This window comes from Apteryx mantelli, chromosome 1 (genome assembly GCF_036417845.1).
Source record: "Apteryx mantelli isolate bAptMan1 chromosome 1, bAptMan1.hap1, whole genome shotgun sequence".
NCBI classification, from domain to species: domain Eukaryota; kingdom Metazoa; phylum Chordata; class Aves; order Apterygiformes; family Apterygidae; genus Apteryx; species Apteryx mantelli.
The window spans coordinates 31,030,500-31,144,979 of record NC_089978.1 but is presented as its reverse complement, the minus strand read 5'-3'; the positions used below and the strand labels follow the sequence as shown (position 1 = coordinate 31,144,979).

The 114,480-nt window shown below is 42.5% G+C and overlaps 5 protein-coding genes across 10 annotated transcripts; 3 read left to right on the top strand and 2 right to left on the bottom strand.

Moving 5' to 3' along the window:
* Nucleotides 1-1,156: 1,156 nt before the first annotated feature.
* On the top strand, nt 1,157-29,566 carry THSD1 (thrombospondin type 1 domain containing 1). 2 transcript variants are annotated; one of them, XM_067289664.1, is made up of 6 exons: nt 1,165-1,187; nt 5,636-5,768; nt 7,316-7,452; nt 13,018-13,983; nt 23,029-23,187; nt 27,158-29,566. In XM_067289664.1, the coding sequence occupies exons 3-6, from the start codon at nt 7,395-7,397 to the stop codon at nt 28,528-28,530; spliced, it is 2,556 nt and encodes an 851-aa protein (XP_067145765.1). In that variant the 5' UTR covers nt 1,165-1,187; nt 5,636-5,768; nt 7,316-7,394; the 3' UTR covers nt 28,531-29,566. The 2 variants fall into 2 exon arrangements, with proteins under 2 accessions (XP_067145766.1, XP_067145765.1); XM_067289665.1 differs by lacking the exon at nt 5,636-5,768 and having other exon boundaries at nt 1,157-1,187.
* Nucleotides 29,567-33,252: 3,686 nt separating this feature from the next.
* On the bottom strand, nt 33,253-40,795 carry LOC106489158 (fibrinogen-like protein 1). The gene is made up of 7 exons (XM_013948294.1): nt 40,721-40,795; nt 39,175-39,385; nt 37,841-38,000; nt 36,567-36,664; nt 36,401-36,489; nt 34,468-34,658; nt 33,253-33,442 (listed from the first exon to the last, which is right to left on the bottom strand). Exons 1-7 carry the CDS (start codon nt 40,793-40,795, stop codon nt 33,253-33,255), a joined length of 1,014 nt encoding a protein of 337 aa, XP_013803748.1.
* Nucleotides 40,796-48,597: 7,802 nt separating this feature from the next.
* Nucleotides 48,598-68,289, top strand: LOC106489190 (phosphatidylinositol 3,4,5-trisphosphate 3-phosphatase TPTE2-like). Of its 2 annotated transcripts, none has more exons than XM_067289662.1 (19): nt 48,598-48,625; nt 49,093-49,178; nt 51,861-51,938; nt 53,953-54,000; nt 54,716-54,877; nt 55,344-55,463; nt 58,313-58,412; nt 59,248-59,311; nt 59,821-59,885; nt 60,472-60,532; nt 61,388-61,469; nt 61,549-61,637; nt 62,869-62,930; nt 63,905-63,985; nt 64,878-64,983; nt 65,628-65,725; nt 66,126-66,221; nt 66,716-66,786; nt 68,053-68,289. In XM_067289662.1, exons 2-19 carry the CDS (start codon nt 49,129-49,131, stop codon nt 68,153-68,155), a joined length of 1,536 nt encoding a protein of 511 aa, XP_067145763.1. In that variant the 5' UTR covers nt 48,598-48,625; nt 49,093-49,128; the 3' UTR covers nt 68,156-68,289. The 2 variants fall into 2 exon arrangements, with proteins under 2 accessions (XP_067145763.1, XP_067145764.1); XM_067289663.1 differs by having other exon boundaries at nt 48,609-48,625; nt 49,093-49,142.
* A 4,961-nt stretch (nt 68,290-73,250) lies between these two features.
* SLC25A15 (solute carrier family 25 member 15) lies at nt 73,251-88,144 on the bottom strand. Of its 4 annotated transcripts, XM_013948426.2 has the most exons (8): nt 88,062-88,144; nt 87,849-87,911; nt 86,124-86,253; nt 81,922-82,180; nt 76,156-76,293; nt 75,645-75,814; nt 74,443-74,601; nt 73,251-73,518 (listed from the first exon to the last, which is right to left on the bottom strand). In XM_013948426.2, exons 3-8 carry the CDS (start codon nt 86,176-86,178, stop codon nt 73,394-73,396), a joined length of 906 nt encoding a protein of 301 aa, XP_013803880.1. In that variant the 5' UTR covers nt 86,179-86,253; nt 87,849-87,911; nt 88,062-88,144; the 3' UTR covers nt 73,251-73,393. The 4 variants fall into 4 exon arrangements, with proteins under 4 accessions (XP_013803880.1, XP_013803879.1, XP_067147688.1 ...); XM_013948425.2 differs by lacking the exon at nt 87,849-87,911; XM_067291587.1 differs by lacking the exon at nt 87,849-87,911 and having other exon boundaries at nt 88,058-88,117.
* Nucleotides 88,145-93,382: 5,238 nt separating this feature from the next.
* Nucleotides 93,383-113,807, top strand: MRPS31 (mitochondrial ribosomal protein S31). Its single transcript, XM_067291576.1, has 7 exons — nt 93,383-93,553; nt 95,897-96,187; nt 96,864-97,022; nt 101,873-102,019; nt 104,671-104,744; nt 108,091-108,234; nt 113,448-113,807. Exons 1-7 carry the CDS (start codon nt 93,405-93,407, stop codon nt 113,657-113,659), a joined length of 1,176 nt encoding a protein of 391 aa, XP_067147677.1. The 5' UTR covers nt 93,383-93,404; the 3' UTR covers nt 113,660-113,807.
* Nucleotides 113,808-114,480: the final 673 nt, after the last annotated feature.

Sequence of the window (114,480 nt, the reverse complement as noted above, 5' to 3'; positions counted from 1 at the left end):
CCTTTAGCTGGCTGGACATGCGCATGCATGTTCCTTCTCCTCTTAAAAAGGGAATCAAGCAAAATCATACAGACACGAAAAAGACTGAGATAACACCTGAGCTAAAAAACTGTATACATGTCTATTAAAATAAAAGAGGACACTATTGGGAATTTGGATTATTTAAATTAAAATGCTTAAAAGCAGCTTGAAAAATCTTTATGATATATTAATACTTCACTCTCTGCTTTCCAGGATACAATCCCAGTTCCTAAGCAAGTGTTTATCTTGCTTTCCTGAATGTTTTTGACAGTACTCCAGATGGCAGTCTGCCTTTGAAGCTTTAAACACCACGGACCACAGCTAGCATATGGAAAAGATTTTTAGCGCATGTTGATCAAAACAGAGTGAAAGTGGGAGTGGAGGGGACAACGGAGTGGCGGCAGAGCTTGGGAACGTTAGTCTGCTGCTGTATTTCAGTATTTAGGTGAGGCAGAAAGATTCATATTTTTTTGGAAGCTCTATTTGCCTGGCCACAAAGATGACACAAATTAACTTTTAAAGGGTTTTGGTCTGTTCTTAATTTTGGACTCAAAAAGTAGAAAATTACTTCCACTCCTACCTTTATTTCATGCCCACCCTTACTGTAGCTGGCTTGCTGCAAGCTGGAAGGCCCTTTAGCATCATGCCGCTCAATTTAAATGTCCCTTCAAACCCTCTGGCAGCTTTGTGAGCGTGTGGCTACCCACAGCTTATGCATTTAAATCGCAGGGTGCAGGCCAGAGAACTAAACTGAAGAATGCCTTGGGTAAGTGGGCCAGTTTGTTGCACCAAAAACGGATGGGGGAAAAAAAAAATTAAGAGGCCTCTCTGCAGGAGGAGAGTTTTACCCCGGACCCGCGTGTCCCGTCACGGCAGTCTGAGTAACTGCTGGATACAGGCAGCGAGGCCGCCGGGGGCGGGCGGGCCGTGAGGGCGGCGCGGCGCCTCCTCCTCCCGGCGGCGTCTCGCCTCGCCTCGCCTCGGCCCGGCCGCGCCCGCCGCCGCCGCCGCCAGGGCGCGGGCTGCCCCCGCGCGGCGCCCGCCGCCGCCGCCGCCCCGCGCCCCTCGCCGCACCCGCCATTTAACCCGCCGCGCCGCGCCGCGCCGCGGGAACGGAGCCGGAGCCGCCGCAGCCGGAGCCGGAGCCGCCGCCGCCGCCTGCGGAGGTGAGTGAGGCGCCGCTGGGGGGGCGAGCGGGGCGCGGCGGCGGCGGCGGTGGCGGCGGGCTGCGGGTGCGCTGCGCGGGGCGGCGGCGAGGCTGTGCCGCCCTGCGCCTCGCTTGCGGCGGTGCGAACTTTGGGGTGTTTTTTTCTTAGATTAAAAAAAAATATTGCTATCACTCAAGATTCTGTTTTGGTATTTAACCTCGTACCTCTTCTCCTGTGGTCACCTCTCCCTTTGGGGCAGGGACTATCTTGCCCGAGAGCCTAGTCCTCGTTATCGTAGACGTGGAATAACAAAAATATCGGAACAGACCTTAGCGTTTTTCAATGCATTTAGTGATTTCTACTTTATGCCGATCGCTAGAGCAGACAGACGGACACGTTTGAGTATAGGGTAAAATCCCTGGAAAGCCTAGTAAGCTGCTTTCTAGTTCCCTTCCAATACTGATAGGTCGTGATGTTTCGGACCTGCTTCTCAAATGTATTTCTGATTATTTCAGATATGTAGCACATATGGCATACACAGTGATCTTTAAAAAAAAACATCTCAGAAAAGGGGCTCCCACAAAAAATGAACAACACAAAAAACATCTGAAGGAGGAAGAAAAGTGCACTCTCTCTCTGGTGCCATGAGGGGTGGTCTAATGTACTTCGTTCTCCACATCCATTATTTATTATTGTTTGGATGTTCTCCCCAAACCCCTTATACTTAATAAACTTACTCTCGCTGTACATTTTCCAAAGTAAATCTCATCCATATATTCACTCTACTGTGGTCCTTGTGTTTCAAAGGATGTATGTTGCTGGCCAGTTCTTAAATTGCTGAGCTGATATAAATAGGAGCTGCAAAATCTCAGGATTTTGTGAGATCAGACCCCAAATATTGATGAAAATAGGCTTTATCAGCTAGTACATTTTTTTTTCTTGCAGGCAGAAAATCTAGCGCTCTCAGTTTCAGCCTATTGAATTGAGATGCCTAATTTTAATAAAGTCATTATCTGATAACAGTGTAAAACTGTCTGATGTGTAAATAAGGATGAAAGATGCCTTTGAGGATGTCAGCTCTAGCCCCCTGCTGTGGCAGACATCTCATCCTATGCTCTCCTTCCTAAGCGCAGTTCCTCCCTGGAAGGAGCACGTTTCTGGCCCTGACCACTCTGACTGGTCAGCAGTGATTAGACTTTGCTAGGACGTGATGCGCACTTGAGGTAATCCCTCTTTAATGCTGAGCTGGAGGGTTATACGAGGAGTTCGGAAATTCCCAGCAGGTGGGCACACTTCAATAGCTGGCTAATCCTGCGTCGCAGTGAGCGTGTGCTGGTTGAAAATAATTAATCTCTTTCCTGACATACAGATATAATATCTTAAATTTACAGCAGTGTTGCAGATACGGATTTCTTTTTGCTGTTTGTGCTGTTTGGCCACTTCTTCATGGCAAGATGGGCAGCTATTAAGGAAACAGTTTTTCATCTGGGATTTCCCCCCCGCCCCTTACATTCTGGTAACTCTTTGCTCACCTTGGATTTTTATAGGTAACTTGGTTTTTCCGACGGTGTCTGTGGAGCCCGGCTGGTTCCTGGGGGCAGCTGGGGCTCGTGCCGTGCTCGGGGCAGTGCGGGGGACAGGCAGGGCCCCTGCCAGCTCCCAGAGGATAAGCCCTGACCTGCCTCCTGCGTGCCCCTTCCCGAGCCGCCTCCTGCGCCTCGGGGCCGTCCGAGATGGCCGGGCCGGGCCTCTTGCCTATCCCAAAAAGCGGGCGAGCGCCCTCGCAGGGGTTAGGGTGACAGTGGGATCCGTCAAGGTGGCTGCTTAGCTTTGCCTGAACACGGGGCAGGCTCTAGGCAGTGCAGAGGTTTGGGGTTCAGTGTGTTTTATATAAACCCCAGTGCTTTTTCATGGAGTAGCTGATTAGTTCCTGATGGCCCTCTCTTAACTGCAGCCCTAACTTGCCTCTCATCTTCCCTATGAAGAAGGAAGAGTTGCTGAATGCAGAAATATATTGTTGCAGCTGAGGAAGCTAGTCACAAATGGTTATCTGTGCTAAACCAGCTGGCTATAGCCCTTGGATGAGGTGGCTGGCTTGTGAACCGTCATATCTGATCTTTAGACTTCTGGTACTGCTGCGAAAAGTGCTAGAAGACATAAAATCCGATAGGCTTGTGGGTGGGGTTTGTTTGTTTGCTTGTCATTTGTTTATAAAACTTGTGGGGTTTCCAGAATGATCTCGAAACAATTTATGAATTCAAGGTTGTGGAGAAATATGGACAATATTTGAGCAGGTGAATGTATGAGGCTCTAAAAGTCGGTATGTCCCCTATTCTATTACTTTATTTACAAAAAATTATTGTAAATAAAATTGTAAATTGTATCTTTGGTGCTTATATGATTTCTGACACCGTAGTATCTGTAAGCCTCACAGTTTGTAGTGGATTTATCTTCACAATACCCATATCAGACAGTGAAGTAGTATTTCCAGTGGAGAACTATGATATGGAAAAAGCTAAGTGATGTGACCAAGGCCACACAGGAACTCTGTGAACACTGCAGAGCAGTGACTTGAAGTTCTTCTGTGTCTTCTGCATTACACATAAGCCTCTTGGTCTTTGTTTCCTAGGTCCTTTATGGCGTGTCCCTTCCTCATCTGTCATTTCCGATTTACTTCGGAGAGGAAGTCTTCCATTTCCAATCAGCCCATTATACCATCTTTTGGAACAGAAGGCATCTTTTTATGTTGCTGTGCTTCTGCAGCATCTCATAAAATAGAGTCTTAGTCCATGCTAGTCCACTGAAGTAATAAATTTAAAAAGCCAGTTATTCAAAGTCTGACAGGCTTCTCTGTTGGATCATTTTTCATCTCATCGAGTTAATGAACTTGATATAAAAGATCTGAATGGAAACCATTTAAGATACACTGTCTGCCTTGAAAAGCAAAATTTATCTGAGTAGGAGAAGGGGAACAATAATAGAGCAGAAGGCAAAGATGTAGGGAATTTTTAAGAAGAAAAATGAGAAGAATTCCAGGAAGAAGTTGGCTTAGGGAGGAAGACTGAGAGGAGAAGGGAGAAATCTGAACTGAGCGTGCAGGTCAGTGCAATGTATGCACAAAACTGAGACAACGGGAAAGGAGAGGAAGGAAAAGGAGAGAAAATGCAAGGAGAGGAGCATGTGGGGAAGGAGAGGAAAAGGAGAAATATGGAACTAGAAATGGGGGGTTGCAATCCCTTGGTTATACTGTGAATTAGCAATTCTTTCATTACAAGCTGCTCTTTCAATTGAGCTAGCAAAGGCTAAAAACTCGGACAAACTTCATGAATGTGTGTTAATCCTCGCTTTGTTTGAAGGTAGAGCTATACTGCAGCTTGTAGCCTGAACTAGCATTACGCTAGATAAGAGGGCTCTGATAGCAATCCAGGGACAACTGCCTGCTTGCAGAGCATAAATCAGCCCAGGGCTAGACTTTTAGAGGTGCATGGTATAATTAATTGGGAGTTAGCTTTGGTACTGTTTCATATACCCCAGTTTTAGCTTGGGTGTTGCCTGCACTACACTGTGTTGTACACGTCTCCGGTGTCTTTTCTGAAGTGAAGTAAGGCAGATGAAAGGTGAAAGGGAAGAAGGCTTTCTGCTGATTAATGATCTGCATTACTGAGGCACCCAAAGGCCCTGGTGTTAGGCTCTGTCCACAGGTTTGCTTGGAAAGCGTCCCTGTCCTGAAGAGTTTATGCTGTAAGTACAGAGTAGGAGGGATGGAAGGGGAAAGAGAGGAGCAGATTAATGATGCAATTTGCCAACATCATATATCTGACAAAGGCAGAAGTAGGAACAGAAGTCAGGTCTCCTGTGTCTCCCTCCAGTGCCCTGTCTAATGAACCACGCTGTCTTTCCATCTGTCAAGCTGACATGCACAAATTAAAATGTATGGCAACTATCTCAAGAGTATTCTCCCACTCAGTCTTTTTCCTTTCTTCCCTAGGATTTAGTCTTCCTTCGGTATCTTTGTTTCCTTTCTACAGTGTGTCACTCATTAGATAGAGATTAGGATTATTTGAATTTTACCTGTCAGTATGTGACTGTCTAAAAAAATATTTGTAGAAAACATTTGAAAAATATATAGCTAGGAAAACTAGAAATGGAAAGTATCCATTAGATCATTTAGCACACTCATGATTGTTTCCCATAAAACATTTTTTTTTCCTCTTAAATTCAGTGCAGTTTTTAAAAATGCCACATAACTTCTATTATTTTCCTTGAGTGACTATGCTATAGGTCCCATCTATCACATATTTTTTAAAATACTAAACCTGCTTTTTCTTAGTTAGATCACTTTGATTCTTTGTGTGTTTTTTTTTTTTTAAGAAAATGCCCTGATTAATAATTAATGATGACTAATGAAATGAATTAGCAGACTGTCAGTGTACTGAGTCTCTGATACGATATCTTGTCCCTGACAGTAGCCAGTACCATATGCTGCGAGGGAAAGCTCAGGACTACTTGGAATTTGCAATTACGGAGCAATCTGCCCCTGGGAGGAGGTGATTCTTAACCACTCTCTGTTAACAGTCTCCCAATGTCTTGAGGCGTAAGGTTTGTATCCCTGTAATTTACACCATATCAAATGAACTTGTGGGTGTTCTTGGTGTCACTGTCACTATCTAATTCTCTTTTAGAGCCCTGTCAAGCTCATGGGCGAGATGATTATTATTTCCTTCAAATATGTGCAGCTATGTGCAGCTATTACTGTAATGATCTTTACTGATGCCTTGGCAAAGCCATGCAGGCTACTGCTAATCTTTGCTTAGAAACTATCTCTAGCCACTTGAATTATGTGCATAAGAGAATCTGGAGAGAAAATTGGCACAGAGAATACAGGAGGGGATGATAAAACAATTGAAAAAGCTTTTTAAATGATATATCTCCTATATTTTACTCCAACAAGTTTAACAATCTTATTGTTGAAATATCTCATTACTTTTATGATTCCTTGAATGTACCTGATCTGTGTCGTAACTGGTTCTTATATTTTATGTTTATGTTCTGCAGAGGTCATTTCCAACCTCAGATATGCTGTGATTCTGAGTTTTGCACTCTCCTAAGTTATGCCTGCTCCAGTACCAGATTTGTCTCATAAAATTAGTTTGTAAGCTTTATTGAACAAGAACTTTCTTGCATGTTTGAGTGATACTGAGCACAGTAAGGCTCTGGTTTTCTGACACTCCTATACAATACAAATGAGAACAATTCTTATGTTTTGAGAATGGTTCCTTTGGGAAAGGTCTTCTTTTAGATTCTTCCTTACTTCTATTTTTGAAGCAAATTGTTGGTTTTCTGCTATCATTGTGCTTCCAACCTCTTTTATGATTGTTATGAGACTCATAAGGGCTTGTTTAAAGTACATTGAAATAAAATTGTGATTCTTTTAACCTGCCCAATTTGGAGGAAAAATGTGAGGGAAATGCAGTATAAGAAAAACTTTCCGAAAGGATGTAGAGAATATAAACTTAATATGTGGAGGAAACAGAAAGTTAGCACCTTCTCCATCTAATCAGTCTGAATGACATAAAAGGCAACTATAGTTATAGTAAGATTATTAAATATGTTGCTACGCCTGAATAACAGCACAATTTGAGAACCGACATGATATATATATATATATTTTTTTTAACTCGGTCTCTTTCATGCTTGAAAGCAGTTGACAGTAAGTAATATGAATTGTGTAGCAGCAGTAAACCTCCAATATCTACATGTGCTGAGGTCAGAGTGCTTGTGGTACTCTTACTTTTAACCAATACATTTTTTACATTTTCTATAAAATACTTGTTTTTTGCTATCATGAATCTTGATTTTCATGTAAGATATGCACAACATCAGTTACTGCAATGGGAAGGTAAATCACTGTGAGCTATCTTTACTGTTCTGGCTCAGGAGCTGATATTTTAAGAGTGGAAGTTTATTGTACAGTGAACTGTAATTGTACTTAATCAGATCTATTAATACAATGTTAATAATTGTTAGGTAAATAGGAGAAAAAATGTTAATTAACACTGTGGGTGTTTTTACTTATCAGTAAGACATCTACCTTCATGTATTTTTATGAAGCAAAGTCAGCACAGTTGTGACTTTTCATCTTTCAGGTGCTCTTGAAAAGTGCCTGCCCTTTGGAGCTGAAGAAGGACATGAGGAGTAAAAGGACCTGGGATCTCACTGGTCAGAATGAAACAGATGTTGAAAGATTTTTCAAATCTATTATTAGTCGTGCTCTGTGACTATGGTGAGTATTAGATCTATAAAGGGAATACTGAGAGACAGGGTGTTTTTGGATGGTGCTATTACCAGAGATCTGTTGAAACAGGACTGCCAAGGAGGCTGTTTCTGATATGCACAGAGTTGAGTCTAGGTCTTAGGCAAAATATAGGTGGAAAATATGACTTGCATAAACTGCACCTTTGCATCAGAGTGGCAGGAACCTTCCCTGCTGTTAATGTGCTCAAAGAAATAAACATGATAAATGTGGGCATTATTGAGGGACTGGCTGTGTTAGAAGTGGTAACTGGAGCTCTGCCCCCTTGTAAGCCTTGTATTTCATAACATTCATTAAATGCCATGTGACATAGACCATGGGTAAAATGCTGCGGAGCACTAGAGCCTGTTGATATGCGGAAGCTAGTATTCAGTGGGGCAGACATGAATTTTCACCTCCCTGACTCTGTAAGTGGGTACACTTTAGTGGGCACATACAGTCTCTCATTTTAGGATCCTGCTTAGGAGCTGAGGCTCTCTATGCAGTCAGTAGAGAGAGGTGAGAAGTTTCATCTCGCTCAAGTTTAGATGTCTATACTATGGAAGGCGACATCTGAGCTAGGTCATGCTGGACCCCCTTATCATCAATGGAGAGAAACAGATGCTTTTAGTGTGCGACTCACCTGACCTGTTTTAGGTGTCCATACTAGGGTGGGAGGACTGTGCCATACAAGTGCCCATTTTTCTCCATTAACTATACAAGGAGCCTACAGTGGTTAGCTAAGATGTAAGCATCTCCAGTATAGACAACTTCATTTGATTGAGTGAGGCCCCATCCAATGAACCTAAGTTGTCAGCCATGTTCTCTCCTTGGCCCATATGAGAAGCCAAAGGATGGGATTCATATTCATTCAATTTTAGTTGCCTAAAATTAGGCAGCTAGTCTGTGGCAATCAGTTAGTCTCCTTTCAGTAGTCCACACACAAATCGGCACATCTTGAGGGCAACTCAGTCCATCCACAGTCTGAGATGTGTGGGATGAGAAAGCACCTCTTTCTATCAGTACCTAGTTAGGCTAGACATCTAATTTAAGTTAGACAACTATGATAGTTACATGGAGCTGAGGTGCATCCAATGCATGATGTCTGTCTTCTCTAAGAATGTACTAAGTAGAAGGTAGTTTTGAGAAGGGAATTCAGTCCTTATTACATCATGATTTAGAAATTTTGAAGATGGAACTCTTAATTCCTTAATAATTCATATCTTTTTTGAAAATTACACTCCTATTTTAAAAGCAGGTGGTATTCTGACATTTATAATATATTGCCAAACCATGCTAAAGAATTAAGCCTTGCACTGCTGAAATGTTGTCTATAGCATGGAAAAAGACCGTTTAATCCGCAGTTATGGAATGAGCTGTGGTAGCAAGCAGTTCACACACCAAAGGGCTGAAGATATCTTATAGAGGAGAGAAATGGACCAAGAATGTAAGCAATTTGCTCTCCTTATATGTATGAGAAAAATCTGATTTTAGGTAATTACGAATATTGAATATGCTCTGCTATTCATGCCCCCATGGTTGCTCAATTTCCGCACTAGAAGAAGGGATCACTAGAAGGGATAAAGAACATAGAGCTCCAGTCTTTTAGATGAAGTTAAGTCCAATAGAAGTGGAGACATTTGTCTGACCTATTGCCATTTGTTATTTTAGTAAGACAAAGTTAACTAGCCTGGTTAGGAATGCTGCACTGAGTGGGGGACACAGTGAAGGTACATACTGAGTTCACAAGTGAGGTGAATGATTCCAGTATCCCCAAGTTCTTGGTGAGCCAATCCTGTGGGCATGCATGATTGGTTGAGTCACAGGTAAAAGCCATTATTCCTGAACTCTACAGAAGCTAAATCTCCATTGAAAACTATAGGTGCATCATATTTTGCTATATTGCCAACCAAAGAGCAGTCCATAATTCAGAATATAACTTCCAAACTATTTCACTCATCTGCTCTCTGTTTTACACCAAGACTGCACTATAAATGTACCAGTATACCCTGGAAAATTACTGTAAAGCTTAAAAAAAAACCCCTTAACAAACAACAACAAAACAGTATTCTTATTTCTCATCAGTGTTTCTGGTGTGTTTGTTCTTTGTAGCTCTAAGCTACTGGTGGCTCACAAGCCAATGTCACAACCCAAGTTGGCTTAAACACAATTTAGAAATAAATAAATATCAAAATAGCATGCTCAATTAATTCTCCTCACTCTTCAGTGAAAACAAGTTTTTCCTTTTGATCTTTCTGAGAGCGAGGTCTTGCATAGACTCCACTGGCAGATTGTTGGCGCCACAGCCAAACTCCATTCAATGGAAGACCATTGTAATGACAACCAAAAATATACAAATGCGTTGAAAGCTGCCCCTGATCAGCTGTCCAAACAACTGGGACCAAGTTTGTTTGTGATGTGGTCATGTCTGCACAGCAGGCTGAAGGGCAGTTGAAGAAACATACAGCGGAAGCTGGCTACTTCTGACTAGTGACTTTTGGAGCATTGCAGGACACTCTGTGAGCCCCCTATGAGTGCAAAGTTCTTGTGTTATTGCACAAAGATGGGAGAAGAGATGCTGTGAACTGGGGCTGTGTCAGCTGGAGCTCTGCAATGCTGTGAGAGCATCCTCTGTTAATGCTCACTGTTCTCATTTCCCAAGTGATTCGCATTAGGGTTGATGGGAGCTACATGGCAGTTCCCCTGCCTCTCTCCGCTCCTCCCCCACACATACACATTTGTCTTATTTCTTCTGGTATGGTCCAGTCCAAATTAAAAAAAAAAAAAAAAAAGTGCAAGAGAGTAAGGACAGTATAGTAGCAGGTGCAGACATCAATGCTTTTGGTTACTACTGTTTTAGTGGTTTTGCCAAAAAATTAAACCTTGAAGTTGAAATTGTCCATACTAGGTTTTTGCCATGGGCTGATTTCTTTTTTCCTATTAGTATTTCAGATAAGATGGATCTGGCCAGTTCCTTTGCAGAAAAATACATCATTTTGCCTGTGTTAAAAGAAACAAACCCAACTTGCAACCATTTCACTGGGAAACTCTAGCACGCTTTAAGGAACTTTTATTTGTGAGAGTTCATCTTTCTGGTCTGGAATTTGCCTTTTGCTGTCCTTATAAAGATTTGCCCAAACTTGTTCCAGTTCTAAGACCTTGTAGATGAGTTTGTGACTAAGTTCTCTGAAGGGCTGAGCATGCCCCAGCTCCCATGGCTCCTCTTGCCAACCCCGTGCAATACTGTGTTTGCTCCAGCCCAGTGTAGCAGAGTTCCCCCACGTTCGAAACAGCAGGCAGTAGGACTGCTTGTTCTGTGCTTTTTGTTCCCCTCGCTGGCATGCTAGAGGTATGTCAGAAAGGGAGGAACTTGCTGGAATTAAATGCAGGCCGAAGGAACAGGATAAAGTAGAAGAGCTATAGGGAAATAGGTGGGATCAGGGGTTTGGAGTACCAGGGCAATAGGAGGATGGAGTTGAGAAGGTATCCAACAGAGATTGGCAGGGGTGACAGTAGAAGTCGAGGGAGCAGCACTGGGAGATGTGAGCAGGCACAGATGACAGAACCAAAAGATGGGGAGTAAGGAGAATGCAATCCTGGGCAAATCATACAGAGCTGTATTTTACAGGTGTTCAGAGTTTGTTTCCCGCTGTCTGCATGTCCAAGTTGAGATCAGGTTTGCTGGGATGCCATGTGCTCACTGCAACTGGGATCAATGGGAGCCAGCTTTGGATGTCTAAAGGATTGTTGCCTTTGAAAATCAGGTCCTAGGTTTCTTAAACAGGGCATCCAGAATTAGTTGATACTTGACAGTTTTCGCCTTTATGTCTGTGCCTTAGTTCCTAACACACTAAAAAGAATAGTGTCATCCCCTCATCTTTCAGGGACTTTGCAAGGATAAACTTATTAATATTTCTAATGCACTAATAATGATCTATGATAAGAGCACAATAGAAAAGTCCATAGGGGAAATGAATAATTCTGTATTATCAGAATGGATTTTGGATGGTGTGTAGTCAATAATACATGGGACCACCCATGGAAGAATGAGAATCAAAGAGCCCCCTGGTAGAAAGTACCATCCATCTGCCAAATGAAGCAGAATCTTGTGGAAGAAATGGTACTAAATCATGCAAATTAAAGACTGAGTTATAATACATATATATAAGATATATGCATGATTCATAAACAGAAGGCTGTGCATGCAACATTCAGACGTTATGGATGTGGTTAGAGCTAGTTACCTTAGGCACTTGTTGTAGTTGATGAAGAGCAATAGGCTCTTCTAGTGTACACTGCACCTCACCCTGATGTAAATGTGTACAGCTGGTCAGATGAATTGTTTCCTGAAAATGTTTCCTACTGGCAAGAAAGTGAATCCAAGGTGACTAACTCAGATAGGAGCTTACAGTGGTAGGTGTCTAATATTATGTGCGATAAGTCTTACTACTCCTGATTGCTGAGTGCTTGTCTTGGCAATCTCCGTGTTTTTTCAGTAAAGCCTTCTTTGAGGCTTAAAGTATGTGTAGCAGATTTAATAAGTCAAAGTACTGTTAGTTGATACTACTTATGAACAGATGACTTTGAGGTTTTATACTTCTATAGCACTTTTCATCCAAGACTCAGAAACCTTTTCCTGGACAAATAATTAAATATAGAGGTCTCACAGCACATTTCATATCTGGAATAGATGTACGCCATTCCTATTTTTCGGATAATCTTTCTATGTCTGAAATCCTTAAGTTCCAAGCAATGCAGAAAAACTAGCTGAGCTGAGAACCGAAATGTGATCTTCCCAATGCAGTGCTTTAGATACCATCTATCCCCACTAGTTACAGCATGTCTCAGGATAATTTGGCAACTTGCACAAACATGGACATGCCAGAAATGAATTTTAAAAGACTGTCCCATTTATAATGAAATGATGTCATTTAGACATGTTGCACCACATCTGAGACAAGAAAAGTGCTGCAATCACCATCACTGTTATTTTCAGCTCTTTCACTCAAGTGTCTCTGTGATGCAAATGAGCAAAATGAAAGATTCATAAGACAGAGCAAGAGAAGAGGCTTCAAAAACATCAGCAGGCTTCCTATTTTATTTAATTTGAGGGACATTTTTCATGTTTCTGCATTAAGAAACTACTGTCCTTTTTGCTGAATTACAGCTAAAGTAAGTGGAACAACAGCTGGCCGCTGTGAAGTGGACTTTAAGAATCTGTCAAGTTAAAGAAATTGAGAATTTTCATGGCTTATCCCTAGAAATTAATTTTTATGTGGAATTTTTTTTTTGGAAACCCTCTTATTTTTAACCCTCCTGTACATGTTATTACTGCAGTGGGCTTTGAGCTGTTCCAAACAGCGTCCTTTCAAAAACAAGACATGGTGAACTTTAATTGGTATAGCTAGGACCTGTGAACTGATTTGCTTACTTTAAAAAGTTTGAGAGCCATTTATATATACCCACTTTATAAATCTTTATTTTCTTCCATAAATTCCATAAACAATCAGTTGTTTCTTTGTTTTTTAATACTGTTGTGAAATGGTTTTCTTTCAGTTCTTGGTGAAGTGGAATACCTCCTCTTGGAGCAACCAGGTCATGTAGCCTTCAGCAATGACACAGTCTCTGTGGAATATCAGTACTATGATGGTGGTAATGTGACAGCAGAGAATATATCCATCCTATTGCTGGATGTGAGTACCAACCAGATCATTGCAAGAAAACAGCTTCCAGCAAATCAGTCACACGGGATGGTAGAGTTTAAGTGTTTCTACTTCAAGAGCGCTGGGGACTTTTGGTTCAGAATGGTCTCTCCAAGCAATAACAGTAGTGATGTACACTGGAGTGGAAGAAGAACGCCCCTCCTCCATGTGGAATGGCCTGTATTTCACATTGATTTGAACAAGACCTCAGAGGTGCTTGGAAGCTCCTTTCAGGTTGGACTTTTCACAAATGAACAGTTGTGTGCCATGAATGAGACGGTAGTTTCACTGGATGTGATATTCACCAACACCCTTTATGAACTAGGAAAACTAAGCTCTGATGAGACGCTGGGCATTAGAACTAGAAAAGGAATCTTGCTCTCTAGATCCCAGTGGGTAGAGTTTGATTGCCCACCTATAGGTCAAGAAACGTATATCACTGTGTTACTGAGATCACTAGAAACACATTCAGTCATTGCCTCCATGGGACCTATAGACCTCCTGCACAAATTTGGATACAGACTGGTTGTGGCACCAGAAGCAACGTGCAAAACTTTGGTTCAGGTCTTTGTGGTCTCCCCACCATGCACTTCTACCAGTGGAAAGATTGTTGTCTATAAAGAGGCTCTCAAGCATCCTAGTCAAAGAACAGCTTGGCTGTATGAAAACACCATTCACCCAGGAGACAACAGGACAGAATTTAACTGCACTTTGTTTGATGTGGGGAAGAACAAGTACTGCTTTGACCTCTTTAATTTCTCAAACCGAAGCCATTTCTCAACAAGAGTTAAGGAGTGTATGATGATCCAAAGGAATATGGGTTTGTACTGATGTTTGTCCTGTTTTAGTAGAAATCAGCACCCTTCTGAACCAACATGGGTAAAGATAAATTAATATGATTATGATGTCTTCTAATCAGTAGCTTCTTTTTTGGGTCTCCTACACCAGACAAAATAATTGTAATGACTTATACAGATGGCGATAAAATGGAGTAGACTGTTAAGGAGAGGGATACATAAGGTAGTAAACTATAGTAGTTTAAAATTACACTAAGTTAATGCTAAGTACCAGCTAGAACCTTTGGGGCATTTTAAAAGATTTATGTATCTAGTCCCAGTAAAACTGAAACTTGGCTTTCTTAGTGACATGAGAAGCTACTACAGTAGATCTGACCTATTGGAAACACTAGGGTAGGATTAATCTTACCTACATTTAAGCATCAAAAAGCCATATTTTTAACCTTAAGTAGTTGTCTAGTTATTCTTTTAGTCAAAAGAGAGAGAGAAACATCTCAGAAGGGTGATTCATCCCATCCTAAGATAGATGTATAAGCTAGGTGAGCTAAATCCTTGTCTAGGTGTCTTCTCTCCATTATTTATTGTAGGAATTCAGAAGTCTACCTGTTAGAGATATAAATTTTGATTAGATTAATCAGGATTTGGCCATTGTGAAAAGACACTCTTGTGTCACTTGGACAGCTTGCGAGTTTTTCCATCAGCCTTTAAGGCCATGTTTCTACTACTGTTTAAGACAGACCACAGTCCATTTTCTGACCCATGAGGCTGCCTGCCAGGTCATGAGTTTATGAGCTACTGAAGCAAGTCCAGCAAAGGGCTACTAAGATGATTAAGGGATTAGAGCATCTCCCATGTGAGGAAAGGCTGAGAGAGCTGGGACTGTTCAGCCTGGAGAAGAAAAGACTGAGGGGGGATTTATCAATGTGTATAAATACCTGAAGGGGGGTGTAAAGAGGATGGGGCCAGGCTCTTTTCAGGGGTGCCAGTGACAGGACAAGAGGCAAGGGGCACAAACTGAAACACAGGAAGCTCCGTCTGAACATGAGGAAAAACTTCTTTCCTGTGAGGGTGACAGAGCACTGAAACAGGTTGCCCAGAGAGGTTGTGGAGTCTCCATCCTTGGAAATATTCAAAAGCCGTCTGGACACGGTCCCAGGCAACCTGCTGTAGGTGACCCTGCTTGAGCAGGGGAGTTGGACTAGATGATCTCCAGAGGTCCCTTCCACCCTCAACCGTTCCGTGATTCTATGAGTCACTTCCATACCGCTAAATTCTTCTCCTCATAGAAAAGATTAGCTTCATACCTATTGCCAACTGGAGACAGTTCATGGCCCATACGGTCCCTTGGGACTGGGCATGCTCTGGGAGACTGCTGTTTGGCAGACACCAAAACCATGTCCAGGAGTATGAATGATCACAGTTAAGGAGTAGGAGTGATCACAAGACAGAGCTTGAGCCCATTCCTTGGTCCTGTTTAAGGAACATCTATACATTCTGTTTATATCTGTACATCTTATATAGCGTTGCCTCAGAAACTATGAGAGATGGCAGTTCAAGGTTCAGCAGAAGCTAAAAATCACAGTAGCATAGTGGAGGAAGGAGGTGAGCCATCTCTCCTTCTCATCCCTGAACTGTGTTAAGCAACCAGTTGTGGTCGGCTAGGGATGGTCTGCACGTGAATGAGGGGATTGGGTTTGGGTTAGGTTGTGCTGCCTACACCCTGGAATGGAAAACTAAATGCTCTCAAGTTTTGGAGCAGGCTCGTATTCATTGGTAATGTGTTAGTCTTTCCCACGTGCACACTTCACCAGGAGTTTGGGCTGAAAGGTTTGAAATGCGACCCATGCTTTGCTGTGACAGTCTCTTAGAGGGGTGCTTCATTGTTTCTGCTTTTTTGTATGCTGCAGGGACAGAACTGACATGTTAGAGCTGAACACTGCTATAGAGCCTTTCCCCTTCCTCCTGCGCCAAAACTCAGGCTCAGGTGTGTGCCCTAGCTGTATGCCAATCCCATGTCAGGAAGAGACCTTGATATACATCATTGGTCTCTCTGAAAAGGAAATGCAGGTACTCAAGCAAAAAAAGAGTCATTGCACTTTCTGGGTAGGTGTCTGAGTGGGACAGTCGGGAAACCAAGAATATAGGACATGCTCCATAGTACACAATCAAGACACAGCCTACCTTAATTATGTTTCTAGTGCCATGCTGTTTTACTTTATACTATTGCAGAAATTCTAAAACTGTTAGATCTTTAATTGACACTCTAAACTAGAAATGACCTCTATTTTCACCACATGCCAAACTCAGTATATAGTTCATTTCATTAGCTTAACTTTCCATCTGTATTCTCTGTTGGCACTCTCTCTCTTTCTTTGGCACAAGTAAGCCCATTTAAAAATGAAACATATTATTTTCTTAATCAAGATAATTTTCCTGAAGCAGAAAGGAAGAGAGAATTCTAATCTCTCTCTGTGCCTGGGTGGCATATGTGTTACACTGATTCAATCTAGCTAATTATCCTGACAGATGAATACCTAGGATATGACATAGATATGTTTCTGTGCCCAGTATTTGACTGTTTTAATTGATAAGATCCACCTTAAGCAATGACTCCCTGCAATTTGCTTTGTCCTGTTTGGTTCCACAACAGTACCAAATTTACAACTGCAGTTGAAAAAATCGGGTTACATGTGTGAAAAATGGCTTTAAGTCAATAGCTGACAAGTTGGAAGTGTCAAATCTACAAAGCCGATGAAAGCAAAACCACACAGCATAACTGTAAATAAAATGTCAACCTGAAATTAATTAGACTGCAGCACATTTGACTGTGTGTCTGTACGTGCAAGGCTTCAAAGCCCAAAGGCAGCATTTGAAAGGAATAGGGCATTCTGGGAGGGGTGCATCAGCCTGAAGCCACAAGAGGCAGCGTGAACCTTCACTGCCTTGGTGGCCCGCCGTTTGCTGGCTTCTTCATAAAGACCCTCTCCTGAGCTTCTCACCCTGCTGCAGGACACCATGCTGACCATTCGTTCTGAGACTGTGCACATAGACCTTGGCCCCTGATAGCTATTTGTGTAGTAAATGCTGCTGCGGCACAAAAAGCATCTCTTCTTAAATCACTTATTTTCTGCTTTGGACCTCCTAGACTTACTCAGATTAAGGGCAGGAGAGGTGATTACATCATTTAGTCTGGGCCCTGTGCAGCATGGACCATCACTATTCACCCAGTCACCCTGGTGTTGAGCCCCACAGTTAGTCTTTGCGTTCGACTACAGCTTATCTTCCAGAGAGGTATCCTTCTTTTGTTGAAGAGACCATAAAACTGAGAACCTTCTGGTAATTTCTCTCAATACTGTGCTCTGATAAAGAAAAGGAAAGCGTGTGTTATTTATAACAAAAAATCGTCTAGCTTCATCCTCTAGTGATTGGCTTGTATCCTGCTGCTCTCTGCTAGATGAGACAGCTTTTCATACCCAGTGTCTTCCCCGCGTGAAGGCGCTTGTACGTCCAAATTGTATCAGTCCTTCCAGATAATCTCAGTGTTCTTTTTAATAAACTGAAAAGACTTAGTCTTTGTTGGAAAGTGTTTTCTTTAGGATTTGATTAGCTTTCTGGCTCTTTTCTGCTTGCTTTCCACTTTTTAACAATCCTTTTTTTTGACAACTGGACACCAGCTTTGGGTGCAGTGTTCTGATGTCCTTCTCATCGATGCCATCTGAGCAGTAGCACTCTCCTTACTCCTACTTACTGCTCCTCTGCTCATAGTTCCACAGATTGCATTAGTTCATTTCACCACAGCTTTTTACCCTGTGAACTCCTCTTAAGCTGCTTTTACATATGACCTTCGAGTGTTCAGTCTACCATTCTGCAAGTCTAATTTCTGTTCCTCCTTCTTGTCTGTGTAATTTTGCATTTTGATGATATACAGTCTACTTTGCTTTGTCTTGACTTGCCAAGTAACCTACATTGCTCCGTACAATTGCACTGCTTATGTCATCGCAGTAGTGGCATATTTTCTCAATAACGATCTTGTATTTACTTTCTTGTCACTGAGGCAAACATTGTATAGCATTAAGCCTAGTACTGATCCCCTTGGAATCTCTCCAAATGCATCTCCACTCAGTGGTGATTTTCTGTTGACAATTACATATCAAATCTGTCACTCAGCCAGTTCTTATTCCATTTAGCATATGCTCTATTATTATGATACAATGATATCGTCTTGTAAAAGATTAACGCTCCTAAATCATTAAAATTATCTTCATCCAAACCACAGAGGATGAGATAAAGTTTATTTTACAACAGCCATTTTTCATCACATATATTTATGACCCTTTATCAATCCTACTTTTTATTCTTCATTCCCGACATGTTTAGTACAGCCTGTGGAAAAGGAATCTCTTTTGTGTCTTGAGTAGGAAGTAGAAAGCTCCTGATAACCCTGAACAAGCTAGAATGCCAGCTCTTCCAGCAGAGGCTATCAGCTTCAAAACAAGTGTTGCAAAAAAGCCTGTGCTTTTTAAGACTGTGAATATATCTATTAAATGTGAGGAATATATATATTAAATGTGAGCCAACACTTGTGCAGCTCTCTGTAGACTCCAGCTGGAGAACCTGTGAAAAAATAACAGAGATGTGAGTCACTTCATTCATCTCAGTGGGGTGTTAACTGTTTCATGCAGATGATTTAGAGAGAATCATGCAGCTATTTTTTGCTCTATGTTTGACTGGATTATTTGAATGTCTGAGATAAAAAACTCTGTTAGATCATTTTATCCAGCACTAGGACTGCTGGAAGCTCATTCTTTTCAACACATTATCCTGTGCTTTCTTCAACTGAGATTTGAATATCCCCAGCAGTGAGACTTCTGCTTTCCTTAGGAAGATATTCCACCTCTAGCCGATATCCTGTGGGAAACATTAGGGATAACTCTGATGAAATTAATCGTTAGTGCTATGGCATATAAATGGACATATTTTTCTGTTATTTCAAGTGTTAATTAACTTTATTTTACAGCTCTTAGTTATGATCTGGAGACTAATTTTGACCTTGGTATAACACCCAGTGAAGTCTATTGCACTTGCTTACAGCAGGGCTGAGTTACCTCCTCTCTGTGACTTTTATAGGTATCAAAAAAGAGCTATAGGACAGGGCAACAGGACAAAAGGAAGGGAGAGGAAGAGGAAAGTAGGAGAGAGCCCTTCTGAGGAGAGAACTAGTCAATAGAGGAAGGAAGGACTAAGTGGAGTATCTAGAGGAAAGGCAGGAATCTAAGCCTTCCATCAAATTCTTGCTCCCTGAATAGCATTGTATGATTCAGACCTGCCTATTATCTGTAGGAAAATCTGGGAACCAATTAGTCCTAGTGCCTGAATCCATATCTGGCTTGCATTTGTTTAAAAACAGACTGATGCGAAGAATCTGTGTCTACCAGCCCTAGTTTGTAGCCCAGTTCTGCTTCGCTTACAGCAGTGAATTCTTAATCTCTACATCCCCAGCATTTTAAATATATATCTAGTGTTATGGACTCACTGGGACTTGTTTTAGCTTGTGAAAGGATTTGTAGACTGTGTTCCTGCATGTCTTAAAGGTGCCCATTTGTGGAGAAAAGACTGTGAGTTGCCCAGGGAGAGTCTAGGTTTTTTTCTTTGAAAGGGATCCTAGTCCTTTCATTGTCCAAACTAGTAACCTGTTGGAGCATGCCACCATTTCAGTGCTCCCAGGCTTATTTTCCATGGAAACGGGGAAAAACAGGATGAGTGAGAAGGATGGTCTTATCCAAACACCAATGCAATGTATGTACACCCAGTCTCAGCACCTAGGAACTGATCACAAGTTCCACAAATAGCCTGCAATCCTCCAGGCTGCAGTAGGAGTTTACAGGAGCAGCCTGAAAATTATTAGTGATCTCATTCCTTACTAGTGGTCTTGTTGAAGTGCTCGGGGCTGTCACCTGCATCAGACTGGAAGAGTAAGGCTGAGTGTCCCTCACTGACTGTGGTACAGGATAGCTCTGCATGCTCTAGTTCTTACCAAGTGAGAAGGAAACATAGAAAATTGAGGGGAGATACCATGCAGAGTGACAATTAACACAGTTAATTGCATTTATCTTTCATGTTGGCAGAACTGCCAACTGTCAAATATTTCAAGCTAACTCATCAGTTAGAGTCTGCGTGTTGACAATAGATTCCTCAATTGTATATGAAAAATTTCACACTTAATAGTGCTAGTTTGCAGTACATACCTTCTGTTTTTTCCCCCGGCACTTTGGATCTGTTTGTCTTAAATGGAGGTTAATTATTTCGTTTCCTTGGGGGAGAATAAACTGTGTTTTATTTTCTTCTACGCTTTGGTAATTGCAGGAGGTTGCAGAGCAAGTTGCAGGAGTTTAAATCTCCATCTTTCACAGGAGCTGGAGAATTTCCCACTCTCCTGCTGTTTAAGGCCCTCATTCTTAGCCCCAAAGCTATGAATGCCAAGTGTTTTTGGTAAGGAACTCTGTGGCCTCAGCTGAAGCTGAAGTCAGTGAAAAGTGCCCCAAAGCAATGGGCATATCATAGGTCTGATGTCAAGATTAGAAAATTACTCATCCTAAATATTGTTATACGTTGAAGCCCCCGGGCATGAATGCAGAGGTGGTTGAGCACCCTCCGCTATCACCAAAGTGAATAGCACTAGAGGCATTCAGCACCTTGCTGGATCTGGCCCTATATCTGACTGTAATTAACAGAAGTTAAAACAAGTGGGGAATGTGGAGATACATGAATGAGCTAGTGCATGCACTGGAAGTTGCAGCAGAGACTAAATTACCCAGCTGCTCAAAGTAGATTAGTCTACATGGAGGTCTATGCTTCCTCAGCTAGCCTACCTCCCACTGCCAGGGGACTCTGCCGGTGGTGGGTGACACTGTTGGAGTCTTTCATGATACTGAGATCAAGAAAAGTGTCATGATACTCCCAAGTATTGTGATACTGTGAAAACTTTTGGAAGAGGGATCAGCAGGCCCTTGAGGTGCTACTGGTTCTGATTACTTTTCTTGCTGCCCTCACTAATAACTCTGCTCACTGGCTGATGTGATCTTGCAGTGGTCCAGGATCCATGCCCTTGAGAGACTCCTTCTTCACCCCATGCTGTAAAGGCCTCCCTGCCCCCCAGAACTGTTCACTAGTTCCCCCCCTCCTTGGCATCCTCTGGCCTCTGCTTCTGCCTGACGCCATGCACCATCTGGTCCGGCTCTCTTCCATACTTTGCTGGGAACTGGCGTGGCTGCAAGTGGGAGAATGGGTGTGAAAGCTCAGCCTGCCTCCAGGCTCCTCTCCGCTGTGCAGGTGGCTGCAGGAGGTGCAGGAGGAACAGGCAGCACACAGTGGGCTGGACGAGCCAGAGCGCAAAGTGAAACGTAGCCTCGGAGCCCGGGTAGCTCGATATTGCTGTAGAGTCAGGGTCAAATAGCCACTGAGGTCACTTGGTATTGCATGAGCTTAACACTGCATTGCTGCTGGGGTCTTGCCGTGTCCATCTGTCCTCTGCATTAGGCCAGGCAGACATACTCAGACACGTGTGCACACAGACCTGCATGAACATGTGCCCACACACATTTTACAGCAGTGGTTGATTGTACAAGTGTAAGCTAAAAAGCTCCGGGCCCCATCCTGCAGTGCACATGAGTAACTGTACACAAGAGCAGCCCCACTGGTTCTGTGGCACTGTTCATATAGAAACAGTATGCATACTGGCATGCTAACAAAAATTTGTAGGACAGGACCCAAAGCAGTTAAAATTTCATATTTATTAAAACGCAGCTGCATTTGTTTTTGTTAGAGACTTTAAAAATGGTAACATACTATGAGCAATACAGCAGCCGATATAACATGAAATCATAAAGCCATTTCCAGTCATGAAACACTATCTAGTCCTTTAACATTGTAAATTGTTCACTGATCAGGCACTCTGTGGTATGCTAGCAGCAAAACAAGCATGTAATAAAATCATATGTCATGACCTGTGTTGGCAGTAGCAATACCATAAACTATTAAAAAGAGCAAGCTTTAACAAATCTAATTTACTTTTTATTATTTATCTGATTTTTCTGTTTTATTTGTGAGCAGTTAAATGGAGTAATCAAGTCTATTGTTTTTATTTCTGATACATTTCAAAGCCAGACCATTGAAGTCAACCGACCCATAGGACAGTTCCCTGGATATCTGTTCCACATGGCTCTGTCTCTCTCAAGATTGCCCCTAGACTTTGTTTTGGGATTTAAAATAATAGTCTTACTTCAGTGTTACAGCTTTCAACTATTGGCAGAAATGGTCCCTTTCTGTCTCTAGGTTCTCACTGCTGTAAAGTTTGAGTGTTGAACACTGGATGAGGATGTTATCTAAGCAAAAAACTGGATTTCATTACTCTAAAGAATGATAATATTTGAGTTAACATTAAAACCTGAGCCTGCCTCCACTTTAAATAAATAAATAAACCTTCAAAATTTCATCTTGAGTTAATTGCCTTACCATAAGCAATAAAACAATAGGGACCTATAAGCTGTCAAATAAATGGTTCAATAACACATTTGTGTGCTAAGAAGATAATAAGAGGAAAAACAATATTGCCTTTTCCTTAGGCCTTGTAGGCTTATCCTCCTTTCATGATTATATAAATCAGGAGTAACTACACTTAAATCAATGAAGTTATGCTGTTGTAAAAACAGTATTTGTCAGGTGGGAATTGGAATCTATGAATATATAAATTACTAAGCTGTTAAAAAGATTTGTGGGTTAATTTCCATTTACTGTTGTTCAAGGCAGATCCTGCTGGGTTCAGTTAACTGACCACTGTGGTGTGGCTGGCACTGGAGCGAAGAACGGGAAAAAAGGGGGAGCTTTGCCCCAGACTCTAATGGGTACAGGAGCATGTCCCCGGACATTACTTGTTTTTTGATGTTGCAGTTTGCATTGTTTGGCTATTTATTGCTATTTTTCTTAAATAAGAGAAGACAGTTAAATGCTTTTGTCTTTAGAGATAATGAAGCAGACGTGTTCCTCATTGCTGTGAGCTTATGTATTTACAGAAACGTGGAGCCTGTGGCAGCCCTGGAGCCCATGCAGCGTGACCTGTGGAGACGGCGTCCGGGAGCGCTTCCGAGAATGTCTCACCTCGTTGCCAGCAAAACCAGGCTGCGTTGGATCACCAAAGGAGATTTCCTTATGTTCACTGGAGGAGTGTTTGTGTATGTAGCTCTACTTTTTTTTTCCCTGTGGTCATGTGTCTTTCCAGGTAAAAGCAAAAGGTATGTTGTTAGAATAGCTTTGTAGAACTGAATCATCTGACCTCTTCAGTCATACTGATTTTATGGGGGGATCACATTTCTGTGGTTGATGGAGTAGGGCTAGAGCCTTCACAGTTTTGTGGGAGAGCTAGAGACAGGGCTTTAAGGCTTAATAAGAGACTTTCTGCATGCTCTAGGTGCCATGGAAATGGTTTCAAATTTCCAGCATAGCTGAGGTTTTGGGGAATGGCTGGAAGAGAGCTCTCTGCGCCAGTAGAATGTATTTTGTACCATAAGGCAACTCCAGGCCATAGAAATCTATTAAGAAGGTAGTTTTCTGGCTTGTGCGTGGAGTACTCATGTATTTTTGATGTGTTTTGGAATATGTGTGAAAAATGTACAGCTACCAGTGAGGTTATCTGTAAAAGAGCCAGAGATGTGTATATTTCATAAAACACATGGTGTATGGAGATTGATAACTTTATGGTGGCTGGTGCTGGGAAGCTGCCCTATGTCACCTGCATGGTACCTTGTAGTATTTCCAGCTTAGGCTACTTGGCCACATTTTCTAGTTCCCACTGTGCTTCATAATTGACTTTCAAGTTGTCTCTGCTATGATGGGACAGGTCAGCGCTGGTTTGCACTACAGGACATGGATATCACTCAGGTCGTGTTGGAGGGAACTCTCTCCTCAGATCATGTCAGGTGGGAAGTGCCACAAGGGTTTGTTACAACTGGGAAGTGTGGTGTGGGCTTCCCACTGTGGGAATGTTTCTAGGTGTCAGTGCCAGGTCTCCCTCCTGTTCCAGCCTCCCACTCCCATCGGCGGGTGGCAGGTCAGGCTGGCCAGTGTGGTCTGGTGGCACATAGGCTGTGGAGTGTCAAGTGGCTGTGGAAACGGGAGACCTGACCATCCCTGGAATGGTGCATGGGGCGAGATCGGGTTGCGGCAGTCGCGTGGCCAGCGGGTGAGGCTGCATGAGGCTGGGCCAGGACTGTAACTGGGTACTTGCAGCCAGCATGAGGGACGGGAGAAGGGGCCTCTTTCAGAGGCGATGGTTGTGCTCAATTGATGCAAAACTTGTGCCTCTTGTAAACTCCTTGCTGGAAAAAGGAGGGTGCTAATGCCCAGGGGCTTGATCTGCTCAGAAGCTGACTGAGCTACAAGCTCCTGTATGTCTTCATGTCTCACAGGTGCTGCAGCCTGGCAGTGACTGAGAAGGGAAGGTGCAGTTCTGTGCCAGGTCCTAGGTTCTCACGCTGTCATTGAGCAGATATTTTAAACCATTGCAAAGTGAGCAATGCCTTACCCCTTGCCTTGGCTGCTTCCACGCTGCTCACTTCCTTGTGCTGTCGAAAGCACAGTGTGGTGGACTGGAACTGATCCAGCTAAAGAATGAACATTTTGGGGGTTTTGTGAAGTTGCTTATTACATGGCCATTACAATGCTTGTGCCGTTGAAAAGGAAGGACAACAGAGGGGGAGAATGTGTAGCTGAAGCAGGAACAGGGCAGGATTGCTCTTTTGATGGAGGTGTTGGCTTGAACCACCTTCAAGATGTTTGCTAAATGAAAGCCTCAGAAGTATGCAGGCAGGCCTGGAAGGTACTGTGGAGCACTGTAAGAAATGGGTTGGTATTGAATAAAAGGTCAGGTCAAGGGTAAATATTAAAAATGATATTCCATCGAGCCAGGCTTTGCATTTGGTCAATGTTCATTCAAGACTTGGAATATTTTAATAGTTTGTTGTTAAGACTTTTGATGTTTTAATGACTAGAAAATGCTGGCCATGTGGGTTTGGTTATTTCATAAAACCGCAAGTGTAAGGAGAGAGGAACAATTCAGATGTTTAGGGGCCCAGTTTAAAGCTAATGAATGACCTGTGCTAGGGCTGCTTGCCCTCTCTCTGCCAATCTCTGTCAGATTGCTGAGGGTCTGTGTGTTGACACCAGCGAAAATCAGTGGTATAGTTGATGTTTTTCTAATGCTGATATCCAGCTGTGCTTTTCTGTGCTGTCTAGTTACCTGCTGTAGGGGTATCTTTGTAAACACAGAACTGGATTATTTGACTTGGCTCCTTTTTGGCCAGTTTTGCCGTACTTTTCTGGAGCTCTGAGAGCAATCTCAGTGCCAAGGGCTGTGTGGTCTGAGACTCCCTAGAGGGGAATCCATGTGTGCAGAGTGAAGGGTCCCTGCGGTATGCCCACTGCTTTTGGGAAGCATTAGGCCTGCTGTGTGTGTGCTAGACATATGACCTGTGTGTGCGCCTTGTACTTTACATACACAGAAGTGACAGGCTTCTCCAGTGCTTCCTGGAAGCATCAGTCCTTCTATACAGGTGTGCAACAAGTGTAAGACATACGGTGCTTCCCAGAAAGTGCAGTGCTTTCTGGAAATGGCAGCAGACTTGTGCATATGCAGTGGATCTGCCTTTGGCAGTCTGGCTGGAGATACTGTGTGACAGCACTGAGCAGATTTGGACAGTCCTCAAACTCCAGTAGGGTCTTTGGGTAAAAAAAGAGGGTTTATATATAGGAAACTCAGATGTACAGAGCCCGGTGTCTGCACCCATTGCCATAGCATCATCTGGAGAAATTACCTTGCTTTTCTCTTGCACATGGTTTCTAATCCTCCTGCTCCCATGTCAGGCTGCTTCCTCTACAGAATTATACCTATGTGATTTCATCTCATTAAATCTTAGCTTGTTCAAGCAGTAAGTTCACACTGATCTTAAGGCCTCATGTGCTGTCTGATCTTGGGCTGGGAGTGTCTTCCTTCCCCCCTCCCCAACCAGACTCTGCACCTTCCCAAGATGGCCCATTTCAGCATAATTACATTTGCAGTCATTAGTCCAGCAGATGGAGCAAATGGCTGAATAACTGAAACCAGTACGCAGTCTTGGGACAGAGGTAGATAGGGTGAAGAGAGAAGCAAAACTAAGTCCTGTTTTGAACCGTGCTGCTTCCTAGCTGGTTAGCTTTATACTCCAAGTGATGCAATACAATGTGCATTACAGATGGAAAACTGAGTCTTTAGGAAATAACTGTGGGCAAACAGGACTGAGAGAAGGATGAGCAATGAATGGGTTGCTCTGCTCCAATGGTACAGAACAGGGCAAATATTGGTCTTATTTTCTCCCTTGAGATCAGCATATTCATTCCCCCACTCAGACCGGCACTGCTCTGTACTCTGGGCATGGTGGCTGCAGGCTGACTGGACCTGTAAGTTTTAGGGATCCTAAGAAAAATTATTCACTAGGCAGTGCTGCTGTTATGTTCTTTATGCTGCTGTTGAGCTCTCAAAGTGACATGAAGAGCAAGGATTTCTCAGAGGTCTTGGGGCTGTCATATAGCTCTGAGTCAAAGAAATGGGTCCCCATCAGTTTCTTTCTCAGCTAATAACCTACTGCAGAGGGAGAACATTTTGTCCTCTGAAACCCTGGGGTGCATGCACCACTGGGCAGCAGTGGAGGAAGCACTCTCAGAGTATTGCTTGCAAAAGTTACACTTCCACTGCTAATGCTGTCCCTCTTGTCTTCAAAATCCAGAGCTCACAACCCAGGAACTCTCACACCGACTTCAGCCATCATAAAATACTTTTAAAGTGATGCCTGGGCTATAATTATTCAATTTTACTTGTATTTAGGAGTGCCTTATGGAATGGGCAGAACAAGCGAAGGTAACAATTACATTTAAAAGGTCTGTGGGACCCTTGATTTAAAGCAAGTAGATCTGCTTCTGCCAATCCAAAATGATCAGTCCTTCTGTGCCTCTGACAGGAGTAATCTACAATGAGAAAATCTTAATGGCAGACAACTTACTGTACTATATTAATTGGTTACTTTTTCTTAATAGTAAAGTGGCTCTCTTAAGATACTGAAGAGCTGATGAGGGTGCAAGTCTAATGACAGACATGTTTGCTCTTTGTTACAGCTATCAAGCCTCCCATCCCACCCTCTGTCCAGCCAGGAGAAGACCAGAAAGCAAATAATATAGTCACCATCACAGGTATCTCTTTATGCTTGTTCATCATCTTTGCCACTGTTCTCATCACCCTGTGGAGGAAGCTCTGCAGAGCTCAGAAGTGCAGCACCGCTGTACGTCGAAACTCTGTCCATTCCCCCAGCTTCCGGAAGAACTCCGATGAAGAGAATATCTGCCAAGGCAACAAGCAGCGGGACAGCTTCACTGAAGGAGGTGATGCCCCTGTGAATATTCCTCTGACCTACAGGCAAAGCCTCCAACTTGCCCGAGAAGATGATGCCTCTGGAAGTGAGAATTTTCAGCCGAATGCCCAAAAAATAATCCCTCCGATTTTCAGCTATCGCCTCGCACAGCAGCAGCTGAAAGAGATGAAGAAGAAGGGCCTGACAGAGACCACCAAGGTGTACCACGTTTCTCAGAATCCCCTCACGGACACAGTTGTTGGTGCCACCACGATGCTTCCCTTGAGCACAGAAAACCAAGAGGAGGCAGCAGCAAACAAATTTAGGATCAAATCTCCATTTCTGGACCAATCAGCCAGTCAGCCCAGATTCCTGGGTGAAAGCTCTAACCCTAGGCTGGATTTTCCATTCTCACAGGTCAATCCTGCAATGAACCCTACCCAAACCTTGATAAAAAGAGCTCATTTCAAACACCAAGATAACAGAGGGGAGTTATCAGAGAGGGGCTGTCACAGAAACCCACAGTTTAGAAGAACAGCCAGTTTCCATGAAATTAAAAAGGCCAGGCCTTTCAGAGAGAGAAGCATGTCCACCCTCACCCCACGACAGACTCCTAACTCCAGGACCAGAACATGGGATCAGGGTTTGGAAGACAGGACGCGGCCAAAATTGAGAAATGCTAATCCAACTTCTGAAAAGCTGGATCAGTCCCATAGCACTGTGCTGCCATGTGAACCACAGGGCCATGGCACAAAATGCCATCAGAGGGCATGTCCCCCGGTGAAGAAGTTAGATCTGATCATTGACCGCCAACCTGCCAGTCAGGAGAAAGCAGCTGATAAGCCCGAGCCCAGCCGAAATAAGAGGGGTCCTTCACCTAACCCCAAAGGTGCATGGCAGAAAGAAACAGTGACTGCAGCTGGCAAAGACAATTACCAGCGAGGCCTAACTGTAAGCCCCGTCCAGTACCGAAAGGACAAGTGCCAGAGCTTCCCATTGGACCCTGAATTTGCCTTTTATGATAACACTACTTTTGGCTTAACTGAGGCAGAGCAACAAATGATTGACCTCCCTGGGTATTTTGGCTCAAATGAAGAGGATGAAACAAGTACTTTAAGTATTGAGAAGCTGGTGATCTGAGTGACTCATTGTAACCCTATAGGAGTGCAAGAGAGGATTTGCAAAATTTGTTGGCTTCTGATGGAAGGAGCAATGGGATCATGTTCCCTCTATTTGGAAAAGGAGGGAGTTCCCAAGGTCTGACTTGTGGGAACACATTCCTTTCTAATTACTGTAAAGTGCTTCCATATAATTATTTTATGTATGTGTATGTGTAAAATACATGCATAATACCCTGGGAAAGCACATGATAATGAAGTCTTGACACAGGAATAATCCAGTTAGGCTTTATTGCATACAACAGTCATATTTCGTTCATCATCCATAATGAATGCTATTGATCTAGCCTCTTTTACCTTGTGGATCTAGTAGATTATGATGTCCTAAAACATCCGTTCTCCAGTATCCTCAAACAACAGTACTAACTAGCGAATCATTTCCCATTTAGAAAACACAAAACAAAGTGTGAGCAGTTTTCATTGTTTCTTCATAGATATTCTGGAGCTTTGTTGACTGCTTGCAATTGCTCAAATAAGTCATATGGTGATTTTTTTTAGCTGGTTGGATGAAGTTGCAAAAAATTGATACTGAATACTTGGTGTGCATTTAAAATTGAGGGGGTATTTCTCATCATTCAATATTTTGATATTTTCTTTCTGCCAGTATTTATATAAAGAAAACACAGTAATGTACAAATATCTGCAGGAAATCAGTAGAAAAAGGCATGCTACTGGGACGGCCAGAGAAAATTGATTAACAAATTTTAACCTTTACATAAATGTTACTGGAGCATTTAAGCCCCTGTGAAAGAGACCTGTTTAATCTCCCATCCTTTATATAATCATCTTTGCCTTTATTAAACATTTTCTTTTTTGTGTGTGTAAACAAGTTGACTACAGCAAGCTCAAAATAAATTATGAACAAAACGAGTGAAAAACGCATTTTTTTGATGAATACCTGTTTTGCAAACAAAAAGGAAAAGGGCTTGACAACATCTGATGATTCCTGGAGAACCTTATGGTGAATTACAAAAGTTGCATTGATTTTTTTTCATGTTTTAAAATCAGAGATTAAAAACTGGCAATTATACACTGCTGCAAGTATTCAGATCTGTATTAAAAACTCCAGCAGACAACAGAGACAGAGCTCAGGCCAGCAAGAATAACTCAGACACTTTGCTTGCCATTTATTAGAATAACCATCTTTTCAGAGTGTTTGCAAGGAATGCTAACGGGCAGAAAAGAAGAAGATATTGGCAACTGAGGACTGAACGAGAGAAGGTAGGTACAGACAGAGCTGTTAGTCTTAAAACAACGGTCCCATAAAGAGCTGAGCCCTACATGTCTTTTAACCCATCTTGGGTGTGAAAGCAAAAGTGGCATGTGCTTAGTCCTCTGGCTATAGTCTGTTATCATTCTCGAAACTGGCTTTCAGAATGGAATGATATATTTCCAAATTCACACTTTTTCTCCAAACCAACAGCAGTTTTAAAAGGGAGAGCAGTATCAGGTTGTGCTTTAATCAGTTAGATGGCACCCCACTTATGGGTCCACAGCATGCACAGGTAATTCGCAAAGGTGCACAGTGGTAGGGCTTACTGCTGTAGCCTAGGAGGAGCAAGGATCTAAGTGTTTGGCCCCACAGTCAAACTCCCTGGTTTAAACAATGTTTTTGATGAGTAACATTTTCCAGCTGCTGCTAGAATGCTGTATGTGACTTGCAGTGTGGTGCAAGTTACTTCTTTCTCAGGACCTGTTCCAGCATGCTGTGTTGTCAAAGTTCAGCCCTTTGGCCCAGCACAGTGTTAGTACCAGGTACATATTCCCATTAACTGTCAGCTTAAAATGCCGTTTAAATCATTTTAGAACATGTCCACACTTGAGGACTGATCCAAAGCTAGTCAAATGTAACTAGTCTTTAAATTATCTTGAATGAGCTGGAAATCAGACCTCTAGAGCAATTACTGCTTCTGTTTCTCACCACCCCTGTGCTACGGGAAACTCCACTGTATGAAGCACATTCACCCTGAAGCAGTGAACTGTCAGCTTTAGAACTACATTGCTACAAAATCTGCTTACAGCCTTGGTGAGCCTCAGTGCAGGAGACCCTGAAGAAACAGAGGAGATCAAAAGTACTGCAAAACAACATTCTGTAAGCATTCCTATAACCTTCTGTGGGATTTATTTGAGCCTGGCTGTAGCTCTCAGTACTTGACTAATTGCATTTTACCCTGTTTATTAAGAAAAAAATGGTTCTGAAACACCCTGTACCTCTGTAGGGGGTTTCCTTGTGCTGCAGTTAGAGCAAAGGAGGGAAAGCCTTTTCTAAGCCAGATGCCCCTTTCTGCAACCTTTTTTCAGTGTTGGCCCACATTCAGACCAGCTACTGTAATGCATTAGATGGACTTAGGTACATCTTAAGTCTAAGATGGCAATGAATGAGTCAGACCTCCTACCCGCCCAGGCTGCCAGATCTTGGCCCCCTATGTTGTTTGAAGAGAGAGAAAAAGAGCCCGTAACACTTATATTGGTGCTGTCTGAAGGCGGTCCAGCTATAACCCATACCTTTGGATACTGACACAGAGAGAAACAGGTTCTGTACTCCAGACAGAAGTGGCTTTACATTGCTCATCACTCTTGGGGAATTGGACTGTGTAGCAGTTGTCTGACTAAGCCCTACTGACTTCAGCCCATTCTTGATGCTCTAGTAATCGGATGGGCTATGGGCTGCTTAGTGAGCTATCAAACCGCTAGTGCTGGCCCTTTGGTGCTGCAGCTGATTTCCAGCATGCAGCGGGAGTGAATACCAGCCCATAATCTTCACCCTGGCATGTGCTTCCCCAGCCCCCTACTGAAGAATGGAGTTGAGCATCATCTGCCAGGAGTTGGCAAGAGCTTATTGCACTCACACTTGTCTTCTGCCTAGATAAAATTGTCCTTACTGCCCTGGATGCTCATCAGTCATAACATTGTTATATTGTGTACTAAGTGATGCCTTCTTTAAGCAGATGTTACTAGCCCATAGTTAAAATCTTGTGCTAAAATTTTACTGTTGTAAAATCGTACTAGTTCTTCACAAGGGCAAACTCATTCCAGAGACACAGATGTAAGTCTAGTTCCAGATGGGTCAATGCCAATGCTTGGAAGGAAGGCAAGCCACACAGTCTTGCCAGGGCACAGGCTTAAGGAGCACCATTCACTGCAGTGCTGGCCCACTGTGCACTGGTGTTCATTTTTGCAGTCATTGGGAAGTCTAGGAGCAAATGTGAACAAAGTTTACCTCTTGACAAAGCAGAGGAACCAAAGCTACCAAATTTCATACTGAACATCCACATGTCTCAACATTGTCTCCAGGACATGCTTGAGCCATGGAAATTAAACTTGCCTTACAGACCTTCTAAACTAACCAGGACAGCAGGTGCAAAAGCACCAGAGACAACAACAAAAGAATGAAATGTCTTGTATTACAAGCTTTTGCAAGATTTTCACCCAGATCTCTGTTCACTGTCAATGCACAAAATCTGTTTAAAAACAGATACAAAGTGTTAAGTGCTACTCAGATGGCTTTATTTCACATCTTATAGATATATAATACAAATTACAATACATATTGATCTAAAAGCAAATAAATTGAAAAGAACTACCAGTTTAGATCATTATAACTCAGAAAAAATAAGCTCATTCTACAGCATGAAAGTTAAATGATTTGTGTCAAGCTCATATTACTGTTCATTTTTAACTGTTACTAACAACTTCTTAGAAAAGAATTTTTCAGTATTACATTTCTTTCAGTCATTTGTGTTGCTTTCTTTTTCATTTCACTTAGATGAGAATGAAATTAGCGTGCCTTATGTTTCAATCATTTTCCATTTTCTGTTTTCCCTTTAGTAACTCCAAGTTGTGGGTTAAGTTACAGAAGAAAATACAAATGAATCATGACAGCATTTTATGAACTCCTAAGAATATTTATGCTCATCTTGAATTTAGTAAAATCCACATAATCTAAATCTGGGGTAAAGTCTGTTTGGCAGCATCAGCTATGTTTACATTAGCATGTAGCAGTGTGCTATAGCGATGGATCTGCGGAGTGAAGCTGTTAACAATGAAAGCCAGTGTCCACTCTGTCTTTGTTCTGGGGGGTTTACTTTGAAGTAGGTCTAGTTGGTCTATGCTCATCAGCAGCTGGACTGCATCATCTGCTTTCATCCAAAAGGAATCCAGCTGACATACTCCAGGATTGTTCTGAGGCTGAAGGGTGGGAACAGGGGACAATAGAGTTGCTTAAAAACATGCTCCTGATCTGAAGTAAAACCCTAATGAAGACACATCAGAGAAGGCCAATTCCTCATCACCCTTTTGTTTCTGTTTTTATGCTCTCATAACTCAGACAATGACCATTAAAATCAAGGTGAGAAAGATTTAACCCTTGAAGAGTACAGATAGCTAAAAGAACATGCTTGATCATCCAAGGTCCAGAGAGTTTCTTATAAACACTCTCCAATGAAGTCCTGAGAATTATGGAAGAAGAAAATTGTGGTTATTCCATGACTGAGATCCGTATATTTTCCATTAGATTGTTTGTTAGCTGTGCTCAAACAGCTCATGACTTTAGCCTCAACTAGTAGAAACAGGTGCAACTCCAGTCATCTCAGTGCAGGTTTGCGACTGGCAGCAGCAGAGGGCTGGCTATTGATTTCTACAATTCTTTTTAGCCTATACTTTCTTCTTTTCAAAGCAGCAGATTTCAGCTATCCTGACTGTTCTCACCATCTCCACTCTCCCTGTCAACAAAGAATGGAGCCCTGATTTTCATGGATGTGTATTTTAGCGAGTACCACATCCCATGCCAGGTAGACCAAACAATGCCATTGTCATGGGATCCGTTGTAGCTTCCTGTTTTGTAATATCGTCCATTGAGGTTTACGGCATGGCACCTTGTAACAACGAAAGAGAGGGGGAAAAGAGCATTTAGGGTGAAAAGACATTACAGCAAGGTCAGTATTCACACAATGTACATTTAGAAATATCAAGGGTGGGATTCACTACATAGATGTATCTGTCTGTAGTGAACTGGTTATCTAAAGTCCCACTGCAGCCAACGGAGATCTGGTTAATACAGTCTGTGGAGCCCATAGAAATATGTGGCTCCTCCTAAAGTAGACAGCTATGGTGGTCAGCTGAATCAGTCTGCTGGCTCCCTTGATTGTATTGACTGTGGACATGATTCAGTTGCCTGAACAGAGGTGCCTAGTGCCATTTGGTAGCCTCCAGCTCAAGAGATGGCACCTACATATTGACACCTAAGAACACAGGTGTCTTTTAATCAAATTAAATCCCACTACTGATGTACACTTTTGTAGCTCCACTGACTTCAGTTTACACATGATGAGGGCCCGGCCTTAACAAAGAGGCTCATCCTGCACTAGAGCAGAGAGAGACTCCTGTGCGTGGCATGCCCATGTTCCCAGGGCTGGTGAACCTGACTCCATAACTGCTGATATACTGGACATGCCTTACCAGAAAATGTACCAGCAGGAATAGTAAGGAGTAGCTCACCCCCTAGACACTCTCTACAACAGAGAAATGTCCTTTGTGCACACTTCACTTTACAGTGGCTTCAATTGTTTTCTTTCTTGGGATATAATCCAAAGCACTTCACAGAAATTTCAGTCGGGCTCCTCTCCATCCATGTCATTTCCCCTATGCTTTTATTCTGAACCTCTTTCTTAAAGTGATTGCAACTTATCTGCTTTGCTTCGCAATGAAAGAAGCAGACTGCTTTCCTCTGAGGATCTGTCTTATGAACATCCCAGATTTGGCTGTGTGAGGTGGCATGTGCACACAGCAACCTGCCCTGAAAAATGCCAGTTGCTGTAAGGCAGGCACGTTCTCAGCTGTACTGCCACCCACGTGCTATGCATCCTTCTGAGGGCTGGATGAAATCAACTGTTTTCCATACCTGTTAAACCACCAACCACTCTTGATCTCTATTGCACAGTTGCCTGCCAGGAACTGATCATGATCCTTGTCAGGTGTGGTGAACTGCATCCCTCTGTGAGAGGCTGACCACTGCTCTTCAAAATTGCTCCCACCAGACAGAGCGTCGCCAGCATTACCAGAATAGGTGCCAAACCATAACCTGTAATTGTTCTGCAAGAATGATATGTGAAACACATCTTTGATATCAGTCCTTTTTGCCCTCTGTCCCCTTTTTGAGATCAAATTTGCTCTGTCTGTTGTATCCATTGCCAAAGGTATGACTCTGTTGAAGTCAAGGGTGACTTTTGGCCCTATGCTTTAATGATATTAGCGTAGATCACTATTGGATTTAAACTTCCAGAAGGGATTGCTAACTACTGCTGCTGCTACAAAGGACTTTAGATTTTATTGTTTTTCAGTAACCATTTGATTCACTATACAATAAGCTGGAAGGCTCTTCCTGGCTCATCGAAAGCAAACCCTGTTGGAGAAAACTGTAGTAATTGCCTTCATAGACTGATCATGGTTCAGCTAAAACAAGTCCTCCTCCAAGAACTAGAAGCCATCTGAGTTTTAGCTAAATTATCCTGTCCTGGTAGGAATACTTAGAAGAATAGTTCCATTGTGCACAGCTAAGAAATCTAAGAGACATTTGATAAGAGTTTGATAATAATTTTTGTGAAGAGTTTTTTTTTTTTGTCATCATATTTGGCTTTTATTTATGAAAAAATAGCAGTAAGGCATTAAAATCAAATTGTGCTATCTTTTCATAAGAAATCTTGAATTTCAAACTGAACAAAATGCATATATTTCTGGAGTGGTGATGAAATTGGAGATAGAATTGGTCCATACAGTGGAACTCAAATCCTTGAATATCCAGGCTACTTATCATGGTGCGCAGAGAGGCAGTCCTGAAGAAAACAGCCCCTGCCTTGAGCAGGAAGCTGTCTAAAAACTAGCAAACAATCATAGAAATACAGGGATGTCTGTCTTCTGGCTCTCTGTGCCTATAGCATTAAGTATAGTGTTACAGATACCTCTCTTCAAGATGGGAGCTTATAACTATTCTTTCAAAGCTTTGATTGGAGTTCACTGTAGAGGGGTAGAGTAGAGGGTGGTTGCCTTTTATGTGACAGCCTGAAATATTCAACTATGAAGCAGAACAGGGTTCAGTTTCCCTGCAGATATTCAAGCCCGTATCTCCTCCCTCATGAAAGGTTGTTTAACTATGAGGCTGGATGCAAGTGCATGTGGGACCCTCTGCATCCTACGGCAGAGGGCTGGCCTCTGTGCAGCAGGCAGTTTGTGGTTCATAAGCTAGCAAGAGAACACGCATGACTCTAACTCTGTGGTTTGGGCGCTCCGCAGTTGTGAGGAAGGAGTCCGGGGCTTAGATCCCTGCTCCCAGGACTGTCCTCACCCAGAAAAAGTGGATTATCTATTCCAGAAACAGTAGCAGGAATAAGGATGAGAATTCCAGAGCTTCCTGTGCTCAGCTGAGTGCCCTAATTACTACATTAAAGTTAGGATCTTTTCCTCTGTCTCCTAGACACTCAGAGGATCTTGCAGATATACCCCTTGTTTTAGGATTTCAGGGTGGCTTAGGCAAGAGCTATCGCCTGAGGTAGTTTTGGGCATGTGCACAAACAGGACTATTTGTTGGCACCTACTAAGTAGGTGGGAAGAGCTGTAGGCTCTTCTGAGGTTAGGCAATGGCTGGTCTGCAGGCAGTGTGATGTGGTCCTACCTCTCCTCAGCTTGAATCACAGTCAACCAAACCAGAAATCCCAGGGAACCAGAGCAGGTGAGTTTTGCAGAGCTATAATTACAACCCTGACACTAAAACCTGATGCTGCACTGAGCTGCACACTGACTGATAAAATAAGCAAATCACTGCTCTCTCCATTTCTTACCTGCTCATTCATGAGCTGGAATTTTTCATAGATTGCATAACGTCTTTCTCCATGCCAGTCCATCAGGTCAATCTTTAATGAGGTCTCTCCTAAATATGAAGTATCCTGTTAGATGAAGTATCTCATGCAAATTGGAAGAGAATCTGAGGAGGGAAAATACTCATACCTTGAGCGAGCAGGTCATAGATGTGCTCATTGCCCAGCCAGTATTCATCATTCTTTCCCTGGAATTTTCCAAATCCCAGTTTGTAATCATCCCATTTCCTGCAGCGAAATACAAATATCAATTTCAGTATGTGAGGGAATTAGACAGTTTGTAGTACCCAGTTGTGGTAACAAGTAAATCTTCAGCTGTATTTCTAGACACTGTTTTCTAAAAGGATCTGCTTCAGCACAGCTGAGCAGATAATTGTCACTGTGCCTTAGAAGTAAATACAACCCACATCTTACTTCTTTGTCTGTTAAACCTGTGCACACGCATATACGGGATCAGTCTTTCAAACTGCCAGATGCAGTGCTTGCAAAATGAGGTCAGAAGCTAGGTGGAAAGAGAACGCAGTAGCTGTCATATTAGTCTTCAGTACAGTGTCTGATATTGTTCCTCAAAAAGTCAAATTCAAATTTGCTCCTGGTTGGAAATTAATGTTGCAGTCTTCCATATACTACAGTCTTGGCTGTGATGCAGTAACTGAATAGAAGATGCAAACAAAAGCACCTGGATGAAGTTAAAAGGAAAATATCTGGGTCTGCTTTGTGTTCCTGTTCCACCTGGGCTGAGAGCTGAACTACCATGGCTAGGTGAGTACCATTCTGTGGGCAAGCTACCTTAGAGCTACTTGAGGTTGCTCTTCAATGGACTGTGCTCACTTCAAGAGATGCTTGTGACTGCAATGTTAAACATGCCCTAAAAGCGGGCATGCTGTGTTAGTGAGTTTATTCACATTTCTCCTCTGTGATGCTACTAGAGAATCTCTCCTCCTGGACATTTCCAGGTAAAAGTCATCTCCCTGGGCTTTAGCACAAAGAAGGACAATCTTTTTGAATCATCTGAATAAGGAAATAGATTTTACAACATGCTGAACATGATTCCTGATACAAGAAAGGATAAGATGTTCAAATGGTCCCAGACTACGTGCTGACAGCAGATACCTGCCAGTTTGGTGCCTTCAACAGATGGTTGTCTCCTATCATGATAAAACAAACACATAAACGCATACACACTTATTCGAATGCAGAAAAGCCAAGGAAAAGGCATCATAAGCCCATTCTGAAAATGGGCTCATGCTACCAATAATTGTCCGTGCATTGTTCTAATCCAAAGAATTATCATCATTCCAATCTTGTATATTTAGCTTCTCAAATTTGGGGTTTTGACAGCCAGTGGGGGGAGAGCTGGAGGCCTCGCTGATAGACTTGTTGATAGGTCACCAAGCCACCCACCTGTTGAAATTCTCCTTGCCGTTACTCCGCCGCTGAATTACAGTCCACCCCCCACCATCAGACATGTCACAGTACACCAGGAAAGGCTCTCGGTCTGCTCTGGGCCTGATCCTGTAGTATCCGTTTTGAGTCTTCTTCCTATTAAACACTGCAGAGCAATCTAAGCAGAACAATATTGGTTTGTTAAATGAGGAGACAAGCAAACAGGCACATTCAGCCAAGAGAAGACATCACTGAGAGGCTGTATGGGACAAGGACAGTTGCCTGGTCAGTGTATAGCTTTGCAAGCCCAGCAAAGCCAAAGCAAACAGTTCAGCATGGTACTAGCAATACAGCCTCAAGAGCTTTACTGCCATTCCCAAATTGTTGGTGAGATATGGAACAGATGCAGCATGGGCTAGGGCAATGGCAAGTGAGGGGTGTAGGACCAGGGCTGGCTCTGTCAGCAGGCACTGTACAGAGACTAAGAAGTGGCAGATGGGGTTAGATGGGTCCAACTGCTCTTCAGAGCTGAGTGTCAGGGAATGATGCAGATCCTATTGTCATTGCAGAGCAGGTAATTTCCATGTGGAATATAACCTGGGCTGGACTTGGGAATGGATAACAGCCTAAAATTTCTAAAGCAAGAGGCTGAGTTCCTGTGACAGGCTATATCAGGGTTGTATTCAGGAGGCTTTCAGAACCTCAGTGCTTCCCATTTTAAATTTAAGGCCCATGAATGATAAAATCTTGGCCACAGGTTAAATTAGTCTACATTTCCAGCTATGGCAATATTATTAAAGTGACACAGAGGAACAGAGCATGCACACGTGTTACTGCATAGCACAAGTGACCAAGGAACAGAGAAACAGGGAGGCTGGATTCCTCCAAAGAGGTTTCAGTGTCTGCAGTGCAGCTAGGTGCTCTGGGCTCCCTGTAGTCAGTGAAGGGAAACAGACACTTGGAGAGCACAACCCATCTCTTCCTAAAGCAGATGCTTAAAGTAGGCCAGACAGATCACACCTGAGAGATGCCTGTTCCTCTCTGCACTGGAAGTCTCAGGTGACAAGCCCAGATGCAGATGTCTGCGTGATACCTGGCTGGTAGCTGCCTAGAGCTGGACCAGCTAACTGGCCCCATGGCATGTCTGTTAGTGCCAAGGCCACCAGTCTGCCCTTCACCTTCTCACGCATCTGACTGCATTGGAAAACACAACCCACTTGAACATTTCAAAAGTTAAAAAGCTTTTTTTGCAGTAGGAGCAGAAATGAAATATATCTCTAAATGGGATGCTGCAGGAAGAAATAGACATTTTGGCCAGCTGAAATTTCCTCATATTCTACTGCAAAATATACCTGGATCATAGACTATCAAATTTCCACTGGTTGTGGGTAAAAGCACCTCATGCTGCATGCTCCTGTTGCCCGAGAACAGCTCACTCTTTGCTCTATGATAAGTATTCTCCAAGACGTCCTTCAGTTGTAGTTCATATAAGTAAAGCAAATCCTGAAGCTGTTTTAACCTTTGTCTTAATTTGTTGTTATCTAGGAGGCAGATATCCTTTTCCTGTGGGGGAGAAAAGAAGGTACAGTGATAAGAACAGAGAGACAGAGAAACAATGAGAACATATTCTGCCGTGATCCTGCCATGTCACACTGTGCATTGAGGCAATTCAGTGTTGGTCCTTCTCTAAAAGACATGAATCTTGCAGGCTGGTCTGTTGAGTTAAACCCAGTGGAAAAGGGGTTTTTACGATGGTCTTGCTACTGATGTAGGCATCACAGAATATGACGAGATATGAAAAAAATGTCTTTGGACAAGTGACATTCAGCTCTACTCCCATTTAATGAAATCAAGGGGAGGGCTTGCAGACTACGAAACTGCTCAGAGTAATAAGAGGGGAAAAGCCTGGCTCTAGCACTGCAGCCAGGCCAGACCAGTGAGGTTCCAGAAACCTCTTCTTGTCAAACTGGAAGATAAAAAAGCTGATATTTGGAGCAGTGAGCTTACTGGAACCAGTGGAGTAACTTCAGAGCAGCGTTACCATAACCAGAATCTGGCCCACATTGGCTGGGATCAACGTTTTCAGCAACACCCTTATCTGTGGCTAGCATTACTCCATCAAAAACAACAAGAAAACAGAGCAAAATCTCTTCCAAGGCAACCAAGCAAACCCATGCAGTAAGAATCACTTGCTGCTTTTTTTTTTCTTGAGTGATACCAGATCAGGACCAGCTCTAGGCCTAAGCAAAATAAGCAGTTGCCTAGGACAGCAGATTGCCACGTGTGCTAAAACAGCCCAGCTGCCTCTCCCTTGTCCTAGGCCTCCTTGTTTCCTTGGGAGAGGAGGATGTCCAGGCTGGGGGCACGCAGGGACCGGCTGCCGGCACTCTGAGCTTGCTGTGCCCCCGCGCAGGGGGCCGAGCGCTCCTCGCCGAGCCCTGCACCTCCTGGGGATGGCCCAAGCGCAGTGTGCTCACCACAGCAATGCAGGTGGCCGCATCCTGTGCCTGACTCCTCTTCCCCCTTCCTGCTTTTTAAATTTCAGTGAATAAAAAGAAGGCAGTTTTCTCTGAGGAAACGGCGCAAAGGGTCTATACGTCTTCACCATAAAATTGCATTTTTTTCTTCAAAGGGCTTTTTTTTAATTGCTGTTTTTAATTCTTGGTAATATCAGTCCAGCCAACCAGAAAGTTGCCCAGACCCTAATTCCATGAAAGCACTGTACTATCAGGACAGCAGGAATAACCTTCCTTGAGCTGCAGACAGACTCCTTTTTGCTCTACTCCTGCAGAATCAGGTGCCTTTTGTGGGGGATCACCTAGCCCTGCGTGACCAGAAATGCTAAGCTGCTGGCATGCTGCAGAGGGGTTAAACAGACTCAAGCCAAGGGATACGCACCGAAAACCTAGGTGCAGGCGAGCCTAAGCTGACCAGGAGAAGGAGCAGCAGCACCCAGGGCATCATCACACTCATTTCTTCCCACCTGAAAAAAAACATTCACAGACTGCACTGGAAGTTTCTTTAGCATCTCTCACAACTTAAACCCTCCTCACGATCACATTTAATTCCCCAGTAAACACTACAGGACTTGTTAAAGAGGTTGCTTGAAACTTCAGGCAGCAAAAAGTAGGGGAGAAGACGCGTGTTAGAGAGAGGCTGAAGCACTGCAGTGCACTGACACTGGGACCCAGGCTCAGGTCCAAGGTCCTGCTTCCTGGGATGAATAAACACCCAGTGTGACTCTCCAGCAGCCTCTGCCCTGCTCACGAGGGCCCACGCACATGGGAGGTTCCTTAGCAATAACGCCTCTGTGGAGTACTCCTTGCCAAACTACTTGGCCAAAATCACGTTGTCCTGATTCAGTCTAAATTCGCTAAAGCTAGCAGGAATTTTGTTTCGTGGGTCTGTGAGCATAGGGATTGCCCCTCCATGGATTAGACTAAAGTCTGTCAATGTGGGAGCTGCAAAGATGCGATGGGATTACCTCAGAGGCAGAGGACACATGTGGCAGGCACCCTTGTGCCACACCGAGCTGTGGCACGGAGTGGGCACAGGATGGCTGTTGCCAGGATTTCAGGGGAACAGATCTCGGCTGCTGGTCCGCCCCAGCATGCAGAGAGTGCTTTGGTCTGAGCGTCTCAACAAGGAAAATGCTAAACGTCTGCCACCAGGAACATGCAGCTGAATGCAAGTGAACAGTACAGATTGTTCACAGTGTGCCTGCGCAGTGCTTTTTTTTTCTTAAAAAAAAAAAAGAGAGAATAAAAAGAATTCTGAAAAATATGGTAAAACAGCTCCCCCACTTTGCATCTGGGAGTGCTGCAGAAACGGCTACCCAGATCTATGTCCTCGGTAGTTTGCTATGACACTATTAGCATCACCACTGTGGCTCAGAGCTATTACTGCTTATAGAGCTGGCAAAGCTGATGTGATACTGGAGCTGTCTGACAAGCTGGGCAGGCCAGGGCCCAAAGCAAACAGAAAAGAACTGTCTGATGGAATTAGCTAATAAAAGATGTTGCGCAGGTGTGCACTCTAGCGCACGATAGCTTTCAGATTATAGAGAAAAAAGATTATTGTATTATTGTATAGCCCCCCCTTGTTTATACAGCCCTGCAGCTGTGCCCATGGCATGCTGAGATCAGAATCAGGCCCAATGCAGAGAGCGTGTATGGAGGCAAAAAGCTAACAGGAAAGATGAATTTGAGCAATAGCTCCTGAAAAACAGATAGTGAAGACTGGAAGGGAAGAAAGCAACTTCATCTGTGCCTTTATCAACACACATTAAATGCACATACCTGTAACTCGCCTTTCCTTCAGACCTCCTCCTGATAAGATCATCTCCCTTAAAAGTCAACTGCAAAAGAAAGTGATAATAAACCTGGCTGCATTTTTAGAGGAGGATTAGATTTTTCCTTCCAGGTGGCCCACATTAATGACTCAGATGAAGAACATTTCACTGCACTAGGCAGTTCCACAGAAAATACACTTGCAATTTTTTGCATGAAAGAGTTACCCAATCCCGATTTATCTGTTGTTACCCAATATTCACCCTGCTGTTTCAGAGTAAAAATAAGCGACAGTTACATTTCTATCAGTGATGCTCTCTAAAGGAGGGGGACTGCTGGTTGCACTCCATTACCCACCTTATTAGACTGTGAAGCTCAACCGAGACTGACTTGTTAAAGTGTTTATATGAACCACTCAGACTAATGCTCCCTGTGGGAGTTTTATCTCACATTCAATACAGCCAGGATCATTTCAGTAAGTTCTGCAAGGTGGAACAAACATGGCTTTTCGCGTTCAGTGTTTATTTTGGTGTTTGATCTGATTTATACGTAAAAGTACAGCAAATCATCTGTAATGCCAAAAGAGCTGAGAATCTGAACCAAGAGGTGAAAAGAAGAGTGTTAAGCAGGACTTGCCATTAAACTGAAACCTCAGAAGGTCTGCGGTTGTGTAACTCTCCATGCAAGGGGACCAGGAGATTTGCTAGTTACCACAAACAAGGACATTCGTGGAAGAGAAAAAAGCTACAGATGGGCCCCTCCCTTTGCGTTATGGCCAAGGAATTACAGATTATTTTAAGGACAATAGTAGGAATGTTCTATTTTACAGAGCTGTTTTCAGAGGAGGGACAGTGGGGCCAAAAGAAAAAACATATAAGTCCATCATAAACTTCCGTGTTACTCTCCGGCAGAACAGGACTGTCCAGCTATTACGAAGTACAGCGATAGTGTTTATTTCTTAAAAACTGCATTCCTCTTCTCCTCCCTCAAGAACTGCTGACCCATTTCACTGCCAAAGTATTATATAAGTAGTGCTTTTCCTCTCGCTGGTTCTACACCCCTGTTTTAAGGCTCACTTTGGAAGCTGTTAAACTGAATGAGTGAAACATCTCCTCCTTTCCCCTGGGTGTGCTGAGCCGTGGCAGGGCTGTGCTCGCCCTTGAGCCTTGGGACAGCAGCTGCAGCTCGCAGCTGGGTGCCCGGGTCCTGCAGCCCCCCAGCACTGGGCTGCGCGCATGGCTCCCCGAGGCTGCAGCGTTCAGCGCTTTCTGCCTTTTCACCCTCAGAAATGTCTCTTTTTTAGCTTGAGCAAGCCAACCAGTGCTTGAGACCCTGCGGGCTGGTTTACGCTCCTGCCTGTGTGCTCTCAGCGTCAGTGGAACCACTGGGGACAAACCGGCAACAAAATACTGCCAGATCTGCAAATCATCTGCCTCCGAAAATCAGCCCTCTGAGCCTACCCCCACTGGGCCCAGACAGCTTCGCCTAGGTCTGCAGTGCGCTGGCAGCGGTGGCTCCCTGTCTGGGCCGTATCTGAATATCTGAAGGATATCTGGGATATCTGAAGGATATCTGGGGATACCCCAGATATCTGGGGATATCTAGAGCAGCAGAGAGGGGCTGCCATGAGGCCAAGTTCAGCTAAGGCAGATCCAGCAGGAGGGTGTGTTTGTGCCCCGGCCCTGAGTTAAAATAATCAAGTCAACTTAAGGAACATGGACACCATGCGATTGCTAATGTTGTTTCCTCACAGATGTTGGAGTCCCCAGGCAATGGGGCTGTAAAAGCTCTTTGTTTTCCTGGAATACGCATGCCTCCCACGTATGCTGCAGTGCAAATTCCTCTTTGGTTACTTGGAAGGAGATCAGATTCCCTCTCCATAAGATACTCAGTGATCTTGTCAGCAAGTAAACCATTTTGTTAACTAAAAAACTCCCCACCCTGCTCTCCTCCTTCTCCCTCCTTCCAGTAAAAATACATAGGTGCTGAAAAACAGTCATAAAAACTTTTGTTCACCCACTAAGCACACTGCCACCAGAGTGGGAATGCAAACTGGAGTTTATCCATGAATGAAGAGAAGCGGCCCTGGGGCAGCTCTTGGTGCTCCAGCTGCCGCAGTACGCTGGGCTCCCCCTGCCAGAAGGGCCCAGGATGGAGATGCAAAGATGGCACCGGATGGACATGCATCTCCCAGACCCAATCGAACGTCGCTGCTGCTGGAAGACAGTGGTGGCATTTCGAAACTCTCCCAAGACAAGTTTCTCTCCCAAACAAATTTCTAGCTGCGGTTTGTTTATTTGTTCTTGAAGTGGGAAGGGAAGAAATGAGTCGACCTGCTCCAGATGCCAAGGGAATTGCAGGGACCTGGGGTTTTCACAGCGCAAGTCTGATACCCTACCTGTGCCCCAGGAAAATTCGGCGTAGTCCAGGGCTAGCTCCAAGCAAGCAGCCCATTTCCAGGTGCTTTATGTTTTTGCCATTATCTTTATACTTCTCCATCACATCCCACTTTCCATGAACATCCTGCTCACCGGGAGAGACCACAGACCAGTGAAATGTGCAGGTCCGGAGACCCCCAGAGTCTGCAGGGTCTCCATCTGTGAGCTATTCCACATCTTCTATAGGAATCTGGCCTGCCAGTTTTTTTAAAAACAAAGTTAATTTCTGAGGCCTGAAACAAATACTTATTTTTTAAAAATCCAACAATAAAGGATTTTATCAAAAGGAAAATAAATTTAAAAGATCAGAATGACACCAGCCACAATAGTTTCAATCTTCTACGAAATAACTGAAACCAGCACATGTGTATTAGAGGTCTGTAGTTTGTTAGCCAGGAATATCCACCGAAGTCTGTGTACAAAGAGGAAGCAGTGGTAGCAGACCATGAAACATGCTAGATCTGAATATTTTGATAAAGTTCACAGAGCAAAGACATAATTCAGCCTAACTAACGAGTCTGCATGCAGCCTATGAGAGTCTAATGGGTTGACACAACAAATATAATTAGCTTGTAAGTTCCTGAGGGCAAGCACAGATCCAAGCCGATCTCCCTTACATCAGGAATAACTGTACCAAAATGAATTAGTCACAAGGCCAGAGGGAGTATGTGGATTATCTGTGTGATTTTCTACCTGCCTCAGATCAGAGAACTCCCCTGACCTAATTAATTCCCATTTGAACTGGAGGATCTCTTTGAGGAAAACACATTTTGGTGTAAAATATTCAGTGATGAAGAATCAACCACAGACCTTAGCATGGTCTTCCACTGCTTAGTTACCCACATTGTTAAATATTATTGCTTTTTGTCCCGAGTCTGAATATGTCAAGTCCTCTCCTCCAGTCTTTTAATCTCATGATGTCTTGTTCTCCAAGAGGGAAGAGCCTTTTGCTGCCAAATTTCTTTTTCCCTGCTTAGGGCTAGATCCAAGTACGTACACGTTAAGTGCCTGCCTCTGGCTGGGAACCCAAACCCCGGTGAGCTGCACAGGCTGTGGGCGTATGTTCCTGGGGAAAGCCAGGGGGGCAGGAGCACGGGTACGGAGCGGGGCTGCATGGAGCCCGTCCCGGGGCAAAGCCAGGCACCAGGGTGCAGCAGGCACATCCCCAGGGTTGCCCCTCTGCCTGGGTTCAGGATCCTGATCTGCCTGAGGCAGAAGTCCATGGCCAGGACGGGGCTGGGCACGCATGGGAGTAGAATTGCAGGTACTGGGGGGATGTCTGAGCTCTAATAGTGGGCTACCCAATCAGTTTAATTGCTTCCAGGGCCAGCTGCTGAATAGCTTCTTTTTAGATCAAACTTTTGATGCCTAAAGTGTGCTTACATCCCCTTTTGGGCACATAGACCCTTTTCTAGATCCAGCCCTGACTGACTGTGATTGAGCCACCCCTTATCTTCTCTTCGAGAAGCTGGACAGCTTGGAGCTCCTCAACCAGGCATGATGAGGTGGACTTCACAGTCCTTTACTCGTGTCATGGCTCTTCCCTCTTTCTTCCGGAGTTGTGGCTACTAGCACAGGAGCCAAATAAGGAGCTCAAACAATGCTTCCTACCCAACATATTTCCCATTTATAGATACAAGGATGTTGTTATTCCTTTTGGCCACAGAGCCACATACCACAATCACCTGCAGCTGAGTACTCCTTGCTGCTGCCCCAGGTTTTGCAGAGTTACCCTGTTCCAGAATAGAGTCCCTGATGCTCTAACCCTGATGTTGCTCACTGCAGTCAGGACAGCTGTGATTTGTAAGGCATGAGATATTAGTCATGAAACAGTGGCCATTTTTTTTTGGCATGTACACACATTTCCCATTCAGGTAGCAGGTGTCTCTCAGTGGCAGTCAGTGGGGCTACAGAGTAGACCAAGGGTTGAAAGGCACTGGCCTGTGGTCCTCTCTTCCGAGACTGATGTTGGATGTATGGGAATGCCCATTGCCCGCTCGCCTCCACTCACCAGCGTTACAATTTGCTCAGTGTTAGACAGCAGTTCCCATAACTGACAACTCCTCCGATCTCTGAGTCAGACTTTATCAGTGAGGATTTTATCTGGGGCATTGCTCAAAGCAAAACAGCGCAACACAGCAGTACACAGCATAAGACAACACCCAATCCCTGCAGAACCCCTCTGGAAATTAATTGCTTAAGGGTGGTTCCCCTTTTACAGTTACTTTAAGACTAGTGTACTGGGTTTTCGCCAGAGTAATGTGAACAGATTGATTTTACATTCCTCTACCTTTTTAATCAAATGTGATTTTCTAGCCAGACAGTTGCTTACAGAAGCAACAAAACACCTTCATTTTATCAATGATACTCCTAATCTTGTTTTAGAAATATAAATGAGTTTGACAGGAATTATGTTCCATAATCCCATGTGATTGGCACTAATTATGATTATCATCACTAGGCTTGCTTAATATTTTATTAATTGAAGCCTGTATCTACTCTGCTCTCATTTTGTCTGGGAGCAAAGCCAGGCTGAAGGATCTATCATCGCCAGGTCATTTGATCTACCTGCTTTTAATATTGGCAGAGAATTGATTTTTTTTCCACTTCTCTCCATATTGCTGTTATCCCAAGACTTACTAAAAATCAAATTATTTTTCTGTCTCTTTTAAGACTGTCAGATATAAATGAGCCATACCTATTGATCTGAAATCTCTCAAGTTAAGAAATTCTGTTTACCACCTTTCTCTGTTATTTTTGGAATTTAAAGTATTTCATCACCTGAGATGTGCATACTTCATCCTGCTCTTTACCCAGTACAGAACTGGATTATTTACTGAGCATTCAGCCTTTTCTGCATTGCTTTGACAATTCTGCTATTTCATACTGATGAATAATTGTCAAGGGATCAGAACTGGCTTCTGAGGGGGTTTTAGATGTCAGTATCATGAGTTAAACACCAAAGTATAATGGCATTGCCTGTACTAGGTACTTATTTGTATACTTACTACTCTGAATCTGGAACAGACCTGAAGGGGAACCTTCCTGTTTAGTCCGATGTGCAGAAATTGCCCATATTCTCATCATTCTCTTAAAGATTTTATTTCTCTCGGGGAACACGGAAAGGCTCCTGCGTGGGATTAATCACTGACACATCCCCCTGCAACCAGACTCCAGCAGCCCCCAAAAGCTCGCCTTGAGCTCCCCCTGCCGCTGACCGTGCTGCAGAAAAACCTTTCTAGGCTTTAGAGATAACAAGAAGCAGTATTTTACCGTAAGATGCTCACGTAGAGCTATTACTAACTAGCCGACTTTTGGCAAGAGACGACGACGTGCGCGGGGCCCCACGGGCATGGGGCGAGGTGCCACATCCTGCCCCCGAGCTCGCGGCCTCGGGCTCGGCTCTGCAGGGAGGGGAGCCGAGCTGGAGGCGCAGTGGCGGCCGGGTGCCTCGGTGCCTGAGTTTCTGGGTGCTTGGGTTTGGGGGTTTTGGGGTGCCTGCGTTTCTGGGTTTCGGCTCGGGAAGGAGGCAGGCCACTCGCTCCGCTCCTGCGGCGGAGAGGCGCCAAGCCCGGCACTCGTCGGCACCAACCTCCTCCCCAGGGGAGCCTGCGAAAGGCCAGGCAGAAGATGCATGAGGCGGCATAAAAGAAAAGCGGTCTAAAAAAAACGGTTCTGATGCGTTTGGATAAGGAAACGTTGCGCAGCAATGTGCGAGGAAGCAGGCTGCGCCGCCTGAGACCACCTGCCCGCCGAGCCGGCTCTGGGCAGCGGGTCCCAAGCTCCTTGTTACCCCTAATTAGCGGGTAATCACGGCGAAACGAGCGGCAGCGGCGGGCGGGGGCCGGGCCGGGCCGCATTTAGCCGCCGCCGCCGGGGGGTCGCGGCATGCTCCGGCTCCGCGGCCCGGCCCGGCCTCGCCTCGGCGGGTGAGCGGTGGTGGGGGAAGGGGGGATGGAACAGGCCGAGGAAGTTTGGGAAAAAAAAAAAAAAAAAAAAACGACAAAAACCGCTGAGTCGGCGGGCGGGGGGCGGGTGTCCGGCTCGACTTTGAGCCGGCCGGCGGCCGCGCTGAGGTAAGGCGGCGGGGGCTCCGCGGGCTGCCGGCCTGCGTGCGGTGGGGGCGGCCGCGCTCGGCCCGCCGCAGCCTCGGGGGCCGCGGGGCCGGTGGGGGGCCGCTGTGCGGTGTGGTGCGGCGCGGCCCGGTCCGACCCGGCGCGGCCCGGCCGCCCCCCGCCGGCCCTGTGTCCGCCCCGGCCGCGCCGCCCCCGCCCTAGGGCCGGGGCGCGGCGAGCGGGGCCCTTCCGCCTCCCGCGGAGCGGGGAGAGGGAGCGTGGGAAGCGGCCCGCGCTCGGGGCTGCGTGGGGTCCTCGGCGCATCCCGGTCACGTTCCCGAGCGCCCTGGCGCCTAGCGGCCCCGCGGGCAGCGGCGGCGCGGCCTCAGCTGCGGGAGTGTCAGCCCTGGCGTCGCGCCGCGGTGCGGCTGCTCGGGCAGGGGCCCTGGGGTCTGCTCACGTCCCTGTGCTCGTCTCCCCTTAACCAGATGTGCTGCTGTTAAGACGAGCAGAGCAAAGGCAAGATGACGACTGTGAGGTACGAGCAAGGGTCAGAGCTGGCGGAAGCTTCCAGGTGGGTGAAACGGCCCGTGCCAGCGTGCGAATCTGGCCTTGAGGTGTCGCTTGTGCTCCTCTGGCTAGAGTGACCTAGTGCCCTCAGTACAACCAAGTCAGAGAAGAATTATGGACTACACTAAGATAATACAGCATACAATCCCGGTATTTTTCCACCCTCTTTAAAATCCTATTATTTAGGAGGAGTGATATCTTTAAGGAAGGAGGTGTGCAGTTATTGATTTTTTTTTTTTAATTACATTCCTTAACTGCTCTTGAGGACTACAGAGTACCTAGCCCAGATGTGGTAGGTTCATGGCAGTTAGTCCTGCTCTCTTCTGGCCTTTGGAAACACTGTCAAGGTCTCTTGTGGGCAGCACCTTGTTCTGCTCTTCTTGAAAGCCTCAAGTCTAAATTCCCCTGCTCTGAGAGTGGTCACAGAAGCTTGTGCTTTGTGTGGATGGAAAATGGGTTCTTTTAGGGCATCCTCCTTTTCCTCCCTTCCACCCCAGCAGTGAAAGACTAGATGCAGTAGCTTGTGGCAGAGAGCTTTTTTCAGCTTAGGTGATAGGTAAGAAGTAAGGTGTTCAGGAAAACAAGCTCCACCTGAAGAAAGCATTATCCAGAACTAGACTCCTTTGAGAGCACAGTAGAAACAATGTACTTAGACTTGTTGTCCGGTTTCTTCTTATGTTAAAGACTGGCTCCCGAACCCAAGACACAATTGTCGCTCTTCATTTAGGTGTAAGAGTTGCCAGCATTACCTCTCAACAGTGCTGAGCAAGTGTCTTGGGTTTTTCTGCCTCCTCTTCCGTGGAAGCTGTCTCATGGGTCCACGTAGCAGGTTTTGCCCTTAGTGGCTGTTTTTAATATCCAAAATGGTTAATCCTGCTTTTCACAAGCAAGCCTTCGAGGTGCCAGTAGAATCTAGGGTACCTCATGCTCTGATATGCACCTTGAAAATACTCAGAGTGACCTAACCTGTGCTCTTCTGCATGTCTGAAGCTATGGCCTCAGGTTAACACTTGTACAATTGAGACATGGAGAAGTCAGTGTTCTTGTGTACTTAAAGGCGCTTGGGACTCAACTCCAGGGCACATGGCAGAATTGATGGACAGCATCTGACGCTAAGTGTATGGGCAATACTGGCTTATTCAGAGCAAAGGATAAAGCAGTATTTGGTGCATGTCATGTGTGCACAAGCATGTGACCTGCAGCAAAAATCCAGTAACAGCAGAAGCATTCACTAAACCTGCTCTATGTTAAGTGGAAATTCCAAGGTGAATATTCCTTTAAAAACAGCCAGAAGCATAGCTGATGGCCATGTATCTCTAGCACTTTGCTTCAGTTCTAGGAACAAAGTGAGGAAATGGGTCTGGAGACACTGAAGAGGAAAAATTAGGCTTAAACACTGAAAATGCTTGGGGGGGAGGGGAACACCATCATTCTTCTTTAGACTAATCTGAATGCAGATGGTGCAATATTAGCACTGGTTGCTGGAGCTGTAGGATATAACAAGTCATTAGACTTGTGGCTAAAAAGGGGGATGGCCCATGTAGTAGAAACAGTGCCAGTATGTGGGCCCATTGTGAAGGATGAAGAATATTTAGATCTTCTGAGTTGCTATTAATGCTTCAAAAACACTTTAATTTGCCTCAGAACAGCATGGAAGCACCAATATTGAATGTGTGTGCAGCTGTTCCTGCACAAATAGCAATGATGCCAGAGAGCACCACAGCAAGACTTGCTGTGGCTGTGCTATTATGCACCATACTCTGTTTCTGTAGAGAAGACTGAAATGTAGATTCTTGGCTTTGGATGTTGCTCTTCCTCTGAAGTCATCCTGGAGCCTTCAAGGCTGCTTTTCGGGTGGCTGAATGAAAACTTGATCTAAAGAGACCTTTAAGGCAGCTATGGCAAGCAGCAACAGACAAAAAAGTGCTGTTCTAGCATTAGCTCAGCTGCTGCTGCTCTGGTCTTCCAATTTCTGGTCTGGTATTCTGCTCTGCACAAAAATGGCTCTGTACTATGGCTTTTTCTGATGCAAGTGTTCATTTTCTGAACAAGTACTTTACTGAAATAGCATTAATGTTTTTGGATTTTTTGAAGTAACTTTGCATCTGCACATTTCTTGCACTTCCAGAGTGTGGACTAGACACTGAGTCCTCAGCAGACTCTTGGATTACTTGTACATTTTCTTTTGGGTGAATATTTCTTCCAAAAGTCTAATTTGGATTGCTGAAGTGAGGATGGGGAAGGGAAGGAGGAGGGACAGGAGGTAGCTTCTTAAGAAGCACAGGTCATCAAGCAGTTGAAAGAAGTGAGATGCTCCAGCTGGGTGAGATACCTTTTAACCTTTGTAAGGTCAGTCAGTCATGATGCTAGAATGCCAGTTGCTGGGTAGATGCCCTACTCCAGAGGCCCTTATGCTATAGCTGAATGCATCTGTTCTCCAGCCCCTAAGGAAGCTTTTGAAAGATGATTTGCTAGGTGGAACTAGATCAGTACAAGCTAAGGGCTTCTGCCATGCCATCATACAGGGAAGTCTGTCCCCCACCCTGATACTATGCCTGTACTGTGGCCCAGGTTGCTGCTCACTACTCTGTTAGAAGTAACAGTCCCTCTTCTGGAACAATGAGGGGTAGCAATGTATAAAGCTGACATCTGCATTAGGATGTGACTTGTGCTATTCCTTTGCCAGCTCTCCAATGACAGAAGAGCCTGCTATAAAGATTGATGATGGTCGTGATGAGGATAACGAACTGGACAGCTGTTCCAAGTAAGCTAAGTGCCTTGTTTACCCCAAAAAGCTTGAATGTAAAGTCAAAATGAAAAGGCAGATGGCTTTCTGAAGTAGAGAAGCTCGGTAAATCACTTGATATCGAAACTTGTTCTAATGCATAATAAAGGCAAGTAAGTTCAGGGAGCTTTGTCTCTAGAGATGGAAGCTCAACCCAGGAGTTGGTTACAAGTCCATCATATTATGGAAAATGAGTAACTCAAATTGTATTGCATGAATTTTTCCAACCTGATGTGTTTGGGAAGGTATGAAAGCACAATTGCTGGTGAGAATAAGGTGAATTAGTATCTGGGGCTAATGGTAAGTGCTATGCCCTTATCAAGATTGAACTCTCTGAACTTGCTAGTGAGTAACTCTGTTCTTGAAGTAGTTATTTTCTGACTGTGTTTATCACTTGTCACTGACTTAAGGCAGAAGTATGCTATAGGAGCTAATGATCTGGTACTGAGAGAAGCTTGTTTGTCTGTTCCTGTATTGGGAGAACAGTGAGATTAAGTAAACTATCTGTTTACCTTGTACAGGACAAGATGTTATAGAATTCAGAACTTGATGCTTTCAAATGCATCTCAAAGACTAAGTACTTGAATGTTGTGCCATATTCACTTTGACTGCTCTAGGATGTTGGCAGGTCAAACTGGAGTAGTGCGTATGCTGCTTTTTTTTGTGTATCTAGTAAGAGGCTTGTCTCTAGCCAGTTGGCTGGTTAGACTATCTCTGAACTTGATAGAGGAGTGCAGCTTAGTTCAATAAACCCAGCAAGATACTACTTCATCACTTCTAAGATGTTCAGCCTTGTCTTAAACTGCTGAGTTATTGATGTGCTAAGGATATGCACCAAGTGGAACTTGATGCTCAAACTACTTTAGAGGAAACAACTAACTTGGGATCATTTGGGTGCAGTATGCATTGCTGAACTGACAAACTTCATGTAACTGTGGTATCTCTAATGTTATGGGGGGAAAAATTGCAGTAACTGTAGTTAAAGGGCAAGAAAGGATAGACATGTAAACAATACAAAAAGGAATCTACTGGTACTTACTGTTAGTATGTCAGAATTTTCAGTAGGTCCTACTGAAAAATCTACTTGGAGATCTTTATTCTTAAGTGGTAAAGAAAGCTTCCAGTGCTTCCAGTAGTTAAGTTCTGAGATGACTTAGCAGATTGCCTTAACAGCTTGAACACATTGCTGTCTGAACATGGAGTGTGCAGAGAATGGCTTCTACCTTAGCTCTTGGCAGAGTATCAGGAGACTTGTATCACTACATCTTGCTAGATGAATAAAGGCCTAGCTTTAAACTAGAAGGCTTAAAGCTTACCTGCTAGGCAATAAATCTTCCTTAACTGAAAACAGGGTGTTGGAATCCTGTTAGGGCCAAAAATAACTCTTGTAGTTGAAAGAATTTGGCTTCAGTAATGTCTGTCTTAAGACACTTGTGAATCTTCAGTCTGAAAGCCAAACCAACATTCCCTTTTAAAGGTGGAAGAGGAACTTCCTTTCTTCATATTTCAAGAGCACAGAGGTGGTAGTGGAGCTATTAACAAGTACTTTCTTCCAGACCCTCCGACTCTGCAATAAACTAGTATCTCATACGACATGCCTTAAGAGTGATGTGCATGCTTAAATCTTCCTCTTGACCAATAGCTACTACATAAACCCACTCCTTAAAGTCTGTAGCTTGTAACTGAGTGTTATATTGCAGACTTCAGTGTCACAAATTCAGTGACACTAGTGTTTTGCAGAAGTAGGAGTGCTAGACTCTTAGGGTCTGTAGCTAATGAATATAGTTTCCAGCAAGTTGACAAAGCATTGTTTTCAAGTACTGCCTTAACTTACATACTTCATGAATGTAACTGAATAATTTCCTCTTAAAGAAAATCAGTGTGATGCAGAACTCTAAAAACAAAAGAATGTGAACTGCAGTAACACTGCTCTTCTAGCTAATATCAGTAGTAAAATGTCACCTGTCCTGACACTTGTTCTCTTCTCTTACAGTACCATTAGGAGAAAAATTTCTCCATTTGTGATGTCCTTTGGATTCAGGTAAAAATCATGCATGTAATGGTATAGGGGGAGGTAGATGTAGCTGTTACTTCTAGTGTAAGATCATCTTAGAGTTACTTGGAAAATAGTGATGCCAGCCTGCTGCTTCTGAAAATTACTGAACCCCCTGTCTCTCCCCTAAAAAGTGACTTCAAAAAAGTAATCTGATTGGAAAAGCAGCCTTAAACCACAGGTATGACTACATTCTCCAGGAACAGCAGAAAGTCAACTCTAAATGCTACTGACTGGGGCAAAAGCTCTTAATGGCTTACCCTAGATTAAGTGGCAGGCCTTGAACAACCAGTTGGTCAGCTGTATGCTGAAACAAAGTAAGCCTTCAAAGATAGTTACTTTTAAGTGAATGCCTGATCTCTTGAGTGGGGAAGGAGCAAATGTAAAAAGACAGTATTGATACTTGTGTGCTTAAAGCACTCAGGTCTGCAGCACTGTTAAAATAGTTGTGGAATCATTGATTAGTTACTACAGCTGAGTCTGAGTAGAAAACATGCAGCTCCATGTGGATGATGCCATTCTTGCAGATCACTTCAAAAATGCAATTCTGAATTGTTCAGCTGCTTATGCAAGCAGGCCTGAATTTTGCACAAGAAACCCCATGCTTGTCCCAGTGTAAAACAAATCCAGGCTTGTGCTCCTCAATCAGGGAGTGTCAGTAACTGTCCTACTTATCAAGTTGATCTGTGTTGCTTTCTTGCAGAGTATTTGGAGTTCTGCTCATCATTGTGGACATTATAGTTGTGATTATGGATCTGGCTATCAGTGAGAAGAAAAGGGGCATTAGAGAGATTCTTGAAGGAGTTTCCCTGGCAATAGCACTCTTCTTCCTCACTGATGTTCTACTGAGGGTATTTGTTGAAGGGTAAGACTTGGTCAAAGATGAAGTCAGCATGGCAAGACCTCAAGCTAGTCACAAAATAATACTTTAAGCTAGGGACTATGAATGTGGATTACCCTGTAGGCTAACTGCCTGGTCATAGGCAAGGGCTTTGTCTTCTGCCTTGGCTGCATAGATTGGCTGTTACAATTATATAGACTAACTTGTAATATGCTTTTGGTACAAGTGAGCACCTGGAAACTGCGTCAGCATTGCTATCATTTGAGCAGTGTAGACCAGGTGCAAGACTTTTAGTGGTACTTCAGTGCTCAGTGTGTTAACTACTTCATGAGAACCTACCTCTAACAGTAGCTTTGTATAGGCTCTTCTCTCTCTCCTCCCCGACCTGGGTTTTAGTCTGAGTTTTTGGGTTGCTGACAAGTACTTCAGCCTATGGTAGAAGCAGCTTGACAGCTGTGTGGACATCTGTCTAAAACTTGCCTTGTTTCAGCTTCAGGAACTACTTCCGGTCCAAGCTGAATGTTTTGGATGCATTCATTGTGGTGGGCACTCTGTTAATTAACATGACATACTCCTTCTCTGACCTTGCTGAAACAGATCAGATACCAAGGTAAGAATGGCATAACTGTTAAATGTGAAATCTAGATGTGATGATCTAGAAATCTTCTTGGGGCACCTCCAAGCTAGCTGTGTGCATACTATATTACAAATAATGGCAGTACTATTTCATAGTACAGGCTAATAAAGAGTAGGGACTCTAGTCTTGCAGTTCTGCTCAAGACTGTCTCAGCCTCAAAGGCAGGGACAAACTTAAATATACTGGTTGGGGTAAGCAAAGTGAATAGTGAGGCCAGCAAATACACTACTGCCTCAAGCTCTGAGGAGCACAGCCCTCCTAAAGAAAGGAGAACCTGAGGTGAAATGATGAAGGGAAGAGCTGGATTGTAGTAGGAAGTGGAACAGAACAGGAAAGTTAGAAAACTGAGGGAGGCTCTCCATCCAATGGATCTTGAAATAGAAAGTCACCAGATAATCCTGCTTCCTCTGCCTTGTTTTCCCAAAAGCCCCATAGTAATGTGTGCTGAAGTTTTAGTCTCCTACTAGGAAAGGAGAGTTTACTCTCTATGGAAATATGAATTGAATTAGTTCATGTTCATCTGACTTCTGTAGCTTGATCAGATGAAATCTCCTGTGACAGGAGTTCATTCCTGATGGAGACAATAATACAAGTCTTGGATTAGTTTCTGATCTGCACTAGGTTTGAAGTAGGCAGTGAGACTGTCTTGCACCAGCTTGGGAAACTTCAACTCTTTTAAATTCTTATCTGACTACTGGGTGCATGGAGAAATTCTTTTCTAGAAGAAACCAACTCTTAAGCCTAATTGTTCAAGAATCCAGGGCTGGACAAACATCTGAAAGAACTAGTAGTCTCTTCAAATCCTGACTTGGTTTCAAAAACTAGAGCTCTCAAGGGAGTAGAATTTGCAGGCTCAGAATCACAGGATGCTGTTTTCCACCAATTTTTTTTAACACTAATCTGAGTTAAATGATGACTTCCCATATCTCTGGGCACAGTCTTTATAAGCATCTTTCTTGCCTTTAATGGTAAGATGCATCATAAGAGAGGGATCCTCACCAGCAGTAGCCCTGTCACAGGGCATCTGCACTGCTGTCACTTTTGGGCTCTGTTAATAGTAGGCCTGATCCTGCATTGCTGCAGCCTGTTGCAGATCAGTGTGTGAAGTCCCTTGTATTGTAACTGCTGAAGTTGATGGTTCAGAACAATGTCTGTTTTGCCCTTGGGCCACAAAAAGGAACTGATGCTCTCTAAAGGTACTCACCTGGAGCCTATTGCCTTACCCACACAACTCTTGAGGGTCTCTGTAGGGCTTCTCTTGGTAAAGGCTCTTCAGTCTTGCTTGGAACAAAGTATTACCACCTGGCAGCAGATGATATTTTAGATTGGCTAAATCCCAGACTGAGACAAGAGGGTCTTCCCAGCTAATGTTCCAGTAGTGTTCATATGGTCCAACTAATTTCCTGTAGTCTGCCTGTTTTGTCACCTCTGTCTCCTCATAGCTCTGCCTCCAGAAGAGGATGGAGGCCTTAAAGCAACTTTACAGTCTTAGCATAGTTAGAATCTGAGCAGCTTTCATGCAGATGAGAGCTTATGAGTGTGGCAATAGTCACATTTCTGTGGCAGTTCCTGAGGGTAACATGCCATGATGGAGGGTTGTGGTCTCTCTTTTAACCTGGTCTAGTGGGGTATGGATTGGGACAAATTATTTGCTTCCTTAAAGTCTACTGACCTATAAAGGGACATCACTTGAAGAATGAGAGCTGGGTAACAGTTTGGGAAGTCAGCTAGTTAAGCATTAGCTCCTAAAGGACAGAAGGCAAACGGGTTGAATCCCACAGATCTACAGAGCTGCTTCTTACAATTGTAGTTCAGACTGGGGAGAAAGGCTCTGGAGTCCTTACTCCACCACTTGTTCATCTCCTTGCCTGGCTGCTAGTTTCAAGGGAACTCTCAAGACAATACAGGGTGATACTGGACTAGGAGGGGGATAGGAGAAATGAAGACTTGACCTTAAGATGTCCAGGGCAACCTTGTCCTCATGACATGAACAGGCTCTATGTCAGTAGAGAGCATGCTGTCTTCAGCTGGCAGTAATGGGAGAAAGCTTCAATAATATTTCCCCTGTACTTAAAGTATTCACCAAGCAGAACTTTAGTAGTAAGGTTCTTATCCAAGTGTATCAGGACCTGAAATATGTGCATATGCTACTTAAAGTATCTGCTGACATACCTCATTAAATAATGATTAAATTAGTTTGCCTTAGTCCCTAGGGATACGCAAAAGCAGCTTCCCCTGTGCAGTTTGCTTCTGTAGAACCACTCACATAAGCATCTTGTCTGCTTCAAAGTTCAGTAGCAGTTCAAAGTTTCCCCAGAAGGCTAAATCATCAGATCAAATGGCTGAATGATTAAACAGGATTTATACTCATCTGTTCTCAGACTTCTTAGTTAAGGCATGATGCATAGCCTGTCTAGCTTTTTTCACCTGTTTTTCAGGTGGCTATTTACATTTAAGTGTACACTTGAAAATAAGCTTCAGGGAACAAAAATTCAGGGTTAATAACAGATATTAACTGTTTGGGGAACTTGTTGCTTGCTGAGAAGAAATGTCAGTAAAAGCTTGTTCAGGCAAGTAGGGCAGTACCTAATTCTGTTAGAGCTGTTCAGTACATGTGCCCCCAGAAACCTCAACAATAAAACATGGAGTTCTTCAAGCTTATATTGCAGTTTCTCCAAAATCAACCTGAGAGGTCTTAGTTTGATACATGAAATAAAGTTCTAGGCTGTCTCTGAAACCGTTTTTAAATAGCTTTAAAATACCTTTGCATCTAGGCTTAATTTTGTTTTTTCTTTCATGGTGAACCTGGCTCTCCCATCTAGAATGGTTACTCTCCTTCGAGTTCTGAGAATTGTCATCCTAATAAGAATATTCCGCCTAGCCTCACAAAAGAAACAACTTGAAGTGGTGACCAGGAGGATGGTAAGTTGGCTTGGTAACACAACTAGGCTACTACTGCTGTTTCCAACTCTATTTTCTTCCCCAGATAGCCATTAATGAAGAATGAGTGGCAAGACTGCCCACAGCCCATTGGTTTGAAACTGATAATATTGCTTAAGCAACAGTGCTGCTCTGTGTAACTGACAGGGTACTGGAGTTCTGCCTCCAGCTTCAGTGTAGCTAACAACCTCTAGGTCTCTAGTGTTTGAGAGGCTCCTCTTCCTGTGAAGAGATGGCCAGCATAACAAAGTTTGATTGTGATACCACAGTGCATCTTGACTGACTAGTCTGTGCGGTGTGTGGATCACCTTCCCTCACATGGGAAAGGTTGGGAATTTTAATGCTTATGCCACTTACTGCAGGTGGAAAGAACTCTCAGGTGCTATGAAGCATTATCCTATTGTAAATGCTCTTTTTCTAGCTTCATCAGGAAAGCTGTACTTGAAATTTAAGTCCATTTATGTACTTGGGAATAAGTCTTGCTTATGCTGCCTGTAGCGCTCTCCTTCCTTCCCCCAGACACTTGCATTCCAATGACAGATTAATACTGCAGTTTGCAGAATTGGCAGTGCTCCTTCCACTAGAATGAACTTTGATACTTCAGAGCAAAAGTGCTATATGGAGCCTCTACTACTTATAGTAACATAATAAAGGCTACTCTCAGTTAGTGCTGTTAACTTTGCTATAGCAAAATGAGGCTCTGCTACTTGTGACTTAGCTTCATAGGCTAGATGAATGGTGTTTCCTAGTAATAGGCAACACTTGTTGATCTTTAGCATTCCTTAGGAGGACTTCTAACTCTACTCCTTTTTGGCAGGTCTCAGAAAACAAAAGGCGTTACATGAAAGATGGCTTTGATCTGGATCTCACTTATGTTACTGGTTTGTAGAACTCTTGTAGAAACAAATGGCACCTTGCAGCCTATAACATCCTGTTAACACCAATTACTGTAGTTAATGAACACTGACATGAAGTGGAGGAAGCCTTTTCAGTAGACAATGAAATCTAATACAAATTCAAACTTGGCATATTCCTCTTCTGTGGGACTTTATAATATGGATTCTTGGCTCTGATGTCCTTCTCAAGGTTTAACAGCTTTTTGGAAGAGGTTGTATATGCTGTATGTAATGATAGAAATTCCCCTGAGGTGTAGGGAACCAAAGTTAAGAAGCTATTGACTGGCTTACTGTAGTATTTTGCCTCTGTGTGATTCTGTGGAGACTGCTTAATAGCAGCTGATCCTTCAGGAAGGCTCTGTTCTATATCAGCAGCTGATCCTGCTCTAGCTATGCTAAATGCACAACAGTCTCTGAGAAATGGGCAGGCAGTTCCTATAACTAGGGTAGGAATTGGCAATTTCATAATGTTCTCAATCATGTCTTCTCCACAGATCGTATTATTGCAATGTCATTTCCATCTTCTGGGAAGCAGTCTTTCTATAGGAACCCTATAGAGGTAAAAAGCCCCTCTGTTCTGGCAAGTTCAGTATTTCTGAATGCTGTTTCACTTCTAGGTTTCCAATAGCTTGTGTGTGGACTAGATTATCAAGTTACTTCTAGTCCTGCTGGTTGGAATGACTAAATGACGGTCTCCAACTTGCTGCCCTGTTCATTGTGTAGACTCTCAACTGAGCCTGGTGAGATGCATCTCGTATGCGGAATGTGGACATACTTGGTGCTCTGATACTCCTTTTTTTTAGGAAGATGTCAGAGAACCAAATCATTCTGTCTCAGGCTAGTAATAGTGTGAGTAGTCAGAATTGTTATCTAGTCCTCTAAAGGACATGTGATGTTGGCATTCATGCCTTTTCTGGAGTAATGCTGCCTCATATTAAGCATAAATGTGGAGGGAAAGGAAGATAGTCACAGCAGTGCTTTCAGAATAGACAAGAACCTGAACTGTTGGACTGTAGAAGCCTGTCTGAGTGCTGTTTGTTTATGCAGTTGCTGACTTCACTAGGAAAATGTGAGGGGGCGGTAGAAATAAAGAATAGAGCACTAACTACTCTGAACTTGGAATTAGTATTTTGTTAACTTTTCAGGAAGTTGCAAGATTTTTGGATACCAAACACAAAGACCACTATAAAGTCTACAACCTCTGCAGTAAGTATATTTATCAGTCTTTCAATATAGTGTGTATATAATTAGCACCTGAACAGAGAAACATCTCTTGAAAATGTGATGCAGACAATATGTGATCTTTAAGAATTTCAAATCTATCAAAAGTACATAACTACCTGTACCTTCTGGCCTCTATGTGGCTATTGATCTTGAGCATCTGATGCATCATACTAGTGCCTGCAAAACAGATACTTGATGCCTTGCAGTTCAGACTTCCTTCCCATGCTGAACAATTGCTTCCATGTTCTGCAACTCTTTATACAGTGGATAGAAAACTAAGAACCTGGGCTAAAACTTGGTGATGTTGGAGAGTTTTCTAGTGAAGGCTTAGAATAAGGTAAAGGAGGAGTTAAGAGCCCTCTTGTTCAGAGGTGGCTGAAATGATTGAAAAAACCTACAGGAACAGCTATCTTATGGTTTGTTTACAGCTAAATAATAGAGCATCAGAGCTGGAAGCTGGCAAGGTATGACACAAAATAAGAATTGATATTGAATCCCTGAAAAGGCAAAACTGTCCTGTTAGCCAGCAGAGGAATAGATGAAAAGTCATGGAGGAAGGTGGCAGTAGCTCCTCACAGCCTGTCTGTAGGTGACTGATGTTGGGGTTGACCCTGACAGTACTTCAGAGCACTAACTCTCAGATACCTAAGTAACCTGTATGGGGAGGAATGTCTGTCTTTGTCCATAGATGGCTTTTTCCACTTAGATCCATCAGTTCTATCAGTACTGTACTTGAACACTCAGATATATGCTCAGACCAGCAGTCAGGAGTCTTAAGCCACTTTTGTTGCAAGCATATTCCCTTTCCTGGCATAACCCTGGATTTTTTCCTTATAGGTGAAAAAGGCTATGACCCGAAGTACTTCCATTACAGGGTAGAAAGGATCTTTATTGATGACCACAATGTCCCAGCACTAGAGTGAGTATTGTCCAAAAAAATACAGGGCAGTAATAGTTCTATATGACATCTTGATCACATTAATTTCCCTCTTATCTAGGGACATGCTGAAATTCACTGCCAGTGTCCGTGAGTGGATAAATCAAGATGAAAAGAACATCATAGCCATTCACTGTAAAGGAGGCAAAGGTAGGACTTTCTTGTGTGTGCATGTCACAAATTACTTGCACACCATTCTTATCCTGACTACTTTGGTTTAAGTACAGGTTCAAAACATAGCAGAACTGGTATTTGTCAAGCTACACTAAACCCATCTTGTGCTAACACTGAATAGCATCAGTATAATGCTGCCTATTTTGTGTTGTACAACCCCATTTCTAGGTAGTCCAGATCAGGTCTCAATCTAAACTGGCACCTGATCTCTTAAAATGGTCTTCAATAACTTCCGGCCATCCTGACTGTGCTGATAGAGAGCTATTGAAGCTGCCATTTTCAGAAGTGTTAAGCTGTTACTGCGGCTCCCTGCCAGCCTGTCACCTACACTGAGTATCCTGCATGATAATGTAGCTAGAGCTGTTGAATTTCTGGATGGGGGATATCCTGGGTACTGATGAATCTTAAAGATATATAAGGCACTGAGATGTGGAATAGAATGTACTCTTTGGGGGACAGGCTAGTGAAAGCTTCTGCATGTGAGCTGACCTGCAGGTTCTTTCTGCAGTCTGTAGTAGTGCTGCAGCTGTTGAAGTGTGTAGGTAGCTGGGCAAATAAGCAAATCATCCTGCATACATCTGCCCCATCTTCAGCCACCTGCTCTTACCATTCCAAATACTTGGATTAAACCAGAGTAGTACTTGGCATACAAAGCCTTTATCCTCAATGTGAAACATAGCTTAAAAGGCTTTACAAAAATAGACATTGAAACTACCAGCAGACCAAAACCAGCTTGAAGAATGTGTGGAGGGAGGGGTAACTTCACCTCTGAGGCAGTAAATCCAAATGTAAGGCAATATTGGAGTGTTTGTGCTAGCAGTCTTGACTGATTGCTGCCTTAGGGTTGGAAAAGTTGAGGCAAAGAAGTAACTCTTGACTTCTAGGGTTGGCAGTACCAGTTCAGTCTTATCTAGTGTGGGACACTTGACTCTGTCCCCTGCTAAATGGAAGCCACTGATACAGGCCAGCTTCCTAAATCTCTAGTAATTCCACAAAGAATTGTGGGGACTGCTTTCAAGGAACAACCTAGCCAACTGCTTTGTCTTAAACTTAATCTTCTCAGAAATACTGTGGGGTGTATGTGTTTTTAACCTAGTGGTGCTAATCTCATTCTCTTCTGTCTCATGGTTTATAACTTCATCTTTGCAAAAAGAATTGTAAATACACTTAAATTCCTGTAGTTCAATATGTCTCATTTCTATTACAGGCAGGACTGGAACAATGGTCTGTACCTGGCTCATAGACAGTGACCAGTTTGAGAGTGCAAAGGTGAAGACTGTTTCTCTTCCAACTTGATTCTTCTGGTGTTGAAAGTACTCCTTTAGAATTTGTTTAATTGGTGGAATGCACTAATACTTTGCAAAAAGCCTATATTTGAAAAAAGATACTGTAAACAGTCCCTGGAAAAAGCTTTCTGCAAACTCTGCTACTATGTTAACTCCTTTTTGACAAAGACTCTTCTTGATCAAAGATTTGGGAGAGTGGAGCCTAATAGGATACCAACTTTGAACCAATTTTTTTTGGTGGGGGACACATAATAGACCTAGGATCTTGAGCAACAATTAAAACTGTCTAGGTGGCTTTTGAGCATGCTTTACTAAAGGTAGCATCAGTGTTCTTAAGCAGCCTTGTGCAGTTCTTGCTTTCCTTACCACCCTCACGTGGTGTGAGGCATCAAGAGTTGCCTGTGGTCTTGATTTGACTGCCAGCATTACTGCAAGATGCCCTTCCAAGCCTTCTGGGGAAAAGGGAGAAAGATCAGGAAGCACTCGGCTGGGGCAGATTCATGTTGATCTGCCAGACCTGGGATACTGATCTGGAGACCTGGGTTGCTGAAGGCCCAGGTCACTAGGCTGTCTAAGGTGGTGTGCATGTCAGTTTGGTTTCTTCCTTTTTGCTGGGTTTAGTCTATAGAGATTCAAACTAATGTTCAACTTTCTGTCACAGGCCACGCTAGAAATACTAAGCAATTGGTGTAGAACCATCTATAAGTGCAGGCTCTTTGAAGGCAAGGGATTATTAGCTCTCTTCTGGGTGACAGACTTAATGTATCTGGCTTCTAATTAGTAATTCTTGTTCTAGTTAAGCTCTCTTAGGAGGTATATTGTCTACCCCCTCACTTGTGTAGCTTGGCTTGTGCTCTGTTACTAGATTTGAATTAAAAAGTTAGTATTATACTACTGTTCCCTGCATGGGAAGGGGAATGGTGGCAGTGTCTTAACACTTGAAATCTTTGTATGTAGGAGAGTTTGGACTACTTTGGGGAGAGAAGAACTGATAGAAGTACAAGTACCAAATTTCAAGGAGTTGAAACTCCATCCCAGGTAAGCCTGAGTAGGTCCAGTAGCAGTAGCCAAACTAGCTCTGTGGGCTTTTAAGCCCTTCTCTTGCATTGTTTTGAGTTGTAGCTTCCTACTGCATTCTGAACTCCCAAACTCACTGTACTCTTTAGTCTTTATTTTCCTTATAGAAAGGCTATCAACTGGTAAGGTTGTACCACATCTCCCTCACCTTTATCCAAACACATTCCTTATACATCTGTTCATAACTTCATTAGCTCTGGTTCCTAATATCCAAGATGGCCCTGTAAGACAGCTGGGCTGTGTATCAATGCCTTGCTGAAGCCTGTAGCCTGGCATGGAAAGGGCTATGGTACTGCTGTAGCTGAGTGGAGGAATGCATCCTGTAGAGATAGCGGTTACAGGGAAACATGAAACATGCTATTGTCTCGGGCCTCAGTTTGGGGCCCTTTACTCATCTTGACTCACCACATAACATGATAGGCAGAGATGTGCTGAGACAAAGCTGGTGGCTGAGGGATTCCAGTTGCTAGTGTAAAACAGAATGGAGCAATGGAGCACAACCATCTTTCAGTATGTACTTGTTTAAAATGGGAACATCTTTTAGCTCTTTAAGCAGTGAAATGCTTAAATGCACAGTATAAATGCCTCATTTTCTGCTAGACTCAAAAGTACAGATTTCCTCTTGAAATGCCAAATATAGGTACTGTTTAAAATTTAGTTGTTCAATCTGTCTAGACCCTTAACAAGGGGTTGCTTGAACTGGGGAGGGGGAAGAGAATGACTGAGTACTTTCTACTTGGCACTGGAATTAAGGGAGCTATGAGCCTGGAGATCTATTTAATCCTGCTTTTGACTGGAATTAGTCTGTGAGGTGCAAAAGCTGTACATAATGTCTGGGTTTTTTGCATTACAGAGTAGGTATGTTGGGTATTATGAGATCCTGAAAAACAAGTATAACTTGAAACTCCCACCAGAGAGACAACTCAAAATAAAAAACCTCAAAATCCACTCTATACACGGTAAGAATTCTTGAACTTGGTCATTCCTCTATCTGATAATAGCTTTCTAGTACAGGCAACTGAACTCTTTACTGTCTCTCTTCCTAAGCCCATGATAGGAACATAAACTTACTAGGATTTGAGAATTCAAATGGCACAGTTAAAATGCAATGAAAAGCACATTAGAATGCAATTCCCCCCCACCTTGCATGTTCTATCTCTTTCTGGGTATCTGGTCAAATGGTGGCTCACATCAAACCTGCTCTGTTTTGGGAGGGGAATCAGTTATCAGGTGAGGTTGACATGGAACTGGATCCATTAATGTTCCTCAGCTTGATACGCATGTTTCTTTGTACTTGTAATGATAGTATTGATGAAAGGCTGAGTACAAAATTCAGCACTACTCACTTTGAGGGGGAGGTCTTAAACTGCTGTTCTTGTTCAGTCAGTGAAGCTAGACTCTGTAGGCTACTCCTAGCAGTACTTGCTGCTACTTCAAAGTACAGCTTTCAACCACCGAAGCTTGAGCTGCTTTCAGCATCCAAGTTCTCTAAAATCTATTGCAAGGCATTTTGAAAGGAGATGTGTTCAAGTAGGATTGATGCACTTGGTTTTCATTACCACTTGTGTATGCACTCTGCTATAATGCAACTTTTTCTTCTTAGGAGTTGGGAAAGGCAATGGAACTGATATGAAAGTGCAGATAATAATGAGAAAGGAAGTTGTACTGGAGTGTGTTTGTGCCACTCAGGCTAACTGCAAGGTAAGAATATTATGAACTCATGTTAGCTGAGTCAACTTATAAATCAACTTTCAGCTTCTGTGAAAGTGTGCTCCTGTAAGAGTTGAATACTGCACATGAGACTACCTAAACAGACACTGTAGATTCTGTTGAAGGTAAAATATCCAAACTTTGCTAAAATGTAGGAAAAATAGTGGAAAGATGGTGAAAAACTTCCAATTTTCCTAGAAGTCAACACTTAACTAGTGTAATGAGTAAATGAGTGTTTTACTCATATCTGAGTGACTTGAATTGTTGGCTACTGTTATAGCACTGCAATCATTTGTTTGCAATGAATGGGTAGCTTGGTATTGTCATCAATTAGTCTCTTGTCTCCTTGTGGTAGATTTTCATGAAAGTGTTACTCTGTTCTGTTACCCAGCTCTTCTTTGACTCTGAAAATGACTCTGTAGTCATTGGCTTGGAAGACAGCCCTGTTATAAGTGGTGATGTGAAAGTCAGATTTGAGTCACATTCTGTAAGTATAACAGCATGAAGACAAGCCTCTGAGCTTGAGTAGGAGCAGCAGTGCAAACTGCAGCTGGGTCTTGGCTGGCTCTGCTGTGTGGCTCCCTCCCCAGTGACTGCTGCTCTGTGGGGTGGCCCCATTGCAACAGCTGTTGTTCCATCCCCTGTGCAGTGAGTGATGGGGAGGTAGCAAGTGTTGCTGTATCAACCTATGCAGACAGGGAGGGAGTCTGGTTGTTAACATAGGTACTGAATTAAGATGTCTCAGTTGCACTGTTGCTTTTAATGAGTCTCTAACCTCATCATATTAAGTTTGGCTGGTCCAGTCTCAAAACTTCAGTGAGAATAACTCTGGTGTCATATTGGGCTTTTCAAGTGTACTAGCTCTGGCTGGAGCTGTAGCTTCTTAAAGCAAATTACTGAGAGCAGGTGAGAATTCTCCTCTGTCTACAAAAATGAGTCCTACTGTCTAATGGAATCCTTAAACAAGATCTTTATGTCTAGGCTCTCCCAAAAGGCTATGATGACTGCCCATTCTTCTTCTGGTTCCACACTTCCTTTATTGAGAATAACAGGTAAGTGATCAGTGACTGCTTTCAGATCCTAACTTCTGGTGTCTGAGCAAAACTGACTTGCTAAACATAGTGCTGAGAGCTGAGATAGCTGGCTGATCAAGCTTGTCTTGACTTTTGTGTGGTACTGGTCTGACTCTCCATTTTAACTTGTAAACAGGCACTTGGCACACTTGTGCTGTGCCAAGTGCTTTAAATATGTGAGATCTATCTTAATCAGGTTAACTTATTGGACTCTTCCCTAGCTCTCTTTCTAAGTATTGTTAATTACCTTAAATGTCAAAAGATACTGCTAACTATTCAAACTATAGGTTTCTATAGCATGGCTGCCTGTGCAGCTAGAAGTCAAATTCAGCAGCTTAGTAGAAAATTAAGACTAGTCAGAGATGCTGATGATGCTTGGGATCCCAAGGAGTGGCTCTTTACTGCTTCTCAAGCTCTTGATAAGACAAAACTACAGTGGTAGACTTTTCTTGTTGAGACTAGAACTCCTGGTGGAACTCCAACTAGCAAAAGCTTGGCTTGTCTGTCTTGCTAGCAGAGTGATGTAGAAATGCGGAGACATTGTACCTAAATATGATAGTCTAGATGGGGGAACAGTGAAATAGGAAGGGAACCATCTTAATTGGTCTCACCAGAGTGTGAGAGGAGGTAGCAATGAGTCTATGTTCATAACTCTAGACTTAATGTTGAGCCAGCAATGCACCTTATAGTCTAGATGCAGTGATCTAGGTAGACTAAACCAATGACAGGGCTGTTTGCCTGCTGGCTGATTGGAGCAGAGATGGTACTGTTGCAGTGCTAAGGCAGCCCTCCTATCTCCTCATTCAGCTACAGCTGATCAGTTGCTGCCAAGTGATCACTATAAACAAATTTAGTAAGCATTAAAAGTGGAGAACATGGCTGATGAGCTTGTTGAATACTGAATCAAATACAAACTGACCTTCCTGATAGCAGGTAAATTCCTGTCACATGTATCCCATACAGAGGCATTTAGCTGGAGATAATACTGACTTTACTCAGTAACAATTTTGCAGATGTATCTTGGGGCTCTGGGAGGTGTGGGGGGAGAGGGGAGAAAGGTCAGGTTATTTGTGTTTCTCACTACTTCAGGTGAAAAGTCCCCTGCAGATATGGCTAATGTTTATCCAAGCTCAAAATCCAGGGCTGTATTTGATACTTCAGAGATGAGCTTTAAGTTCTCTCTTGGCTTGCTGAAAGGCAAAGACTATCTCAGGCTGCAAAATACATTATTGAATCTTGTTTCAGACTCTACCTTCCCAGAAATGAGCTGGATAACCCTCACAAGTCTAAAATGTGGAAAGTCTACAGTGAGATGTTTGCTGTGGAGGTGAATTTCCTTGAACCCTAAGGGAAGGCTGCGAGAAGGAAAGCACTTAAAATTATCTTCATTCATGAAGAATGTCTTACTTTTTCAGTATGAATTGAAGCAGTCTTCCAATGTACTTAATGTATTTCTATGTAGATACAGCTTCTCAAATAAACTATGACATGAAGTTCTGTTGTGCAGAGCAGTAATACTCTGAAGAACTAGCTTAGTATCAGCTGTCATGTTAATGAGCTGTTGGAGCTTCTGGAGCTTTTACATACAGATAATGGATGCATTACATGACAATTGGATGCATTTACATACAGATAATCATTACTTTATTAATCTGACTCTTGTCTGTCTCTAAGCAAGAACATTCTCCTGACAATGGGTAGAGAACAGTCTGCAGGACACCCTTGGAAAAGTCCGAGACACCTTCCCTCAGTATTAGGGTTTTTCCACAGGTCAGTTGAAGGATGGGAATTGGGGGGAAGAAGAAACAGTCATCTAGCACAGGCAGACTAAAACCTCTTGAATGGAAGTCCTCTGAAGAGTGATTCAATACCAAATGTAACATCCAGTGAGTAACACCTGGCCTGAGAGCTGACTGGCAGCTTGCTGTGGGGTTGGAGATGGCCCTACAGCAGGGGACTTCATGCAATACAAGAAGCAGGTTCTTCCTTTCTGTCTCCTCTTTCAGCCTCCACCCTCTCTGGCAATCACTGCTCTGCCACTGTATCTCCGCACTCATCAGCTCATGAGCATGCTGGTTATCTGGGGCTTGCCTTAATACCTGCATGTGAGGGGATTGATCTGTGCTTTTGTATCTCTGGGCTAATACTGTAAATACTTACTGAACCTCTCTTGAGCTACACTTGTACATGAAATGTATAAACTTATATGGTGCTTATTCTGCTTCAAACTGTTCTCAGCAGTGCAGCTCTTCTCTGAAGACTGTTCAAGCCTTCCTTGTTCTGAAGCAGTTTGAGGTTAGCTTTTTTTTTTAAGGCTTCCATAAAGTACTCTGGATATTCAACATGTGAAGCTCTTTACTTTTCCTCTTGGTTCCTGACAATAGTGACATAGCTTTCTGTGGTTAATGCCCAGTTAATGAAATAAGCATAGGTCCTACACCTTTCAAGTGTTTGAGGGTAGTGGCATACTATGAAGTACATGTGTGGACTCAAGTTTGGCTATTGCTGTGTGCTCACCAGGGGAGCAGGGTGTTAGAAACCCTCACCTAATAGGATATAGTTTATATCAGGCCTGTACTTCAACTGTGGAAATCTCTCTAATGACCAGAAGCATCCTACAAATGTTCTGCAGTTCTAGGTGTGGGACACCATGAGCCTGGGTCACTTTTGGGACACCTAAATGTTGTGAATGGCTGTAGTCCAAACTGCTGTGCAAAGCAGGCCCAGCTGAGGCACACTGTTTAGCTTTGCTCAGTTCTGAATATCTGGAGGTGGGGGGTTCACAGTGCTTAACAACCTCAACCTTTTTTCATTCCCTGGTTGGAATTTCCCATGTTACAGCTTGTGACTGTTGCATCTTGTAGTCTTATGTGTCTCTGAGAAGAGTCTGGCTCTACATCCTCCTACTACATAGCTGTAGATGGCAATAAGATTTCCCCTCTGCCTTCTCTCAAGGGTGAACAAACCCTGTTCTTGCCACTGTCCATCCTGGTGACTTTCTGCTTCACTTGCTCCAGTATGTCAATGCCTTTCTGGTATTGGGGAGCATGAAACTGGACACTATTCCAGACTTGGTCTTAAGAGATGTGGGAGGCATGAATGGAGGGCCAGAACTGCTTAACCTGTTGGCACTGCAGCCTGGTATGCAGCTGGCCTTTGCTGCAAGGGTATACTGGCTTGTGCTCCACTTATCTATCAGGCCCTCTTTCTGCAAAGCTTTCTAGCCAGTTGGCCCTGAACATGTAGTGCTGCATCTATCATCAGAGGCTGCAAGAACTACCTCAAAGCTGTTGTGCACAAACTCCACAGTATGTCACTACTGAATTATATACCTACCTAAAACTGCCCCTCAAGGTTAAGGGGTGTTGGCAAAGTTAATGCAGTTCCTCTAATTCTACTACTGCTAAGATTTAGCTGGAGAAAAGGAAGAAATCCTGTTTACGCAGGAGAATGAAGCTGTGCCACTAGAGGGCGACTGAGCAAGAATAGGGATAGTTGTCCAGGCTGCCTATACTAGGAACTGGAATAAAATGTTATGTTATTGCAGCTAGGAGTGGCTCATGACCAAGTTCCTTTCAGCTTAGCCCTAACAACTGGATTGTGCTGTCCTCAGATGCCCTTTCTAGTCACTTGCATGGCAGTTACAGCTTGTGAGAAAAACTATCCTCATGGCAGCAGAGATTTGTTTTGGTTACAGCCAAAATTTTTTTTCCCTTTCAAGTTGAAGCATGCAGTTAAGCAACAGCTACTGTATAAGCAGGAATGAATACCAAAATAGACAGCTGTAAAGGAGATGCACTGAAAAAAATTTAAGAGATCTAAGCCTTTGGGGCAGAAGATGGTAACAGTACTTCCTGAATTCTCTCTTTTGCAGTGGCTTTGCTGCTGATAACCTCTGGTTTTCAGGGTGGTGGAGAAAGATGCATCTGCAGCCTCTTCAGAGAAAGAATTTGCATTGTTTAGACTTTGTACTCTTAAGAATAGAATTTAGATGACTTGTACAAAGCTTCCAACTATGTTGGACTCCTGGCATCCTTCTGGCAAGAAACTTGCTAAACCCTAATACTAGATCTGCCTTTAGTACTAACAAAGCCATACTACAGCCTCTAATATTTTCTGTAGTGGATCACACCAAATCTGCTTTTATTCACAGCACCTTGTTAACTTGCCCTTCTCAATTTTGAGAGCTTCAGTGATTTCCTGATTGCTTCTAGAAATTCCTTTAATTCTAGAGCGATGGTGACACTGACTTTAAACTGTGTATTTGTCTTTCAGCTACACAAGTTTCGTAAGCTTCATTCCATAAACAGTAATCAGGTAGTTAGTCAAATCAAACTTTATTCCCATGAGTTCTTATCCCAACCTTATGAAGTTTTCAGGGAGCTGAACACTGAACAGTTGACACAGGCATACAGCCTAAGCAGTTGTGATACTTGCACATTACTGCTTAGTTCAACCTCAAAAGGTAAACTCTCAAAATGCATGTTCACCTTAGCCTGTAAATTCAGTTCTAAAAATCCTGCTTCTCTTGAAGCCTCAAATTTTGTATTAAAAATTCCAACTGTCAGCTTTAAAAAATGAAAGCAAAGACAAATCTAAGAAATAGATTGAAGTTTTCCACTGGGGTGGATTCAGTTTTTACCTTTCCATAACTATTACAAACATACAAATATACCATTTATCTTGTGATAGACAAGTTTGAAAAGAAGTCTAACACCTCTGAAAGCCCCACCTTTGTACCTGATTTGTTTAAACATTTGGCACAAATTCCTTAAAGTACTGACTATGCACAGTGTTACTGTCTCTAGTGCACCAGTCAAGCAAAGTAATGTGGTGCAATGGCTGAAGAATCTTCTGTAGCTACGCACTGCTTGTAACTGTCTCTTTTCACGGGATTTCCAAGTGAAATGATTGGTTCTTGTTGTACATGAAAAAGGGTTTGCAGAACTGCAGAGACCACTTTTCACCAGGAGGCTAGAGCAATGCAGTGGAATAGCCAATTTAAGCAAACTCCAGTTTCACACTAGGTACTGAAATGTTCTGTCATCTGTGCCTAAAGCTTTTTCTTCCTTCCAGGCTATGAAATCTAAGTTGTAGCAGCTCAGTTTTATAGGCTACAACTGCATTAGCTAGTATTTCCGATAACAGTGGCCTAATCTCTAGTGGGGAGAAACTCATTTCTTTAGAACTATTGTAGCTCAGATGATCTTGGTGGGCAAAGAGCTCTGCCAAGCACAGAGGGTGGGACCCCAAGTTAGCTGTTGTAAGCACACAGTCAATATCCTTCTGTACAGCTCCATGCATGATTTATGAATTGTGCTACTTTGAGTTCTACTTTGAAATCAGGTCTTTTTCCAGGATAAACAGCAGCCGCTTCATACAAGGTAAAGTCTGCTTCTATAACAAATATCCTACTTCAGAGTGAAAGTGGCATCTAGAAATAGGTGTTACTATATCATTATAGACAATGGCCTTAGGCTGCATATTTAATCAAGTAATGTGAACAAGCAGATATACCCTTCTGGCCTGAAGGTGATATGAGCTGTCCAGTCATATGAGCTTTTTCCACTCAGCTGAAGAGACACAGCAAGTGGCACATGTGGCAATACTCCAGCCTAAGAGACGATGAGGTCAGTCATCTTTAAGAACTCAGTGCTGCCTTTCTGTTCCTCTTCAACTTCCTGTCCTTCAAGTAGATGGACTTGTCCAAGTCAACAGGGCCCAACTATGAGTCAACACAAGGTTACAACTTCATGCTTTGAGCCAAGAGCTATTTCCAGCAGTCCCCCTTTCTACAAGTGTTTAACTCATTGATATTTAGTGGGCTCCAGCACTTCTTAGAAGAATCTAGAGAACTATAACACTTGTTACAAATGCTGCATGTATCCTTTAAAGCCAGTAACTTCAAGTTTTATCTCTAGCACAGGCATGTCTCAGCTTTAGGTCATGAGTATAAATGTATGTTTATGGGGGGGGGGGAAATGGACACTTCCTGCTTTTACAAGCCCATTCACTGGGACAGGGTATGCAAGTCATAAGCTGACTGCATTGGCCTTGGAAAGTCACAGAGCAGAAGGGAGCCACAGAGATGGACATGGGTCTAGCTGAGGGTTAGATACAAGTCATACTCAGCAAGGCTAAACAAGACTGCAGTTTTTTTTGAGTTGCAAATACTTTCCAGCAACAACTGGAAAACTTAACAACAGCATAGATTTTTAACACACTTTGTCTTAAATGAATCGCAGCCTATTACTGCATGTTATGTTAAATGCAACAGGTCAACATAATTAAGTCTTTTGACCACCATTCCAGATGGGAAAGACCTTTATGACATGCAGTGTACCTAGTGCAGTATCTGCAGGATGGAAATAGTTCTGCAAGTCCAACTCAACATATACACATCGTGTCTAAAAAATAAAAATAAAAAAAAATCATCACTTGAATTTAAAAGTGTTATAAATCTTATTTAAGGAACTGGAGCCGAGTTCCTTAAAATAAGGTCACCAATTTGGCTTTATTCAGACCCTGATGCAACCTACAGGTTTTTGTTCATTTTAAAAGGTTGTTCTTTATTTGCTAGAAGGTATCAGTAAGAAGCTATTTGGTTCATCATGAGCTTCCGGCTGTACTCGTAGGCAAGAAACAATGCCCCATTGGCCAGGAATGCACGGATCATTGTTGGCTTTAGTCCAGAATACAAGGCAAATACACCTGAAAATGAAATCAGACCTGGTTAGTAAAACTTGAGTGTTAAAATGCTGATCAGCATCAACCTCTGTGCTTTCATTTTTGAAGGGTAGTGAAGTAATGCTTCTGCTTAGTGGGACACACAGAGCTGAACTCACTGATGTAGCAGCTAGTTGTTTAGGATTTTAGAGCATTTCTGGATATTGATATAGATGGAATACCTAGAGTTATAACATGAGTTTAGCCATTTAACTTTAGGTGCGTATGTTAGAAGCTTGATCTCTGGCATAACAGGGTCATTCAATGGGCTACCTTGGTCAACCGAGGACATAATTCACAGCAGTCACACCAGAACTGGGAGAGGACAAAAAGGAAGGCAGGACTACTGTGGTGCTGCAAAGTCAGACTCCTGCTCTCATGATGAACATCTTCCCTAGTAACAGGGCCAGGATTCATATCTGCTGCCATTAGCATTCTTGTACCAACCTCTATAGTGTCTAGTCCAGGCCTTTTCCAGATATGAGACACTTAGGTGGATGCTCAGGGTTGCCAGTCTAGATCAGATTTATCAGATATCCCTCAGCCAGTCATGTATTAATTTCTAAGGGGAAAAAATGCTCTACTGAACTTAAACAGTTCCTCTTCATTTCATGTTTAGGGTTGGTCACAGGTAAATGGAGTTCATTCATTTATCTGCTTTTAATGCATACAGAATTTTTGCTAGCCTTAAGTGAATTGTCTCCTGAACTGAAAGCTACAGTAGAATGCAGTAGGTCTCATTTTCTAGTTGCCAGAATATAAGCAGCATCAATATTTCTCTTAGAATTACTTATTGTTTGTCTCTAACATGTTATCAATAGACTAGACTTCTTAACTAATTTTCAGTACTGAAGGGGATAAGTTTGAATCTGCGGCCCTACATATTCAGTTGATATTCAGCACACTCACCTTCATTTTTAACAATATTTGCAAATGTTCCCATAAAACCTGTCTGTCTTCCAGCCATTGAAAGAACCTGAATTCTGGATTTGACACAGTCCACAGGATACACAGCAATCCACAAGCAGCTGCCTCCAAAACCTCCACTTAGCAGCAAAGGAATGGGACCTAAGGTTAAGAAATAAGCTTTTATACACAACACAAAACATTTACCAACATAAATGGCACTGTATTTCTTCTACAGAAGTGTAAGAGAGAATGTAGAAGAACCTGCTTATGGCAGAAGAGCAGCTTCTGCCTCCCCCTGCCCCCCCGAACCTTTAAGTTAACTTTAAGCCACTAAGTTCCAACTCTAAACAGAAGCTCAAAGGTTGGAAGGAGTGCCTTTTAGCTTACAGGCTGTGCTAAGTGTAACTCAATTTAGTTAATACAGTCAAGACAGAATTTTAACTCCACTCCCCCTTTCAGTTGTAATCACTTTCCAAGGCTCATTGTGAAAAGCTTTAGAGTCATGTCACATAGTGACACTAATGACTTACAGAGATTTGTTTGGTACAGTGAAATTATTCCATGGTCAGTTATTTTTCATGATGCAACCTCATTTTGCATTTCAGATTGGATGTTTATAAATGTTTTGCAACAACAGAGACCAGAAAGCATGCAGTTGAAATATTAACTCCCAAGAAGACAAAGGGTTATTGTTAAATCTTTCAAGAGGAGACCAGCAATCTTTATTCTGGTATCTCCTGATTTATGAATGTTTAATTTTGGATCTTAGTGTTCTTTTACTATCATTATAATGACATTTAATTGTCAGACAAGTTGCAACTTCATATAAAGATAAGCATACATTTATACACTATTCAAGAGAATAAAGCTAAAGACTTCCAAATCACTCTAAAGATAAACAACTACTGAAATAAAGTAGTTCAGTGTTTAGTGTTACTGTAGTGTCAGGTATTTAAGTCATTTTTTAATATTACTGTTAGCTCAGTATGTTTACTCTCCATTTACAAAGGCCACATCAATAATTCTTTACCACATATACACCAAACGCACACCTCTATATCATGCATCTTCAGTTTTCTTAGCTTTACATGCATTTTACATCTGCTATATATCATCAGCATATCTGCAGGCAAGCTATGCCACCCTCCCTGTGTTGCCAATAACAGCATGCTAGAATCTACCTGGAATAAGGAGAACCATACCTAATTCATCTTTTGATCTCCCAGAGGCAAAGAACGTCCGGCTCAGTTCATACCCTCCAAAGAAGAAGAAATATCCTGGGACTTCCCGCAGCAAAGTGCTCGACAGGCCACGATAAAATCCAAGGGGACCATCCTTTTGAAGAACACCCTTCACTACTGACCAAACTGTACTGATAAAGAGGTTGATGCAGTTAGTGATTCTTGACAGCTTGATAAATAGAAGGTTACAGAACACTAAACAATTGCAGCTAGCATTAAGGGTTAGACCCACTATATAGACAACAGGACTCGCATAGAGTTAGAACAAGATCCTGCCTGGAGCCTTTCACTGGCACCCAGCTTTACTAGCGCCTGAAGGGAATCCAGGCCTGTGCTGTGACCTTCTCCATCACAGCTCTTTCTTGGTTAACAGCACAGTACAAATGTGACATTGCTGAGCCAATACAGAATTAAAACACACACACACAAAGAGCAACAGATTTCAGAGATACCTGGCAGGGTCTATACTTACTTGTGTCCTTGCCTTATCTTTCCTGACAACTGCATTTCATGCATGGTCTGCAGACGGCACTTCACCAGCTCTGTGGGGCAGAGGACAAGGGTGGCAAAGGCAGAGGCAAAGGAGCCTGCAGCAGCATTCTGCAGATCACTGCAAGAAAGAAACTGCAGAGGGTATTTGGGCACTGGCCTTCAAGTCATACTTGAGTCACTGCACCAGTAATCTGCTTCCTGAACCTGTACCCTATAAATATTATGAGGAAAGCTGAAGGACAGTCTTGAGGGGAAGGAGAGTCTTAAGGGGAAAGTGGAGTTGCTTGAACTACAGAGGTGGAAAAACTAGCTAATTTCATCTTCATATACAGCTCAGATAGATCCTTTCCTTTGACACCTAGGGAGATACACAGAACCACAGAATGGCTGAGGTTGGAAGGGACCTCTGGAGATCATCTAGTCCAACCTCCCTGCTCAAGCAGGGTCACCTAGAGGACATTGTACAGGATCGTGTCCAGGTGGGTCCTGAATATCTCCAGAGAAGGAGACTCCACAACCCCTCTGGGCAACCTGTTTCAGTGCTCTGTCACCCTCACAGTGAAATTTTTTTCTTGTGTTCAGATGGAACTGTCTGTGTTTCAGTTTGTGCCTGTTGCCTCGCGTCCTGTCGCTGGGCACCACTGAAAAGAGTCTGGCTCCATCCTCTTGACACCCTCCCTTCAGGTATTTGTATACACTGATAAGATCTCTCAGCCTTCTCTTCTCCAGGCTAAACAGGCCCAGCTCTCTCAGCCTTTCCTCATAAGAGAGATGCTCCAGTCCCCTAATCATCTTTGTGGCCCTTCGCTGGACTTGTTCCAGTAGTGCCACATCCCTCTTGTACTGGGGAGCCCAGAACTGGACGCAGTACTCCAGATGTGGCCTCACCAGGGCTGAGTAGAAGGGGAGGATCACCTCCCTTGACCTGCTGGCAACACTCTTCCTGATGCACCCCAGGATACCATTGGCCTTCTTGGCCACAAGGGCACATTGCTGGCTCATGCTTAACTTGGTGTCCACCAGCACTCCCAGGTCCTTCTCAGCAGAGCTGCTTTCCAGCAGGTCAACCCCCAACCTGTACTGGTGCATGGGGTTATTCCTCCCCAGGTGCAGGACCCTGCACTTGCCTTTGTTGAACTTCATGAGGTTCCTCTCTGCCCACCTCTCCAGCCTGTCCAGGTCCCTCTGAATGGCAGCACAGCCCTCTGGGGTATCAGCCACTACTCCCAGTTTTGCATCGTCAGAAAGCTTGCTGAGGGTGCACTCTGTCCCTTCATCCAGGTCATTGATGAAGAAGTTGAACAAGACTGGACCCAGTACTGACCCCTGGGGGACACCGCTAGCTACAGGCCTCCAACTAGACTGTGCCACTGATCACAACCCTCTGAGCTCTGCCATTCAGCCAGTTCTCAATCCACCTCACTGTCCACTCATCTAACCCACACTTCCTGAGCTTGTCTGTGAGGATGTTATGGGAGACAGTGTCGAAAGCCTTGCTGAAGTCAACATCCACTGCTCTCCCCTCATCTACCCAGCCAGTCATTCCATCATAGGAGGCTATCAGATTGGTTAAGCATTAACTAAACATTGCAACCTTTACCCTTTTTACTATATTTTAGTGATTGCAGCAGAATAAACACAATCAAATCTTTCCCTTCTTGGATTTTATAAGAATCTCCTTAGACCTTGGTTTTACTGGGCAACTTTTGGGGACTAATCACTTCCCTAAGGAGAATATGGGCAAGAATTGCCTTATACAGATGTTAGTGTTCTCAGATCCACTGTACTAGTATTAATATAGATTTTCAAGTGGAAGATGCTACAAGTCTGAAATCAAGGCATGCTGGACTGTTATAATCTTTGCTGTAGATGAGCTAGCATGAAGGCAACTGTATGACACAGATAATGCAGCTAAGCACAGAACATACTACTGAACAGGACAACACTGTAACCTGCATTATCTCACAGTATTACAAAACCGGGACTTACTTTGGGGTAATTGATTTTACAAATATTGCAAAGACTGGACTGATAAAACTGCCAGGACTCGAAGGCTGGTACTCTAAGACTGTACTGCTTATGATATGCTTAAAACCTGCTGCTACAGACCTTGGTGTCTCAGACAGGAGCTGCATGACAGCAGAGCATAAAAGTGGAGCTTCTCCCTCCTTTCAGGGCCTGGATTGCCAGTACAGCAGAGACTGACCAAGCTGCTGCACAGAACCTCTTTCCATGCAAAGGAGACGCTGGCCCTGTGCCCAGCAGTTCTGAACACCTACAGTATCAGGGAGGGATTAAAGCTACAACTTTTCATCTCACAGAAGCATCATGAAACTGAAGTTAATGCTTGTGAAATGTTCAGGTATGGCAGTGACAAGAACTGTCAAGGAAGAAATCAGTAATTGTCTGCAAAGCAGCAACTCAATAGTATACAGTAGATAAGAAATTACAACACTGATTTCACGACCCTTCTGTAGCACACCGCTTGGTGCAATAGGGGTCTGAGACGGGGCCTGCTAAAGCTCAAGACAGAGCAAGGCAGAGTTAAAAATACAGTACGTGACTGTTTCTTGCAGTCATTAAGCTATGGGCTAGAGCAAGGCAATAAGGTTACGCTGGAAGAGGTGCCCTCTAATTACACACTAAAGAGTACATAGAATCCTTTCTCTTTCGGGGGGGGGGGGAAATAGAGGCTATCAGACATGAAAAGGATACTGACAAACATACATAAAGGACTAAGACATAATTCCGATCTTTCCTACTTTGCCTGTCTTGATGTTTTTAATTCCACACTCAACAGTTCAACTAGATTTGCCATCTAGGTGTTGGTCTTTAATGTAGTGAACTTCACTGCAGAAGTGATAAGCCTTGTATCCTGTGTAAGTTCCCTCTCAACGTAGAATGTCTAATTCAGTATTTTTCCTCAGTGGAAAAGTCTTGACCATCACAGCACAGGAGCAAAAATGTCTTTTATAGAAACAGAAGCATAAGAGTAGAACATTTATCTTGTTTTTCAAAGCAAATAATCTGTTGAAGCAGATTAGTCACGTACTGAGAAAGTCGGACTGAGGTGAACATGGATAATAATTGCCTCAGTTTAGACTTTAGCATGAAAACCAATTAAGTTTGGTTGAATTAAATAGACATTTAAAGAGTAATAAAATTTAGCACTTCTCTTCCCATCTGTCTTTTTTGTCTCACATCTCAATGACATGCATTCCTTTAACTGGAAAAAGTGCTGTTTTGTAATTGTCCTTGTAACTTTTTTTCAGGGTTCACACACTAATCAAGGGAGGCTAGACAAGTTTATTTCCAAGCCATTTAAACATATTACTGAAAATGTAGCTTAAAGCAAAAGCAAGCTATTGTAGCTGATTCTGAGAAATCTCAAAGACTATAAAATAGTGTGCATGGGGGAAAGCTATTGCTTAAATATGGGTAAGAGAGAAATGGTCATGTTCACCTCAGTTTGTGACTTTACCTATTTTCTTCTTCAGGCTAAGACAGCAGGACAGTTTCTGAACAGCAGGCACAGTGAAGGCTGTAGCTCCCTGCTTGTTGCACCTGAGGGATGGCCACTGCTCAGGGGTTTTCCCCCCTCCCCTGCAGCACATTACAAAGCCTTCCTGACTCTTCCAGAACAAGACCAGGTGGTGATGCAGACCATGTGTATTCAGGGCACTGCTCTAGGCTGTGTAAATACAACTCTCTCATAGACGCACCTCAGAGATGACCCCCGTGATGGTCCAGATGAAGAGCGTAGGGCTGAGGGAGAAATCTTTCTAGTAAAACTAAATCCTTTAGTGTTTTGCCCCAATAGAGTCCTGCTCAGCGCTGCAGTCTCACTATTTACTCTGACCAACAATGTATTAGACAGCCAGCCTGGATTTGAGAAGTACTGGTATCTGATCAAGGAAAGCAGGGCAAGATGTCAGGGGCACTTGCTATTGCTATATATTGAATTTACATTCCCATTCTGTATCCTGCTCTGAAGACGTGCAATACATTGATGCACGCTATTTGGAAGCTTCCTGGACTAGCCCACAAGAGATAATTAAGAAAAGCATGCTGTCAGTAGGCCTACCTCCTACATTTTAGTGGGAGAAAAAAATGCTGGGTCTGCAAGTTAAGTCAGCTGAAAATTCCTGATCTACGATAGTAATAAAAAAGGTGGTAACAATTTTGTCTCAACTGAGAGAAAATAATGATGAAAGAAAATGCAAATAGAAAGCAGTTAATATAACTTGCTTCTTCATCACCTCATATTGCCTCAAACCAAGCCTCAGTCTAGAACACAGCACATCTTAACACCTGGCAGAAGGTGTGTAATGTCACTTTTGGATACCTGTCTTACACTTCTGTAGCTGTTTGTGTTACATCAGAGATGCAGAATGCAGAATCACAGCTCCTCAGCCGCTTCCATTTGGAGATGGAAGTGACCAAAGCCAGAACAAAGCTACTAATAAAAAGCTGGATGTGGTTCTGCCTTGCATTACTCTCAGAACAAAGGATAGTTAGCATAGTATCACACAAGTTTTACATACCATGGGGCAGTGTATGGATGAAAAAGGCGTAGTTACTCTCACCACTGCACAGAAAACATACCTTAAGAAATGCCTAACAGTAAGGCACACAAACTGCTGGACCACTTGACAGCTGTAAAGTGACACACCTGGAGAAAAGCCATCCTTGTTAGAAAGAGATTGTGATCATTATGCCACTCTATAAATCCATGGCTTGTTCACTTCTGGAATACTCTGCACAGTCCTGGTCTCATGAGCTCAAAACCCAGGTGTGTTAGAGTGATGAGAGTTTTGGAGAAAGGCAGCTAGGACGACCAGAGGAGCGAGCAGCCACTGGGTGCTGAGTGACCGGGTGGGCTGGGACCCTTCTGCCTAGGAAAAGGCTTGGATGGGGAAGGGAGCACAGAGCAATTGATAGATGTCTGCAAAATCCTGAGTGGCAGAGACAGCAGCTAAAGACTGACAGTTCACTGTCTCTGCCAGGTACAGAATTAATTGGTTATCACCAGCAGAACTCTTTGCCAAAGGGTATAGTAGATGCAAGGAATTTATAAGAATTCAAAGGGTGACTGGACAAGTGCTTCAAAACAGATCCACTAAAGTCACTGACTAAACAAATCACACCATGATTAATGAATCCTCTGAACTAAGAATAACAGGCTGGCAGGGGACTCGGAGGAAATATCAGATGGATTCTCTCTTCTTTCTCATCCCTGGGCATCCCCACTTATTGCCAGTGCTGTAGACACACACTGGGCTAAATGGAATTTCAGTCCAATCACCATGGTCATTATGTTCAAGCCTTTACAACCAAAATAAATAAAGAACTCACAAGACAAAATTAGAAAAAAGTCCTCTCCCTTCAGTACGTCTCCCAGTGAGAGGAGCCATTACCTACCCTGAAAAGTCAGAACATAGAGGTAGAGGGAATGCCAACTTTACAGGTGTTGCAATGCTCAGTCCCTTTGGTGAAGTATTTTGGGTCTTATATATTCCAGCTAAGTTGTGGATACCCGAACCAGCCAGCTGCAGTGACAAGCAGACTGCTCTGTTGTAGTTAGATGCCATACCCTAGCGCAAAAATCAATATTCCAAAACACACTACACAGCATATTGGCAGGGAGAGGCCTGGGGCATCTCAGATGCATCACAACAATATTTGCAAATAGCAGTTGCATGATTTTTTTTTTTTTTTAAATACAAAACAGATTTTTGTTACTAACCTGAGCTTTGTTTTCCTGTCTACTCCAACAATTTTCCTCACAATTTGCTGGCAAAATCCATAGCACATGAACAGAACAGAGTTCTCTGCAATGTTGGCTACAAGTGCTGGTGTGGTCCCTTTGTAGAAGCCTCGAAACCCCACTTGTTTATAGGTCTTCACGAAGCAGTCAACAATTCCTTTATACATGTCAGGGAACGTCTGCATCTTCACCTTTGCTGTGTCAAAGGGCTGGCCAGTCATCACACACGCAGTCCCACCTAAGCAAGCAGTGGAAGTTAAGAGGGTGACTGAAGGTTATCACAAGTGAAGGGCCTAGATACATAAAGCACTATTATTTAAGTCATGCAGTAAGCAAAGATGGATGAATTCTCTGACGGAAGAGACAACTGCACTGATTTTAGTGCAGTGACATCTAATACGTCAGTGGCAAATTTAGTTCCCCAGAGGAAAAAAATTATGCATAAAAGCAGTAATAGCTTGATTCTTATAAAACATTTCTTTACCTTAATTAGAATTTCAATTAATCAGTTTACTTATATAAATAGGTACTTAATAAAAGGTATTGTCCTACAATTGAGTCACCTGTGATTATAAACTAAGCAGTGTTTTGCCTTGCTCATTAATGTAGTGGTTCAGAAGTCTGATTTTATGTGCCAACAACAATAAAACTGCAAGATGTGTAACCATGTGATATAAAGATTCCTCTAAAGATTACTCCAAGACAGGAACACTGTTGAGAGAATGTTAAAACTAATGATGCATTATAAACTGATAACCAAAGATAAATCCTTCATTTCAAAACTCCAGATGATTCTTATTTACATTTATTCCCACATACTGTAAGAGACTGTCCAGGAGAGGTTAAAAAAGGGCAAGAGGGCAACATTTCTCAACATGTTATCTTAACCGAACAGAATTGCAAGGTCAATACCCTAGAAACTTGTCAGATAATTTTCCATCAATGTCTTCAATAACCACTTTACCCACACTGTAGTATTTTTCCATGAGATCCAAGTTAATCCAATAGTCTGCAGAAAAGGCTGAAGATTATACACACTAGAATTTCTTACTGAAATTGTATTATGACAGCAACATTTTGGGAACTGTGTCTAACAGCAAGCAGAGGATGTCTTGTATGGATTTCATAGTTTTGATGTTTTAAAAAGAAAGAAAAACTATCCTGAAACAGAAGTTGATCTTTTACCAAAGCGCAGTTGGCACACATATACCTTAAAGAGGGCATGTTAACAAGGTGCTGTTTTTCAGCTATGAAACTGAAATAATTATCTGTAAATCCAGATAATATAAAAAGACTTAAGTAAAAACAAGACTGCAAGTGTGAACCCAATTAATTAAGTCTAGTTATTCTTCCTCTAAGGGAGAAGAAAAGTAAGCAAGCTCTGGTTTAACTGGGGTGATTCTCAGATTTTTACTCTTTGCAAATATGTCTGTGTTGCATCATTGTTGCTTCTCTGCAAAGAGGTACTTTGGGCCTTTAGGAGGAACTCAAGATCCCATCACCCATAATACCTGATTCTCAACTAGGTAAAGTCATTAAAAGTTCCAGAGCAAACCCTGCAAGTGTTACCTGAAGAGCTTCTTGCTCTGGAGAGATAACCAATGAGAGAAATAGCTGGCTTGCACTAGTAACAGCAATGTAAGCCTCTCATGAAAAGCAGAGCAGGAGCTCTAAAAAGGCTCAGCCAATGCTACTTGCAGGGAGCTCAGGTAGATATGAGTCTACAGTTCAAATACTGGGCTCCTGCAGGAAGATGGACCTAAAACAGCCACATGCAGTAAAACAACAGCCATTGGAAGAAGCCAAGGAGAAGAACCAGGAAAGCCAGAAATGCCCTTGGGAATCCAAAGCTGGAAAATTGGGATTTGACTGTGAATGGCTGTTCCAAAGAGAAAGACCTCTCCTTATAGTATCTCTGGAGGTGGCATAAGAAGCCTAGCAAAGAACAGCAAACAGTTCTGTAAGCTTCAAGGTAAAGACTGAGAGTCCTGGTTAACATCTCATAAATATCATAGAAAATAGAAAATCTTCCAACCAGCAGTACAGACTGTAAATGCCCCCCCCACACACCCTGCTCATTAAACAGAATTTAAAGTTTAGATGAAGACAGTCTCTCATAATAAAAGGGGAACAGTGGGGAAAAGAGTCCTACTTAATGAAGGAGAAGTGATTAGAGGTTGCTCAGATCCTGTGCCAAGAACTATGACTCACAGGCAGTTAAGCAACTTGTTTTCTCTTGTTCAGAATTTATTTGCCTCCAAAAGAAAGGGTTCTAACTAATACAGCATTACTTACCAGTTAGTAAAGACTATCTAGCAAGGGAGGTTATGCATTTGGTTGTTAAATAGCCAAATGCTGTTTGGCTTGTTAAATACTGTTTCTAAAGGGAGCAGAGACCTGTAACTACCAATGAATGTAAGCAGTACAGAGCCAGTTTGTGGAAAGAGTATGGAAAATAAAAAAAATACTAGAGGAACAGCAAAACCTTCTATTACAACAGGGGTAGCAAAGCAAAGAACAAGAACAATGATTTAGGAATACTCAAGTCATATTGAAAAAGATCTGAATTCCTTCATCCTATCTGAAGAACGAACTATGCCAGAGGAGAAAACAGCATAATTTATGATCCCTCTAATCTCTACTGCCAAAAAAGAGGCAAACTTCAAAAAGTATGTTGGTTGCATGAATGTGTGCATGGAAAAGCACCACTGAGCAATGACTTTCTAAGCTAAGCCTTGTTTCTAGTCCTCGTAGCAGCCAAGATGAGCCACTTCAGGCTTCAATTCAGAACGACAGCTTGGGAGTCAGGGTACTCCACTGCCCTGGATGTTAACAGCAGCCTTCCTGAGCCGAAGTACTGGAAAGGAAAGCAATCACTCCTTGCGTTTAAGCACCTGGGAACACCAGCAAAACTGTCAAGAACTGCACAGATATTAAGCTGCTACTTTGAAAATAGAGCAGATATAACAGGTAGTGTTCACCCAAAGGACAAAAAAAGGGAAGAACAGAGATGGATTTTTCTAAGGCAATGAAGGAATAATAGCAGAAACACTTCCCATGCAGGGAAGCAAGGTGTTGTCCAGTCAATGAACACAAAGCAAGTATTCATTAGGCAAAACATAGTGGAAGACCAAATGCTTTACGAGGGTGCTACACTGGATTAATACAAGCTGTCACCCCTTGTTTCCTTACTGTACAAAGGTAACTCCATTCTGACAACTGACCTCCAATAACTACCCTTATATTGAATGCACTTAACACCATTAATATGGTCATATCCATGGCAGTAACGTCATAAAAAAAGACTGACTGTAATAGCTATTGTATGAGCAAGAAAAAAACCAAAACATTAAACTGATTACAACACCACATTAGATAAATCTTTCCTTCCACCTTTTCTGTATAAGACATCATCACATTAACCATTCCAGCCCAACGTTTCATCTGTTCTGGACATCGTGTAAGCTTCTTCAGGAAACTAGCTTCTCTTTGTGGCTAAGACTGTCCTCATGACAAAAGCTTTGCCAGTACTGCTACAACTGTATTTCCCCCTCCCTCCCCAAAAAATGAAACTTCTAATATCAAAAAAGATCCCTTTCTCCAGTAGAGTTAACAACCAATTCATCCTGCAACCAGACACTACCAATACAGTAATGTCAGTGAGACAGTGCAACTTTTTCCACACTTGGACCAGTTAGGACAACTACAATAAAACTTTATCGCACAGACCATGCCTAAGTAGAAGCTAGTTAAGTGAATTAATGAACACCAATTGAACTGTTAAATTTCTCAGCTTTTAAAGATTTACATTTGAATATTTTCTGAGCCAACAGCCCTTCTGATGGCCTCTTGCCTGTTTCAATTAGAGGGAGTCCCTGCAACAGAAGCGTTATCTCAGTCACTCATTCACTGAATGAGTTTATTGCAAAGCTCTACTTGTGACTGATATCCCAAGACTCACGTAAGCATGAAAACCTAACACTGACACTTAAATCTACTTCTGGAAAATTATTAGTCTAAAATAAAAGGTTACACATTTCCTTTTTGGCAAGGGTCTCACTAAGGAGGCATGATAGTGTGTTTACAACACTGGCTGAAGTCAGCTGCCTCACCTCCATATCCTTCTTAAAAATGGAGATGATTGCAGAAGTTTTGGGCAATTAAGTTCTCTCTACCATTACCTGCAGCTCCTGCTGTGAGGTCAACAGCAGCCTGAATAGCAGAGTTCATCCTCATGCTTCACACTTGTTTATCTGTTACTACAGAGTGAAAAGTCCCCAGTTTCCTTGCAGGTGTTGAGATATTTGAACCCTGAGGGAAGAGAAAGATGAAATTTATACATTATTTACAACAATACCTCTGACAGGCAGAACATCACATAGATGCTTTCACTTCCATTCAACTTGTTTTAAAGCATTTAATGACAGAAAATACTTGTCCCAGAGACTAACCTGAGATGTAGCATACCTACATTTTGTCCCCTGACTGCTACAGACTACCTTTGCCACATTAGGCAAATCCTGCGGGATATCACACTGCCTAGCTTCAGACTATTTGGGATCTCTGGCTTCCCATATCCCTGGATCTCTCAAATGAAAGCAAAGAGCACCTCTAGGGAACAGTGTGGAACATCACCTTTCTACTGATTATAGGAGCGTGGTCTCTATCATGTGTCTAAGGCTAGCTGGTAAAAATATTTCCCCCTCTGTGGCAGCTCCCCACCTTTTTAGGAAAACAGAGTTTTACTCTCCTCACGGTGAGCTACAGCTAAGAGAGTTATATTGATGATCACACAGGATACAGGCACTTTAGGTATTCCTATGCAGCTCTCAGAAAATATGAGTAGAAAAGGAATAGATATGAACATCTAGCACTGTGTCTGGATGTCATGTTCACACTGCAAGACCACCACAGAACAGCATATTACTGAGTAAAATAAGAATCACACTTCATCTCTCAGGAAGGCAGGGGAAAGTAAACATACAACACTGTCAAATAAAACATTCAAATGAGTTCAGTTTTCAACCTTGCAGCAAGGCAATTTCTTGGGCAAGCGGGTTAAAACAAGCTAGTTTATTTAGAGTAAGACCACTGAGTCAAAGAGCTCCAGCTGTTTTGGAACCGTGTCTCTGAGCTGGATACTTGGCTGGCGGTGCTGTCAAACAAGCTGCATGTGTCCTAAAAACCAAACAAAATCCTCACATGAACCAGCCCCTCATTAACTATTCAGCTTGTCCTTAGGCAGAGCAAATCAGTAAAAGGAATGTTCTTCATTCTTCTACCTACTGCAGTGCTGCTTTTGAAGCCTGCTGTCTCCCAAAACATGCTTTGGAGTAAGATGAAAACTTAGCATATCTTCCAGTAGGTCATGCTGAAATAACATAGAAATTCCCTGCCTAGGTTGCATGAACCACATCCTTTTGAGAACATTTATACTACAGACAAACATTTCCTTACAAGCAAGGCTTTAAGAACAGCTGTTTCTAAACAGGCTTATTATTCTTGAAGCTTAAAAACAAAAACAAGCCATAAGTTCTCAGTTACTTCAAGTGTCAGATCTGCTTAAGACGATTGAGTGGCATGAATGTAAATGTAATGGGTTAAAAAAAATCACTACTCATAATAAAAGACATTAATACATGCTGTTTCTGAACTGTGGTTAAAATTTGAACCGGGTCACTACTGACAGTGCAGTAAGCTGGAAGTTATTTCAAAGCAGAGGCTCCAAGACTAAGCTACCCTTGGCTATCCTATACATCTCATTCGTGTTCACCCAGCACTCAGGAATTCTTCCTCTCGTTTAGAGGAAGAGCAGAAGGACAGATCAGGGAGCCAGCCTCCGGATGAGAGCACCGCTGCCTGCCTTCGGCAACACGTGCGCTGCTTGCATCATGCCGAATGCTCACCCGCTCGTGCCAGTCCCCAAAGGGAGCACATGCCAGGTCTCCTCACAGACACTCGCTGAAAGCCTGGCAGCAAACGGAAAAACAAAGATGCTGGTACAAATACGAAAGCTTTAAGAGCCAAGTAAGTTTAGTCTCCCAATCCATGGGTATGCTGCCACTTTCAGAAGATGTGAGACGTGGTCAAAACTGCACCAATATTATATACTTACATACCTTCCTTCCTATTTCCCCTGTTTGCAGTAACACTAATGGCTTTAAGAATTGCTTGTAGCTACAGCAAGGCAACAACTGCTCTGTTATTTCCAGAGCGGATCCAAGCCCCGGATCACAGGAATCGCAAAGACGACGGCGAGCCCCACAGCTCTGCAGGCTCCTTCACCCGCAGCCCGGACGCGCTCGCCGGGCGCCACGTGAAGAAAAGCGGGGTAAAGGCGAGGGCAGCGCTGCGCCGGTGGAGGGCTGCTGCGGGCAGGACGGCGAGCGGCTTCCTCAAGGTCACCGGGGCCGCCGGGCCCCGCGCCGGTCCCCGAGGTGCCACGCGCGCCTCGCTCGTGGGGCCGGCGGAGTTGGCGTGAGCACGGAGCGGGGCGGCCGGCCAGGGAGCGCGGGCTGCGACCAGGGCAGCGCGCCTGTCCTGAAGTACCTGGTCAGTCAGGAAAAGAAAGAAAAAAGAGACATAAAGAGCAGGTACGAGGCCGCGGAAGAAGTTGAGGCAGGCCGCGTGGCGAGGGCGGCTTGCTCCTCCCGCCGCCGGTAGCAGGAGGAGGAGGGAGAGGGCACACGGGGAAATGGCCGAGCGCAGCGCCCCGCGGTCGCTCCGCCGGCCGCCCCGGGCCCGCCGCGGCCGGGGGGAGGAGGCCCCAACCCGGCCCCGGCCCCCCTGCCGCGCCGCGCCGCGCCGCTCGGGCTGCGGGGCGCCGGCCGCCCCCGCCATCACGCGGCCACCACTCACCGCAGCGCGCCGCCGCCGCCGCATGTCCCCGCCGCCGCCGCCCCTGCCCCTATAAGGCGGCCGGGGGAGGCGCCGCGGCCCGGGGGAAGCGGCGGCCCGGGCTGCCGGCCGGCGAGGCGGTGGGCGGGCCGGGCCGCGCCGGGAGGCGGCGGCGGCGGGGGGCGCGGGGGCTGCGGCTGCGCCGCGGGCCCGGGCGGCGGGTGAAGCAGCCCGAGGCCGCGGCTGTCTGGGTCAAGTGGCACGTAATCCTCCCGCGGCCTCTTTTTCTTTTCCCCCCAAACTCCGGTTGGTAGGTTTTATTTACTGAGCGCGATTTAACTGAGTTCATGAATTACAATGAAAATATATTTTTTTCCTTTGTTTTTTAATGGAAACGTTTACTTAGGAATTACATACCTTACGCTAACAGCAGCGCGTGCTTACAGGGGGCTCTCAACAGCCCTGCGATGTCCGAGACGGGCTCCCATCCAGCAGCGAGAACGGGCACAGAGCGTTTTTTGCAGTATTTGGCACATTCAAGCAATACAGAATAAGAGAAATTAACTTGTGGCCATTTTTTTGTACTGTATGCCTGAATAACGCTTCCCTCAAACACTAACTTTTCCTGCCTTCCTAAAATAACAACAAAAAAATCCTTTTGAATTTCATGTATCTCTCAGAGGACTATGTACTACTTTGGAGCTCTCTTATGTCTCAGGAATAAAGATACAGCAGTCTAAAGCTTTATACCTGATGATGAAAAGGTGTATCTGCTGTCTGCGGTATTGACTAAAAGGAAAGGGGGATCCTTGTGCCTTTCCATTGGGTTAAATAGACAAGTTATTGTGGAGATACAAGGTAAGAGGTGTTCCTGCTCTGAAGTCTGCCAAAAACACTAGCTTTACTTGTACCTAAAACCCACTGACCCTTCGCACATGATATGGGACATGGACGGACATAAGCAATTTACTGCAGTTTAGCAAGTGACTTCTGATCAGCTGAATCAATGCAAATAATTTTGTGCTGCTAGCTTTGGGGGAATATGAAGAGAGGTAATATCACTTCACTTGGCTGAAAATGTGCGAAGCTCCATACATCTATTTTTTTCTTTTGATTAGGGGTTAATTGAAACACTTCCAGACCCTTCAGAAGCAACCCACAGTTGAAATCACTATAGGACACTGTGCAACCTGTAGAAAAGTAAATTAGCAGTAGCTACAACATGTATCAATGATCAGTGATACTCATATTCTGCAAGAACACGTAGTGTTTCGGGGAAGTGTCAGATGCCTGCAATCCCTGCTGAGCTGCACACGTGCTTAAGTGTATCACGACACATGCACCTACCTATTTTAGCTTAGATTTGTGGTGTTTTCCCCCAGGTAAAACTGACTGCTCCTACTTGCAAAGCGCAAACCAAGGAAAAAGCATTATGAATTCCAGAAAGTAAAATACACATTTTTCCCCATCAGTTTTAACAATAAGTTGTAGGCCTCAGATGCACGTGATTTTTCTGTACGTGATTATTTTCTTGACAACATTCCTTTTAAATGATTTGAGGCTATTCTTCAAAATACAGCAATTGTTAATGAAGAGCAGACTAGATTATAAACAGTTCTATAAGGAATAAGTCAATTTATAAATTATTTTATTGCTTTAATTTAGAAATACACTGCTGAGTCTGAGACAACCTTTAGTGCCAGTGAGCTAATTGTACATCTGAAATGATCAGAAATATTTAAGAGATTACTGTTTAGTCACAAAGTATTTTGAATTGTGTATTGACTTCTTTTTTTAGTAAGACTGCAGTGCTGGTGGAAGATCTAATTGGTGAAAAATATCTAACCCCTGATGCTTGTGACTAATACATAATTAAACTGCACATTGCCTGCAGTTGCCATTGGTCAGAGAGAACATGATGCCTTGAGTGTTTAAGGATATTTGTCCAGAATCAAACTGTTGGTGCAGACCAGCAGGCCTGACCTGCTGTTGCTTGGACTCTGTACAAAAGATGCGCAAAGTGACCAGTAACTAGTACAAAATACTCGAAATGTAGCCTGGGAGGTGTTACAGGGGTGAAATGCAATACTACTATGAGCATGTTGCCACCATGTGGCTATTTGTGTTACCTACATCTGTTTCTGCAAAGCCAAATGGCATTTTTGCCGCTTTGCACAGTGCTGGCAGAGGTAACTTGCAGGGACCTGGTAGGAAATCTGCTTGGAGCTTAACCTCAGCTGCCCTCACCGGAGTTAGGCTGGACAGAAATGCGATAGGTGTGCAGAGAGCTTGGCTTCGAGGTGCCTCGCAGTAGCATGGAGGTGTTTTCTGCCACGGAAGAGGTCTGGCTGTGAGGACTGCCTGGGGTACAGATATTTGGCTTTGGGATGTGGTGGCCCATTGTGTGACTGGAGGGGCACCATCCCGCCTTGAGCAGAGCATTTCAGCACAGGAGGGATGGGTAACTTCTGGGACCCGAAAAGCTGGGAGGGGGATGCTGGGGAAGCTTGTCTGACTCAGCAGAGGAGGAGGTTTCCTGGCTGAGTGCATTCCTTTCCATCTGGGGTCCCACCAGGCCAATCCTATCTCCTGGGCCCACCACTGCCAGTCAACCAGAGGCGAGCCAGCTGCAGTGGCAAGGGCTCCCTGAAAGCCATTTTGCCTTTCTTCATCCTTAGGGAAATCGTCATTGTGAAGGAGGCTGGACATCAGTTCTTCCAAAGGCGAACAAGAGGAATTTCCTATTCATGACAGTTTTGTTTTTTTCTATTTAGTTTCAGTCTAATCTGAGCCAGACCCAATGTTTTCTTCCCATTTTTGGTGCATCTGAAGCTCCTATGATCCTTTTCAGTCAGATCGGGGGTCCTGTTAGGGTTTCTGCTCATGGCAGGATACCATTTTCCTCAGCAACAGCCAAGGGCCCCAAGGCAGATCCATCGGATATGTCAGTCCCTGGGCTGGACACCCCCAAGCCACCATGGCTCCTGTCCTGGAGGAGGGATCGGGAGACCATCAGACTTAATCTCTTTGCTATTTGTGATGCAATATAAGACCAGTTATTCTGTAGTGGTGGACAGATTTTGTTTGGAAAAAGAAGGTTGTCAGCATCTGAATTTTTAATGTAAGATTGATAGGAAACTATCAATTACACAGCCCAGCTTTTTCTGTAACGGTAATTTGGTATCCCTAGTGGGGGAAAGAGAGCCAGTGACTCCAGCAAGAAAAACTGGAGCGTCTGCAGCTGTGATGCAGCCTGTACATAGCATGGAGCAGAGAAACACCGTCATTAATGCCTTTACCCCATTAGGACTCCAGATTGCTCCGTATGCCAAAGCAGCCACTGGTATGAATCAGAACAGCTTCTTCTGATTCACAGTAGCCGCCCACTGGACACAAAGGCTTGAAGTTACCTCTTCTTCCTCCCCTGCCTTGCTGGCTTGTCCTTTCTGTTACCTCCGGGCAGCGTGGCTCAGGTCTGCCACCCAGGTGGGAGCTCAGCACCGATGTCGAAGTGTGGCCGTTTTTCCAGGTGCGGAAAGGGGCTCCACACTCCTCCTCGGGTACCCAGGTTCCCTCTGAAGACTGTAAGGAGCGAGGCACAAAACAGGAGTTAGGTGCTGGAACAGCACTGTGGAACCAGCCACGCAGAAAAAGGGCCGTACTGGATGAAGACGGCGGCCCCGTGTCCAACCGTGGTCAGTACTGCAAGTCTTAGAGGAAGGTGAGACATGCTTGAATAACTTGGCTGTGAAGGAAGTTACTTCTAAATACCTTTGAATGACTTACGCTCTGAAATACGAGATCATCTGTCCTCTGGAGGGGTAACTTTGGTTGTCAGTTACCATAGTAGTACAGTACCAGATGTTATCTTTTTTGGTTTGTCTTCATCTGTAGTATCTAATAAAAGACACTTTTTGGAATTTAAATCGATTGTTGGCAAAAGTAGCAAGTCCTTACAGTTAGGAAATTGGCATTTGTGGATCATCTTCTCATTATGGCAGGCTCTGTGCCTCTAAAGCAGAGCCAATTTAATGACTCTATTCAAAGACGGAAATAATGAGAACCATCTGACTAGACACATGAATTTAATAAACATAGATTTTTTTTTTCTCCCCCCAAAGAGATAAATGCTTTGTGGCCTAAACCAGAAACTACTACAAGTGGCCTGTCTTGCAGAACACTTAGTGCTGCTGCTTCCCTGAAAATTGTGAGTGCCTTTAGCAATTAAATGCTTCGCAAGGGCCAGCATCTTAAGACGTGACTTACGTGCCTGCAGCTGCATACTGCCGCTATGTGAAAATCTGTGAGAGAAAGGCTTAACTGCAATTGAGACGTTTACAATTTTTTGAAACTTAGATCCAAGATCGGCGCAATAGCCACGCTGCTGTGCATCTCCTTTTGCCCTGTGCGTGCTCCGGCGTGCCCGGCTACTTTTTGGGTGAAGACGGCGGGGTTTCCCCGCCCGCTGCCCCAGGCGCAGCAGAGCGCGGGGGGTGGGGGGGAAGGGGGCGCTCGGCCGCGGAACGCTCGGCGCGACTCCCGTTTCCAGTCGGCAGCGCATGCGCGCGGCGGCGCCGGCCGGGGGGGCCGCGGAGAGGGACGGACCGCTGCGCGCGGGCGGGACGATGTGGAGCCGTGTCGCTGCCTGGGGCGGCGGGGCCGGGGGTGGTGGCCGCCTCGCCGCCCGAGGCTGCCTTGCCGCCCGGCTCCTCACGGGGCCGCCGAGGGGCCGGCAGGCGGCGGGCGCGGTGCGACAGGAGCGGCGGCCTCGCAGGTACCGGGGGCGGGAGGGCGAGAGTCCGGGGCCCGCCTCCCGTAAATACCTGGCCTCCCCGAGGGCGCGCGGCGATTGGTGGTGCGCCGCGGGGGGTGTTTACGGTAGCGCGTCGCCCGGGCAGCCGCGCTGCTCGCGCGGTGGGGGGGGGCATCGCCCGAAACGGGGCTTTTGGGTTTTTTCGTTTTGTTTTGTCCGGGAAGAGTTCGTCCCGTGGGGGCGGCCCCGCCGCTGCCTCCCTCATCCCGGGGGAGGTTTGCGGGCGAAGCGAAGGTTTTGCCGAGCGGCCGGGCTGCTCGGGCGCGAAGGGGGCTGACGCTGCAGTCGTCCTGCCGGGGAGCAGGCCATCGAGAAGCCATCGAGAAAGTGCTGTGAAGTAGAGAGGGTGGTTTGGGGTGTGTTCCTCGTTTTGCCCCTCTTGCCCCCTGTTTCTTCTTTTCCTGGTTTGGTTTTGTGAGTGATGCACCTGTGTGAGCTGACAAAGGCTTTAAACCTTGCATACGGGGGGGAGACAGAGAAAGCAGAGCAGTGCTGCCTGCTGGCAGAGGTACGCGCCCAAAGCAATGGATACAAATATTGCTCCAAAGTCCGTTTGTCTTTTTGTTGAAAACAATTATCTTCTTTTAATAAAAAGTCAGATGTGTATTTCTTATTTCAAAGCTCTTCAATATTTTGGACAAACTACGATAACGTGACAGCCCAATGTATAAAACAGGTTGAGTTCTTGCATAGCTGTGCGTGCTTCTGAAGGTCAGATGGGGCTCCTCCAAGCAGAAGAAAAACCTAATGGCTGGTGCAACACAGTAGTGCAAACTGCAGTACAGTACTGGCTTTAAATGTTTAAGGCTTGCATTCTTGCTGTCTGTGTTGTTTCCACTGCTGTAAGCAGAGATTTCTGAAGGGATTAAATAGTTTTAGAGAATGTGCAACATGAACTAATGAAAAACATGTGTTTGGAGAAGACCTACGGAGAACAGCTCTGTATAAATCAGCAGGATTCCTACTGTCATCTCAGTAATGTAGTTCTGAGGTTTTGCTTAAATTTTCTTGTTGCCTTTCACCATTGAAATTAGGGCTTAATGCTGACAATTTAATGCTGACAATTAAGTGCAGAGTGACTGAAGTAATAATGTGGTGCTTGCTGATAATAGCAGATTTTTGTTTGTTTATTGGCCAAAGAAAGGTGTGCGTGTGAGGAAGAAGGAAATGCCAAAATCACTTCAGATCTGTTGAAATAAAATATTCCATTGCAAATAAATATTCCATTGCACATTTTTATTTCTTTTAGTAACTTGAAGATGCTCATAAAACAAAAAGTAGCTTTGAATTGAAAGATTCAAGCATTTCATTTTAAAATGTTGATGAGAACTGTTTGAATTTTGTGGTAGTTCTTTCCAGAGAAAGCAGTTGTACCTGTATTTCAACAACATCTTAAGCAGCCCCCTCCCATTCTTGGCATCATCCTCGCCTGTAGAATGCCAGTATGAACTTCTTTGTGGTGATGTGGTATACTAGGTGAAGGAGTTGTTCCAGATGGAAAAATAACCAAAATAACTGTTCTGTTTGTTTCTGGGTTATTTTGCAGCAGGATCCATTCCCCTGTATGGCTGCACAAATGCTTGGCTGGTATCTTGTAGGGCACAGGGTAGGGAATGCAGATGATCGTTTCCTTAGTAGACCCTAGACATCAAATTACAGCCAGAGCGAACAATGTGGAACTGAAATGTGTGCGTACAGTCTGGTTGTTGCCAAATCTTTTTTTGAAGGGGATGGGGAGTGGTTTCTTTGGTTTTTAGTTTTAAGCATTTCAGTGAGTTTTCTGTAGTGCTAGTGAATTTAAGTATCAGGTGCCAGTAGTTTGGGTTTTTTTTGAACACCTGAGATCTAGATTTACAAAAGTACAAATGACTCATTCAAATTCACATGGTTATGAGGTCACATACTCTGTAGTTCAAATAAAGCCAGCAACTGTGGTAAAATGGGATTTCAAATTCTAAGTCTGCTACCTAATGCAGGGTTACTCGTTAAGTTTTGTTTCAGTTCATGTTTTAAGCACAGTTTATTTGTGGAGGAAATAAAATTGCTTACATGATTTTGTGATGAAGAAACCATAAATAGCCAAGAGTTATAAATATTGCCCTTAGCCCTTCCCAAAGAACAAGAAGTACTTGTTTGATTACTTAATTCAGTTTGTATGTAAGTAAGCCTAGACAGTTGTAACTAATGTTTTTTGTAAGCTTACAAAATTTGGCCTTGGAGCCTATTTGTAACTTCTGCTTTTCTTCTCTCGCTCTCCTTCTTTTTTCTTTTTTTTTTTTAAAAAAAACTTTCTGTATTATATAGCAAAATACAGAAACTCTTTAGTACTAGCACTGTCCTGTCCACTAAAGAAGATGGATTGACTGCTTCTGCAGACAGCACCACCAAAACGGCATCAAAGAGTCAGGAGGATTCAGCAGAAACACCAAAGCAGAAGTTGTTAAACATTATCGGTAACATGAAAGTAGAAGTGAGCTCCAAGAAGAAATTCCAGCAATTAAAAACACATGAGACCAAAAAGCAAGCTATGAACCAGCTGGAAGGCCTGGACAGTAAAAGTAGTACCTTTCCAAAAACTACAGAAGACATCCAGCGGTAAAGCATAACAGATACACTTCCTATTTGTTTTCCTCTTTTTCAAATTGTTTTTGTCATTATCTAGGACAAGTTACCAAGTACAGAAATGAATATTGTAAGAGAATTTAGTGTACAAGTGTACATTGCAGTCGGTCACTGGGGAGAATCTGGACAGAGGATGTTGTGTGCTTTCTACAATATGCTACTTTTTTTATACAGCGAGACTCTAGAAAGGTAGCATTAGCACCTGCCCACAGAAAGTTATTTTAATGGGAGGGAGAAAATATTATTGTTCAAATGAAATGTAATAAAACTGATGAGAAAGGAAAAAATGTTTCCTAAGAGTGGCATCACGATTGTTGAGTCTTGTGGGTGGCTTTCCTGCACAGTCTGTGTTATTTCAGGTTTATAACATTGCAGGTCTGTGCTGCCTGTGGTCATCTCAGCTTCACTTCTGATAGAATACGTGGTGGCAGAGGGCTCTTGTTTTCACAGATTTGAGAAAAACAGCTTGTCAGTGTCATTTAGCAGTTGATGAATAGCGGAACATAGGACAAACATGGGCTTCCCCCGTTCACTGGGATAATGTGGAATTGTTATCTCTGAGTTGTTAAAGCATAAATAACAATGTGAAAATGACAATTTACATTAAGGCTTTTTTCTTCAAGTTTTCATTTTTTTTTGTCTCTTACAGAGGCAAGCCTTTAAATCGAGAACTAGTGGAGGCTGCTTCTGCAGTCGCATCTTCTTTACCGCTCAACAAGGAACAGACAGAATCCGATTTACTTGCGCAACTAAGAAGACATGAAGAAACTACAGATAAACAGAAGAAGGGGGGGACTATTAACATACGGTCTGTATATTGAATATTATTCTCAATAATGCTTAAGCTTCTAATTTTGTAATTTCATCTTGAAGGTGAATAGTTTCTTTGTTGTAAAAAGGCCTTAAAAGACACATATGGGCAAGTAATCCTTGGAATTTATGTGTAATGGGGTTATCATTGATTTGCTTATACCTAACTCCTTTAATTTTAGCATCCTTATTCTAAAATGCTTTTGCAAAAATGGATCTTTTTGCTACCCAGGATCATTGTTTTCTTGGATGGGCTAGCAGAATAAGAGTGTTTTCCCCCCTCCCCCCCCAGCTTCCCAAATTGTCACACAATGGATGCACTTGTAGACATTTCAGACATTCTGTCTGGACTGGTGAATTTTTGTGACAGCTTTGCTGAACTGAAGTAGAGCAACTCTAAAACCCCACCCTTCCTTTCAAAAATTTCCAGTCAACCTGAGAAACTCATCTCTTGGCTTAATTCAGTTTCCAGTGCGGCTTTCAAATAGATGAGAAACATTTGTTTGGAAACTGACAGTTGCACGTACTGCTCCTTTTGGATGATAGCTAAAGACAGACTTTTCGTTCTCTCTTTTTAGCTAGTATTAAGATAGCTACTCAGAAAATAAATCATTACATCAGATGAAATGTTGAACTAAACAGAAAATCATATCTTCAGCAAAATAGGAATGTGCAACCTTTATTTATGCTTGTTTGCAGTGTGAAGTTTTAATTGTGAAGTTTATTCTGTGAATAAATTATGTGAATTTATTCTGTGAAAATGAATTTGTCCCAAAGCAGGATTTAAGCTTGGTCCATTTATTGTTTGTAAGTTGCTATAGAGATTAGTAAAGAATTTGTTTGTGCTTTGTATGTCTATTAGTGAACTGCAAATAGAGTAGCCAACCAACTAGTGATGTTTGCTGCTGACGTCTGCCTTTCAACTGAGTGAAAACTAAGGAAGAATGTGACAGGTGGTTACAAATAGATGGAGTAATAGGGAAGCACAATGCCTGATGAATGACAACTTTGTTGACCAAAATACATGTTCTTCAGAGGTTGTGAAAGGAGGGAGAAACCGTGCAAGCTTCCCTTTTAGCCTGAATTCATTATTCGCTGCCAAGAGAGCTAATGGTTGTTATGGACAGCTAAGTGAAGTTCTCTCCAGATGTGTGAAGTCTGTGCTATTTAAGGAGGAAGAGAGAGAAGATCATATGGTTTTAGGTAATATACACAAGCATCTCCAAAGGCTATGTGTATGCTCAGTTTTCATAATCTCCTCTCAGTCTGAATATAAAAGATCCCAGGAACTTAACAGAGATCTCCATGGGCTTTTGAAGCTGAAATGAATAACTTTAAAGAAAGGGATCTGACTGTTACAAAAAAGCTAGGAGGCACTTCTTAATTTAAGAAGAATAAATAAGGAAATATTTTGTATAAATAATATGTTCATTAAACTCTATTATTAATTACCAGTGAGGTTATGCCATGTCTGTCACTGGGGTTTTTAAAAGAGCAGAGTAGACAAATGTCTTAGAAATGGTGTAGGCTGTGAATGACTAACTTAAATGTGATTGGAACCTACTTCAATTCCTGGTAAGATGTTGGGGTCATGCTAATACTGACTAAACTAGTATGTGCAGTGCCAAACCTCATGTGCACCTGCCCCCATGCCTTACAGTGTATGCACTCTTTTGCAAATTTGGTTGGTTTGCCCACTGGCAACAAGGGTTCTCTCTCCTCACCACCCATTGCGCTTCTCCTGAAGCACTGCTGCTATGGAAGGAAGAAGGTGTCTAAGGAAATTGTAATGTAAGCAGAAAGGCTTTTTTCCTTTAAAAGAAAGTTTGAATTCTCAAGAAGTTCAAAAGCTTAAGTCCCCACATTGTGTGGCTCTGTATAGTTGCTAGATGGCTTCAGATGTGCTATTATAAAATACTGTAACATGCTTGTGGATGAATCTCTGTGGTTAGAAAGACACATTTTCCTCATGTGCATAGCCTTGTTGGTTGGCTAGGAATATCATAGCTGGTTTGTTGCGCTTTAAATTGGCGAGTTCTTCCACACCTTGAGGCAGCGTTGTAAGCTAGGTTATTTCCACCTGGAATGTATGTTAAATTTTATTGTATATTGAAAAGTTTTGTTTTCTTCCTTAATAGTTAGGTGAACATTTTGAAACTGTACCAGTGAATGAGTTCTCTGGGAAGACTACAACTCCTGATGATTTTTGGGACTGATAAGTTAGTTAATGGTAACATTTCACAGTTAGACTCTGAGATGAATTTGGTACTATCACCTTTCTGTTCAGTGTAAGGAAAAAAAATAAAAGTTCATAAAAAACAGCCCTCAGGCTTACCTGGGCATAACTTTATCCTCCAGAATATGTCAACCTATACAAGGGACTGAAATGCTTTTAATATATTTGGAATAAAAGAGATTACTTTCTGTGTGGCTATTTTGTGCTTATTTTTATTTGACAACAAAGGAATATGGGCTGTTAAGCTTTTAATTTTCTTCATGAAGGTTTTGCAGTTGTTATATTGATGTATCGAAAAAGCCAATATATATTCATCCTTCATTCAAAACTTGAAAATCGATTTAAAAATGAGATATCTGTACAAGCATTAGAATCATTTAATATAATGCTCAGCTGCAACAAATTGGGACACTGCTACTGAGATTTATGAAGGTATGAAATAAATTATACATTGTCAGGATCTTTTTGTATTACGTTTTTCAGTAATGAGTATGACCTCCAGAGGTCACTGTTGTACAGTCTTCTCCCATCAGCTTGTTTTGTAGCAGTTGTGAGGACAGCATGTTCAATAGGAGGGGAAAATATTAATGATACAGGAATTTATTTTTCTCTGTGTGCAATGAAGTTTCACTCAATGGAAATTACAACAGCACTACACTAAAATAAAACCAGTGGCACTGCAAGCTGAAATTTCAGCTCCTGTTTTGAGTGAATAAGAAGAAATGTAATTTGGAGCTTAAGGCTAAAGTATACCTTAAGCTCCCTGTGTCTTTGTTTTTTAGTATTATAATTATTGGTTGGTATTTAGGAAAGAGGGAGAATCTGTTTGGTATGAAAGCTCTACCTCTTTCCAGCTCTGGAAGGCGTAAATATCTAGCAACTTTTTTAACCTCATGTTGGGACATGAGATAATATTATGTGATATCTGACCACTGTAGATACACTGGAGTTGGAGTATGAGTTTGTCACCTGACATTTTTCATTGTAGAAGGCAATAAAAATATCTCTGTAGTTTTGTTTTTAGTTGATGTAGAAGACAGTTATGGAGTGATGAACATTCCTGCCATTAATGTTCATATACCAACGATGTGGTGACATTAGGACATTTCCATGAGAAATATGATACTATTGGCTGCATATGCTAGTAGCTTGGTAGTGCAATCAATGCAGAAGGAAGTTTGACCTGCAGTGCAAAGCCACAAATAAACCATATTCTGTAGTGAGGAGAGCTTCTCGGAGGAAGCCTGACCCCTTGTAGCACAGCAGTGCTCCGGCCTTGTGGGCTGCTGCCAAGTCGAGCAGTTGGGCTGGGCAGTGTGTGACTGTGACCTAAAGAATTACGTCAGTCTGACCCTCAGAAATGTGTCAAGTTTCTGGCCTGACAGCAGCTCACTAATGCCAGTAGTCACTTCATAAACTTCCCGTGTGAGAGAGATGCAAGTAAAACTGAGATTATTTTTTAAGGTTAAAATGTTTACGTTTAAAACTTACTTTCAGATGCCTTTTTGTTCAGAGTAGATGCTTCAAGAGCTGTGCTATTCTTGTTCTGCCATTCAGAACCACATCTGAGACTGAAGAGAAAGTCCTACTGTGTTGCTGTGGTGATTAGCTTTTACAATTTTCCAGAAGTATTTGTTGGTAATAAAATCTCTTTTGATTTACACTACCAAAACCATAGTTTGAACTTTATTCAAATTAAAAAAAAAAAAAAAAAGGATATGCAATGCTTTTGACTTGGCCTATTTTTATTTTTGAGACCATCTTTATATCTTAGAACTTGAGCACTGCAGTTTTGGATGGCTGCATTTTCTTGTAATACTTATTTGACCTGGTAGCAGCTAGGAGAAGAGGGTAGATACAAGGAAGAATAACAAGCTCGGTCTTTGCCAACTGGCAGACATACAAATTAAGGGGGCTAATTGGCTGAGAGGTTTAGTGTTTTGGCCTTTATGCTCAGAATGAGCTGCAAAGTACACTGGAAAAGACCAGAGCATTGCTCTTCATGTATGATTTTTGACTTCAGAATTATGAGAGAAGATGTGGTCTGTTGCATCATGGCTTCAATTGTGCAATGCAGCAGATTGCAGGGGATCAGGAAAGGTGACCTACTTATTAGGGTGACGTGGTTGACCCGTGTCAGCTGATGTGTGAAGGGCAGCTCCACCACCGCTCCCTGAGTGGGGTTGGTTCCTGTCCAAAAAATTGGTTATTTTTAATCCTTATTCCAGCAAATGCCTTGTATCCAGCAAAATTCCTCATTTGGTTAGGCAAAACATGCCTAATGTACTCTCTGAATATAAGTATACAGGTATGTGAAATGATAGTTTTCCTTTAGTTGGTAACTAGATTATTTCAAAGAGAATTTGTTGTAAGTTTAGTAGGTTGAAATAGCACTTTTCATTTATATCTGTAGAACGTAACAACTGAGTTTGCTTAAAAGGTTAGACTTGCATATTTGATGACTTGAAAAATGGATATGTTGTGTGAGGAATGTCTAGTTCTGTTTTATAGGCTTACGAAATCAGGTGAGAGTAGTTTGCCTTATTAATGCACATGACAAAACTTCCTGCCTTGTTTTTGTTGAATTTTTATGTTCATGTTTTTGATTTCAGCAACGTTATTTCAGACATGACAATTAAGAGAGAGTCCCCAGCTCAGAGAGGTGTGAGGATATCCAATCTCATTTCTTTGGAGCTGGAAGAGGATGGTAAAAGAATCAGGCCTGAAAGACTCGCACCTCAGTCTTCTGATTCCAGAAGGTATTTTCTGTTGTGTTCCCTCCCACCTCCCAGAGAAGGAGTATGCAAAAAGTTACTAATACATAACATTTTAAATTTAGTTATAAATATTCATGATACTGTAATACTTCAAAGCTTAAAGAAAAATTTTAAAGTATTTTTCACAAAAAATGCTGTCAACGTTGAAATTGATTTGTATGAGAACACGTTAGCGTTAACCAGCTAATGAAATAACTTGCACTTTTTGACAGTAAGTCTTAGATAATTAAAAATGCTTGGTGCTGAAATGTAATCTTGTTTTTTTTAACTACTTTAAGTTATTCGCACTTATGCAAAATATAATTTTATATCATTTTGGTAACTTTTTTTAGATGGAGGCTCTGAAGACTTACTGTCATCTGATGGAAAACTGATAGATGTTCTATGTTCAGAAATAGTTCATCTATTCTGCTGTGGTTTTTTTTTTAAGAGACTTTTAGAGTTTTTTTTGTAACCCTCATGTTGCACCTAATAAGTCATTCTATAACTGATTTCTCTATTGCCTGTGACATATTCTAATTGTCTATAAAATAAACTTCATAATTTACATTGTGATTTCAGGTACTCCTTAAAAATGACTTGCTACTGTTTTTTGTGGCCAGTATATTTCTTAGTGAATTAAGTTAGTACTCTTAATTTTTTTAGTCTTATATGCTATGCTTTCATGCCTGCATTCTTTTGATTTCCCATGTCAGCCACATGATTACATAGCTTCTCGATATATTATTTCTCCAGCAATTCCATTTTCAGTAAGATTAACTTCTTTACAAATTACTTATATATGACTTTACTTGGGATTAGGGGTTAGAAATTGAGGCGATCATTGGTGTTTAGGTGGATAATGCTGAAAACAGAATTTAGATAACTAAGAAAAAGTAGGCATAAAGTTGTAGGCGAGTAGATGTGCAGTGTTCTGCCCTCTTTGGCTGAGACATCTATTTCAGTATATCGTAAAGAGAGTTGTAATTTTCCATATGGAACAAATTAGAACGTGTGCATCCTTAAGCCATGTAAATCATGCAAAAGCCCCAAAGAAGTGAACATAGGCAGTCATTAGAAGAACTTGATGTGCTTGCTGAAATGTTTCTGAGTGACTTCCTTTTTCTTGAACTACTTGAACTATTATTTGCTTATACAGTCTATATTATTTTATAAATAATAAGTTGTAAACTTTTTATTTATTAAAATAGTTTAGGTAAAGCAAATTTCACTGTATGTTTGAGAACATTTATTAAATTTATGAAGTCTGAGGAGCTATCTCGCCTTCTTTGTGTGATGAAGCTGTACTTGGTATGTAACTTTAGGAACAGTACCTTAAAGAATTTTTTAATCTCTGTAATGAAGAAACTGTCTCCAGTTTCAGTCTTAAGTTTCCTCCTGGAGCCCTGAAAATCGAACAGTTGTGTTTATCTATTGATAATGGTTAGGAAAGAAATAAAGAAATGGTTAGGAAAAATATATACATGTTTAAATAGAGTTGGTAGATTTCAATGAAATGGATGATGTTGCTTTATAGTAATTTGAACTAGTCATTTTAAAAATAAATGTTCTTCCAAGTCAGGCCTGTATCTTCAGTCAATGTTATAGGGAGTTAGACACACAGATAGGAAAATGTAATCCCAAATCGACATTCTTTGAAGACTGTGTAATTAGATTGCTCTGTGCTGAAATAGATCCAAGGTAGTTACATCAGTAGAAAGTAATATGACAAGAACAGGTTTTGCAGTAGTAGTTTTGGCCATCAGAAATCTGCAGGAAAAGCAGAGAGGTGAAATTTAAGGTCAGGTGAGGCAAGCGTTGCTAGGGTAGCAGTGAATATGTAATAATACAAAACAGGATCTATTAGGATTTCAGTGGAAACCTACAAAACCAGGAAAGGTTATATAGTTAAAAGAATAATTTGTTTTACAGTTTGGTGCATTATACAGTAAAGGTGTTGCTTTTTTCTTCATTTTATTTATATGAAAATTTATTCTGATTAGTTGTTAATCTGCTGTTGGATTTTTTTTTTCCAGTATAGGCTCCTGCTGAATGTAAATATGATTAAAAATAGATAGTCAGAATAAAATATTGTTATATTGAGAAGAAAGAGCATTGGGGTGATGATGTTTAAATATATCATAGAGTTATGCTTTGAGTGTTTGTCACATGGCAGAGAAGAAAAGATGGCGGTGTAATCTTCCAGAAAGGCTATTTATGTAATAAAGCAGGAGTTGTTTGATTTAGCTATTGCTCCTTCTTCCTGAATTGTGCAATACAGAAAAAAAAATCTCCAAATTCACTTTCTAGTTGCAACTTTGTGAAATTGCTTAAGTCCTGTGGTTTGATACTGTTTAACTCACTCAGATTCCTAACTACTTTGGTGAAAAATGACTGCAAATATTAAAATTGATTTATGCTCATTCTTTCACATAGGAATGTTTAGAGAAGTGTTACAGAGTAATAATTCAACCATAAATACTTGCTCTGCTTAAAAGCCTGAGGATTTAGTGAGAGTCACTATCTCACTTTTTTTTAATCCCCTTGAGATCTATTAGTTTCATGAGAATATTCTGTGCTTTTAGATTTTTTTATCTGGCAAAGTTGTGAAGTGTTGTGAAATACCAAATATCGTTTTTCTTTTTTGTTTATAGGAGTCTCAAAGTAGGAAGGAGACTTAATATTTTCACTAAGACTTCTCCAGATACAGAAAAGGCACTGAAAACAGGTTAGTGGAAATTCAAAAATGAAAAACCCAATGAAGACAAGTTCTGAATTTTTCGAGTATTGGGGGATTCATTGTTGTGAAGGAGACCCATGGCCTGTTAACGTCCTGCTTTCAGACCTGTAAAAAAAAAAAAAAGGAATAATGCAACTCTGCTTCTTAATAGGCAGAACTTCCACGCAGTGACAAGGATTAACGTTTTCTGAACTAGTCAGAACACTCTGTTATTGAACTTGAAGGGTAAAACTAGCTTTTTGTCACTAAGACTGGTGTGTCTTTGGCACATATTAAAGCAGTCTGGAGAATGTGTGTGTTGGTTCCCATGAGGTATTTGTTCAAGTTGCAGACTTGTTGCATTTGTTTTATGGCAAAGAAACACAAAGCTATAATCCCAGGGAAACAAGTGTGCTCCAGAGGTGGCTAGGCTTGAGCAGTGTGGACCCAACTAGACTATGTACTTGATTTCTTTCTGACCTTCTCTTATTTAGTGTTATAGATGTAGCCTGAAAGACCCTGTAGAGGCTGAAAACCAATGCCTTGCTTTACTCACATTTACAAGCTTCAAATACACAGCAGAATTCATATAGGATAAATAACAGAAACTGGGTATGACCCACCTTTGTATTCACTGAACTGCACAGCTCTGCAGTGACAGTCTTAATTCCCAAGTAAGGGGGATAGCTTTCAAACATGAAGACTGGCATTGAAGCACAACTTAAGAGTTAGTGCAGGACTGTGGGTTTGACTAAGGGTGTGTGAATGTGGGTAATGCATTTAAAGAAGTCCCTGCCTCGCTTTTCTTTTCTGAACAATGAGATAGTGTACATTGTTAGCACTAATCTTTTACACAGTGATTTTTCCAAAGTATTCTGAGGCCCTTTGGAAAAAAACCTACCTGTAAAGCTGGAACCTGCAGAAGAAATAGTACTCCTCTCTGGTATCTTAGAATATGGGGCTTATTTGTTCCTGTTTTAAGAGTAGGATTGTTAGTTTTTGCCAACTTCTAGTTGACTAATTTTCTCCCTTTTTACACTTGCAATTGCAGGGAGAAATTAATGGTTTACTTAATTTTTAGTAAAATATCACAGTGCTATTTGCATATTATCAAGCAGCTGTGTGCTCTCTGAATGCAGCTACCTCTGCAGTGGACTATGAAGGCTACTTACTAGAATGGGATTCAATTTGCTGTTTTTTAAGACTATAGATTTCTGTAAAATCTGTTCATTTTGCATATAAATACAGAGTGAATGATATAGTATTCTTTTAGCTATCTTGCCAAAAGTCTCATTCGAGTAACTGCAGCTTGATTTGAATCAAATATGCTCAGGTAAAATGTTGAGAATTTGTAATATTTCATAAGCAACCTTTTGCATGAACACATGTAGATGCAGTAGCACATAGTAGTCATACTAAATAGAAAATTTAGCATGCAATCTGTGCACATTCCAGTTTTGTAAAAAGAAGTGTGAGAGAGCAAGTAGACTTTATTGGATTTGTAATTAGATATCAAGAAATAAGTTTCTTTCAGCTTTTTATGTGGCATTTCTATGTCTGATTCCTGTGAGCCTTGAGGAAATCTATGGTAGATTCTAAGCCAGAAACCTTATTACAAGACTTACTGACTAAGCCTGATAACAAAACAATTTTTTGCCCTAATCTCAGGAAATACCAGCACTATACTTGATACTTTGATTCATTTGCTCTCACTTTCTTCTTGGCTCATATTAGTGGAGATCATGAGTTAAACTATTATTTAGACACAACAGAAAAGCAAGTTCTATATTGTGCATTGAATATTTATTTTGAAAACCTGAATGTTAACTGCAAAATAAATTGGCATCCAGCAAAAGTTTTTCATAACGCAAAATAAATTGGCATCCAGCAAAAGTTTTTCATAACTCAACATGAAACATCATTTATTATTTTCTGTTTCACAGAGGTGGAAGTACAATATTTATTACCTTTACTCCCAGCTTGAAAATTTAAATTTCTACAGTCTTCTATTAGCAGATTTGTTAGTAACAAATTGTTAGAAGATATATGTTAAGATGTGGACAATAATTCTATTCTGGTATGTTTTCCTTGTCCTTTATTTATTATTTATGTTTTTATTCCTGCCTCTAGCCCTCAAATTGAAGTAGGTAGCTGAGAGAAATTACCAGAATTGCATTTCTGCTAAGTAAGAATAATTTGAAAGAGTATTTTTTCATTTGACACAAAAAATTAAAATGGTTTTCAGCATGCAAAATTTCTGTTTGCCAGTTATTTTGTTTTCTCTTCAAAGTTTTTCTTTATTTTTTATTTTTATTTTTAATTTGGTTGAGTTCTAGGCCACTGAGCCAAAGGTATAATTATTTCTTAATTTCAAAGACTTAAACTTTAGGGTAGTAGAATAATAGCTGATTAGCCCTGATTCACTTAAAATGGCCAGTAACATTTGAATTCAGACCAAAATCTCTGTCCCAGGGAGTTCAGGATGAACCGATAACGGCGTGCGACAAGAATACAAAGGGAAGCTGGCCTTGGGGTGCCGTTTCATGCGCTGGCCTGAGGCGCTCCCAGCTGTTCCTCCCTATCTTGTGGTTCCAGCTTGGTGCCTTTGCTTCAGTGATAGAGTTCAGGGTGGGCTCGTGAGCAGTTCTTCTGCAGCAGAGGGGCAGGAAGTCCTTAAGTGTAACTGTGCTACCATATGAATACACTTTGACGAAAAAGTTCATGTTTACTTCTTGTGGTTCAGCCCTATTTTATTCTTTCTTAATGTTAATTAAGCTTCCTTAATTAAAATTCCCTTTAATTCCATCAGGAGAGATGCATCCGTCAGGGGACTGTTTGACATTTAGAGAGAAATAGGTGATTCAGGATTTCTTGAGTCCAAGGGACAAAATTTGGGACACTTATCAGGGTGGGGAAAGATTTACCATCATTTTTAGATTAAGAGTTGTCTCTCTGAATGAGTGTATAGGTGTGAAAATACCTGAAAACTCCTGGAGTAAGCAAGAAAGCAAGTAGCAAAGAGTGCAGCAATCAAGTTCAGAGTTTGTCACATGTACAGTTTGTGGAAGACAAAAAGAAAAAAATAATTGTGAATAATTAAATTCCTGCTCTGGGAAAAAAAGGTTTAAAAATAAACTGTCCTCTAGTAGCTCAGAATACATTTTCACCAGACACTTGAGAATTTAAGACTTTCATTTCAACAGCATGTTGAGAAAGATGATGCTGACATCTAGAAAAACTTGCACAATTGAAAGTACTAGTCTTTGTAAAGATTAATGTTAAAGGATATATGTTGTTCTAGCCAGTGAGAAATCTTTGGCATGTTGTCAGATCTTAAAAAAAATTTCTTACTTAGAATCTTCACCAACAATTTGGGATGTGGAATTTGCAAAGGAGATTGCGGCAGTAACTGAGCAGCCTCCCCGAAATGGTTTTGAGGAAATGATCCAGTGGACAAAAGAAGGAATACTGTGGGAGTTCCCAATCGACAATGAAGCTGGTATGTGCACTGTTACCTCTTATTATCTGTCTATATTTATATTTTTGAGAATTAGAGCATGTTATGACCCTTGATGACTTTAACATAGTATTTCAGCAACAGATCATGCATTTGATAGTAAACAAATGTAACTCTCCAACTGTCCCAGGTCAGAGGTGCTTCAGATAAACTCATTCTGGCACTCTTCAGGTCAAGTCCTGCAGGTGTTTTGGCTGATCTGAGGGCTGGCTGCTGCCAAAAAGGGGAGGACTTGCTCTCTTTTCACTTCTTCTTGCTCTCTTTGCCCTGATAATTTTAACACCCAAGAGACCATTCAAGTCTGTTGCATAAATCCTCTTACTATGAAACTTCTTTAAAAGAAGCTTCTAGCAGAGGGAGGAGAATCTTAAAACTGCTGTGTGTGTTTCCTAGTGCTTATTCTGTTCTTTGGCGTGGTTCTGAGACAAAGTAGCTAGCAGGATCCTAGTCAGCTATCTGCCAGTTCCATATCTGCACTGGTTGAGTGTTAAACAGTCGTTTGCTTCCTTTGTTCTGTCTGTTTCATAAGAAAAAATAGTCACAACATTCACTCACTCTGGGCATCTATCTTAACTAGACATCTTTGTGCACTGTATTTGCTTCGTTTTCTATTAAAAAGAGAAAGCTCTGTATGAAGCTCAGCCAGCAGAGAGAGAGAGAATATTGAGGATGGAAAGAACTGCAGAAAGCAAGTGAACACTTTAGGAATGGGGACTTCATATCTTCAGGGCTAGGTTGGCTGTGTTTTTTTTTTTTTTTTTTTTTTGGAAGACTTTAAAGACATCAAACAAAACTGCTTTAGAATAATTCAGTCAGTGAAAGCAAAACAGGTTAGTATCTGAAGCTAGGAGTCTTTGAAAATCTGTCATATACTGAGTTGCAAATTGCATAATGCGGTTCATTGTTTCTTAACGTTTATTCTCATCCTATTTTGGCAGTTTCTTCATAGAATTTAATCACTGCTCAGAACTGATCTGTTCTATCATGCAGAAATCCAAGTATATTCTAGTCATGTTTTTGCAAGCTTAAAACCACTGCGGCCAGTGCTTTTTCTGTTGTAATGTGGCTGGAACCCTGCTGTCTGGGGCAGTAAGTGGACCGGATGTCTTTGGCCAATGGTTCTTCTATTGTAGCAATGCGGCTGGAACCCTGCTGAGTGGGATGGGATGGCAAATGGACAAAGAGTCTTTACATATAGTTAAACAAGAATCTTTATTGATTTGTCCACAAAGATTGGTCATGTGGAAAATTCCAGTGGAGTGTTCCAAAATTTATCACCTCTCAGGCTGAAATATCAAGTCATTAAATTTCATCCTATCAAACTGCCAGCTCTGTTACAGGTTGTTAATCAGATCAGGTATGTCAAAGTACAGTTAAAAGCTTGAGAATCTCTCTACAATGAATTCAACATACCATAATTTCAGTAGTTTTGCAAAAGAAAGATGCCCCTTCCCCTGTTAATTTTACATTTTTTGTACTGTCATCTCCCTCAATAGCAGGACATTAATCCAGCTTGTTCTGCATCAAGAAATATGTGATTGTTCTGTTATACCACAAACATGTAGCTATAAAAACATATGTGTAATTAGATTTTCTTCTGGGGAGGCGTATATATAACTTCTAGCATTATGACAGCCTTTAAAGTTTTAAGTGAAACATAAAAGACAGAGAGGAAACTTGTAACTACTTTTCTTGGCTTCAGAACATCTCCAGTGTTCTCATTATAGTGCTTTACTGAGGTGCTGTGCTTTGAGACACTGGGACAAGGTCATGATTTTTAAAACTTCTGGCCCTTAAGTGAGTGTCTGAAGATGTGGCTAGATTTATATATTGGCTTGCTGCAATGGCCAGGAGCAGTCCTCCCCGCTGCCCTGGGCTTTGCGCCTGCCTGCATATTCTTTCCCTTCTCTTATGCAACTGAGGACACTGTTAGGTGTCCCTCCCCGTCTCCCATGCCCCCGATTAATTTTTTTTACCGGATTAGCAAACCATTAGTGTAGCTTTTGTAGCATCATCCTCACTTGTCCTTCTCTCTGCTTGCTTTCTTTACTTCTAGTAGCTCTAGTTCTACTCCAAGCTTTGCTATGTGAAAAGGGTGGGGGTATTTGTTTCTTTCTAAAATGATTTCTGTGCATTTATGCAATGATGACTCAAATCCTGAAAAACGTGGTGCTTAGAAAGGACACTACATGTTATTGCTGCTCCTTTGCTTTAGCACCTCATTCTGAAGAGCAAATGCTTCTAGTGTGTCAAAGGTTGTTATGGCAGAAGTGATAGGTTTAATGGAAGTCTCAGAAATTTAATGTCTACAGTTGCCTCTGGTAGCTTCTCTAGGCAGAAGTTCACCACGTCCTGTTCTGGCTGTTACGGTGAGATGCTGCTTCCCAGCAAAGAAGCATTGGATCAGTTTACCAAGCGAGGCAGCAAACATTACACAGTCATTTTAGGCAGGGGTTGTTTTACTAATTTTGAATCTATTCTAGGCACCTACTGTAAGGCCACAATTTATCTCATTCTAAAAATGCTTGGTTCTCTTTACTGACTGAGCTTGTCAGCAAGACTCCTTATAAGTACAGACATGCACGTTTGAGATATAGCCCACCCTACCATCATCGTTAAGGCAAGGTTGGTCATCTCTTGAGAAGGTTAATATGGTATCTGGAGAAGTTCCCCAAAACTTCTGTTTTGTAGTATGTAGGGTATTGGAAATAGAATATTGACAGAGGGTGACTTTGTGCTTTGAGGTTGATAAAGAAAATCATCTGCTTTAGATGCCTGTCTTGCATGTGTTGCTCGTGTGCTGAGAATCCTACCGTTTGCCAGGTTTCATAGTGGGAAAGGGTGTGTGTGCTTTTTTTTGTTTTTTTTTTTCCCCAAATTAGATTTCTGAGGACAGTGCAAGAGAGGGTGAGGGACAGGCTGGCTCTTTCCCTGCAGCATGAGGTATGACTTGTTGGGGGTGGGGGAATCATGTGAACATATCTCATCTAATCAGTTCCCACCAGAGGTCTCAACCTCCAATGCTTGGAGCAATTGTGGTCTCTTTTTGTGATGCACACTGTACTTTTTTGAAGACTGAAATATGTGGTCTAACTGAAATCTTTGGACTCAACACTTCATTCCCAAACCATATATCATGTCTTTGACAAATGGGAGATTAAAATAGATGATGTAATAGTTACTTCTGACCTGAATTTTTGTGTGAGACTATAAACATCAAATTGTTTGGTTGTCTCTTGTGCTTTTTCTATAGCCTGTTTAATTTCTTTTGGGTTACAGATGAGAACTGGAGAAATTACTAATTAGGCATTATTTCTCCTGCAACCCTTCTCTTCCCAAAAGAGGACCATCCAAAGGACAACTTTTATTGGTAGCATTATTCAGATTCTTTCAGTAGTGGGTTGGTCAGTTTTTCCTCTTGGATTTTCATGACCAACAGAAATTTGGAAAGGATGTTACTTGTGAAAGTAGCCACCAGCATCCCGCTACAATGAGATTCTGCCAGCTCTTGCCAGGGAAAGGAAATGTAGGACTTTGGTGTCATGATAAAAAGAAGATTTCTGTGTTGCTTTAAGTGGATGTAGGTTTCCAAGCACACTAGAAATAAACCTCTTGAAGCTGACATGACCGGTGTTAAGGGGAGAAAAAGACCACAAAGGAAAAGAGAGCTTCTGGAAGAAGGAAACATCTGCTTTCTTTTTCTAGGACTGGGGAGATAAGTGATGTATAGCTGGCATTGATAGACACTGCACATGTTTCAGATGCTGCAGTTGTGGGGGAAAACAGATGCATTTTCCAGCTCTGTCAGGTATTGCACTGCCTAAAGCTTCAAACCAGAAAGAAATAATGCTGACTTGGTGAACAGGACGTACAAGTTGTGAGAGACTTCCCCATCCCAGTGGTGTGTATCTGAATTTGAAAAAGCTCTAATGCAGCAGGAAGCTTAGGACTGAGATGGCTTCATTATCTCATGTTTAATATTGTTGTTTTAATGTTGGCAAATAACATATCATATATCCTAGTTAGTATTTAAAAAAAAAATACGCTTACATCTGTGGCATAGACTTACCATTTTTTATGATCTGGAAATGTTCTTATGCAATATCTTTTTCTTTAATAATGAAGAAAGTTATTTTTATCTGAAGTTGCAAATGTTGTCTACAAATCCATAACAGATTGTGATCATCTAGGAATTTCCAGATACCTCTAACTTACAAACCGCGCCTCCCCTTCTGTCAATTGCAAACCCCAGTTTGTCTTGTCTTTTTTTAATCTCAGAACTGCAAACTCCTAAAGCAGCCCTTATTTTTTGCATATGTAAGATTTTGTGTTCCAAGTTGTGTCTTTTGAATGCTAGCATCGTGATATGAACAACAGCAAATGAAATCCACAGGACAGAGAACAGAAAATTACCATGTGATTGAAGCTGTTTCATGACAGATCTATAATAATCCCGTGTCCCATGTTTCTGTGGAACTGAATGCTTTTGTATGCAGTACTTTTTGTGTTAGCTGCTACTTGTAAGTGGAAACTGATGTGACGGACAACATTTTTACGTCAGCATTCACTTATGGATTCAAAAACTGTTTGAAAAACAGTTTCTTATATCCCATTTGATAGCCAAAGGATTTTAAAACTGAGTTGCAATGAAGATGCAAGCATTTAGTAACTGTTCAATATTAAATGTTTTAGGAGGTAGCCTTGTTCATCCTATATTAGCTTGGGTTCTCTAATCCTCTGCAGAATTGAGCAATTGGTATTTTCTTAAATAATTTATTAAGAAAGCATTGACAATTTAAAATGTGGTACTCATGATGAGTCAAAGTTTTCTTGTGTTGAATGAACAAGAAGATGGATTTTGGCATCAGCATTTGGTAGGGTTTCCAGACAGAAAGTTGATGGAAATATTGTATGTTCTTACAAAGGGGAACACAAAATGGAAATGACATGGTAGACATGAGTACGATATGTACTGAAATTTTCTGTGTGGAGGGAGATATTAATGTGTCTTAAAACTCTACAGTAGCTTCTTCCACTCCTGTGTGGTTTGCTTAACTGTGCAAAAGAATTAAAAGGCATAGAACTATTTTACTAACTACAGGTTTATCTGCAATCTATATCCTTTTTTTTTTTTTTCCCCCGTCAAGTTCACTGTTACATAATGATAATGACTTTGTTGTTTTGTGTCCTTTTAGGGATGGAGGATGATGCCGCATTTCATGAACATATTTTTCTGGAGAAACACCTAGAAGACTTCCCCAAGCAAGGACCTATTCGCCACTTCATGGAACTCGTGATCTGTGGGCTTTCTAAAAACCCGTACCTAACTGTTAAACAGAAGATTGAACATATTGAGTGGTTTCGGAAGTATTTTGAGGAAAAGGAGGAACTTCTTCAAGAGATTTGAGACTTGGAAAAGCCTAACCTTGAAATAAAGAATCTATTAAATCAAAATTGATAACTTCTTAATAAAAGGAAATACTATCAGTGCATAGTAAGCATGTGACCTGAAAATTGTTGTATTTTTTTAATATTAAAATGTTTGAAATGTCGTGCTTTCTTTTGTTTGTGTGCGTGTGTCCATATATATAGATACTTTTTAACAACAAAAGAAGAGACTGAAAGGTGTATGTCTTGTAGATTGTGCATCTAAGAATTTAGTTTGTATATTAAAATCATTGTCGGTTAAACTTGACGCTAATCTTTGACCATCTAGAATACCTATTAAGTCTGATTTCACTTCCTATTTCTTTTGGTGTATGTTGTACTATTTCACTGGGGCTGACACTTACTGGCGCAGTTCTTGACAGGTTTGTTCATGTTCCCTTTTGTTAAGATTTGTAATGCTTTCACTTTTAAAGACTGCTGATACTGCACTAGTTTAGCTAATTTTTAAAGACTGTTGCTGAGATAGTATTTCATTTTGCTAATTCCTTAAATACACTAGTACTTATTAATTTGGAATACTATCTCCTTTCAGTAACTATCCTAGGTTTATTTTAATATTATTGGTAAAGACCAAGTCATTTGAGGGCCTTTGTAGTTCATTTATTCAATGAAAAGAAAGCTATTGTGCCTCAGGTATGTGCACAGTATATTGCTGGTGAGCTAGTTAAAGTAACGTGGTAAGCAGAGGTCTCTTTGGCTATCTGGTCATCAATTCTGAGTCAGTTTCCAGTGTTTGTTATTTAAAAATGGTCCTAATTGTCTCAAGTGATCCCTTAGTTC

Coding starts and splice junctions, on each gene's coding strand:
- LOC106489158 (XM_013948294.1), bottom strand. CDS start 40,795: ATGAGTGTGATGATGCCCTGGGTGCTGCTGCTCCTTCTCCTGGTCAGC. Junction 39,386..40,720: donor CGCCTGCACCTAGGTTTTCG/GTGCGTATCCCT, acceptor TCTCCCCCACAG/GAAAAGGATATCTGCCTCCT. Junction 33,443..34,467: donor AGTGGTTGGTGGTTTAACAG/GTATGGAAAACA, acceptor CGTTGTTACAAG/GTGCCATGCCGTAAACCTCA.
- SLC25A15 (XM_013948426.2), bottom strand. CDS start 86,178: ATGAGGATGAACTCTGCTATTCAGGCTGCTGTTGACCTCACAGCAGGA. Junction 76,294..81,921: donor GACAGGAAAACAAAGCTCAG/GTTAGTAACAAA, acceptor TCTTTCTTGCAG/TGATCTGCAGAATGCTGCTG. Junction 74,602..75,644: donor GAGATCAAAAGATGAATTAG/GTATGGTTCTCC, acceptor TCTTAACCTTAG/GTCCCATTCCTTTGCTGCTA.
- THSD1 (XM_067289665.1), top strand. CDS start 7,395: ATGAAACAGATGTTGAAAGATTTTTCAAATCTATTATTAGTCGTGCTC. Junction 7,453..13,017: donor AGTCGTGCTCTGTGACTATG/GTGAGTATTAGA, acceptor GTTTTCTTTCAG/TTCTTGGTGAAGTGGAATAC. Junction 13,984..23,028: donor GATGATCCAAAGGAATATGG/GTTTGTACTGAT, acceptor ATGTATTTACAG/AAACGTGGAGCCTGTGGCAG.
- MRPS31 (XM_067291576.1), top strand. CDS start 93,405: ATGTGGAGCCGTGTCGCTGCCTGGGGCGGCGGGGCCGGGGGTGGTGGC. Junction 96,188..96,863: donor ACTACAGAAGACATCCAGCG/GTAAAGCATAAC, acceptor TGTCTCTTACAG/AGGCAAGCCTTTAAATCGAG. Junction 97,023..101,872: donor GGGGGGACTATTAACATACG/GTCTGTATATTG, acceptor TTTTGATTTCAG/CAACGTTATTTCAGACATGA.
- LOC106489190 (XM_067289662.1), top strand. CDS start 49,129: ATGACGACTGTGAGGTACGAGCAAGGGTCAGAGCTGGCGGAAGCTTCC. Junction 61,470..61,548: donor CACAATGTCCCAGCACTAGA/GTGAGTATTGTC, acceptor CCTCTTATCTAG/GGACATGCTGAAATTCACTG. Junction 62,931..63,904: donor ACCAGTTTGAGAGTGCAAAG/GTGAAGACTGTT, acceptor CTTTGTATGTAG/GAGAGTTTGGACTACTTTGG.